We start from the raw sequence: 144,179 nt of genomic DNA, 5'->3' as shown, positions 1-144,179 counted from the left end.
CCATTTACAAAAGGGGGAAATTGATATAGAAGGGTTAATAGTTTCTCTATTTCTTCATTAAAGATTTATTGTTATTAGTAAGTATATCTGATGGTAGTTTATAGTCATGGAGCCTACGGAATAAGAGACAGTCTCAAGGATTATTATTGTCTCTAAATGTTCTTCTTGTCTTCTTCTTATCTCATATGCATGACTCTACATTTTTGTTTTGCTAAAACTTAAAGGTCATATGAGCAACTTGTAAAGTCCATCTAAAAGCCTTATTTGCAAAATCACATTGATCTGTAAATGGTATAAATAAACTGTTCTTTGTTTAAATAAACAGAAGAAATTGATCATGCCCACATGGATGCTGGTCTTTTCTCTCCGAGCGCTCGATCTTGATTAGGTCTGAAGAGGCCTAATTGAGAAGACCTCACTGGTGATCCCATAAGCTGACTTGTGACAAAACAGAACAGCTACAACACGGGTGACGGAGCTCAGGTTCGGAGGCCGAGATGTTGTCAGGCAGAGTCCGGAACCGATGGAGCGAGAGGACGGATCACCACAGGGATCAGAGATGGTACGGACTGACGGGATGGCAGACAGTCAGCGTTCGGGGTTCGGGAATCGTCAGGACCGGATGGCGAGGCAGGAGCGGCTCTAGAAGAGAGATAGGTAAGTATACCAGCAGACGCAAGGAGACCTGACTCCTAGCTTAGGAAACATGAAGAACAGGCCCCGCCCACTTGGACATTAAACCCCTTTATACCCTGTACCTGTGTGTTCAATATCCTGTCAGTGGACGCTGGCCCTTTAAGAGAGGGTCAATGACCGCGCGCGCGCCCTAATGCGCATGCGCGAGGCCCGGGTGCCAGAAGCCAGGGCAGGGAGAGGTGAATAGGAAGCAGGGGAGCCGGCCTGGAGCAGAGCTGCCGACGGGCGCCGGGAGCGGGGACCGGGCCGCCTGGGGACCGCAGGTGATGGGGGCTGGAGGCTGTGGAGCGGGGGACACCTAACAGAGGAGTCGGGGAGCGGAGCAGGGAAGCCGGGGAGCATGGCAGGTGAGCCGGGGAGCGAGGCAGGGGAGCCGGGAAGCAGGGCAGGGGACCCGGGGAGCGTGACAGTACCCCCCCCCACGCCTTCTCCCCGCAACCGGGACAGGAAGGGACGTATCAGAGGAGTTCCCACATTCTCCCTATCCTCAGGACCATACCCAGCCAAGTCCACCAAGAAGAACTGCCGGCCCCGTACGGTTTTCATGGCCACGATATCCCTTACCGCATAGATGTCATCATCAGCAATAGGAGGAGGAGCCGAACTGGCAGCAGCGGAGAAGGGACCAAGGACAACCGGCTTGAGCAGGGAGACGTGGAAGGAGTTGGGTATCCTCATCGTGGCCGGGAGCTGCAGCTTGTAGGAGACCTCATTTATTTTGCTGAGGACTTTAAACGGCCCGATGTAGCGAGGACCCAGCTTGTAGGATGGTAGCTTCAATCGGACGTACTTGGAAGCAAGCCAGACCAGATCTCCTGGAGAGAAACACGGAGGATCCAGACGTCTCTTGTCTGCGGGTCTCTTCATCCGCAGGGAAGCACGTCCAAGGGACGTCTTGACAGAGTCCCAAATTGTTGCAAAGTCACGGGCTACAGCATCAGCAGCAGGGACATCCGAGGAAGAGGATACAGGTAATGGGACGGAAGGCTGAAGTCCGTAAACGACATGGAAGGGAGAGCTGGAGGAGGACTCACTGACGTGGTGGTTATGGGAGAATTCAGCCCAAGGAAGAAGCTTGGACCAGTCGTCGTGATGGGCGTTGACGTAGTGACGTAAGAAGGAGGTCAAGATCTGATTGACTCGTTCCACTTGGCCATTCGACTGAGGATGGTAGGCTGAAGAAAAGTCCAGAGTTACTCCCAGATGTTTGCAGAGAGCCCTCCAGAAGCGGGAGGTAAACTGAGTTCCTCTGTCGGACACAATGTGTGATGGAAAGCCATGCAACCGGAAGATGTGCTGTATGTAAGCGTCAGCGAGTTCCTGGGCTGAGGGCAGTCCAGCCATAGGGACGAAATGAGCCATTTTGGAGAACCGATCCACCACGACCCATATGACTGTGTGTCCGGAGGACAGGGGCAAGTCCGTAATAAAGTCCATTGCAATGTGTTGCCACGGAACAGAGGGTATAGGCAGAGGCAGAAGACGGCCATATGACAGATGTTTGGGCGTCTTGTTCCTGGCACAAGAGGAGCAGGCTGAGACAAAAGAAGCGACGTCCGCGCGAAGGGATGGCCACCAGTAGTGACGTACAATCGTACTCCATGTTTTCTTCTGACCAGCATGGCTGGCTGTTTTCGAGGCATGGCCCCAGTGCAACACTTTTTGCCTGTCAGTCTCAGAGACATAGATCTTCCCGGGCGGTATCTGGGCCAGGGTGACAGGGGCCACCGGAATGATTTTACTAGGGCAGATGATGGGCTGGGATGTCTCCTCCTCCTGCTCCATGGGCATGAATGACCTGGACAAGGCATCTGCGCGTACATTCTTGTCCGCGGGTCGGAAATGGAGCTGGAAATCGAACCTGGCAAAGAACAAGGACCACCTGGCTTGCCGTGAGTTCAGTCGCTGAGCGGACCGCAGGTATTCCAGGTTCTTGTGGTCCGTGTAAATGATCACGGGATACACTGCTCCCTCCAGAAGGTAGCGCCATTCCTCCAGAGCCAGTTTGACTGCCAATAGCTCTCGGTCACCGATGGAGTAGTTGCGTTCAGGCGCTGAGAAGCTCTTGGAGAAGAAACCGCAAGTAACCATCTTCCCGGAGGAGGACTTCTGCATGAGCACTGCTCCGGCTCCCGAGGAGGAGGCATCCACCTCCAAGGTGAACTGTCGGTTTAACTCCGGACGGTGGAGCACAGGGGAGGAAGCAAATGCCCGCTTCAGGGAGCCAAACGCGGCGTCGGCCGCAGGTGACCAGTCCTTTGGATTAGCCCCCTTCTTGGTCAAGGCGGAGAGAGGTGCAGTCAGAGCAGAGAAGTGAGGGATGAACTGACGGTAATAGTTTGCGAATCCCAGAAAGCGTTGGATTGCCTTCAGTCCAGAAGGAGGAGGCCAGTTGAGAATGGAGGAGACCTTCTCCGGATCCATCTGCAGGCCGGTATCGGAGATTACGTAACCCAGAAAGGGAAGAGAAGACTGCTCGAAGACACACTTCTCGTACTTGGCGTAGAGACGATTCTCCCTCAGTCTTTGTAGTACCAGCTGCACGTTCTCTCTGTGGGTCTGGAGGTCCGGAGAAAAGACCAGGATATCATCAAGATACACCACCACACAGACGTAGAGGAGATCCCGGAACACGTCGTTCACCAATTCCTGAAAGACTGCTGGTGCGTTACACAGGCCGAAGGGCATCACACAGTATTCATAGTGCCCATCGCGAGTATTGAACGCGGTCTTCCATTCGTCCCCAGAGCGGATGCGGACCAGGTTGTAGGCACCCCGAAGATCCAACTTGGTGAACACACGAGCTCCTCTAAGCCGATCAAACAATTCGGGGATGAGAGGCAGGGGGTATTTATTTTTCACGGTGATTTGGCTCAATCCCCGGTAGTCAATGCATGGGCGTAGGTCGCCCTCTTTCTTCTTAACGAAGAAGAAGCCTGCTCCAGCAGGAGAGGAGGATCTCCGAATGAATCCCCTTGCCAGGTTCTCTGTTATGTAGGTAGACATGGCCCTTGTTTCGGCAGGAGACAGCGGATATATCCGTCCTCGAGGTGGTGTAGTTCCCGGGAGCAGGTCGATGGCACAATCGTAAGGACGATGTGGCGGCAGTACCTCTGACTCCTTTTTATCAAAGACGTCCGCGAAGGACCAATAGGCCGAGGGCAGTCCCGGTAGGGACTCTGGAACCGGAGGTCGTCGGATGGGTTGTATAGTCTTCAGACAGTTCTCGTGGCAAGAGGAGCCCCATCGGGTGATTTCACCAGTACCCCAGCTGACTGACGGTTCGTGTGTCCGTAACCAGGGGAGTCGCAGCAGGATTTGATGAGACATGTGTGGGAGGACGTAGAGAGCGATGTTCTCGGTGTGCAGGGCACCGATACGCAGTTCCACCGGCTTGGTGATCCACGAGATGGTGTCAGAGAGGGGTCTCCCATCTACTGAGACAATCACGAGGGGTTTGTCGAGTGGAGTAACAGGCACCTGGTACTTGTCCACCGTGGCCTGCTGGATGAAATTGCCTGCTGCCCCAGAATTGAGGTACGCCTCGGCCGTGAACCGCGTCTCTCCCGTTGTCACTTGAACAGTCCACGTAACCGGGTCTGAGAGAGTCCCAGCACCTAGGGTGGCCTCTCCTACCAACCCTAGGCTTTGGAGTTTCCCGGCCTCTCTGGACAGGAGCGTAGAAGGTGTGTACCCTCTCCGCAGTAGAAGCAGAGACCCTTGGCGAGCCGTTCTGTTCGGCGTTGTTCAGACTGCCGCAATCGGTCGATCTGCATGGGCTCGTGGACGGAGACACCAGACGACGTTGACTGAAGTACGGCGGGCTTCTGCGGAGGAGAGGAATGCCGTATCGGACGTCTCTCACGGGACACCTCTTTGGATCGTTCTTGAAAGCGAAGATCCACTCGAGTCGCTAGGGCAATCAGGGCATCCAGGGTGGACGGCACGTCACGACCAGCCAGCTCATCTTTAATTCGACCCGAGAGTCCTTCCCAGAAGGCGGCGGTTAGTGCCTCATTGTTCCACCCGAGTTCCGAAGCCAGGGTGCGAAAACGGATGGCATATTGGCCCACCGTCAGAGTCCCCTGACGTAGCCGGAGGAGAGATGAGGCAGACGCGGAGGCGCGTCCGGGCTCGTCAAAGGTGCCACGAAATGCCTGCAGGAATTCCTGGATGTTGGTGGTCACCGGATCCTCCTTCTCCCACAAGGGGTTCATCCAGGCCAGTGCCTCTCCCTCCAGATGGGACATCATGAACGCGACCTTGGCTTGGTCGGAGGCAAACAAGTGCGGCAGCAGCTTGAAATGGAGAGAGCATTGATTGATGAATCCCCTGCAGGTCTTGGGATCTCCGGCGTACCGGGGTGGTAAGGACAGACGAAGACTGGAGGCATCCGAGGAGGCTGCCACGGGAGCAGTGGGCGTGGATTGTACAGTGGAAACCCGAGATGCTGAGGATGTGGCCGCTGCTTGTAGCGCGTTCAGGCGGGTATCCACAGAAGACATGAAGTTCAGCATGCGGGTCTGGGTCTCACGCTGACGTGTGAGTTCCTGCTGCAAGGCCGCTAGTGCTTCGGCGGGATCCATGGCCTGTTCTTACTGTTAGGGCCAGGTGGACGGGCAGACCCAGGAGGTGGATCCACTGGGCCGAACACCTTACTGAAGGCAAGGGGTCCGGTAGCCGGAGCACTACAGGTAGCAGGACAGTCCGTTCAAAAGAGTGGAGTGGAGAAGTCCCTGGGACCACGGAGTCACTGATGGTAGTCCGGGTGACGGAGCTCAGGTTCGGAGGCCGAGATGTTGTCAGGCAGAGTCCGGAACCGATGGAGCGAGAGGACGGATCACCACAGGGATCAGAGATGGTACGGACTGACGGGATGGCAGACAGTCAGCGTTCGGGGTTCGGGAATCGTCAGGACCGGATGGCGAGGCAGGAGCGGCTCTAGAAGAGAGATAGGTAAGTATACCAGCAGACACAAGGAGACCTGACGCCTAGCTTAGGAAACACAAAGAACAGGCCCCGCCCACTTGGACATTAAACCCCTTTATACCCTGTACCTGTGTGTTCAATATCCTGTCAGTGGACGCTGGCCCTTTAAGAGAGGGTCAATGACCGCGCGCGCGCCCTAATGCGCATGCGCGAGGCCCGGGTGCCAGAAGCCAGGGCAGGGAGCGGTGAATAGGAAGCAGGGGAGCCGGCCTGGAGCAGAGCTGCCGACGGGCGCCGGGAGCGGGGACCGGGCCGCCTGGGGACCGCAGGTGATGGGGGCTGGAGGCTGTGGAGCGGGGGACGCCTAACAGAGGAGCCGGGGAGCGAAGCAGGGAAGCCGGGGAGCGTGGCAGGTGAGCCGGGGAGCGAGGCAGGGGAGCCGGGAAGCAGGGCAGGGGACCCGGGGAGCGTGACAACTTCCTTGTTCATTGACAACGCCCTTGCGCATTTTGCAATGCTGTGCTGATGTGTATTCACTAGACTTGTGCGTTATATCCAAGTTTTTGCAAAACGCACACAAGTGCAGCGGAAAGCTGCCACCAACAGGCACACACGTGCGGTTTTTAAATGCAAGCACGGAGGCACTAAGAACCTAACAGGTCTCTATCCAGGGACAACGTGGAGCCTCCCAATTTTTGGCTGCCCTGCCAAAGGGCTATACTACAATAGACCCACTTCCTTACAATAGGCACTTCAGGTTTACAGGCCCTCATGCACGTCTCTATCCAGGGACAACGTGGAGCCTCCCAATTTTTGGCTGCCCTGCCTAAGGGCTATACTACAATAGACCCACTTCCTTACAATGGGCACTTCAGGTTTACAGGCCCTCATGCACGTCTCTATCCAGGGACAACGTGGAGCCTCCCAATTTTTGGCTGCCCTGCCAAAGGGCTATACTACAATAGACCCACTTCCTTACAATGGGCACTTCAGGTTTACAGGCCCTCATGCACATCTCTATCCAGGGACAATGTGGAGCCTCCCAATTTTTGGCTGCCCTGCCAAAGGGCTATACTACAATAGACCCACTTCCTTACAATGGGCACTTCAGGTTTACAGGCCCTCATGCACATCTCTATCCAGGGACAATGTGGAGCCTCCCAATTTTTGGCTGCAATGCCAAAGGGCTATACTACAATAGACCCACTTCCTTACAATGGGCACTTCAGGTTTACAGGCCATCATGCACGTCTCTATCCAGGGACAACGTGGAGCCTCCCAATTTTTGGCTGCCCTGCCTAAGGGCTATACTACAATAGACCCACTTCCTTACAATGGGCACTTCAGGTTTACAGGCCCTCATGCACGTCTGTATGCAGGGGCATTGGTGAACCTCACAATTTTGGACTGCCCTGGCAAAGGAAAATACTACAAAGACTCACTTCCTCAAAATGGGCACATTAGACTCAGAGGCCTTTATGTACGTCTCTTCTCAGGGACATCGGAGTGCCACACAATGTTTTACGTAAAATCTTTCATGTATTAATCTCAAAAAGTAACATACATTAGCTCTATCTCACTATTGGGTATGTGCCCTTAACATTTCCGCCATGAAAATTAATTTTGGTGTCATTTTTGAAGGTTTTCTGGTGAGTCCGTAAAAATGGCGTAAAACGCGGACAAAATTGTTCACAGCTGTGACTTTTGAGTGATAAATGCTTCAAGGGGTCTTCCCCATGCTGTTGCCATGTCATTTGAGCACTCTTCTGAGACTTTTGTGCCATTTTTAGGGTTTCTACATGCTGCCGGGGGTCATTTCACAAAAATACTCGGGTCTCCCATAGGATAACATTGGGCTCGGTGCTCGGGCCGAGTACACGAGTATCTTGGGATGCTCGGCCCGAGCCTCGAGCACCCGAGCTTTTTAGTACTCGCTCATCACTAGTGCTGGCTTCTCTCCACTCCCCGATCCGGTACCGGCGGGCCACCGCCCGTCCCTGGTCCGTACGGTTCACTTTAATCAGCCTCTCCTGCAGACGGTCACCACCGTCTGCCAACCTTGCTGTATGTCCGGGCCACATACCCGGACACGGTCAGTCTCCTCTACTACCACTTCCCTCTCCAAAACTCATCTGAAGCTCTTCCCGCCTCCAGGACTGTGAACTCCTCGGTAGGCGGGACCAACCGCCTGGCCCACCCCCAGGTGTGGACATCAGCCCCTGGAGGACGGCAACAAGGATTTGTGTTTGACTTAGGTGTGCCTAGCCGAGGTGTAGGGTGTGTTGGTGTAGTACCTGTGACGACCTGGCTTGTCCAGGGCGCCACATTCCCCCTTAGTAAAATGCAGACCGTCCGGGGGGCGTGGCCTGGCCATGGTGGAGACAAGACGCATGTGAGCACCGCTCCTGACCCGAGCCAAGAATAAACGGAGAAACAGAGCAGTAAACACAATCAAAACCAGTCCATGGGAGTCAGGAAGAGGCAGAGATCAAAAGCAGCACCCGTTAGACCACCTGCAGCGACAACGGGAGACATAACCAGATACCTGACAGGCCCCAGTCAGGCAGGCATGACAGACCGTGCAGCAGCTTCAGAGGCCATCCACCCACGCATGTCCCTGAGGAGTGCTGCAGACAGGCAGGGGACAGAAGCTATGCTCAGCACAGCCCCACGGGCCTCCGGTGGAGTGAATCAGGAGCTGCAGGGACCTCCGATGAGCAGTGAGTCAGTGCCCCCGTGGAGGGAAGATGGCGCCGAGAGTGCAGAGGAGACGCTGCTGATAACACAACGGTCACCACTTGAACGTGAGTCTCTGTCTGGGAGGGAGAAGGGGTTAATTGTTTCATGCAGCGGCGGCAGGAGACAAGCAGAGCAGCTACACACACTGACATTAAACAGTGATAAGACAGAAGCCTGGATGACTGGAGCTGGCACACAGAGTGAGATAACTGCTGAGAACAGGAATGTGGTGAGGGGGGAGGGGAATGAAGGAGCAGACAGCAGACCACATAGCTCTTCCCAACAAAGCCCCCCTCTCACTCTAATCTACCCCACATGAATGCACGCCAGGAACCGGGGCAGAAAGCTGATACCATGATAATGCCACATACCAATATAATAACAAGCTGGGAGCTCCCTCCACAGCTCCAAAGCACAGAACCTGAAACAGACAACAGAGCCGCTCTAGGGGGCCATACACTGGCCATGGATATTCAAAGCCTGGCTGCTCATATCAGAAACATCCCAACCAAACATGACATGGAAAAATATGTTGAAAGACTGGAAAGTTCTTATAAAGCTGAATTGACAATGCTGAAAGATGAGGTCCAGCACTGGGGTGAAAGAGTCACAGCAATCGAGGCTGCTGCATCCACATTGTCTGCCCAAATTACAACACAAAAAGAGGATACATCTATTCACTCTTTTCAACTCCACTACCTGGCGGATATGATAGACGATGCTGAAAACAGGGGACGAAGAAACAACATAAGGGTCAGAGGGCTCCCAGAATCAGTACCCACGGGAGAGCTGCATGCAACACTCAAAGAAATCTTTAACCCCCTACTCGGTTCCCCCGGGGAGGCACACCTGGAGCTGGATAGAGCCCATAGAGCCCTGGGCCCTAAACCCGTGGATCCAAACTTCCCACGGGATGTAATCTGCAGAGTCCACAGATACCAAGTGAAAGACTCTATAATGACCCAAGCTCGGGCAGTGGGAGATGTTCGTTTCCAGGGAACCCGCCTGCAGATCCTTCCAGACTTATCAAGATGGACCCTACAGAAAAGGAAAGCTCTAAGGCCATTGCTAGACGTCCTCAGGGAACGCAATATACCATACTCATGGGGCTTCCCATTTCGTCTGAGAGTACACCGAGAGGGCCGGATGCATATGATTACCCATCCCAGAGGTCTTCAAGACTTTACGGCAGCATTGAATCTACCGCGGGTCCAGATAACAGAGTGGCCGGAGCTACCATCGGGTCTGCAGGCAGATGGTCCGAATCACTCGCAGCCACAACGGCGCAGAGACCCGAGGAGAAGGATGAGACGAGAGGAAATGGAGCAGTAGTGAATGAGGCTCTGAGCGAGTGGTCTTTATCACGGTTATACTGATAAAATTTATTGTTGCTGGTCGGGCTGCGGAGGCCGGTCACACACGTCCCAAGACAACCCAGTTATGCTTATTTTCTAAGGATTAGAGGCAGTTGTCTCTCATTAAGGGCCCCACTGTGAGCACAAACCTAGGAGTAACACAGAAGAGCGGAGGAGCAAGTGGAGAGGGACCGTCGCTCCCTCATAATAAAGAAAGTGTATAAATATATGCATTGATAATATGATCCGCAAAGGAAGACCAACAGCAAATACTGGTACCATTATATAGTTTTGACACCTGTAGGGGGCATCGGTTTAAATGCTCGCAATAATATTTTGTTAAGCTTACATATATTGAAAGTTCTTGGCTCGGGGGGAGATTCTCCCCTTGGAAAGCACAACCCCTATAGAGGGTTCTATTCCTCACGTTGCGAGGATTAGTTAAAAGTATCACCCTCCTTTCTTGTGGCTGGGGGTGAGGAAGACGAGAATTTGAATTTTTTTTTTTTGTTTTTTTTTTCATTCTCCTCTGACCCACCCTTAGAGGAAAGTCAGGGAGATAGAGGTGGACTCGAAGTGCTGACTTCTTGACTTTCTTGTAGTCTTTTTTCTTTTTCCTTCTTTTTTACTTTCATCTTCCTCCTAAAGGAACTCTAGTTTTCTCCCCACCTATAACCATAACCTTTTCTTCCCCCTCCTTTCCCTCTTCCCTGTGTTAATCCCCTAATACCCGGAGTGTTCTTTACCTTAGGAGATAGTGCTGCGCTGGGATAGAATGCCGGGGTTAAAAATAGGCTCACTGAATGTTAGGGGGTTCAACGTGCCCCAAAAGAGATCACATATCCTATATGAGATGCACAAACAAAGAGTTCAAATTTTCATCATTCAGGAAACGCACTTTAAAACTGGCCACATACCAAATCTACATAACAGATACTTTGCACATTGGCTTCACAGCACAAACAATGAATCAAGATCGAAAGGGGTCTCAATCGCAATACACAAAAACCTGGTCCACACGGTTTTAGACTCTAAGACAGACGGGACAGGCAGATATGCTTTGCTAAAAGTTAAAATAGGCTCGGTGGTCTACACGATCGCGGGGTGGTACGGACCAAATATTAATCAAACTAATGCATGCTGCTCTTTTTTAAAGGATTTATCAGAATTTGCGGAGGGGGAGGTGCTGGTGGGAGGAGACTTTAACTTTGCACTGAATCCCACAATGGATGTGTCAACGGGGAGGAGCGCCATACCTCGGAGACGCTTGAGCGCCCTAAAACGTAAGTTAGCAGATCTCCACATGGTTGATGTGTGGAGAATCATGCACCCCACAGATAAAGATTATACATTTTTCTCTAATCCCCACCAGACTTACAGTCGCATTGACTTTATTCTGGTCAGCCAAAGAGTTATTTCGTGGCACCCGGTCGCGGCTATAGGAAATGCGGTCTGGTCTGATCATGCTCCAGTGTTCCTGGAGATCTCCCCACCGGACTACACAAACAGGGCGTGGACGTGGCGGCTCAACGATTCCTTATTAAGAGATGAAACATGTGTAACAGACCTAAGGGAGACAATGGACGTCTTTATGTCCACCCACGCGACGGACTCTACACCCCTACCGTTTCAGTGGGAGGCATTTAAATGTGTAATAAGAGGAATCCTAATAAAACACGGGACAAGGATCAAAAAAGAGAGAACACAGGAGGTGGCCCAACTTATCCGAACGATTAATTCACTAGAGACAACACACAAAAATAATCCCTCTTCGGATATTCTAGCCAATCTGACAACAACAAGGGACAAATTAAGAAAACTACTGGATTGTAGACTTCGCGAGTTGGGCTCTGCATGCCACCACATTGGATTTGAAATGAAACCTCTACAACAGAATTCAAGTGCAGATTGTAACGTTTAATTTGAAGGTTTGAACAAAAATGTCTGATAGAAATTGTAGGAATTGTACAAATTTCTTTACAAACACTCCACATTTTAGGAGGTCAAAAGTAATTGGACAAATAAACCAAACCCAAACAAAATATTTTTATTTTCAATATTTTGTTGCGAATCCTTTGGAGGCAATCACTGCCTTAAGTCTGGAACCCATGGACATCACCAAACGCTGGGTTTCCTCCTTCTTAATGCTTTGCCATGCCTTTACAGCCGCAGCCTTCAGGTCTTGCTTGTTTGTGGGTCTTTCCGTCTTAAGTCTGGATTTGAGCAAGTGAAATGCATGCTCAATTGGGTTAAGATCTGGTGATTGACTTGGCCATTGCAGAATGTTCCACTTTTTTGCACTCATGAACTCCTGGGTAGCTTTGGCTGTATGCTTGGGGTCATCGTCCATCTGTACTATGAAGCGCCGTCCGATCAACTTTGCGGCATTTGGCTGAATCTGGGCTGAAAGTATATCCCGGTACACTTCAGAATTCATCCGGCTACTCTTGTCTGCTGTTGTGTCATCAATAAACACAAGTGACCCAGTGCCATTGAAAGCCATGCATGTCCATGCCATCATGTTGCCTCCACCATGTTTTACAGAGGATGTGGTGTGCCTTGGATCATGTGCCGTTCCCTTTCTTCTCCAAACTTTTTTCTTCCCATCATTCTGGTACAGGTTGATCTTTGTCTCATCTATCCATAGAATACTTTTCCAGAACTGAGCTGGCTTCATGAGGTGTTTTTCAGCAAATTTAACTCTGGCCTGTCTATTTTTGGAATTGATGAATGGTTTGCATCTAGATGTGAACCCTTTGTATTTACTTTCATGGAGTCTTCTCTTTACTGTTGACTTAGAGACAGATACACCTACTTCACTGAGAGTGTTCTGGACTTCAGTTGATGTTGTGAACGGGTTCTTTTTCACCAAAGAAAGTATGCGGCGATCATCCACCACTGTTGTCATCTGTGGACGCCCAGGCCTTTTTGAGTTCCCAAGCTCACCAGTCAATTCCTTTTTTCTCAGAATGTACCCGACTGTTGTTTTTTTCTACTCCAAGCATGTCTGCTATCTCTCTGATGGATTTTTTCTTTTTTTTTCAGCCTCAGGATGTTCTGCTTCACCTCAATTGAGAGTTCCTTAGACCGCATGTTGTCTGGTCACAGCAACAGCTTCCAAATGCAAAACTACACACCTGTAATCAACCCCAGACCTTTTAACTACTTCATTGATTACAGGTTAACGAGGGAGACGCCTTCAGAGTTAATTGCAGCCCTTAGAGTCCCTTGTCCAATTACTTTTGGTCCCTTGAAAAAGAGGAGGCTATGCATTACAGAGCTATGATTCCTAAACCCTTTCTCCGATTTGGATGTGCAAACTCTCATATTGCAGCTGGGAGTGTGCACTTTCAGCCCATATTCTATATATAATTGTATTTCTGAACATGTTTTTGTAAACAGCTAAAATAACAAAACTTGTGTCACTGTCCAAATATTTCTGGCCCTGACTGTATATAATCACTCGGACAAAAGCGGGCGACAACTTGCGCGGCTATTACACCCACGAAATCAAGCTTCGCACGTTACTAAAATAAAGACTCGGGGAAACTCAGACACGCAAGACCCCGCAAAAATTTTAAATCACGTTAAAGAATACTATGCAGAACTATACAATATACGGGGTACATTCTCAGATATGGCCCCGGGTGAATTACAGGCCCGAATTCAGTCATACATTACAGAGACAGCTCTCCCTACATTAGATGGGGAAGATGCCAGGGGACTGGACAGGACAATCGAGGAGGGGGAGGTGGCCACAGCGATAGAGATCTCCCCAAGCGGTAAAATCCCGGGACCTGATGGGTTCTCTCCTGCTTTTTATAAACTTTTTAAAGCCCAAATCACTCCATTCCTCACAAAAGTATATAATTCGGTATCAGAATCGTCCCCTTTCACCCCACAATCCTTAGAAGCCCACATCACAGTTCTACCTAAACATGGTAAAGACCAAACAATGGTAGCCAACTACCGCCCGATCTCACTAATAAATATTGACGTAAAAATCTTCGCAAAAGTACTGGCTAGCCGGTTGGCACCTCTGTTGCCTCCATTATACACACAGATCAGGTTGGGTTCGTACAGGGTAGGGAGGCCCGTGACAATGTGACCAAAACAATTCACCCAATAGCCAGAGCCGCGTCGAGAAGGGAGCCCCTAGGGCTGCTCTCAATAGATGCAGAAAAAGCATTTGACCGTGTGCATTGGGGATTCATGAACTCAGCATTAAGACAAATTGGTTTAGGCCCGAACTTTGTGAGTAAGATAATGGCCTTGTACTCTAGACCGTCGGCCCGAGTTCGGGTTAACGGGGCCCTCTCGGATCCGGTGGAAATCAGAAACGGCACCCGTCAGGGGTGCCCTTTATCCCCCCTTCTATATGTCATTGTTATGGAGCACCTTGCAGTGGCCATTAGACAGAACCCCAATGTACACGGTCTGAGCATTGGAGACAGGGAATTTAAGACGGCTATATACGCAGATGACCTCCTGTTCTATACATCCCAACCTCTGATCACATTCCCTTCACTACTAAAAGAATTTGAACGATTTGGAAATTTGAGCAATTTTAAAATAAATTATTCCAAAACAGAAGCGCTAAACATCTCCCTTAAAATAGAGGAAGTCGCCCTACTAAAAGAAAAATTCCCGTTTCGATGGCAGGCATCCTCAATAAAATATTTAGGGGTAACGATCCCATCTAATTTGGGGACACTTTATTCCCTGAATTACCAAGTCTTATTAAACAGAACCCTAAAAGATATGGAAGAGTACAACAAACGACCCCTTTCGTGGTTCGGCCGCGTAAACACATTCAAAATGGACATACTACCACGATTCCTTTACATCTTTCAGGCGATGCCTATAAATCCCCCTCCGGCCTTCTTTAAGACATTGAGGTCCGCACTCGTTCGCTTTGTGTGGAAAGGGGGAAAACCAAGGATCAAATATCAGACTTTGATACAACCCAAACAGAGGGGGGGAGCCGGATTGCCTGATTTACGTACCTATCACCATGCTGTCCTGGTGGCTAGGTTGTTAGACTGGCATTTTCACCGGCAGACCAAGCAGTGGGTGGCACTAGAGCAGCTTTATTCCCCAGTTCCGCTTGGGGCACTTCCCTGGCTATTACCAAAAGAGTTGGAGGATGTAAGGAGACAGGTGGAGCCTGATGGCATTTTGCTCAGGGCGACACTGGAGGTATGGGAGGCCACAAAGCTGAAAAGCGGCCTGATTGGCTCGCCCACTCCTCTGATGCCTTTGTTCGGCAATCCGGGCTTCCCTCCGGGGTGTACGGTGGAGAGATTTCTGGGCTGGCAACGAAGTTTGGATATTAGACTGGGGCAGATATTACAGGGCAGAGACTTGCCCCCTTTTGAAGACTTTCAGGCCGCGTTCCCCGGATTGAGATTGAGGTGGCTCGAATACATACAACTTCACTCCTTTGTGCGATCCTGGCTGGGTGGGAAGAGGCCCCCCTCCCCGGATACATCCAACCCATTTGAACACCTATTCCTGCAGAGTTTGCCTCCGACGCACCAGATCTCCCTCATTTGCAATATGATGAACAGGAACCTCTATTCTGAGGACCCCAGTTACATTGGAAGATGGGAATCGGAATTAGGTTTCAGCCTTACTGAGGAAGAAAAACGAAAGGCGTATGTGTTCTCCCACAAGATCTCAGTAGCATGCAATGCCCAGGAAAAGAGCTTTAAGCTACTGGCAAGATGGTATCAATGCCCGGTCAACCTCCATAGAGCCTTCCCTATGGTCCCGGAGGAGTGTTGGCGCTGTGGCTCAGACAAAGGTACGCTGCCACACATTTGGTGGGGTTGTAACAAACTATCCAACTTTTTGACTCAGGTGTTTGCGACCTACAACCAAATGGCAGGAGAAAGCGTAACTCCTTCCATTAAGATCGCCCTTCTGTCTATTTTACCCGGTTCACTGGGATGCCAAAAGAAGCGCCTGTTGCGGTTCTTTTTGATTGCGGCCAGAGCAGTCATTCCACGACACTGGAGGACCACAGTGACCCCCGGAATAGGGGAATGGCTGACAGAGTTAACGCATCTTTGTCACATGGAGGAACTCTCCTCTTGGGTATCGGGCACAAATGAGAAGTTTACCAAACTATGGCAGCCGTGGATACTGTTCAAGGAGTCCCCTGCATTCAGGAGCCTGTTCTAGTGACAGTGCATAAACAACCCCCGTCTTACCTCCCTCCCGCAACCCCTTGTATAAGTCCCTTCCCTTTCCTTCTCCCCTCTCTTTCTATTCTGCTATCTACTCACTCTATATCTTGACCACTTTTCTAGTAAGGTTCTTCATATAGACAGGCGGGTCTAGCCCTTTGGAAGTAAAAGGTGACAAACAGTAACCTATGAATATGGAATAGTCACAGATAATCTATCAAAACACGGGTGGAAATACATTCTTGTCAGTAATGCGTTATGTAGATTGTATAAACACCAAGGGTAGCGGCCCATCTACGGAACTTGAAGTGGCTAATATTCTCTTATTTTTCTTTCTGTATGCTTGATATGTTTAATCTGTTTCTGTTATGGAAATCTTTAATAAAAACTGATTGGTTAAAAAAAAAAATGCAGACCGTCCGCGGGCTGCCCGTCCATCACCGGTTTTATTTTCACAACTGAAAAAGAGTAAAACGGTAAAATCACATATAAAAACATCATCAACATTTTCAACGGTACGGCTTCCGCTCTTCTCCCACCCAAACAACCTGGCCCTGATGCTGCCCCTAAGAAGTGGACAGCACCCCTTGACCCCAGTCCAGCACCAAGTTGCCCGAGCGGGTTCTGTCTCTTTCAGGGGACCCGCGTCCAAGGGGACCCCTGAACCCCCGGAGGATTGCCGGTTACGGTAGTGGCGGGCCTGGGCCATCCCTTTCCTCCAGGCCCATCCTCCCAAATCAGCCTCTCCGAAGGCGGTAACGGTTTCAAGCCAACTAACATTTTTATTTACATGCCACTGAGTTTGTGGTTGCTCTGCAAGTTCTCGGGCTTGTCCGTAAGTAGTTCCTTACGCAACGGTTGCAGACAGTCCCTACGGGGACAACAGTTGCCGGCAACAGCCGGTTCAATCATGGTACAATCAGGTGAACTTCTTCGGTTGATTTCTTTACTCATCGGTCAAAAACTTTCAAACTGTTACAGGTGGTCCCAACGGGGACAACTTCTAACAACGGTGGACCGCTGACTTACTCCAGATCCACAGTGTCGGCCAGGGGAGGGGGCTGGGTGGACACTCGGGCCTCTTGACTGCCCCTCAGCTTTGCATCCAGCGCAAACCAACCCCTCTCCCCGCAGTGCCTGGTGTATTGGACCAAGTCCCCCGGCATCAGGTTACGGCCTGGATGGTCCTCGGGTAGATGGGCATTGACGTCCCGTCGGGCCACAAAGATTTCGGCCTCCAGGCCCGGTTCGTATATGAACTCGTACCCCCGACGGACGTCAAACCTCCTCACTTGTCCTTCATAGAACGGGCCCCATACCCGGAAGGTGGCCTGACGGAGGCTTTCTTTTTCCTTTATCGTATGGGCTACCAGCTCCGCCTTCCTTCTCTCCCTCTCCGCAATCTCCTGGCCCAGCGGGGTCTGTCCTCTGTCCCAGTAAGGGGCTACTGCGGGCCCCAGCGCACGGGTCGGGCCCCGCGAGATCTCCTTCACGCTGCCCAGGACTGGCATTCTGGGGGGAAGGTCCCGCGGTGTCATGGCCTGGGGTGCTGCCCTGCAGCGGCCACCCAGCGCGGCCTCAGCCCAGGCGTGGGGGATGGGCACAGGGGTCGTCTCCCGCTGGACCTCCTGCACGGAGCGGTCGATCGGCACCGGTTCGGGGAAAGTCTCCACAGGTGCCTCCGGCATCTCCCTTCCGACGGCCTCAGACTTCGGCACCTTCCACGGGAGCGGCTCCGGGCGGTCACGGGCCCCGGCTGCAGATCGGTCCGCCTGGGCGGATTGGCGGGGTACCGCTACCGGTGGTGGTAGCAGGGCGAGCGGGTTTAGACCAGGCCCCTCGGCCGCGATGACCAACCCACTAGGGGTACAGGGGCGTGGGTCACTTACCCTCTCTTCCAAGACTCCCTCCACCTCGCGTCTCCGTATGGCCGCCACCACCTCCGCCATGTCGGCCTCCCACTCCTCCAAGAGGAGTTGCACTCTGATCTGCAGCCGTTGTTGCAGCTGAGCGGTCCGGACCTACACCCACGCCGCGGTTACAGGCGCGGGGGCTACGGTGCTGCGGGACGGCTGGTACATTGCTGCGGCGGCCTCTTCCAGGAACAAAAAGATGGCCGCAGGGTTCTGGCGTCCTTGCTTTTATAGCCGCGGGCTACATGCGGCCAGACGCCATCCGTCCCCCTTAGTCTTTTTCCGGCTCCTCCTTTACAGGGGCGGGGTTTCGGTTTTCGCGCCTCCACTGCTCGGGAAGACGCTCAAGCAAGGACTTTTCGCGCCCAAAATGGTGGCTTCTCAAGATTTTCGGCCGGACACCTCCGGCGGTCACAAGGCGCACCTCTACCAGACAGCAGAGCGGTAGGATCCTGTTCGTGACGCCAAGTTGTCGCGGGCGGAGGAGGGGACAATGCGCTCACCCACTGCTCGGGTCTGGCTGCTGCTGCTCGGTGGTGGCTCGAGCGGTGGGCCGGATCCCGGGGACTTGAGCGGCGTTCCTCGCCTGTGAGTGAAAGGGGATTGGTATGTGGTTTGGGGATATTGTCCGTGACGCCACCCACGGTTGTGGTGAAGTTGTGACACCACCGCTGCTCTGGATGGGGATCCCGGGAGCGATGACAGGGAGCAGCTTGGATGTTGGTTCTCCCCTCCGTGGGTAGGGGGGTTGGTTGTCCCGGGGCCCGGTGAGGGGTAGGGATGCAGGCGGGTTACGGGGCCTGGTGAGGTGCACGGTCGCGGGGGCAGCGCTGTGCCGCATGGCACGGTGGTACTCACGCAGCCAGTAATTCACAGAGTCTCTGGTCAAACAAACGGCTGGATGTACGGGTCCCACAGGCGGCTGCGGTTGTTCTCCTCCCGGTAGGTTGATGGTGACTGCCTTTGCCTGCACCTGTGTTGTGTTTACGGTTCCAATGGCTTCCCACCGGTAACCCGCTCCCCAGCTTGGATGGGTGCTGAGGGAGCCCCTTTTGCCCGCAGGCTCTGGACCTGGGAACTGTAGCCTTGGCGGTGACTGTGTTTCCCCTCACGGTGTGAGCTGTTGCCTTCAATCGGGTCTTGGCTGCTGGGAAACCCTGGAGGTTCCCTTCGCTAATGGATTTGACCAGTTTTACGGCGACTCCTATCCTCGTCGGGGTCCGTAGGCCCTGCCGAATGGTGCTGGCTTCTCTCCACTCCCCGATCCGGTACCGGCGGGCCACCACCCGTCCCTGGTCCGTACGGTTCACTTCAATCAGCCTCTCCTGCAGACGGTCACCACCGTCTGCCAACCTTGCAGTATGTCCGGGCCACACACCCGGACACGGTCAGTTTCCTCTACTACCACTTCCCTCTCCAAAACTCATCTGAAGCTCTTCCCACCTCCAGGACTGTGAACTCCTCGGTGGGCGGGACCAACCGCCTGGCCCACCCCCTGGTGTGGACATCAGCCCCTGGAGGACGGCAACAAGGATTTGTGTTTGACTTAGGTGTGCCTAGCCGGGGTGTAGGGTGTGTTGGTGTAGTACCTGTGACGACCTTTCTTGTCCAGGGCGCCACATTACCCTATGGTAGATGGCACACACATGTAAAATCACACGGAACTTGTGTCTGTGTAGTTAGTACGTGTGTGCGTTTTCCCACACGGCCGACATGTCCGTTTTTAGCGGTCAGCACGCAGGCACGGACCTGCTAAAGTCAATGGCTGCACGGACAGCACACGTAGCATGTCCGTGTTCAGCACGTACCGTCCCGTGTGCGTTTTTAAACGAACGATGTCGGGTTGTGTAGGTTTTTTTTGTTAAATGTCAGTCTACTTACCTTTTTTTTCTGCTGTTCTCAGTCATCATCCCTTTGGCACTCGGTTTGTATCTTCCGCTGTTGCATACTCACCGATCCCCGATCATCAGCGTGGCGAAGAACAGCTGTGCCAAAGATACGCAGCTTCAATTAATTTGAAAAAGCCGGCCATTCATTAATCAATCTACTATTCCCTGCTTCCCCCGCCCACAGGCGCCTATGATTGGTTGCAGTTAGACACGCTCACACGCTGACAGCTGTCTCACTGCAGCCAATCACAGCCGCCAGTGGGCGGGTATATACTGTGCAGTAAAATAAATAATAAATTAATTAAAAAAAAACGACGTGCGGTCCCCCCCAATTTTGATACCAGCCAGGCTAAAGCTATACGGCTGAAGCCTGGTATTCTCAGGATGGGGAGCTCCACGTTATGGGGAGCCCCGCAGCCTAAAAATATCAGCCAGCGGCCGCCCAGAATTGCCGCATCCATTAGATGCGATAGTTCTGGAACTCTACCCGGCTCTTCCCGATTTGCCCTGGTTTTTCATGTTTTAAATTTTATATTTTATTATTTTTTAGATTTGGCTGCTTATCTCCATGGATATATGGACATTTACAATATTTTCCTGTATAGGAATGGAATCCATCTGATCCGTGAACTTCCTGAACATTGTAGTCCTGTAAAGTGAACATAAAATAAAATCTAATTGCTGTTTTATTTTAATATAAACAATAACTGTTTGCCCTTTCTATATACCTATTCCAAAATGGCGATTTAATGCTCTGTCCTGTGCGCGCGCGGCGTTCTGATCCTCTCTCCTCCTCTCCGCCTGGCGTCCTATCGGGTGCCATGTGTGTGTGCATGCGCACGCTTGGTTTCCGGACGCCGGTCAGAGTGGAGGACGGGCATCTGAATGCCGCAGCGCGCCGCCATAGGACGGTAAGTCTCACTCAATATGGTTATAAGCAATCTCATACACCATACCTGCACCTCCCGACGAAGCGGTAGCGAAACGCGTCGAGGTGCAGGGTGGTGTGTCTGCACGGTGTCTCTGGCAAACACCTGGGTATGTTATTTATACTTTATTGGGCCTGGTGAGGTCGCATCCCTCTCTATCTGACAGTCCTGGCATGTCAGCAGCCTGTTAGTGTATTCCCATCAGCCATTTGAATTGAAATATCAATTCACTTGGATGGTTTGTTATATATCAAATGTTCCACATAATAATTTGATGTACTTGTGATGTGGTATGACTACTATTATGACTGATGTGGTTATATGCTTACTTGGTGATCTATTCTTTATGCTTGAAGGGCTGTGATGGACATTATTGAGACATTATTACATTTCCTTAGACGCTGGTGCATTGGACACACACCCCTGCAATTTGTAGTTTTAACATGTGCACATTTTGTACTTTTCCTGCTCAGTTTTGTATCCCTATGAAATCATGTTATTATCATGTATGAAATAAAGTGTATTTTTACTATAAAATTGACATAATTTTGTAGTTTGACTTGTATAAATATTTCTATGGAGGTCTTTTGTAGGAGCATGCCTGTTTTTGGTGACTCTTCATAATTAGTGATGAGCAAGTACTAAAAAGCTCGGGTGCTCGAGGCTCGGGCCGAGCATCCCAAGATACTCGTGTACTCGGCCCGAGCACCGAGCCCAATGTTATCCTATGGGAGACCCGAGTATTTTTATGAAATGACCCCCCGGCAGCATGTAGAAACCCTAAAAATGTCACAAAAGTCTCAGAAGAGTGCTCAAATGACATGGCAACAGCATGGGGAAGACCCCTTGAAGCATTTATCACTCAAAAGTCACAGCTGTGAACAAATTTTGTCCGCGTTTTACGCCATTTTTACGGACTCACCAGAAAACCTTCCAAAATGACACCAAAATGAATTTTCATGGCGGAAATGTTAAGGGCACATACCCAATAGTGAGATAGAGCTGGTGTATGTTACTTTTGGAGATTACATGAAAGATTTTACGTGAAAACATTGTGTGGCACTCCGATGTCCCTGAGAAGAGACGTACATGAAGGCCTCTTGAGTCTAATGTGCCCATTTTGAGGAAGTGAGTCTTTGTAGTATTTTCCTTTGCCAGGGCAGTCCAAAATTGTGAGGTTCACCAATGGCCCTGCATACAGACGTGCATGAGGGCCTGTAAACCTGAAGTGCCCATTGTAAGGAAGTGGGTCTATTGTAGTATAGCCCTTAGGCAGGGCAGCCAAAAATTGGGAGGCTCCACATTGTCCCTGGATAGAGACGTGCATGAGGGCCTGTAAACCTGAAGTGCCCATTGTAAGGAAGTGGGTCTATTGTAGTATAGCCCTTAGGCAGGGCAGCCAAAAATTGGGAGGCTCCACATTGTCCCTGGATAGAGACGTGCATGAGGGCCTGTAAACCTGAAGTGCCCATTGTAAGGAAGTGGGTCTATTGTAGTATAGCCCTTAGGCAGGGCAGCCAAAAATTGGGAGGCTCCACATTGTCCCTGGATAGAGACGTGCATGAGGGCCTGTAAACCTGAAGTGCCCATTGTAAGGAAGTGGGTCTATTGTAGTATAGCCCTTAGGCAGGGCAGCCAAAAATTGGGAGGCTCCACATTGTCCCTGGATAGAGACCTGTTAGGTTCTTAGTGCGTCCGTGCTTTCATTTAAAAACCGCACGTGTGTGCCTGTTGGTGGCAGCGTTCAGGTGCACTTGTGTGTGTTTTGCACAAACTTGGATATAACGCACAAGTCTAGTGAATACACATCAGCACAGCATTGCAAACTGCGCAAGGGCGTTGGCAACGAATAAGGAAGTGGACGTGATGGTGGTGCAGGCAGAGACCGAGGTCGTGTGCAAGCTCTAATTTCGCCACAACAAAGGGCCACATCTACTCGCTCGCACTTCCTATCCCAAATTCTTGGGGACCGCAGCAGTACACCGCTCTTGAACCAAGACAGTCAACAGGTTGTTAGTTGGATAGCGGATAATGCTTCCAGTCAGATTGGCACCACCACAAACACTCTGTCTTCCACACGGTCAAGTGTCAGTAGCCGTGACACTGCACCGCACATTTCAGAACCTGATCCTCCTTCCTACCACCAGGCCGAGTACACGTCCACGGACACTACTGATCCCACACTTGGACACTCGGAAGAGCTGTTCACGTTTCCATTCACACATTCTGGCCTCTCACCAGCTCCTGTTGAAGTGGGTCATGACGAGATTGTATGTACAGATGCCCAAATATTTGAGCAGCCACGTTCTCACGAAGTTGGCAACGTGTCTCAACAAGGGGTGGATGATGATGAGACACAATTGTCAGGAAGTCAGGAGGAGGAGCTGGGTGTGGAAGAGGAAGACGACGTGGTGGATGATCCAGTAACTGACCCAACCTGGCAGGAGGATATGCAGAGCGAGGACAGCAGTGCACAGGGGAAGGGAGGCGTAGCATCTCAACAGGCAGTAAGAAGCAGGGTGGTGACCCCAGGCAGAAGTCAGGCAACCATTCCCCGGAACAACAACACGACACAAGGTGCCTGTACAAATGTTAGGTCTTCCCGAGTCTGGCAGTTTTTTAAGTTGGCTCCAGATGATTCTAAAAAGGCCATTTGCAACACCTGCCATGCCAGCATCAGCAGGGGTACCAAAACTAGCAGCCTGACCACCAACAGCATGATCAGGCACATGTCAGCCAAGCACCCGACTTTGTGGGATGTACAACAGAGTCGAGGAGCAGTGCTTGCTGATGTCACTGCTACGTCTTCGCTTGTTGTGCATGCGAGCCAATCCCCAGTCCATGCTGCCCGCGAACAAGCCTCCTCCGGCCCTGCACCTGCAGTTGCCCACGCAGAAATAACACCATCATCAAGCACGCCCTTGTCCCAGCGCAGCGTTCAGTTATCCATTCAGCAAACCTTTGAACGCAGGCGCAAATACACTGCCAACGCCCCACATGCCACACTTCTAAATGCTAACATTTCGCGACTGCTTGCGCTGGAAATGTTGCCTTTTAGGCTGGTGGAGACAGAAGCATTCCGCGACCTGATGGCGGCAGCTGTCCCATGTTACTCGGTCCCCAGCCGCCACTATTTCTCCCGGTGTGCCGTCCCTGCATTGCATAACCACGTGTCACAAAACATCACACGTGCCCTGAACAATGCTGTTTCAGCCAAAGTCCACCTAACCACAGACACGTGGACAAGTGCTTGTGGGCAAGGCCGCTACATCTCGTTGACGGCACACTGGGTTAATATTGTGGAAGCTGGGACCCAGTCTGAGTGAGTGATGGAACACGTCCTTCCCACACCAAGGTTTGCAGGCCCTACCTCAGTCAGGGTTTCACCCACACTCTACAGCCCCGGCATGTCATGCTCCTCAGCCTCCTCCTCCTGCGCATCCTCATCTACTTTACCCTCCACACCAGTCCCAAGCTGGAAGCACTGCAACACTGCCTCGGCAAAGCGGCAACAGGCTGTGCTGAAGCTAATCTGCATAGGTGACAAACCCCACAATGCAGAAGAGGTGTGCACAGCTCTGAAACAGCAGGCAGATCACTGGCTCACACCTCTGAACCTAAAGCCAGGAAAGGTCGTGTGTGAGAATGGCCGGAACCTGGTGGCGGCTTTGAGGCGAGGCCAGCTGACACATGGTCCATGCGTGGCCCATGTGCTCAACCTCATGGTTCAGCGGTTTCTAAAGTCATACCCAGAGCTGTCTGATCTGCTGGTAAAAGTTCGCCATCTGTCTGCACATTTTCGAAAGTCACCTACTGCTTCAGCCGGCCTTGCCGGCTTTCAGCGCCATTTGCATCTTCCGGCTCACAGACTGGTGTGTGATGTCCCCACGCGTTGGAATTCAACTCTGCACATGTTGGTCAGGATATGTGAGCAGAAGAGGGCAGTTGTTGAGTACCTGCATCACCTAAGCCGTAGGGAAATGGGTCAAACTCCACACATAACACCTGAGGAGTGGAGATGGATGTCCGACCTATGTATCATCCGCCAAAACTTTGAGGACTCCACCAAGATGGTGAGCGGCGATGACGACATTATTAGCGTCACCATACCGCTTCTCTGCCTTCTAAAACGGTCTCTGCTCAAAAACAAACATGATGCATTGCAGGCGAAGCGCGATGAGTTGGAGCAAGAAACAGTAGTGGGTGTGGGTGATAACACACAGCCCAGCCTCGTCTCATCACAACGTGCAGTGGAGGACTATGACGAGGAGGAGGATGAAGACATGGAGCAACTCTCCGGCCAAATTGAGGATATGACATGCAGTCATATCCTCGGTTCAGCGTGGCTGGCCAGAGGACAGGGTAGATGATGAGGAGGAGGAGGAGGAGGACAGCATGTTCAGTCATCGTGTTGGTCAGGATACTGAAGTGATGGCTGTTAAGAGTCTGGCACACATGGCTGACTTTATGGTAAGCTGCCTGTCTCGTGACCCTCGCGTTAAGAACATCTTTGCCGACAATCATTACTGGTTGGTAACACTGTTAGACCCACGCTAAAAGGAGAACTTTATGTCTCTTATTCCCGAGGCAGAGAGGTCAGGCAAAATGCAGCAGTTCCAGAAGGCCATAGTCACGGAAGTAGGCAAAGCATTCCCCTCACAAAACGCTAGCGGCATAGGTCAGGAATCAGTGGACAACCAAGGCGTACAGCCGAGAGGGGCACAAGTCCAATCCGCCAGAGGTAAGGGAACAGTCTTTAAGATGTGGGACAGTTTTCTCAGCCCCTCACATACCACAGCCCCTGAGGTGCGGGGTAGTGCCACAAGAAATCCTAAGTTTGCCCAGATGCTCAAGGAGTACCTTGCAGATCAAACAACTGTACTCCGACATTCCTCTGTGCCTTACAATTAATGGGTATCCAAGCTGGACACGTGGCATGAATTGGCTCTCTACGCCTTGGAAGTCCTGGCCTGCCCTGCCGCTAGCGTTTTGTCAGAGCGTGTTTTTAGTGCCGCAGGTGGAATCATTACAGATAAACTCACCCGCCTGTCAACTGAAAATGCTATTGAGATAAAAGAATCGGGTTTGATGCTGCGCTAAAAACCATTGTTTTGGCTTTCCCAGGAGTTGTGCCTGTCACAACCATAGCAGGTGAGTACCTGTCCTGTTGTTATATCTCCATTTATCATCGGATAAGACCCTATGTGCGCTTTTTTCCACAGTTCTCTCTAACTGAAAATGCTGACAGGCTGACTCTGATCAAGATGAACAAGGGTTGGATTGGGCCAGACTTCACCACACCACCAGCAAATGACGGCGGAATTTAAAGTTTGTAACGGGAATTTGCCATGTACCTCCACTCACCCATGGTAACACACTTCTGGACTTTGGCTAATCGCTGGACTGCTCCTCCTTCTCCTCATGCGCCATCATGATGACCGTTACAATAGTTAGGCCGTTGTTTCAGGTATACCCCCAGTGGTAAATTTTTTCACCCATTCTTTCAGAATGGGCATTACAACGACAGGAGACCCGCTCCTTTGCAATGGGAACAATGTTTTGAGGCCCTCATGCACATCTCTATCCAGGGACAATGTGGAGCCTGACACTGCCACCGACTGCCACACACGTGCGGTTTTTAAATGCAAGCACGGACGCACTAAGAACCTAACAGGTTTTTAGGAGCGACAATTACTGAGAAGTCTGACACTATCAGACACTGCTGACTGACGTGTATTATTCACTAGACTTGTGCGTTATATAATAGTTTGTGCAAAACGTGCACCTGTACGCTGCCACCGACAGGCACACACGTGCGGTTTTTAAATGCAAGCACGGACGCAATAAGAACCTAACAGGTTTTTAGGAGCGACAATTACTGAGAAGTCTGACACTATCAGACACTGCTGACTGACGTGTATTAGTCACTAGACTTGTGCGTTATATAATAGTTTGTGCAAAACGTGCACCTGTACGCTGCCACCGACAGGCACACACGTGCGGTTTTTAAATGCAAGCACGGACGCACTAAGAACCTAACAGGTTTTTAGGAGCGACAATTACTGAGAAGTCTGACACTATCAGGACTGTTTTAGACTGTGTACACCAGCCCCAGATATGATGAAGCCTGGTATACGGTCACCACTAGGAATGGCTATATACCCTGCCTGCCTGTATACAGCTACAATAGTCCTGAGAAGGACTCTTCTGGTCACTAGCCTGTATTCCGACCTGGCTATACCCTGCCTGTATACAGCAACAATAGTCCTGAGAAGGACTCTTCTGGTCACTAGCCTGTACTCCGACCTGGCTATACCCTGCCTGCCTGTATACAACTATAATAGTCCTGAGAAGGACTTCTGGTCACACTGTTTGCAGCCCTGCTACGGAAATAACTATAAAGGGCCGCAAACCTTTCCCTGAAGCAGCAACACTCTCCCTGCACTGACTGTCTGGATGGCTGTGTGCAGAGCACAGCGCGCCCGCCGGTATAAAGGCTCAGTCACGCTGTGCAGGCCGGCCAATCACTGCAATTCCACAACTAACAGGGCTGTGGCATTGCAGTGGTCTGCCAGCCAATCCCTGCATGAGGGCTGGCTCTCAAAAGAGCGCCAACATGCAGGGATGAAGACCACGAGTACAGCACGAGTATCGCGAGATTACTCGGTCCCCGCCGAGTACAGTGATACTCGTGCGAGTACCGAGTAGTGACAAGCATACTCGCTCAACACTATTCATAATATATGTCTGAATATGGACCTAGGGATTCATTTATTCTTGTCATCGGGCAACTCCGTCTGCTGTCAGCCGACATGTATCAACGACATTGAGCATCACACACGGATCATTTCACACGGACATTACACGTACGCATACACAGCCATTTCCCACGCACACACGGTTAGCATACGCCATCACACGGATGTCATACGTACCGGAGAAACGCCCATGAAAAACGGAACACGAACACGAAAAACGGAACGTGAGACACGTACGTTTTTTATGCGGAAGTGTGTTTTAGGCCATAGACAAGAATGGAGTTGTTGTACTAAACATATTCCAGCATTACTAGTTTCTTTCTTTTCTCTCTCTGATCTTGTTTTGCTTTTTTATTCATGTACCAACAATTTCATTTTGTTGCAGACAGGCCAAGCTGCAATCTAGAGCTCAGGTGACAGCTCCGGATTGCAGCCCGGCCTGTCTGCAGCTGTCATGAACTGAACCGCAGTCGCTGGGGAATCAATCACTCGGCACTCGCGGTTCAGTCCAGGCTGCACTCCGGAGCTCAGGTGAGAACTCCGAAGTGTAGTGAAGGTAACTGCTGCCAGGCCTGGTATTACTGAAGATTCCTCCAGTAGCCAGTTCAACGCTGCATATGACTGTAAATCGTCAATCACTTGACTCAACCACTGTCCCTTGATTTATTTGGTTTGCTAACTTGGGTGATTTTTTTTCTTCCAAAAATTATTTTTGAAGCATTTATGCTGTAGGCAAGTAGATGGATTATTAAAGGACAGGGTCGGAGTATTGAATGATCTTTTGTAAATTCTGACACAATGGCTACGGAAGACAAGTAAAATATATCTTTGTACCGTGTTAGCCAGTAGAGATAAAAAAATTGTTTAAAAGAACAGAGAGTCCTCAGTGGTTGATACCTTTTAATGGCTAACTGAAAAGATGGTAATAATTGCAAGCTTTCGAGACTACTCAGGTCTCTTCATCAGGCATGGTATAACACAAAATCTGAAGAGTCACGTATTTATACACAACAGGACTTAGAATAGTGCAGTTTTTTTTTTACTGCACTATTCTAAGTCCTGTTGTGTATAAATACGTGACTCTTCAGATTTTGTGTTATACCATGCCTGATGAAGAGACCTGAGTAGTCTCGAAAGCTTGCAATTATTACCATCTTTTCAGTTAGCCATTAAAAGGTATCAACCACTGAGGACTCTCTGTTCTTTTAAACAATTTTTTTATCTCTACTGGCTAACACGGTACAAAGATATATTTTACTTGTATCAAAATGGAGGATACCAGAATGTACCGCATCTTTATGGAACTAAAGACACTTCTGAAGAAACGCGCACAACTGGACAGCGACATATTTTTCTTTTTTTTTTTTTTTTTTTTTTTTTTTTTACTGCACTATTCTAAGTCCTGTTGTGTATAAATACGTGACTCTTCAGATTTTGTGTTATACCATGCCTGATGAAGAGACCTGAGTAGTCTCGAAAGCTTGCAATTATTACCATCTTTTCAGTTAGCCATTAAAAGGTATCAACCACTGAGGACTCTCTGTTCTTTTAAACAATTTTTTTACGGAAGACAATGACTTTTTAAGCTGTTTTAAAGCCACCATGGGTTTTATCACAAAGAACCTGTTAATATTTATTATTTATATGACATGTGTGATGTACATTTTCAATAATGTCAAAGCTTTCAATGCAATTAAAAATGGACTTGCACAAATTGTGTATTATTCGACCATTGGCTCTAACGTGTAGTTAAGTAAAATGACTCTGGCTGTGTCATTAAAATCAATGACCCCATTAAGGTTTCCATTTAAATCCAATTGTTAAGGCCTAATGGGTACTTTACGCGCTGCAATATCAGTACCGATATCGCTAGCGAGCGTACCCGCCCCCATCGGTTGTGCGTCATGGGCAAATCGCTACCCGTGGCGCACAACATCGATAACACCCGTCACACGGACTTACCTTTCCTGCGATGTCGCTCTGGCCGGCGATCCGCCTCCTTTATAAGGGGGAGGTTTGTGCGGCATCACAGCAACGTCACACGGCAGCCGTCCAACAGCAGAGGAGAGGCGGAGATGAGCGTCCGGAACATGCCGCCCACCTCCTTCCTTCCTCATTGCCAGTGGACGCAGGCAAGGAAATGTTCGCCGTTCCTGCGGTGTCACACATAGCGATGTGTGCTGCCGCAGGAACGACGATCAACATCATACCTGCAGCAGCAACGATATTTGGAAAAGGAGCGACGTGTCAACGAGCAACGATTTTTCACGTTTTTGCGCTCGTTGATCGTCGCTCCTTGGTGTTACACGCTGCCATGGCGCTAACGGCACCGGATGTGCATCACTAACGATGTGACCTCGACGATATATCGTTAGCGATGTCGCAGCGTGTAAAGCACCCTTAAGAGTGAAGTCATGACGGAGCCAACTTTCCTCCCTTACAAAAACGTGGTGTTGGGATCTTCCAACTATAAATTTCTGTGACAGCACAAATATATACTTTTACTTGTGACTTTTTTTTACCAAATGATTTATAATTCTTCCAGTATTATTCAGTAATCCATCATAAGAGTAAATAATATAGTATTGATATTGCCAATGCGTGTTTCTTTATGTGCTGTGTGTGAATCTGTGTTGTAACATTTAATGGTACGTAAACTCTGATGAATGGCTCCAGGCTGGAACTAATATATCTTGTCCTGGCTATATACAGCCTTTAGTATACACAATTATTGGCTCAATACATTTAAAAGTTTTCAGCCGAAGAATGATAAAAAAATGCATTTAAAAAATCTAAATTTTTCCATCTAAAAGATTGGGGTTTTTTTTTAAAAAAAATCCAATTTGATGGGAAAAAATCCAATCCAATTTGATGGGAAAATTAGGCTTTACAAAGCAAGGAACAACATGGTATGAGGTTTTCCATTTTTAATCAGGATGGCCACACTTTTGGTACTCAATAGCCAGATTGAATGAGGCTACAATGGGAAGTAAGGATGAATAAGACACAGTGGAAGGAAGAATCAGTAGCAATGTCGTTAGAGGAGGGAACTGTGGAAGTACGATTTGTGAACATGAAACGGCTGTCGGCCATGTGCTCTCTGCAACTCTCATAAGCATGTTTTTAAGAATGATTTAATAAAAAAATTACCGTACTCTTTTAAGGATGGTGAGTGCCACTACCATTTTTCTACTGTCATAATCTGAGTGCCTCCTGCACCTACTACCCGGGTGTGAGGTATGTTACACATATTCAGGGTAGGGCAATTTCACTAAGCACTGCTTACAATCTGTGTCCAGAGATGTGAATGGTAACTGACATAGTTATAGACATGTCCCTGTAACAAACTCACCACCCCAAGAAGAAGGCAGAACACCAAAATACATGTCAGGGTACAGGCACCACGATCGATAACCGTTAAGCTTTTCGCATACTTTACATACTGTATTGTTCTCAGGTGGATGGATGTGATGGGCACTATTCCCTAGCTCACTTTATATATCGTAATGTGGTATGGGCATTATAGGGCGGCATGGCAGTGAAACAGATGGAAACAGCCCATATAAAGGAAACATGAGGCTTTTATTTTCAGCCAAACTGTAGCAAACAATAACACAGCTGAAAAAGCAATAAAGACTTGCCTGGTTGGGCGCTTACTAGTGCATAATACTCTTGACACATGCTACCAGGGATGTTTGTGGCGCTTGAGTATCCAGGAGCTGGTATTTACTTTTAGCCACGAGGTCTAACTTTCTCAGGAACACATCATGTTACTCCAGAAGCTGCCCCCTTCCTTCTGGTTTCTTCAGCCTTTTGTGTGCCAGTAATGAGGCAACCTTCCTCAGCTGAGATGGCTAAGCCTCCAATGCCACCCATACAGGAGTGGGAGTGGGAGTGCTGCGTCCCACTACCAAGTGGTACACACAACTCCAATAAAAAACGGCCCGACACTACCATTAAATAAGTGGCTCAGCAACTAAGCTGCTGAACCGATCACACTACTCGACTTTTAATATCTTGCGTAGCTGAACTTTGCAGGTGAGATATACACTCCATCCAGTATCATTCCTGTTCATATCTATCATATCCTCCCACTATTCTTCAAACCGGAGGTCTGGGCTCTTTGAGCCATCATACAATAAATTCACCTTTCAGCTTCCTGGTCTATGTTCTATGGAGAAATTAAAATTTTGCACCGAGAGAAACCACCTTGTTACCCCAGCGTATTTCTCATTATGTTTCATCCACGTCAGCTCTATGATTATGTAGTTTTTTTCCCCAGAGTCTTATTCCTGCTTAAATATAGTACTGGGTGTATTTCCTCATCTATAGTGTGAGATAAGACAGCTCCCAACCCTATGTCCGAGTCATCTGCCTGAACCAAGAACTCATTTTTAAAATCGGGTGTAACTAATAGAGATGAGCGATGTTCGAGGCTCGAGGCTCGAGGTTCACCAATTTCATGTTCGAGTGATTTTGGGGGGTGTCCGAGACGTTCGACGAACTCGAGCTTTTTGCTAAATGCTCGACAGTTTGAGTTACGTTCGAGAACGGTTCGAGCACCAAAAACGTGGCTTTTCGCAGTAAGGCTATGTGCACACGTTGCTGTCTGCATGCGTCCTGCGTCCCCAGCACAATCCCTCTCTCTTTCCTACTCACCGATCACGGGCGCCTCGCTGCACGGCTGTCACAAATCTGCGGCGTCTTTTCCTCTTTTGAAAATGGCTGCTGCTTCATTATTCAATCAGTTATTCCGTGCTCTCCCCTCACACCGGCGCCCATGATTGGTTGCAGTCAGACACGCCCACACGATGAGTGACAGCTGTCTCACTGCAACCAATCACAGCCGCCGGTGGGCGGGTCTATATCGTGCAGTAAAATAAATATAAATAAATAATAAAAAAAAAAAATATGGTTCCCCCCATATTTGATACCACACGGCTGGAGGCTGGTATTGTCAGGATGGAGAGCACAACGTTATTGGGAGCCCACCACCATAACAATATCACCCAGCAGCCGCCCGAAATTGCCGCATCCATTAGATGTGACAGTCCCGGGAATCCACCCAGCTCATCCTGAATTGCCCTGGTGCAATGTGAAAGTAAAGAAACACACACAGCGAAAAATCCTTTATTTGGAATAAAAGACATAAAAACATCCTCTTTCACCATTTTATTAAAATCCCCAAATACCCCTCCAGGTCTGAAATAATCCACACGACACTATCAGCTCTGCTACATGAAGATGACAGGGAGCGATCTTTGTCCTCTCCACGCAGCACATGAAGAGAATCGAGCTGTCACCTCAGACTTCAGTCAAGATAACGAAATCTGCCTATATTCCTCTTTGGAGCCAGTGGCTGAATGGATAGAGCGGCTCGCCTAAGAAGCATAACCATCACGAGTTCAAGTCCCGGCTGTGTCGGTAACGATTTTTTTTTATTTTAAATTAATTAATTATTATTCTTTATTTATAATTAATTATAAAATATTATTATTTTAATTATGCACAGAGGGGAGTAGCCGGACATCATCTATGAGCCGCTTCACGGAATGAGCTCTCTCGTAGTTTTTTGGGGGGTTTTTACACTGATACATCAGCTGATTGTATAAACGCCGTTTATACAATCAGCTGCTGTCATGTGATTCACGCCCTTGAACCTGACACATCATCTGATCGCTTTGCCCCCCAGCAAACCAATCAGATGATATTGGATCCAGATTGGACGGCGTGAGACCATTGACCCAGGATTACTGCGGAGGTGGGGTTCTTTATTTCAATAAAGGTGGAGTGATTACACTGCACCTAATACTAGCTTTGTTTTACTAGCTAGTATTAAGCCAGAGATTCTTAATGTCAGGCAAGTTTGACCCGGCCATTAAGAATCTCCAATAAAGGGTTAAAAAAAAAATAAGACACCACAGAGAGAAAAAATACTTTAATAGAAATAAGTACACAGACACACTTCGAGACTCCATGTTTATTACTCCCTCTCACCCCTCCAGAATCCTGGTCTTCTGTCTTCTTTCTCCTTCAACCCATGCAGCTCTGCTACATCAGACAGCACTGCATGGGAGGAAGACGCTGCTGCTCCCGTGCAGTTTAATCACTCCACCTTTATTGAAATAAAGAACCCCCCTCTGAAGTAATCCTGGGTCAAGGGTCCCGCACCGTCCAATCCGGAACCAATATCATCTGATCGGTTTGCTGGAAGGCAAAGAGATCAGATGATGTGTCAGGTTCAAGGGCCTGAATCACATGACACAGCAGCTGATTGTATAAATGGCTTTTATACAATCAGCTGATGCATCAGTGCAAAAAAAACTATGTCCGACAGCAGCAGCTGATAGTTTAGCCGGCCGGGCGGTAAAAAGCCGGCCTCACCGCTCAACTTATAGTGTCAGCTGATTTCGTCAGGTGACCGCATCAGCTGATCATCGCCAGGTCTGAGAGAGAGAAAAGAGAGAGAAAAGAGAGAGCAGAGAGAGAGAAAAGAGAGAGAGAAGAGAGGGGGAGAGAGAGAAAAGAGAGAGAGAAAAGAGAGAGAGAGAAGAGAGAGGAAAGAGGGAGAAGAGAGAGAGGAGAGAGAGAGAAGAGAGAGAGGAGAGAGAGAGGAGAGAGAGAGGGAGAGAGAGAAGAGAGAGGAGAGAGAAGAGAGAGATGAGAGAGCAATGCAGCCTCATTATGGATTGTTGTGGATTATTCAGCTACAAAGAGGAGAGAGAGAGAAAAAAAGAGAGGAAAAAAAGAGAGAGGAAAAATAGAGAGAAAAAGAGAGAAAGAAAAAGAGAGAGAAAGAGAGAGAAAGCAGCCTCATTCCATGAACTGCTCTGATTTTAGAGGTGGGTCCCGTGGCTCACAGCTGATGTCCGGCTCCTTCCCTAAGTGTATAATTAAATTATAATTATAAATAAATAATTATAATTTAAAATTATAAATAAATTAAATTATTTACTGGAACGGCCAGGACTCGAAATCGTGAACTAATTCTCCTTAGGCGGCAGCTCTACCCATTGAGCCACTGCCTGTAATGAAAAGCATAGGAAGATTTGGTAATCTAGACCTCTATATTACAGTAGAGAACCCAGAAGTGGATTATTCAGCTACAAAGATGAGAAAGAGAGAGAAAAAGAGAGAGAGAAAGAAAAAGCGATAGAGTGAGAGAGAAATAAAAAGAGAGAGAGCGAAAGCGAGAGAGAGAGAAAAAGAGAGAGAGAGACACACAGAGGCACTACCTGAGTGAAGTCTCCAGTGACAGCGCGGCTCACTTCAGTTGTTGCGTGGAGCTGACACAGAGCGCTCGTGTTCTATGGCGCTCCCTGTTAGCTTCATGTAGCAAAGCTGAAAGCGTTGTGTGGATTACTTTGGACCTGGATGTCTGTTTGGGGATTAATAAAGAGGTAAATGAGGGGTTTTTTTGTCTTCTATTCCAAATAAAGGATTTTTCGTTGTGTGTGTTCATTTACTTTCACTTACACGTTAATCATGGAAGGAATCTCGGGGAGACACCTGTCATGATTAACCTAACCTTATTACCCCGATTGCCACCGCATCAAGACAATTCGGGATGAGCCGGGTAGAGTTCCGGGACTGTCGCATCTAATGGATGCGGCAATTCTGGGCGGCTGCTGGCTGATATTGTTAGGGTGCTGGGCTCCCCATAACGTGGTGCTCCCCATCCTGACAATACCAGCCTCCAGCCGTATGGCTTTATCTTGGCTGGTATCAAAATTGGGGGGACTGCAGGTTTTTTTATTTTTTTTATTATTTATTTATTTATTTTACTGCACGATATAGACCCGCACGCCGGCGGCAGTGATTGGTTGCAGTGAGACAGCTGTCACTCAGCGTGGGGGCGTGTCTCACTGCAACCAATCATGGGCGCCTGTGGGTGGGGAAAGCAGTGAATACCAGATTGAATAATGAGCGGCAGCCATTTTCAAAAGAAGAAAAGCCGCTGGAGCTTTGTGACAGCCGTGCAGTTCCGCGCCCGTGATTAGTGAGTAGGAAAGAGAGAGGGATTGTGCTGGGGATGCAGGACGCATGCAAATCCACAACGTGCGCACATAGCCTTACTGTGAAAAGCCACGCTTTTGGTGATCGAACCGTTATCGAACGGTAACTCGAACTGCCAAACTTGAAGCAAATCATTCGAGTTCGTCGAACGACTCGAACACCGCCCAAAATCACTCGAATTTGAAATTGGCGAACGGTTCAAATCGAACATCGCTCATCTCTAGTCCTTACCAGCGTCGCCGCCCAACGCTTAAGTGCCAACGGCCATTAAAACCCTCATCATTCACCCGGGGCCCACTCCGCCTTTGGGGAGAGGCACCATCCCAACTGCCATAACACCTGCCCCGGCGAGGAATTCTGCAGTGACGGCTACTCCCTGGCCGCGTAACACAGGTGGCGTCACAACAAACTTTCCCCAAAACCCCGCTTTCCCCTCCATTTACTGCACACCTCAGGGTAACAGAATCAGGCAAGGCCCCCCGTGACATCGCCTGACCCGACCCTCAACGGCTCAGCAACGAGCAGGATAGCCACCTGCCCCGTGGGGCGCTGCATATGCACCCCCCCACTGACCACAGTCATGTGTATGCACCACCCACTGGCCCCAGTATTGTGTATGCCCCCCACTGGCCTGAGTATTGTATATGCCCCTTATTGGCCCCAGTAATATATAAGCCCCCAGCATCCCTAGTTACGTGCACACCTCCCACTGGGCCCAGTAATGTGTATGCCCCCCATTAGCCCCAATAATTTGTATGCCCCCACTGGCCCTAATATTGTGCATGCCCCAACTGGATCCAGCAATGTGTTTTCCCCCAGTAACGTGTATGTACTCTGTAATGTGTATGCCCCCAGTAACATGTATGCCACCATGATGTCTATGCCCCCCAGTCTCCCCAGTGATGTTTTTGCCCCTTAGTGATGTTTATGCCCCTAGCAATGTCTGTGCATCCTAGTGATGTCGGTGCCCCCAGTCTCCCCATGATGTATTTGCCCCCAGTCTCTCCTGTAATGTATTTGTCCCCAGCTCTTCCTGTGATGTATATACTGTAGCCCTCATATGTCCTGTGATGTATATACAGCAGTGTCGATGGCTCCCGGTGACGGATGGGTTGGTGGGAGCACCCTGGAGATTTCCTTCCATTCCAGTAAATCTCTCCACCAACTCCACTAGATGATGATCTGTGCTCCGGGGGTCGCTATGACCAACTCAACACTGCAATTTACTGGGAAGAGCCCAGGAAAAAAAGATCTACGACCACCCTCTCATCAATCTGTGCCAACGTGCAGACATCAGGATACAGATACTTTGTTACCAGATGGAACAGGTCGAACATTTTGGACTGGAAAGAAATATTAGACTGGTACTCCCAGGACCGGACTCTTTTGGCCCACACAGCTGCCATAACCCTGAAGCGAGCAAGAATTTCAGATTTCAGCATGGCATAGTCTTGCACAACTTGCTCATTAAGATCATGGTAAACTTTTTGAGACTCTCCTACAGGGTAGGGTGCAAGTACATTAACTTGATTCTTCCGCGGGGAGCTTCTCCTTTTGGGTTGCCCATTCAAAGACAGTGAAGTAAGTCTCCATTTTGTCATCTGAAGTCATTTTTTGCAGGGAGTGTTGAACCGCATCCCTGGCACCCCACGACACGGGGCCCTTGTTTTGGCCATCTCCATGACCGCCACAACTACCTCATTCAACAACGCCATCTGCTCCTATGCTGCTATGCCTACAACCTACAGTAACCCTCAGTCCAGTACACCACTGCGCAACCAGCTCTGTCCTCACCTGTTGTATCCTCGTCCATCCCCTGTAGACTGTGAGCCCTCACGGGCTGGGTCCTCTCTCCTCCTGTACCAGTCTGTTTTGTACTGTTAATGATTGTTGTACTACTTTTTATGTCTACCCTTTTCACTTGTAAAGCACCATGGAATAAATGGTGCTATAATAATAAATAATAATAATGCCTGGTACTGTTACTCCAAGGATCATTTCTGGACCTGGACTAGGTGCTCTCACCTGAATTCCGGAGATCAGCCCAGTCTGTCTGCAGCTGTCATGAACTGAACCGCAAGCTCGGGAACCAGGAAACTGGGAAATCAATCACTCGGCGCTAGCGGTACAGTCTAGGCTGCACTCTGGAGCTCAGGTGAGAGCTCCGCCCTGCAATGCAGGTACCTGAATCCAGGCCTGGCATTACTGGAATTTCCTCTGGTAGCCAGTCCGACGCTGGCGGCATGGTAGTGGTACTGACGGAAATATAAAACGTGAGACATTTATTTTCAGCCAAAGTGTAGCAAACAATAACATAGCCAAAAAAATAAAGACTTTGCAATTGAAAAATAAAGATTGTATGACTCATAGTGTACAATTTCTTACATAGGATTTATGTGTTTTTATTGTACTTTGGTTTTTTTTTGTACTGAGTCTCTTTTGAGTGTCCATATTAGCATATCCCAGAGCCATATTGATATACACTTACAAATTTTTGATGCTACGACTGTTTAAATATGAGCTGGTTTGCGGAAGGTGAGTCCTCTGCCTACTGTTTGTATGTACATCCAGCACATCTCTTTGTAGTCTTACTTACTGCATTCATCCAGATAATAGTTGTTTGCATAGCGAATGGTGCGGATTTGTTCAGTGCCCTCCCCCTCTCATATTCTATGCTGTGTGTGTTTTTGCAATTGACACTTGTCATTTAATCCTACTAGTACACCCACCACCACTTTGGTGTAGTATATGGGTTGGGTTACCATCAACTCACTAGCATCTACACTTATTTGTGAACAATAGTTAAGTAATTATTCTTCCTTTTGCACATTAGGGGTTATATATATCTTTTATTATACAGTGCAATGTATGCATCACCTGCTGCCATTGCCTTTGGCGAAACCTAGTGGTTTCCCTCCCCCTTTTAATCTTTATCCATACTGTGTATTTATCAATAAAAATTAATTTGTCACTTTTTTGAACTTGACTCAATTTGTGCAAAACGTTTGTGTTGTGGGATTTATAAATGTTTTTGTACTGAGCTAGATATTTATTATCCACACAGACATTTTCTCTGCACTATATTTCATAGTATATCTGCATTTATATTTATGTCCTGTGAGTGCTTTAACTCTTCATACATATTATCAACTGTTTATATAAGTATGGTCAAGTATTTCATCTTGTAGGATACTCACATATAGCTCAGCATTGAGACTGTAGCACCCACGGGGCAAGGGGTTAAACGTACTCGTCTCCGGGCCGGTGATGGCGGGTCTGGGGATGTCACGGGTGGCCCTTGCCTGGTTTCGTGGCCCCGAGGTGTACAATAAAAGGGGGGAGGATTGGATGATGGAATGGTAGTTTGTCTCGTGACTCCACCTGTGGTATGCTGCCAGGGATTAGCCGCTGCTGTGGGTGATGTCCTCCAGGGCTGGTGGTGTCACAGCAAAGATGGTTCTGCTCCCCACACGTGGAGCGGGCCCTGGGGAGGATGATGGGGGGGTAGTCTATGGTGTTGTACACTGGGGAGCGGGGCTGAGGACGCCGACAGTAACTGGACAACACAGGCCGGTAGTTTACTTTACCTTTTACTGGTCAGATTTTATAGTCCCAGGTTACAGTGGTCCGGTCAGCCGGGAACCAGTGAGGAATCTCTCTTTGTCAGGTGAGTTGGAGGTCTTCCTTGTTGCGTGCTGAGTATTGGTCGCTGTGGCCTGAAGCAGCACAGCGTCCCTCTTCCTAGATGTGATTTCCCTTCTCCCTTGTGGTGGGCAGCATGAGCCAGATACAGGGCCCACTTGTATTTCTGCGACCCCATGCTCTATGGTGCTAGTGGGCCATGTGAGTCTCTGGTGAGCTAGGTGATGTGGAATCTCCCGCTGTCTGGGTTTTACTGCTGGGCCATTAGCAACCAACAGGCAAGGACCCCGGTGTTCTGATTCAGCACTCGGTCCTGGAAAGCTTGCGGACAGCTCTCTAACAGCGACCATTCTCTTTCCATGCTACTCGAGTTCTGAGGTCTCTCTTCCTGTTCCCCTCTCTAACCCCTCCCCAGCCCAGAATGCACAGGGAAGCTCGCCCCAAACAGGACTTGAGCTACCCCTTCTGGCCTGGATTGGGAAGTGTTGTGTGTGATGGTACCTGACATAGAGATCTCCCTGCTGCTTCCAGGCATAGCATTGCCCTCTGGTGAGGAGAACAACACCACTGTATATCCCATGACCACTGGGGTGCCACAAGACCACCATCACTCCTGGTCAAGTATTCAACTTATTTGGTTGTTTAACAACCCCATCTTATCAGGCTTTTAGCATGGGGAATTATAAATGCCATCCCACTGAAATACCACGTTTCTAAAACGTTGCCCACAATTATGTAGATTAATTTCATATGTAAGATGCTGTGAATGGTCTCTTATAGTATGGATTTCTTTAAATGAAAAAACTTAGGGCTCTTCCTAACAGACAAGTGTAAACAGGTACATACGGAACATACTCTAACAAATGTTCAGTATGCATCTGTTCACACTTGTCTGTTCGGAAGCGCAGTCAGTTTTTTTTATTTTAGATTATGGGGTCATGCCTTCTGACTGAGAAGGCCTTTCCCACCAGCTTAAGGTGATATTTAATTTCCTATTATACCCTCCCTTAAATTTGTAGGCTTTTTCAGAACAGGTAGAGGTATTAAGTAGGGACCCAGGAAAAAGAGATACACCTTGATGCTGGCTGCTGGGCTCATATAAAACTGGCTTTTTTATGTGCTAAGTGTCTAAATTATTTAATTTATTTACTTAGCAGTAATGCATGTTCAAATTCCTGTATTCAATGTCTGCATCCCTTAGTGTTTCAGAGTGCAGCTGTTTACTTGTAATGGATTTTTTTTTAGTTTACTTTTTTGGCATTACTCTCCAACCTGCAGTGGAAAAGCTGCAATTCTATTGGTGTCCTCTCTTTATAGCTCTATGAATAAGGACCATTATTGAACTTGCCCATCTTTACATGCTGATTATTTCCATTATACAGGTGTATTTGACTGATTGCATTGATTACATTTGTATTCTCAATCTCAGACATAAAAAATATATTCTTTTTCTTATTAGAAATGTATGGAAAAACTCATGTCGTGGGCGGGGAGGAGGATGGCAACGCTGCGCTCACCCACTGCTCGGGTCCGGCTGCTGCTACTCTGTGGTGGCTCGAGCAGTGGGCCGGATCCCGGGGTCTCAAGCGGCGCTCCTCGCCCGTGAGTGAAAGGGGCGTTGTTTTGGTGGTGGGGATTTGGTTATTGTCCGTGACGCCGTGGGTGATTTTAGTGACACCACCGCTGCTCTGAACGGGGATCCCGGGAGCGGTGACTGGAGCAGCTAAGTTGTTAGTCCTCTCCTCCGTGGGTAGGGGGTTGGTGGTCCCGGGGCCCGGTGATGTGGTAGGACGGGATGGCAGGCGGGTTATGGGGCCTGGTGAGGTGCAGGGACGCGGGGGCAGCCCTGTACCGTACGGCACTGTGGTACTCACTCAGCCTGAGACGTTGACACAGTTCACGGTAAAACACACGGCTGGAAAGACAGTTCCCACGGATGGCTGCTGTTGCTTTTCCCCAGTAGTTAACGGTGACTGTCTCTTTCCCTGCACCTAGTACTTCTGTTGGTTCCAATGGGTTCCCACCGGTAACCCGCTCCCCGGCTTGGGTATGGGCAGGAGGAGCACCTCTTTGCCCGCAGGCGCTGGCCCTGAGAAACTGGTACGTTGGCGGTGGCGGTGTCTCTCTCATACGGTTGGACTTTTGCCTTCAATCGGGACTTAGTTGTTTGGAAACCCGGAGGTCCCCTTCACTGACGGATTTGGCAAATTCACGGCGACTCCAAGCCTTGCCGGGGTCCGAAAGGCCCCTGCCAATGGTGCTGGCCTCTCTTTGTGTACCAGTCCGGTACCGCCGGGCCACCACCCGTCCACGGTCCTTTCGGCAACTCCGATCAGCCACTCCTGCAGACGGTCACCACCGTCTGCTAACCTTGCTGTCTCCGTCCGGGGCACACACCCGGATGCTCTCAGTTTGCTGCTCTCTTGCCACTTTTTCCTTCCTCTCACTTCCACTGTCCAAACTCAACTCTTTACTTTTCCCGCCTCCAGGACTGTGAACTCCTCGGTGGGCGGGACCAACCGCCTGGCCCACCCCCTGGTGTGAACATCAGCCCCTGGAGGAAGGCAACAAGGATTTTTGGGTTTAGCTCTGGTGTACCTAACCGGGGTGTAGGGTGTGGTGATGTAGTTACCTGTGACCCCTGGCTTGTCCAGGGCGTCACACATACGGTACATCCCAAAAATAAACCAATACTTTTTAAAAGTTATTCCATACGTTCACATTACCGTCCATGTCATATAAATGATATACCGTATTAAAACAGCAATTTACCATTCACATTTCTCAATATAATTGAATCACTGGGCATAGCTGAGGAGGAACGGGAGAGGAAGGACAACTGTGGCATTTGAACAGGGTGCTGAATTTTGAGGGGGTCCACACCATCAAGACATTATTTAGATTCAGGGTGCGGGCAGTAAATTGAACCCTTTGTCCTGGTGAATGGAATCCTAGTTACAGCTCTGGATAACTCTACCCTACTGTCTGTAAGAATACGCCGGAATAAGCATGTCTAATCATCACATAAAGGCAAACACAAAAACATAAGGCTTGCAAAATATTTTATTAGAAATGATAAGAAATGTTAAAGAAGAAACCTCTGAGCTGTCTGGACAGCCTGAAAAATGTCCTAGGTCCATATGAAGAGAAGCACATACGCCATTCATTTCATATAGTACAGACTACGTTGACTCCATCAGGTCTAATGCTGTGAGAACTGTACATAAAATCAATGGAGGAGAAAAAAAGACAAACTATATATAGATAGAATACCAAAAATCAGGATATATACAAAATAATCATCTTCATAACACAGCAGTAGTGATAATAAAGCACAAAATACTATTGCTTAGGACAGTGAGATACTGTGTTTAGTGTGAGGTGATTCACTGAGAGAAGGCATGCACTGGGCAGTATCTATACAGTATATATGTATATATATATATATATATATATATATATATATATATATAAAGCTGGGTGGAGGATACCGGGCACCGCTGATCCCCTTTGAGGCTGACAAAGCTGCGCTTCCGTGCAGGTGGAGACCTGGGTGCGTGTCCCAAAGCAAAGACGATACAAGATCCACAAGGTAGAGATGAACAGGTCGCACTCCAATGGTCAAATAAAGAATTTCTTTTATTCCACGATCACATCAGGGTACAGGTAGTGAGGGAGGATGAGGGTGTGCCACGTCGGACGACGGCAGCCGTTTCGCAAGTAACCTTGCTTCTACGGGTCCAGTGCATGCAAAGGTGCTGCATCCGCCCTTAAATAACAGGTGAAACAGATGCAGCGTCCTTGCGTGAGTGTAGTGCCAATTAAAAACATATACCAGCTGTACAAACATCAGATTCACATAGAAACTTATTATATATCAATTCCAGAATGGATTATAAAGTTTCATTATGTACATGGGTAAGGTTAGAGTAAAGAATTGATTTAAATACAATGCTCATTATAGTCTATCAAAAGACATCGCAAAATACAATATGCAAAGCAGGCTTAAGGAAGAAAAAAAAAAAAAAAAAAAAAAAAAAAAAAAAACCAGCATTATAAGAACACTGACAAGTCATTTTTATCATTAAGGCCAAGGGGACCGAGAGCATTTAAGTCTATAATCAGTCTTGATTCTTTTCTAAGTAAAGAACGATGCATATCACCACCTGTGGGACAGGGATTAATTTTTATTATGCCTGCAAATTTTAAAAGGCGTGGATTACCTCCATGATATTCCTGCATATGGGCAATTAAACGTGGAGAACCTATCCCAGAGGTTATAGACTTAAAATGCTCCCGAAAACGAACATATAAAGGCCGAATTGTTTTACCTATATAATATCTTTGGCAAGGACAAAAAATAATAATAATAATTAAATTTAAAATTAAAAACGCATCTATTTTTATAACATGTATTTCACGCATATTTTTGGTAATCAAAAACTAGATTTTTTGGATGTTACACTCAATATATCTGATGGCATTATTGACAGACAGGTATATAGAAAACCTACTGCAGTGAACAATCTGCTTCATTTTAATAGTGCGCATCCCTCCCATACGAAGAAAGCCCTTCCATATGGACAATTTTTGCGCCTAAAAAGAGTGCACAATAATCCTGAGACCTTTCTGCATCAAGCGTTAGATCTAAAAAAACGTCTATTAGAACGAGGATATCCGATATCAGTCATCAATTCTGCCCTTGACAAATCTTTGAATCATGATCCCAAGAATAAAAATAAGAATAAAAATAAAGAACCTAACAATAAAAGTGAGAATAAAAACAAAAACATAGATACCATCTTGAAAGAAACGAAAACTGAAAGTATAAATAGATGCGTTTTTAATTTTAAATTTAATTCTATGTATGATGCAATAAAATCAAGCATCAAAAAACACTGGCATTTAATTAATAAAGATAAGGATCTTTGTGAAATGGCAAATGAGGGACCTTTGATTTCATATAGGAGGTGTAAAAACATAGGAGATATCCTTGTTAATAATCGTATTACTACCCCTAAACTAGGTACGTGGTTGGATCGAAATAAAATCAAGGGAAACTATAGGTGCGGTGGCTGCCCCTTTTGTGAATATCACTGTATAGGAGACACTTTAAAAATTGGTACAGAGCTATTTAAAATAAAAGATCTGATTACTTGCAAATCTAACTACTTGGTATATGTTATTTTTTGTCCTTGCCAAAGATACTATATAGGTAAAACAATTCGGCCTTTATATGTTCGTTTTCGGGAGCATTTTAAGTCTATAACCTCTGGGATAGGTTCTCCACGTTTAATTGCCCACATGCAGGAATATCATGGAGGTAATCCACGCCTTTTAAAATTTGCAGGCATAATAAAAATTAATCCCTGTCCCACAGGTGGTGATATGCATCGTTCTTTACTTAGAAAAGAATCAAGACTGATTATAGACTTAAATGCTCTCGGTCCCCTTGGCCTTAATGATAAAAATGACTTGTCAGTGTTCTTATAATGCTGTTTTTTTTTTTTTTTTTGTTTTTTTTTTTTTTTTTTTCTTCCTTAAGCCTGCTTTGCATATTGTATTTTGCGATGTCTTTTGATAGACTATAATGAGCATTGTATTTAAATCAATTCTTTACTCTAACCTTACCCATGTACATAATGAAACTTTATAATCCATTCTGGAATTGATATATAATAAGTTTCTATGTGAATCTGATGTTTGTACAGCTGGTATATGTTTTTAATTGGCACTACACTCACGCAAGGACGCTGCATCTGTTTCACCTGTTATTTAAGGGCGGATGCAGCACCTTTGCATGCACTGGACCCGTAGAAGCAAGGTTACTTGCGAAACGGCTGCCGTCGTCCGACGTGGCACACCCTCATCCTCCCTCACTACCTGTACCCTGATGTGATCGTGGAATAAAAGAAATTCTTTATTTGACCATTGGAGTGCGACCTGTTCATCTCTACCTTGTGGATCATATATATATATATATATATATATACATATATATATATATATATACACACATATATATATGTAAATATATATATATACATATATATATATATATATATACACACATATGTTTATTTTTTTTATTATTTTATATTTGTATTACTTTTTCCATATCTATATATATACTGTATATTGTGTGTGTGTATATGTATATATATATATATATATATATATATATACACACACACACACACATTTACTTTGAGGTGTCTGGATATCTATAAATAATATCTTTAAGTGACATTTAAAGGAGGTATCAGGTTTGTTTTTTGTTTTTTTTCTTCATTTTTCTCACCAACCTTTGCCTATTGATAATGGGTTATAAAGTAGTTGACAATCACTTTAATCAAATTAAGCATTCTAAAAAGTTAAAGTGAGACTGAACAAAGTTAGGATGAGTTACCTTTTCCAGAGACGGTGCCCCACCCTCGGTGTCCAAGGGTTGTGTCTTGTATTGCAGCCCATCCCCCATTAAAATGAATGTAGCTGAGCTGTTCTACTACACACAGTTAATGGACAAGAGTAACACTGTTCATCAATGAAAGACAAAATGCTTTTTCTCATTTTTCACACCCCTTGAATATAAGGGGGTTTTCCATTTTCTGTTAGCTTATGTTCTCAAGCCCAGTCTGAAGGGGGAGAAAAAACAGTCGGTGCTTTAATCCCCGTCCCCAGGTCCAGAGCTGCCTCTATTGCTACTGCTAATGGTTTACGTCTACTGCACTGCAGCCAACCAGCTCATGTTGTCCACATGGGCAAAACCGCTGAAATCAATGATTGGCTATAGCGCCGTTGACATAGTGAGCATTACAAACAACAATATACATCAGAAGCACTGGTGTAGACGCAGTGCTGGACCTGGGAAGAGTGACTAAAGAATGGTTTATTTGTCATACAAATAACTGTACCTGGGGACACAACTTTCCTGAGTAAACAAGTAATTTGGGTCCCCCAAAATGTCCTCAGCTGTAAGAACCACACTTCTTATATACAGTGGACCCATGAATGAGATGGGCATGGATTGTATCTGCTCCATGAAATTTGCTCTTGGGTACCAACTTTCTACTAAAGCTATTTGATAAGCTGTAAATGAAAATGAGAGACCTCTTTTTAACATTTACTTTGGATTAATTATTGATCAGCCTTATCTGTCTCCCAATAACACATCTGGAGAATGTAGTGACGTTGATTTCATGACATATCACTCTATAACAAGAGAAATGGAGCACGTTCCTATAGACCTGGGGATATTGCACTAGGCATCCAATGTGCCAAGGCTCCATCTGCTGGCTGCGTTGTGGGACATATCACTGCATGTCCCGTTCTAGTTTATCCCCGTGGTATCCCTAAATCTTCACAACACTCTCTATGAAAAACATAAAATGTCCCTAAACTGGTGTAATATTGATTCAATCAACAGAGGGCACTACATATTGTATAGTTTCAGCTGCTCCTTCATTTCTCCTTCTGACATTGTTCCAAAGGTTTCTTGATTGCTTTCCATCATCTTAAAGATGGCACCCAGTTGTTCCCTCTGTATCCTGGTGAGGAAAACACATGATGTATCTCAAGTTAGGCAGACTACCCATAAGAGAAGTTCCCACTTGAACCTGCAGAGCTTGCAATCTAACTTTGTCTGAGTGGAATTTTATCACACCTTGGTATAAAAAGGGAAGGCCAATATGGAGTCATGTAAATTGTGCAGCTAATGTATTGTATACTACATGGAATTTTTGCAGAGAACCCTTTAAACTAAAAAGGAGACTGTCAATTTTTGGCTTTTAAAATTTTCGGAATTAAGAAAACACTCATCTCAGGCTGTTCAGATCAATTCTTAGCAATGTGAATTACCTTCTGTTTACCTAACTATAAAAATGGCAACTTCTGTTCATTGGTACTACTCTCATGTAACCAATTGGGGACATGGCGAGACCTGTAATAGGCACTAAATGAGGACTTTTTAGTAAATTTTAGGGAGGTTTTGGAGCTACTCCAGTGATTCTGGAATAGTTTTTTTTTTTCTTCTATGCCCTTCTAATCCAAAGTTATGGCTCTGGTAATACAGACTTAACGTATGCCTTCAACCAACTGGGCATATATAAAAGACTTAAGGCCCTGTCACACACAGAGATAAATCTGCAGCAGATCTGTGGTTGCAGTGAAATTGTGGACAATCAGTGCCAGGTTTGTGGCTGTGTACAAATGGAACAATATGTCCATGATTTCACTGCAACCACAGATCTGCCAAAAATGTATCTCTGCGTGTAAAGTTGCCTTTACTCTCTAGGTGTTTGCTGTATCTCCTCTGATGCTGGCTAATTATACCATGGCCACCCCTGGTGACAAGTTCTATAGTATACGCCCAGTTCGTTGAAAGCAAATTTTGCATTACTACTACAGGGGAGTGGAATTTTGGACTAGATAGACCGTTCAGAATCACTGGACCAGCACCACTTAGAAGAGAAGGTCCTTTATAATTGGGTGACTGGAGTAAAGGTGGGATTATAACCAAGCACATACAAGTTGTAAACACCTTATTACTAGAGATGATAGAACCTGAGGTTTGAGGTTCGAATTTCGGGTTCAGAGACCGACTACCAAAAAAAATTCCAAAGTTCGGGTTCGAAGTTCAAGTCAGTTACGAGTGCAAACCACTCAAGTGAGCAGCGCTGTGCTTGGGTATGAGTGATGCTCAGCCCTGTGCGACCCGGTGCAGTGTTTGAACGGCTTGCACTAGGGGTAAAATCAGCGTGATCTGATGTAATGTGCACACAGAAAACAAAACAATTTTGAAAAACCCCACCCACCCTCTCCCAGAAGTGTTCTGCTTATGGCTGGCAGTATGTAGGTGGAGACACAAACTGCCCAATTACTGAATTCCATTAAGGTTCGGATCAAGTCAGGGTCACAAAGCGAACCTTTTCTAAGGTTTGACTGTGCCCTTCGAACTGAACTGCCAAGGGTTTGCTCATCTCTACTTGTTACTCCATGCAGTAATAACTACGGGTTACAACAGTTAGAAGATAGTAGATAATGTAATATATATGGGGCTATCAAATAACCTTGACAGATGTGTATATGACTAGATTTTCCAATATTTTTTTTATAACATTTCCATCAATATGACACATATCTGTCAACTCATCCCCCAGACACCCAAAATTAATATGGTGAAGTCTTTTCATGCAAAGATCATTGGTGTAAAGCTTCAGCCAAAGTGTCTCTTGAGCATCAACGACCATGGGCAGTTTTCCAGAAAATGTGAAGGTCCCATAAGCAACATTCAGCATAGTCATGCAGCATTGTACGACGTGTAGAGCAGTGTAAATGATTGAAGGTACAGGAGGTGCTGAGGACATGTGGAAACACAAGGCCTTGTCGTAGCGTGTTATATTCCTTAGAGGGTAGTAAACTTTACAAAGCTCACCTAGCCCATCCAATTGTATGGAAGCATCAACGACGGGGCTAGCACTGCAATCTGCTCACTATTATGCCTTTTAGATATTTAGCTAAATATATGTCAACGTAAGGCATTATTTGCATAGTTTTAAGACAGATATTGCACTTAAAGTTTCTTTTAAAGCAAGGATACAATCTAATCCCCTTAAAATAAGCTATGGATGCCAGGCAGTCTTGCAGATCCCCTTAAGCTTTTGTAAAATCTTTTCTATAGAGTACTAGGAAATAATGCTAGAAGAAAATAAAATGTCACTATTCACAATATACATGACCACGCATTGTGTTAAGAGATGCCATGTTTCTCTCAACTACATAGGATCATTATAAACATATTTATGTTCCCCCGTATTGATTGCTGGTTTTGGATTGCTGACATAATAGTGTCGGATTGGGCAGATCTGATCTTTTCTGTAAATCTCTTTAGCTGGACTGTAAGGGTAACTTCTTATCATCTTCAGCTCTGTAGAAAAACAAAAACAAGAGGGAATGACTAGAAATATGTGACAATTTTTTAAAAGCAGGGCAGTCTTCCAAATTATTAGACATAAGGCCTCATGCACATGACAGAGCCATGTACACGGAGGTTACATAGAGGCACTCTGAGTCCCTGCAGTGCCATACGTAGTGGTTGGCAGTGTGCTGCCATACGGTGCCTCAGTACATTAACAATATAGAGATAAGCTATCCTAGAAAATATTTTTCCTCTAAGGGAAGATCGCTTTCTATGCCATTAAAGGCAAAATGCTACCACATGAACAGAGGTGCTGCACTGTAGGGTCCCATAGACTAAAATGGGTGCCATAATGGATTTAATAGCTTTTCTTCCTATACTAGTTAAGCCAAGACGCTACAAAACGAGGAACATCATCCCCACCAGAATAGGAAAACTCATCCTTAAGAAAGATTTCTGCTAGAAACTATCTTGATTTTCATTGGACATTGGTCGACAGACACTATTATATATACTGTGTTTTTCCAAAAATAAGACAGGGTCTTATATTATTTTCATTTCCAAAAAAAGGGCTAGGGCTTACTTTTTTTCCATGAACAACAATCACACATTAATGCTTTAGAGTTTAGAGTTTAACCCTAACTTACATTCCCAATTGCTGGTGCAGTTTCAGTGTCCCTTATGGTAACATTTACTGGCACTCTCAAAACACTTTGTTTGGCAGTGGCACTCTTCTTCTCTATGCAGCTGGGAGGGGACAGAAAACGGGAATCTGGAGCGGGACTCGGGGGCGGTGGTTGTGACATCACATGTGGCTGTTTCTGCAGGAGCGAACAGGGCCATCCGGGAGGCGAGACCCAAGAGGCAGCACTCGGGAGGCAAGAGCTGGGTTCCTGGAGCAGCACCCAAGCCCACACCATAGCGCAGTAGCGGCTGGGATCCAAGAGGCAGAATTTGAGAGGTGAGACTCGGGAGCGGCAACCAAGCAAACATCATAGTGTAGTAGTGGCCAGAAAGCAGCAACCAGGTGACAACACTCATGAGGCGGTACTCCAGAGCAGGTGAGCAAATTTTACCCTGCCATGGTGGGAGGAAGCGCAAGGACAATTTAGGAGCTACATTATGCTTATTCAAGTGCCTCCAACATTAGGTTATGTCTCCGTGATGTTAGTGACATAACCTAGCATCACATGACATAACCTAGTACTGGAGGCGCTGACTAACTAGGGCTTATTTTTGGAGTAGGTCTTATATTTAAAGCCTACTCACAAAATCCCTAGATATCAAGCTAGGGATTATTTTTGGGGGAGGGTTTATTTATAGAAAAACAGGGTATTAACTATTTAGTTTTATATTTGATTTTAGGATCTTCATACATGTAAAGCCATTCGTGGACAGTAGAGATGAGCGAACCGGTCCCGGTTCGGCTCGAGGCGGTTCGCCGAACGGGGGGTCTGGCTCGAGTTCGGCTCGTCGAACGTTCGACGAACCGAACTCGAGCCCATAGGAAACAATGGCAGGCAATCACAAACACAGTAAAACACCTAGAAAACACCCTCAAAGGTGTCCAAAAGGTGACAAACAACTCACAACACAACACAAACACATGGGAAAGTGACAAGGACATGTACTCATGCGAAAACAAAACAGCTGGACAGGGAAAAAGAGGAGGACACACAGATATAGGCATGGCACGCCCTTCTAAAGTCATGTAAAACACCGCAAGGTGACTCCAAGCGGAGTCTCCCTTTTTTCCAAAAATTGGGCCCCACACACCCACCCCTTCAGTGGCAGCAGTTGTGCCCCAGTTGTACACTTCACAGCTAGATTTGCATCAAGCACATTCAAAAATACGCCATTCTTATCCGTCCCCAGGATGACACCGGGGTAGGTAGCAAAGTCTTTCCTGATCCCAGCTCTGTTCATCTTGGCTTCTTTTAAAAACACAGCAAGCAAGGGTTACTCCAAGCGGAGTCTCCCTTTTTTCCAAAAATTGGGCCCCACACACACCCACCCCTTCAGTGGCAGCACTTGGGCCCCAGTTGTACACTTCACAGCTAGATTTGCATCAAGCACATTCAAAAATACGCTATTCTTAACCGTCCCCAGGATGACACCGGGGTAGGTAGCAAAGTCTTTCCTGATCCCAGCTCTGTTCATCTTGGCTTCTTTTAAAAACACAGCAAGCAAGGGTTACTCCAAGCGGAGTCTCCCTTTTTTCCAAAAATTGGGCCACACAGACACCCACCCCATCAGTGGCAGCACTTGGGCCCTAGTTGCAAACAGGATGTTTTGATTTGCATCAAGCACATTCAAAAATACGCTATTCTTAGCCGTCCCCAGGATGACACCGGGGTAGGTAGCAAAGTCTTTGCTGACCCATGACTTGTTCATCTTGGCTTCTTTTAAAAACAATGTAAGCAAGGGTTACTCCAAGCGGAGTCTCCCTTTTTTCCAAAAATTGGGCCACACAGACACCCACCCCATCAGTGGCAGCACTTGGGCCCTAGTTGCAAACAGGATGTTTTGATTTGCATCAAGCACATTCAAAAATACGCTATTCTTAGCCGTCCACAGGATGACACCGGGGTAGGTAGCAAAGTCTTTCCTGATCCCAGCTCTGTTCATCTTGGCTTCTTTTAAAAACACAGCAAGCAAGGGTTACTCCAAGCGGAGTCTCCCTTTTTTCCAAAAATTGGGCCACACAGACACCCACCACATCAGTGGCAGCACTTGGGCCCTAGTTGCAAACAGGATGTTTTGATTTGCATCAAGCACATTCAAAAATACGCTATTCTTAGCCGTCCCCAGGATGACACCGGGGTAGGTAGCAAAGTCTTTGCTGACCCATGACTTGTTCATCTTGGCTTCTTTTAAAAACAATGTAAGCAAGGGTTACTCCAAGCGGAGTCTCCCTTTTTTCCAAAAATTGGGCCACACAGACACCCACCCCATCAGTGGCAGCACTTGGGCCCTAGTTGCAAACAGGATGTTTTGATTTGCATCAAGCACATTCAAAAATACGCTATTCTTAGCCGTCCCCAGGATGACACCGGGGTAGGTAGCAAAGTCTTTCCTGATCCCAGCTCTGTTCATCTTGGCTTCTTTTAAAAACACAGCAAGCAAGGGTTACTCCAAGCGGAGTCTCCCTTTTTTCCAAAAATTGGGCCACACAGACACCCACCCCATCAGTGGCAGCACTTGGGCCCTAGTTGCAAACAGGATGTTTTGATTTGCATCAAGCACATTCAAAAATACGCTATTCTTAGCCGTCCCCAGGATGACACCGGGGTAGGTAGCAAAGTCTTTCCTGATCCCAGCTCTGTTCATCTTGGCTTCTTTTAAAAACACAGCAAGCAAGGGTTACTCCAAGCGGAGTCTCCCTTTTTTCCAAAAATTGGGCCACACAGACACCCACCCCATCAGTGGCAGCACTTGGGCCCTAGTTGCAAACAGGATGTTTTGATTTGCATCAAGCACATTCAAAAATACGCTATTCTTAGCCGTCCCCAGGATGACACCGGGGTAGGTAGCAAAGTCTTTGCTGACCCATGACTTGTTCATCTTGGCTTCTTTTAAAAACAATGTAAGCAAGGGTTACTCCAAGCGGAGTCTCCCTTTTTTCCAAAAATTGGGCCACACAGACACCCACCCCATCAGTGGCAGCACTTGGGCCCTAGTTGCAAACAGGATGTTTTGATTTGCATCAAGCACATTCAAAAATACGCTATTCTTAGCCGTCCACAGGATGACACCGGGGTAGGTAGCAAAGTCTTTCCTGATCCCAGCTCTGTTCATCTTGGCTTCTTTTAAAAACACAGCAAGCAAGGGTTACTCCAAGCGGAGTCTCCCTTTTTTCCAAAAATTGGGCCACACAGACACCCACCCCATCAGTGGCAGCACTTGGGCCCTAGTTGCAAACAGGATGTTTTGATTTGCATCAAGCACATTCAAAAATACGCTATTCTTAGCCGTCCCCAGGATGACACTGGGGTAGGTAGCAAAGTCTTTGCTGACCCATGACTTGTTCATCTTGGCTTCTTTTAAAAACAATGTAAGCAAGGGTTACTCCAAGCGGAGTCTCCCCTTTTTTCCAAAAATTGGGCCCCACACACACCCACCCATTCAGTGGCAGCAGTTGTGCCCCAGTTGTACACTTCACAGCTAGATTTGCATCAAGCACATTCAAAAATACGCCATTCTTATCCGTCCCCAGGATGACACCGGGGTAGGTAGCAAAGTCTTTCCTGATCCCAGCTCTGTTCATCTTGGCTTCTTTTAAAAACACAGCAAGCAAGGGTTACTCCAAGCGGAGTCTCCCTTTTTTCCAAAAATTGGGCCCCACACACACCCACCCCTTCAGTGGCAGCAGTTGTGCCCCAGTTGTACACTTCACAGCTAGATTTGCATCAAGCACATTCAAAAATACGCTATTCTTAACCGTCCCCAGGATGACACCGGGGTAGGTAGCAAAGTCTTTCCTGATCCCAGCTCTGTTCATCTTGGCTTCTTTTAAAAACACAGCAAGCAAGGGTTACTCCAAGCGGAGTCTCCCTTTTTTCCAAAAATTGGGCCACACAGACACCCACCCCATCAGTGGCAGCACTTGGGCCCTAGTTGCAAACAGGATGTTTTGATTTGCATCAAGCACATTCAAAAATACGCTATTCTTAGCCGTCCCCAGGATGACACCGGGGTAGGTAGCAAAGTCTTTCCTGATCCCAGCTCTGTTCATCTTGGCTTCTTTTAAAAACACAGCAAGCAAGGGTTACTCCAAGCGGAGTCTCCCTTTTTTCCAAAAATTGGGCCACACAGACACCCACCCCATCAGTGGCAGCACTTGGGCCCTAGTTGCAAACAGGATGTTTTGATTTGCATCAAGCACATTCAAAAATACGCTATTCTTAGCCGTCCCCAGGATGACACTGGGGTAGGTAGCAAAGTCTTTGCTGACCCATGACTTGTTCATCTTGGCTTCTTTTAAAAACAATGTAAGCAAGGGTTACTCCAAGCGGAGTCTCCCCTTTTTTCCAAAAATTGGGCCCCACACACACCCACCCATTCAGTGGCAGCAGTTGTGCCCCAGTTGTACACTTCACAGCTAGATTTGCATCAAGCACATTCAAAAATACGCCATTCTTATCCGTCCCCAGGATGACACCGGGGTAGGTAGCAAAGTCTTTCCTGATCCCAGCTCTGTTCATCTTGGCTTCTTTTAAAAACACAGCAAGCAAGGGTTACTCCAAGCGGAGTCTCCCTTTTTTCCAAAAATTGGGCCACACAGACACCCACCACATCAGTGGCAGCACTTGGGCCCTAGTTGCAAACAGGATGTTTTGATTTGCATCAAGCACATTCAAAAATACGCTATTCTTAGCCGTCCCCAGGATGACACCGGGGTAGGTAGCAAAGTCTTTCCTGATCCCAGCTCTGTTCATCTTGGCTTCTTTTAAAAACACAGCAAGCAAGGGTTACTCCAAGCGGAGTCTCCCTTTTTTCCAAAAATTGGGCCACACAGACACCCACCCCATCAGTGGCAGCACTTGGGCCCTAGTTGCAAACAGGATGTTTTGATTTGCATCAAGCACATTCAAAAATACGCTATTCTTAGCCGTCCCCAGGATGACACCGGGGTAGGTAGCAAAGTCTTTCCTGATCCCAGCTCTGTTCATCTTGGCTTCTTTTAAAAACACAGCAAGCAAGGGTTACTCCAAGCGGAGTCTCCCTTTTTTCCAAAAATTGGGCCACACAGACACCCACCCCATCAGTGGCAGCACTTGGGCCCTAGTTGCAAACAGGATGTTTTGATTTGCATCAAGCACATTCAAAAATACGCTATTCTTAGCCGTCCACAGGATGACACCGGGGTAGGTAGCAAAGTCTTTCCTGATCCCAGCTCTGTTCATCTTGGCTTCTTTTAAAAACACAGCAAGCAAGGGTTACTCCAAGCGGAGTCTCCCTTTTTTCCAAAAATTGGGCCACACAGACACCCACCCCATCAGTGGCAGCACTTGGGCCCTAGTTGCAAACAGGATGTTTTGATTTGCATCAAGCACATTCCAAATCCACAAGCATTTACTCTCCCCAGGATGACACAGGGGTAGTAAATTCCTTCTGGATCCATGACTTGTTCATTTTGATGAACGTCAGTCTGTCCACATTGTCACTGGACAGACGCGTGCGCTTATCTGTCAGCACACACCCAGCAGCACTGAATACACGTTCAGAGACAACGCTGGCAGCTGGACACGACAAAATCTCCAAGGCGTAAGTTGCGAGCTCTGGCCATTTTTGTAGGTTTGAAGCCCAAAAGGAGCAAGGCTCCAGTTGCACAGTCATGGCATCGATGTTCATTTGGAGATACTCCTGTATCATCCTCTCCAGCCGTTGACTATGTGTCAGACTTGTTGTCTCTGGTGGCCTTGCAAAAGAGGGTCTAAAAAAATTATGAAAAGATTCCATAAAATTGCTGTTACCGGCACCAGAAAAGGTCCTACTGGTACGGGTAGACTGTTGAAGATGACGAGACCGTCCCATGTTTGTCAAGTTACAACTGGGAGATTCACTCCCTGCACCTGCACGGTTGTTTGGTGGAAAAGCCGAGCTAAGATCTAGTAACAGCTTCTGCTGATACTCCTGCATACGTGCGTCCCTTTCTATGGCTGGAATTATGTCACAAAATTTGGACTTGTACCGGGGATCTAATAGTGTGGCAATCCAGTAGTCATCATCACTTCTAATTTTGACAATACGACTGTCATGTTGGAGGTAGTGCAACAAAAAGGCACTCATGTGTCTTGCGCAGCCATGCGGACCAAGTCCATGCTGTGTTTGTGGCATAGAGGTGCTACCCGTTCTTTCTTCCTCTGACATCTGACCCCAACCTCTTTCAACTGAAATTTGACCAAGGTCTCCCTCATCCGCTGAGTCTTCCATGTCCATGGACAGTTCGTCCTCCATTTCTTCATGTTCTCCTGCACCTTGCTCAACATTTCGCCTGCTACTATGCGCCCTTGTCGATCCCTGTCCCCCATGGTCCCATGCCTGCTGCGTTGGTGATGATGAACGTCTGGACCTTCGTGATGTTGTTGTCCCTTGCGCATATGAATCCTCCTGTAGTTCCTCCCCTTCATGTTGTCCCACCCCCTGACTCCGAATAGTGTTTAGCGTGTGCTCCAGCATGTAAATGACTGGAATCGTCATGCTGATAATGGCATTGTCAGAGCTAAACATATTCGTCGCCATGTCGAAACTGTGCAGAAGGGTGCATAGGTCCTTGATCTGAGACCACTCCATCAGGGTGATCTGCCCCACCTCTGCATCTCGTTGGCCCAGGCTATACGTCATGACGTATTGCACCAGGGCTCTGCGGTGCTGCCACAGTCGCTGTAACATGTGGAGAGTTGAATTCCAGCGTGTCGCCACATCGCATTTCAGGCGATGAACCGGCAGGCCGAAAGACTTCTGGAGCGATGCAAGTCGCTCTGCTGCGGCGCTTGAACGGCGGAAGTGAGCTGACAGTTTTCGTGCCCTGTTCAGAAGGCCATCTAGGCCGGGATAGTGTGTTAAAAATTGCTGCACGACAAGGTTCAACACGTGAGCCATACAAGGTACGTGTGTCACCTTGCCCAGGCGAAGTGCCGCACCCAGGTTTGCAGCATTGTCGCACACGGCCTTACCAGGCTGCAGTTTGAGTGGAGACAACCATTTATTAAACTCGGACCGCAAAGCTGACCACAACTCCTCAGCTGTGTGACTCTTATTACCAAGACATGTCAAGCTAAAGACCGCCTGATGCCGTTGCGCTCTGCTGCCAGCATAGTAATGAGGGGTGCGTGATTCCTTCTGCGCAGTGAGAACGCTGGTGGCCTGACCAGGCAGGCTTGGGGCGGAGGTGGAGGACCCAGATGAGGTGGAGGATGCAGAAGCAGTGGCGGAACTTGGACAGACAGAGGATTGACACACAAGTCGTGGGGACGGCAAGACTTGTGCAGCAGACCCTTCACCATCTATCACCATAGTTACCCAGTGCCCAGTCAGCGACATGTAACGTCCCTGTCCATGCTTACTGGTCCAAGTATCGGTGGTGAAATGCACCCGTTCACACACAGAGTTTCTCAAGGAAGCGGTGATGTTGTGTGCGACATGCTGGTGTAGCGCGGGCACACCTTTCTTAGAGAAGTAGTGGCGACTAGGCATCTGGTACTGGGGCACAGCGACAGACATAAGGTCTCTAAAATCCTGTGTGTCCACTAGGCGGAAAGGCAGCATTTCGGTAGCCAACAGCTTACAGAGGGATAGAGTCAACCTCTTAGCTTTGTCATGGGTCGGAGGAAGTGGCCTTTTATTTGACCACATCTGAGGGACAGAGATCTGGCTGCTGTGTGTAGACGGTGTTGAGTAGGGTGTCCCTTGAAAAATGCAGGTTTGTGAGGAAAGTGCAGGCGGAGACATGATGTTGCCTTCATCCAACGTTGGTGCTATCGATGTCTGAGAGAGCTGTACACACTCACTTGTTTCCCCTTCCAAACCAACTGACGACCTTACAAGCAAACTGCCTGTTGCGGTTACAGTGGTGGAAGTTTTGCGTGGAAAAACAGGTGTGGCAGCTGTCCCCACAGTCCTAGAAGATGAAGAGCGCGCGGATGCAGTGGAAGGGGCGGGCGGTGGATGGTTCGCTCCACTAGGCCGCATTGCAGCACGGTGAGCTTCCCACCGGGACTTATGATATTTAGTCATGTGACGATTCATGGAAGAAGTTGTCAAACTGCTGAGGTTTTGACCTCTACTAACAGAATCATGACAAATGTTACATATCACATGAGTTGGGCGATCTTTTTCGATGTGAAAAAAGGACCAGGCTAGGCAAGGCTTAGAGGCCATGCGACCTGTTGATCCACCCCGAATAATGCTCATAGGCAGAGTGGTGGCTGAGGATGCAGTTGTAGACGTGCTACCAGTGCTCCGACTCTGTCCAGGAAGGCGCAAGGTAACTTCGTCGTCGGTTGCATCCTCCTCCACCGCCTCTGTTGACCTCCTCGAGTGCCTGACTGGGGGTTGACAGTAGGTGGGATCTAGAACGTCATCATCAATTGTTGTGTTTGCACTCCCCTCCCCCTCAGACCGAGCCTCTTCTTGCCCTGACGGAATATTTAAGTTGTCATCCCAATCGGGTATCTGCGTCTCATCTTCATCAGTATGTTCCTCATTGTCTATAACCACAGGTGTTACAGTTTGTGACAAAGGGTCAACATTATGCTCAGAAACTTGGTCCTCACGGCCTGAATCTGAGTCACAAAGGTTCTGGGCATCACTGCAGACCATTTCCTGTTCTGTACTCACTGTAGCTTGGGAGCAGACCTCTGATTCCCAGGCTATAGTGTGACTGAACAGCTCTGCAGACTCAGCCATCTCAGTTCCACCATACTGTGCAGGGCTGATGGAGACTTCAGAGCTGGGAGAAAGCAAGTTTGATTGGGATGACAACTCAGAGGACTGGTGTTTTTTGGATGCGGTACTTGAAGTGGCAGAGAGGGCACTTGTTGGACCACTTGAGATCCATTCAAGCATTTTCCTTTTTTGCCCATCATCTACCTTTGTTCCTGTTGTTCGTGTCCGTAACAAAGGGAGCACATCGGATTGTCCACGGTAAGTAGTAGACATCTTACTTTTGCTGGTAGATGGTCTATCTTCAGCAGATGATAATGGAGCTTTGCCACCTTCCCCACGGACAAAACCTTTTTTGCCTTTTCCACCACGCCTCTTCCCCTTTCCACCAGCATCTGTCATTTTGCCACTCATGTTGATTGCGACAAGATTGTGGACTGAAAATGTGGTAGTAAAAATTGAGAGGTGGTGAAGATTGCAGTGGTGGTCTAGCTTTATTAACAGCAGAATAATAAAGAATAAATATCCCTGACAATGCAACTTAGTTATAATTAGTTGGAGTGTGCAACGCAGGCAGACGTGCTGCAAATGTCTTTGCACTAGTGGGACTATAGCAAAGTCCAATAGCCACGTATAGGATGCCACTAGGTACACTGAGTGTTTGCTAGTATAATGGCTTGGTTAGAATGAGTTGTAGTGTGCAACGCAGGCAGACGCGCTCTGCAAATGTCTTTGCACTAGTGGGACTATAGCAAAGTCCAATAGCCACGTATAGGATGCCACTAGGTACACTGAGTGTTTGCTAGTATAATGGCTTGGTTAGAATGAGTTGTAGTGTGCAACGCAGGCAGACGCGCTCTGCAAATGTCTTTGCACTAGTGGGACTATAGCAAAGTCCAATAGCCACGTATAGGATGCCACTAGGTACACTGAGTGTTTGCTAGTATAATGGCTTGGTTAGAATGAGTTGTAGTGTGCAACGCAGGCAGACGCGCTCTGCAAATGTCTTTGCACTAGTGGGACTATAGCAAAGTCCAATAGCCACGTATAGGATGCCACTAGGTACACTGAGTGTTTGCTAGTATAATGGCTTGGTTAGAATGAGTTGTAGTGTGCAACGCAGGCAGACGCGCTCTGCAAATGTCTTTGCACTAGTGGGACTATAGCAAAGTCCAATAGCCACGTATAGGATGCCACTAGGTACACTGAGTGTTTGCTAGTATAATGGCTTGGTTAGAATGAGTTGTAGTGTGCAACGCAGGCAGACGCGCTCTGCAAATGTCTTTGCACTAGTGGGACTATAGCAAAGTCCAATAGCCACGTATAGGATGCCACTAGGTACACTGAGTGTTTGCTAGTATAATGGCTTGGTTAGAATGAGTTGTAGTGTGCAACGCAGGCAGACGCGCTCTGCAAATGTCTTTGCACTAGTGGGACTATAGCAAAGTCCAATAGCCACGTATAGGATGCCACTAGGTACACTGAGTGTTTGCTAGTATAATGGCTTGGTTAGAATGAGTTGTAGTGTGCAACGCAGGCAGACGCGCTCTGCAAATGTCTTTGCACTAGTGGGACTATAGCAAAGTCCAATAGCCACGTATAGGATGCCACTAGGTACACTGAGTGTTTGCTAGTATAATGGCTTGGTTAGAATGAGTTGTAGTGTGCAACGCAGGCAGACGCGCTCTGCAAATGTCTTTGCACTAGTGGGACTATAGCAAAGTCCAATAGCCACGTATAGGATGCCACTAGGTACACTGAGTGTTTGCTAGTATAATGGCTTGGTTAGAATGAGTTGTAGTGTGCAACGCAGGCAGACGCGCTCTGCAAATGTCTTTGCACTAGTGGGACTATAGCAAAGTCCAATAGCCACGTATAGGATGCCACTAGGTACACTGAGTGTTTGCTAGTATAATGGCTTGGTTAGAATGAGTTGTAGTGTGCAACGCAGGCAGACGCGCTCTGCAAATGTCTTTGCACTAGTGGGACTATAGCAAAGTCCAATAGCCACGTATAGGATGCCACTAGGTACACTGAGTGTTTGCTAGTATAATGGCTTGGTTAGAATGAGTTGTAGTGTGCAACGCAGGCAGACGCGCTCTGCAAATGTCTTTGCACTAGTGGGACTATAGCAAAGTCCAATAGCCACGTATAGGATGCCACTAGGTACACTGAGTGTTTGCTAGTATAATGGCTTGGTTAGAATGAGTTGTAGTGTGCAACGCAGGCAGACGCGCTCTGCAAATGTCTTTGCACTAGTGGGACTATAGCAAAGTCCAATAGCCACGTATAGGATGCCACTAGGTACACTGAGTGTTTGCTAGTATAATGGCTTGGTTAGAATGAGTTGTAGTGTGCAACGCAGGCAGACGCGCTCTGCAAATGTCTTTGCACTAGTGGGACTATAGCAAAGTCCAATAGCCACGTATAGGATGCCACTAGGTACACTGAGTGTTTGCTAGTATAATGGCTTGGTTAGAATGAGTTGTAGTGTGCAACGCAGGCAGACGCGCTCTGCAAATGTCTTTGCACTAGTGGGACTATAGCAAAGTCCAATAGCCACGTATAGGATGCCACTAGGTACACTGAGTGTTTGCTAGTATAATGGCTTGGTTAGAATGAGTTGTAGTGTGCAACGCAGGCAGACGCGCTCTGCAAATGTCTTTGCACTAGTGGGACTATAGCAAAGTCCAATAGCCACGTATAGGATGCCACTAGGTACACTGAGTGTTTGCTAGTATAATGGCTTGGTTAGAATGAGTTGTAGTGTGCAACGCAGGCAGACGCGCTCTGCAAATGTCTTTGCACTAGTGGGACTATAGCAAAGTCCAATAGCCACGTATAGGATGCCACTAGGTACACTGAGTGTTTGCTAGTATAATGGCTTGGTTAGAATGAGTTGTAGTGTGCAACGCAGGCAGACGCGCTCTGCAAATGTCTTTGCACTAGTGGGACTATAGCAAAGTCCAATAGCCACGTATAGGATGCCACTAGGTACACTGAGTGTTTGCTAGTATAATGGCTTGGTTAGAATGAGTTGTAGTGTGCAACGCAGGCAGACGCGCTCTGCAAATGTCTTTGCACTAGTGGGACTATAGCAAAGTCCAATAGCCACGTATAGGATGCCACTAGGTACACTGAGTGTTTGCTAGTATAATGGCTTGGTTAGAATGAGTTGTAGTGTGCAACGCAGGCAGACGCGCTCTGCAAATGTCTTTGCACTAGTGGGACTATAGCAAAGTCCAATAGCCACGTATAGGATGCCACTAGGTACACTGAGTGTTTGCTAGTATAATGGCTTGGTTAGAATGAGTTGTAGTGTGCAACGCAGGCAGACGCGCTCTGCAAATGTCTTTGCACTAGTGGGACTATAGCAAAGTCCAATAGCCACGTATAGGATGCCACTAGGTACACTGAGTGTTTGCTAGTATAATGGCTTGGTTAGAATGAGTTGTAGTGTGCAATGCAGGCAGACGCGCTCTGCAAATGTCTTTGCACTAGTGGGACTATAGCAAAGTCCAATAGCCACGTATAGGATGCCACTAGGTACACTGAGTGTTTGCTAGTATAATGGCTTAGTTATCAGTTGGAGTGTGCAGAGGACAAGAGGGTACAGTGGCAGGATTGTGGTGCTCTGGGTAGAGGAATGGAAGACTGCCTTTCTATTCCCTCCTAATGGTGAAATGCAGGTAGGAAATCCCTGACCTGGGCTACACAGACGCTGTTGCTGTTTGCAGGACCTGTCACCTATGGCTCTCTGACCCTGCCGGTTGGAGCCCTTAAAAGGACTGCTATAAAGTGCTCTCCCTAAGCTGTCTAACGCTGTGTATGCAGCGCATACAGCTGTATCGGCTATAGGACTCAGGAAGACGGAGCTGCGACAGTGATGTCTGACACCAAAGACGCAGAAGGCAGATAATGGCGTCCGTGAAGAAAATGTCCGGTTTTATAATGCAGGGACATGTGACATGCAGATCCTATCACACATGCCGTTGCTTCTCTGGCTCAAAGTCCACTTAGCTGTGTGTGTGTCTGGGATTGGCTGACATGCTGGCCCGCCCCACAAGACGCGCGCGCTTAGGGAAGGAAGACAAGAAAAAAAAAAAAAAAAAATGGCGATCGCCATTATAGAAACAGCAGTGATCTGAAGGCGCTGTTCACGCACACTATACACTGAAATGTGATAATAGTTTGATTCACAGAGTGACTTACACTATTACAGCAGAAACCAAGCTATGATTTAGCTGTTTTTTGGCTGCTAGAACCGTTCTCGAACGTTTCTAGAACTACCGAGCTTTTGCAAAAAGCTCGAGTTCTAGTTCGATCTAGAACATGCCCCAAAATCACTCGAGCCGCGAACTGGAGAACCACGAACCACGAACCGCGCTCAACTCTAGTGGACAGGCGCCCTTTAACTTCAATTGATAATTAGTCATTACCGCTTTAAGTTCAAATGAGAGTTGTCCAATGGAAAATCCTAAATGTCACAATTGCATATATGTGTGTCCATTGCTTATAGTTTGAGGTCTTGTAAAAATATCGCTTTCACATGAAGCGAGGTTGTAGTAACATCCAACGTGGAAGACAAAGTGCAAATTGGGAACTGGAAATGTCTGGTGCTTCAACTTGATGGTGGTCACTAGAGGTCTTAAGCCTGCTTTACACGTTGCAATTTCGCATACGATTTCGTATGCGATTTGCAACGCCCCCATCGTATGTGTGGCACATTCAATTTGTTGAACGTGCCGCATATACGATTAACCCCCGTCACACGTACTTACCCGTCCATACGACCTCGCTGTGGGCGGCGAACGTCCACTTCCTGGAGTGGGAGGGACGTTCGACGTCACGCGGCAGCCGGCCAATAGAAGCGAAGGGGCAGAGCTGAGCGGGACGTAAACATCCCGCCCACCTCCTTCCTTCCGCATTGTGGGCCGGGAGCCGCAGGACGTAGGTAAGATCTGTTCAACGTTCCCAGGGTGTCACACACTGCAATGTGTGCAACCCCGGGTACGATGAACAATCTAACGTGCAATTCTAGAGAAAGGTACGATGTGTATGCAATGAACATTTTAACGTTCAATCGCAATCTCACGTACCTGTCACACACTGCAATGTACCTTACAATGCCGGATGTGCGTCACTTACGACGTGACCCCGCCGACACATTGTAAGATACATTGCAGCGTGTAAAGCGGGATTTACACAGTGAGAAATACCCATTACTGGCACTTTGGACAGTATCAGGAGGCTGTCATCTTAGTGATTATGCTACATTCACAAATCACGGAGTCCATTTTCTTCTTGAATAGAACATAAAGTTTTATTATCCGACACACATCAGTTTTAAAAAAAAGGTCTGTATTTCCGGTCCATGAGACTCAGAATGTGGCCATGTTCACACCTTGAGTAATTGGTCAGTATTTTACATCAGGATTTGTAATCCATAACCAGGAGTGGGTAAAAAATACAGAAGTGGTGCCTTTGTTTCTATTATACTTTTCCTCTGATTGTTCCACTTCTTATTTTGGCTACAAATGCTGAGTTAAAAAACTCAACAAATTCTTAACGTGTGCACGTGGAATATTGTCTAGTCTCACCAGATTTTAAAGATCAGGCTCGGCCATTAACGTCTTAAGGGATTTGTGAGACTCTGATGATACGGTCCATTTCACTTGTATTGTAACACACAGATTTGTGACTTTAGCATGCCTCCAAACAACCAGCATTAGTAAATTCATTTAGAAATACCCTGCCTAAGCAGCACTATATACTGGTTTTAAATATGCAAATAATTATTTCCCCCATAAAATGATTGCAATTACACCTTTTTTGTCATATCCATGTTCATTTGTGTTTATTGGAACAACATGAAAAAAAAACAGAGGAAAAAAGGCAAATAGGACATAATTTCACACAAAACCCCTAAAAAGACCAGACAAAATTCTTGGTACCTTTCCAAAATTGTGGATAAACAACTTTTTAAAAAGCATGTGATGGTCATTCAAACTGTCCTGTGGCAAGTAACAAGTGTGAGTAGTATGAAAATCACACCTGAAACCAGATATAAAGGGAGAAGTTGATTTAATCTTTACATTGCGTGTGAAAAAATTGATGAAAGGTTGCAACGGAGGATACTACGGATTATGGGTAAACATCAAGTTCAAATTCAAGCTGTTCTGCAGGCTCAGGGTGCACCATTGTCAGCGTGAACTATCCATCAACATTTGAATAAAATTAAACACTATTGCAGGAGACCTAGGAGGCCCCCACTGCTGAAACAGAGACATAAAAAGCTAGACTGCAGTTTGCCAAAATGTACATGAGTAAGCCAAAATCCTTCTGGGAAAGCGTCTTGTGGACAGATGAGACCATGATAGAGCTTTTTGTAAAGCACATCATTACAGTTACCGAAAACGGAATGAAGCTTACAAATAAAAGAACACAGTACCTACAGTCAAATATGGTGGAGGTTCAATTATGTTTTTTCCTTTTGCTTCCTCTGGCACTGGCTGCTTTTACTTTGTGCAAGGCATCATGACATCTGAATATTGCATAAGGATTTGGGGGTCGCAATGTAGCACCCAGTGTCAGACAGCTGGGTTTGTATTCTAAATCATGGCTCTTCCAGCAGGAATTTGACCCCAAACACATGCTTCAAAAAGCTCCCAGAAATGGATGGAAATAAAGCGCTGGAGAGTTCTGAAGTGGACAGTAATGAGTCCAAATATAAATCCCATTGACACCTGTGGTAAGATCTTAAAATTGCCATTGGGAAAACGCATCTTTATGAGAGTCCCGGAGAAATATGAGAGTCCCGGAGCAGTTTACAAAAGAAGAGAGTGGTCCAAAATTCCAGTTGAGAGGTGTTAGAAGCTTGTTGATGGTTATAGGAAGCGATTGATTGCAGTTATTTATTCCAAAGGTTGTGCAATCAAATTAAGTTGAGGGTGCCAACAATTTCGCTAGTCTATTTTTGGAGTTGTGTGAAATTATGTCCAATTTGCATTTTTTTCTCTGGTCTTTTGTGTTATTCCAATACACACAACGAAAATAAGCATGTCTATGACAAAACATGTAATTGCAACAATTTTCTGGGAGAAATACTTCATTTTCGGGAACAATTTCAAGGTTGTCAGCAATTTCAGGAATGAATAAATATACCAGGAAGGGGCCCAGGATCAGGACATATATTATAGAAAGGGATATTAGCACCTAACGGGGACTGTTACTACATAATGAAAGGGGAGAGAGTGGCAACGTTTATGTGTGTATAGAATTTATAATGCTACAAGGGCCCTTAGAGCTGACCAATATGTCAAGGGGAGGGCAGGTCCAAATTTTGCACTAGGGCCGATTGGACGTTTGTTACGCTACCGGCAAGTCGTAACAGCCAAAAGTGATTTTGTAGGTACTAAAGATGCTTGGCATGATTATTCTGAGGCTCCAGTAGTCTTTACAAGTAGCATTTGTGTTTAATTTGGAAAAAACACTTATTTTATTAAAAGGATGACTTATAAGATGTTATAAAAGTATGCAATGTCAGGGTTTCAAACAGTTAAAAATCTTGTACAACTTAATGAATCCCTATGTGTAGAGCTTTCATTTCTACTGTATTACTGCTCAAAGTTGGGACTCGTGCACCTGACCGTATCTTCAGTCTGAGTGCTATCTGTGATATAAACGTATCTCACTTGGACCAATGTTATTCCATGAGTCAGTGCGGATGAACTATTTTTTTCACTGACCAAATCTGTGTGAAAAAAATCAGAGCACGCTCAATTTTCCTCTGAGAATCAGATGGCATGCTACCATTGACACTCGCCTATGGGTCTGTGTAAAAGATTGGACCGCTGTCAGATGCCATTTTTACGGACTGACAAAATGGAGAACCTTTTTTTTTTCTCTCCACGTCCAAGAAAAACTGATGCCAGTTCCTTGGATGTGGGGAAAACAGTCATGTGAGAACCTACCCCCCTTTCACAGTTAGGGTACGTGCCCAAGATCAGGGTTCACAGCGTTTTGGATGCAGCGTGTTTGAGCTGCACCAAAACACTGCGATGTACAGTACAAGCACAGTGGATGGGATTTCTAGAAATGCAAGGAAGCCACAGAAACCCCAAAAGGAGGCGGAGTCCCAGAAAGGGGTGGTTAGCCAAAAGGGGACAGAGGCCCGGAAAGGGGTAGTCGCTCAAAAGGGGGCGGAGTCCCGGAAAGGGGCGGTTACCCAAACGGGGACAGAGGCCCGGAAAGGGGTGGTTACCCAAAAGGGGGCGGGGTCCCAGAAAACGGTGGTGACACGAAAAGGGGCGGAGCATCCCAAATCCGAAGGTGTAGTGGCACCAATGGACAGTAGCCAAGGACAATGGTGTTCATGCTATTCGTGTCCGGTCTGCGGTACAGACTGCTCGGCTGACGAGAAGTCACGTCTGTGTTCTGTGGAAGTTGATGGCAAATGTGTGACTGGGCTGGTAGACTCGGTGAGCTTGGTGTCCCTGGTGAGGGCCACGCTCGATACCTACCCGATTCTTGGAAGGATGGAAGCCCGCTGCAGACATGGGAACATTGGAGAGTATCCACGGTCCCGAGTGGTCGTTGAGACGGATGGGGTGTTTGGATCCGTTAATGTTGGGGTAGTGCCTGACTTACCGCATCCCATTATAATAGGCCGGGACTTTAATTTTTTTGAGGACTTGTGGTCGATGGCAGAAATGGCCAGCTGCTTGTGTAAAAGCCGGAAAGGCTCAAAGGAAGCCCTATCACAGCGGGAGGCTGAAAGTGTTCCTAGTAGTATGATATTGTGTAATAAAGGGAAGACCGTTAAAAATGGGAGAGCTCCAGACAGGGGGTTCAACACTTGGTTAAGTGAGGGCTTGTTAGTCCAGGACACCAGGGGGAGTGACACTGACTCTAGTAACCTGACGACTGAGTACAGTGAGGTACAGACAGTTGAGAAAGATAAAATCTCCTCTCGACGCCGAAGACGTAATAAGCGCCGAGGGGTAGTGCAATGTATATCGTCTGAGTGGGGAGAGAAGGTTGAGGAAGGCACGTTGACAGTAGCAACCGCTAATGTAGAGTCAGACAGTGAAATCCTGAAAAAGAAAGAGTCAGAAACTGAACAGACACACTGTAACGACAGAAATCAGCAGGTTGAAAGTGCAAAAAAGGAGCCGACCAAAACAGTATTGGTGATGTCCCCTATGATTTCCTGGTGTGAAGCTGATGGTCTGTTGAGTGAAAATACTACAGGAGAAGAAATCCTGGAGGCTGTTGGTGGAGGAAAAATCCACAAAGGTCATGGTGAGCAGACCAGTGATCCACCCAGTGCTGGGGTGAATAATAGTGCAAACGGCACAAAAGCTGTTGTAGACCCCAGAGAATCTGAGGTTGAAGGTATGGAGTGCAAGAAAGCCTCTGAAGTTGCAGAGAATCAAGAGGAAATTGAGGGAGATGCTGCAGAGTCCCAAGAGATGGCTGAAGCTGCAGAAATTGAGAGAACCCTTAAAGTAGGGAAATCTAGCCCAGAAGTCCCATCAGCAGCTGAGAGCTTAACTGAACTTACTGGTAAGACCAAGATGGAGGCCATAAAGATGGACTTGGTACAGAAGATTGAGAATCTTGAGGCCAAAGATGAGGAAAAATTCAAAGGCTCTGAGGCTATGGAAAAACCTGAGGAGAATGCAACTCCAAAGGTGGAGCCTGTGATAAGAAAAGAGGATGGATATGGAAGACCCAAGGAACGGTCCGATGGCCTTACAGGTAAAGAAATTCAGCCAGTCTTTACGTGCATGGTAGAAGTCCCTGCAGACTTGAGAAAAGCCTGTGCCAGTGAGGCAGTACATGAAAAATTCAAGACGGCCGTAAGAGCCTATAAAGTGTACTTTGCCCCAGAGTCTTGTCGGTTGCTGGTGTGCTCTGTAAGTGATGTCACAAAGAAGCGGATGGCTATCCTGAGTGGCATGCACCTACAGTGTCTTCGCACGAAGTGGCTCATCTCTACAAAGATGGAAGAAGACACCAGACGATTGGAGCATATGAAGCGGCTCACCGCAGCGTTTCAGGAAGTGGTGGTTGTGAAGAAACCATTAATTGGGCTTGCAATAAGAGCGCTGAGAAGTAACATTCAGCAAGCCAGGAAGGTTCCAGGTATTACAGCTATTGAATTGGAAAAAAACAGTGGAACATTCCGAATCTATGGGAAAACTGCAGGAGCAGTCAAGACAGCTCGGAAGTTGTTGGAGTTTGTGGAGGAGGTCACACAAGTGCCCAGAGAACTGGTTAAGAAGCTGATTGGAAGAAATGGAAGAGTCATGCAGGAGATGGTTGACAAGTCCGGTGTGACGAGAGTAAGAATTAATATTCATAATGAAGCCAAGATACTCTGTGAAGTCGGTATGGTTCCATGTGTCATTGTGGGAACAAAGGAGTGTGTTGAAAATGTACGAGTCCTCCTAGAGTACCGCCTGGGTTACCTGGAAGAACTAAGGCAGTTGAACCTAAAAAGGCAGAATATTGCAGAACAACTCCATCAAGTGGGTATGAGGTGGAGACCGCTTTCAGGCTGGGGCCAGGAGAAGGGTTGCCCACCTGATAAAGGGGTTGCTTCAGTTAGCACAGAAAGTAGGTCCTATAATGAAAGGAACCAAGGTCATGGAAGACCTAACTACACTTTGGGCTATAGCATAGACTCTGAATGGTCCAAGTCCTCTACTCTAAACTCCAAAGGAATGGATGAAGGGAGTGATGTATCTACAGCGAAGGATGGTCTTGAAAGAACACACCAACAGAGCGATGACAACCGAAGACGCCATGGCAGAACAAGCCATAGTATATCTGCAAAAAGAGAATGCAGACGGTCTAGATATAGCAGATCGTCTATCCGCTCAGTGCTGAGGTGCCCAGACAGTAGCCCTTCTAGTGGATTAGATAGCTCAGAGTCAGACCAGACAGTAGTTTCGACTGGAAGAGACTTTCGCTACTACACTAGCCGTTGGAGACAGTCATGGAGAGATAGGTCTGACCGGGGGGCGTACCAGACAAGGAGGTTGACTGAGACGAGTCTGGTGACAATGACCGACTTTCTGTCAGGAGCTAAAGCTCAAATTTATCAGAGAGGGCCCTTTCAACTTGTAGGGCAAGGTAACACTAATGCCCTGTCTCAGGGCCCCTGTGGGTTATCAAATGTTCAACCCTACAAGTTTGAACAGAGGGGGGGGGATATGTGAGGTAGCGACCACCAATGTTGTGGATGGTCGCAGTGGAGAAGGATCCCCCTGTGATATTGAACTGAAGGTGTGACTGTGGGACTTGTAGTTCCACAGAACTTGGGTTGTAATTAAGGGTTAGGTTCCCTTTAAACTGTGACCAGTGTGATGGACAGAGCTGGAGAATCACATACCTCCACCTGTGGGTGTATCCGGTTGGGTTTTAAGAGACTGTTAGTTTTAGAAACAGGGGGAAGCCTGAGAGTGCTGCACATGGAGGATGTGTGCTGGAGATCTCAGTCTGTGTGAAGACTGAAGAGAGACTCCTGGAAATCAGTCCCGGTGATGAATGGGGAAAAATACTGCAGCCTGGCTGGAGAGGGCTGGAGGCTGCAGGAAGCACCACAGTGACTTGTGTTCGCTGGCTGGAGCCAGAGTGTGGAGAATCCACTATGGACACTTAATTGGACTGGAAGCCCACGGTATGTGGATGTTATATTTTCCTTTAAGCCAGGAGAGGCTTCATTGTGTTTTGGAAGGGCAGTTTATGTTGGTTACTAATAAACTGCTGCATTTTTGAGAGAGACTGTGTTACCTGTGTATGCCTAAGCTACCCTGCACCGCTGCAAGCGAGTAAAACCCCCGGGTTGCGGTAAGCAACGTTCACAATACGAAGAATTTAGATGCAAGTTTTGTGTCCGGTACAACAGCCTTGAGACAGAAATCAATTGGATAAGCTCCTGTTCTACAATTTTTCCCAGTCTTTACTCATGAATAGGCACTGAAACGGGGAGAATAGTACCAAAGTTATATGATCCAATTTGATTTCAGGCATAGAGCACCTAAAGCCCTTGAAAAGCTCAATGATTGCAACAGTTGCACTCCAAGACAGTACTTTTCCTATTACCTTTAGTAGTATCTTTCCTATTCCTTTTTGTGTGATGAGCGTCCATCAATTAGCTGTCAGGACCTAGTAGACCCATGCATTACACAATTCGCCCAATGTTTTCAATGGCAACTGTTTAAACAGATTGCCCCCTAGCTGGTTACCCTATTTTTAAATATGTTTCCCCCTTGTCCAGATAGTGAACAGTCCCTCTAATGCTTTATTTTCTCAATGGTGGTGCTAACTGATTAGAAATTGATGGCAGCAACACATCTTAAAGAAGGTGGGAGAGGGTTAACATAATGCTGGAAAGCTAAGAGGTACTATTATAGCTGAAGGGTCAATTTTCAACTCAGGCAAAAGACTGTATAAAAAGAGCATGTTTGAGAGGCAGAGACTCTCAAAAGCAAAGAGAGTCACCAATCTGTAACCAAATTAATCCAAAAATTGTGGAACAATTTAAAAAAAATGTCCCTCAAAGTAAAATTGCAAAGGCTTTAAATGTCCCAGCAGATTTAGTACAATATATTATCAAAAAATTCTGGAGGAGGTCACACAAGTGCCCAGAGAACTGGTTAAGAAGCTGATTGGAAGAAATGGAAGAGTCATGCAGGAGATGGTTGACAAGTCCGGTGTGACGAGAGTAAGCCAGAGTAAGCCAGACTGGCTTGCAAAGTCTCCTTAAGGAGAATAGTGTTCCCCCGTGGAATTTTAGGGGCATTGCAGCTATAAGTCCCCTTACCTGGCAGCCAGACTGGCTTGCAAAGTCTCCTTAAGGAGAATAGTGTTCCCCCGTGGTCCCCACATAGCTTTCTCATGAGCCAGATCAGACACCCCCATACTTTGCACTGACGAGGGGCAAGCACCCCGAAACACCGTGTCTGCAAATTGGGATTCTGATCTGGCTTATATATCCTGAGTCATATTGCAAAGGATTGTCAAAAATCCACTTGTGACTTTTAGGATCGCTACTTCCAATAGGTGGCGCTGTGCTAGAGTTTGTCTCCTTTACTGGAGAGACAATTTGAATATTTCCCAGAGGGGCATTGCAGCTATAAGTCCCCTTACCTGGCAGCCAGACTGGCTTGCAAAGTCTCCTTAAGGAGAATAGTGTTCCCCCGTGGAATTTTAGGGGCATTGCAGCTATAAGTCCCCTTACCTGGCAGCCAGACTGGCTTGCAAAGTCTCCTTAAGGAGAATAGTGTTCCCCCGTGGTCCCCACATAGCTTTCTCATGAGCCAGATCAGACACCCCCATACTTTGCACTGACGAGGGGCAAGCACCCCGAAACACCGTGTCTGCAAATTGGGATTCTGATCTGGCTTATATATCCTGAGTCATATTGCAAAGGATTGTCAAAAATCCACTTGTGACTTTTAGGATCGCTACTTCCAATAGGTGGCGCTGTGCTAGAGTTTGTCTCCTTTACTGGAGAGACAATTTGAATATTTCCCAGAGGGGCATTGCAGCTATAAGTCCCCTTACCTGGCAGCCAGACTGGCTTGCAAAGTCTCCTTAAGGAGAATAGTGTTCCCCCGTGGAATTTTAGGGGCATTGCAGCTATAAGTCCCCTTACCTGGCAGCCAGACTGGCTTGCAAAGTCTCCTTAAGGAGAATAGTGTTCCCCCGTGGTCCCCACATAGCTTTCTCATGAGCCAGATCAGACACCCCCATACTTTGCACTGACGAGGGGCAAGCACCCCGAAACACCGTGTCTGCAAATTGGGATTCTGATCTGGCTTATATATCCTGAGTCATATTGCAAAGGATTGTCAAAAATCCACTTGTGACTTTTAGGATCGCTACTTCCAATAGGTGGCGCTGTGCTAGAGTTTGTCTCCTTTACTGGAGAGACAATTTGAATATTTCCCAGAGGGGCATTGCAGCTATAAGTCCCCTTACCTGGCAGCCAGACTGGCTTGCAAAGTCTCCTTAAGGAGAATAGTGTTCCCCCGTGGAATTTTAGGGGCATTGCAGCTATAAGTCCCCTTACCTGGCAGCCAGACTGGCTTGCAAAGTCTCCTTAAGGAGAATAGTGTTCCCCCGTGGTCCCCACATAGCTTTCTCATGAGCCAGATCAGACACCCCCATACTTTGCACTGACGAGGGGCAAGCACCCCGAAACACCGTGTCTGCAAATTGGGATTCTGATCTGGCTTATATATCCTGAGTCATATTGCAAAGGATTGTCAAAAATCCACTTGTGACTTTTAGGATCGCTACTTCCAATAGGTGGCGCTGTGCTAGAGTTTGTCTCCTTTACTGGAGAGACAATTTGAATATTTCCCAGAGGGGCATTGCAGCTATAAGTCCCCTTACCTGGCAGCCAGACTGGCTTGCAAAGTCTCCTTAAGGAGAATAGTGTTCCCCCGTGGAATTTTAGGGGCATTGCAGCTATAAGTCCCCTTACCTGGCAGCCAGACTGGCTTGCAAAGTCTCCTTAAGGAGAATAGTGTTCCCCCGTGGTCCCCACATAGCTTTCTCATGAGCCAGATCAGACACCCCCATACTTTGCACTGACGAGGGGCAAGCACCCCGAAACACCGTGTCTGCAAATTGGGATTCTGATCTGGCTTATATATCCTGAGTCATATTGCAAAGGATTGTCAAAAATCCACTTGTGACTTTTAGGATCGCTACTTCCAATAGGTGGCGCTGTGCTAGAGTTTGTCTCCTTTACTGGAGAGACAATTTGAATATTTCCCAGAGGGGCATTGCAGCTATAAGTCCCCTTACCTGGCAGCCAGACTGGCTTGCAAAGTCTCCTTAAGGAGAATAGTGTTCCCCCGTGGAATTTTAGGGGCATTGCAGCTATAAGTCCCCTTACCTGGCAGCCAGACTGGCTTGCAAAGTCTCCTTAAGGAGAATAGTGTTCCCCCGTGGTCCCCACATAGCTTTCTCATGAGCCAGATCAGACACCCCCATACTTTGCACTGACGAGGGGCAAGCACCCCGAAACACCGTGTCTGCAAATTGGGATTCTGATCTGGCTTATATATCCTGAGTCATATTGCAAAGGATTGTCAAAAATCCACTTGTGACTTTTAGGATCGCTACTTCCAATAGGTGGCGCTGTGCTAGAGTTTGTCTCCTTTACTGGAGAGACAATTTGAATATTTCCCAGAGGGGCATTGCAGCTATAAGTCCCCTCACCTGGCAGCCAGACTGGCTTGCAAAGTCTCCTTAAGGAGAATAGTGTTCCCCCGTGGAATTTTAGGGGCATTGCAGCTATAAGTCCCCTTACCTGGCAGCCAGACTGGCTTGCAAAGTCTCCTTAAGGAGAATAGTGTTCCCCCGTGGTCCCCACATAGCTTTCTCATGAGCCAGATCAGACACCCCCATACTTTGCACTGACGAGGGGCAAGCACCCCGAAACACCGTGTCTGCAAATTGGGATTCTGATCTGGCTTATATATCCTGAGTCATATTGCAAAGGATTGTCAAAAATCCACTTGTGACTTTTAGGATCGCTACTTCCAATAGGTGGTGCTGTGCTAGAGTTTGTCTCCTTTACTGGAGAGACAATTTGAATATTTCCCAGAGGGGCATTGCAGCTATAAGTCCCCTTACCTGGCAGCCAGACTGGCTTGCAGAGTCTCCTTAAGGAGAATAGTGTTCCCCCGTGGAATTTTAGGGGCATTGCAGCTATAAGTCCCCTTACCTGGCAGCCAGACTGGCTTGCAAAGTCTCCTTAAGGAGAATAGTGTTCCCCCGTGGTCCCCACATAGCTTTCTCATGAGCCAGATCAGACACCCCCATACTTTGCACTGACGAGGGGCAAGCACCCCGAAACACCGTGTCTGCAAATTGGGATTCTGATCTGGCTTATATATCCTGAGTCATATTGCAAAGGATTGTCAAAAATCCACTTGTGACTTTTAGGATCGCTACTTCCAATAGGTGGCGCTGTGCTAGAGTTTGTCTCCTTTACTGGAGAGACAATTTGAATATTTCCCAGAGGGGCATTGCAGCTATAAGTCCCCTTACCTGGCAGCCAGACTGGCTTGCAAAGTCTCCTTAAGGAGAATAGTGTTCCCCCGTGGAATTTTAGGGGCATTGCAGCTATAAGTCCCCTTACCTGGCAGCCAGACTGGCTTGCAAAGTCTCCTTAAGGAGAATAGTGTTCCCCTGTGGTCCCCACATAGCTTTCTCATGAGCCAGATCAGACACCCCCATACTTTGCACTGACGAGGGGCAAGCACCCCGAAACACCGTGTCTGCAAATTGGGATTCTGATCTGGCTTATATATCCTGAGTCATATTGCAAAGGATTGTCAAAAATCCACTTGAGACTTTTAGGATCGCTACTTCCAATAGGTGGCGCTGTGCTAGAGTTTGTCTCCTTTACTGGAGAGACAATTTGAATATTTCCCAGAGGGGCATTGCAGCTATAAGTCCCCTCACCTGGCAGCCAGACTGGCTTGCAAAGTCTCCTTAAGGAGAATAGTGTTCCCCCGTGGAATTTTAGGGGCATTGCAGCTATAAGTCCCCTTACCTGGCAGCCAGACTGGCTTGCAAAGTCTCCTTAAGGAGAATAGTGTTCCCCCGTGGTCCCCACATAGCTTTCTCATGAGCCAGATCAGACACCCCCATACTTTGCACTGACGAGGGGCAAGCACCCCGAAACACCGTGTCTGCAAATTGGGATTCTGATCTGGCTTATATATCCTGAGTCATATTGCAAAGGATTGTCAAAAATCCACTTGTGACTTTTAGGATCGCTACTTCCAATAGGTGGCGCTGTGCTAGAGTTTGTCTCCTTTACTGGAGAGACAATTTGAATATTTCCCAGAGGGGCATTGCAGCTATAAGTCCCCTTACCTGGCAGCCAGACTGGCTTGCAAAGTCTCCTTAAGGAGAATAGTGTTCCCCCGTGGAATTTTAGGGGCATTGCAGCTATAAGTCCCCTTACCTGGCAGCCAGACTGGCTTGCAAAGTCTCCTTAAGGAGAATAGTGTTCCCCCGTGGTCCCCACATAGCTTTCTCATGAGCCAGATCAGACACCCCCATACTTTGCACTGACGAGGGGCAAGCACCCCGAAACACCGTGTCTGCAAATTGGGATTCTGATCTGGCTTATATATCCTGAGTCATATTGCAAAGGATTGTCAAAAATCCACTTGTGACTTTTAGGATCGCTACTTCCAATAGGTGGCGCTGTGCTAGAGTTTGTCTCCTTTACTGGAGAGACAATTTGAATATTTCCCAGAGGGGCATTGCAGCTATAAGTCCCCTTACCTGGCAGCCAGACTGGCTTGCAAAGTCTCCTTAAGGAGAATAGTGTTCCCCCGTGGAATTTTAGGGGCATTGCAGCTATAAGTCCCCTTACCTGGCAGCCAGACTGGCTTGCAAAGTCTCCTTAAGGAGAATAGTGTTCCCCCGTGGTCCCCACATAGCTTTCTCATGAGCCAGATCAGACACCCCCATACTTTGCACTGACGAGGGGCAAGCACCCCGAAACACCGTGTCTGCAAATTGGGATTCTGATCTGGCTTATATATCCTGAGTCATATTGCAAAGGATTGTCAAAAATCCACTTGTGACTTTTAGGATCGCTACTTCCAATAGGTGGCGCTGTGCTAGAGTTTGTCTCCTTTACTGGAGAGACAATTTGAATATTTCCCAGAGGGGCATTGCAGCTATAAGTCCCCTTACCTGGCAGCCAGACTGGCTTGCAAAGTCTCCTTAAGGAGAATAGTGTTCCCCCGTGGAATTTTAGGGGCATTGCAGCTATAAGTCCCCTTACCTGGCAGCCAGACTGGCTTGCAAAGTCTCCTTAAGGAGAATAGTGTTCCCCCGTGGTCCCCACATAGCTTTCTCATGAGCCAGATCAGACACCCCCATACTTTGCACTGACGAGGGGCAAGCACCCCGAAACACCGTGTCTGCAAATTGGGATTCTGATCTGGCTTATATATCCTGAGTCATATTGCAAAGGATTGTCAAAAATCCACTTGTGACTTTTAGGATCGCTACTTCCAATAGGTGGCGCTGTGCTAGAGTTTGTCTCCTTTACTGGAGAGACAATTTGATTTTCTGTAGAAATCCATGTGCACAAAGGATAAGGCTGACAGGCAATACTGGACACCTGTGGGCAGCACTGCATTAAAACCAGGCATGATTAAGTCCTGCAAATCACTGCACTGAAGCTCAGAAATACTTCCAGAAATCACTGTCTGTGAACACAGTTTGCAATCCATGAATGAAAGTTAAAACTCCATCATGCAAAGTAGAAGCCATCAACACAATCCAGAAATGATGCCATCTTTTCTGGGCCAAAGCTCATTTAAAATTGACTGAGTTACAACAGAAGATTGTTTTGTGGTCAGATGAATCCAAATTTGAAATTGTTCTTGGAAATCACGGATGCAGTGTCCTGCAGACTCAAAAGGAGAGGGACCATCCAGCTTGTTATCAGTGCACAGTCCACAAGCTTACATCTTTCATGGCATGGAGATAACTAGTGCTTATGGCATGGAAAGCTTGAACATTTTTAAAGGCCCTATCAATGCTGAGCATTAAATATAGCATTATAGCATAACATTTGCTCCCATCTGGACAACGGCTATTTCAGGGAAGGCCTTGCATATTTAAGCAAAGTAATACCAAACCTCATATTTCATCCATCGCAACAGCATGGATTCTGAGAAGAGTTTGGTTGATAAACTTGCTGCCTGCAGACCAGACCTTTCACCAATAAAAATAATATAAAAATAAAAAATCCGATACAGAAAATCCAGGACTGTTGAGCAACTAGAATCCTACATCAGACAAGTATGGGTCAACATTCCTCTCCCAAGACTTCCCAGACGTATACGGATTGTTCTCAAAAGAAGAGTGGTTGCTAAACAATGATGAACATGGCCTGGTCCCAACTTTTTTGAGATGTCTTGTTGCCATTCATTTCTAAAGAAGTTAATTTTTTTAAATAAAATGGAAACATGTCTACCTTTCACCTTCTGATCTATGTGCTATGTTCTGTGGTGAATAAAATATGGCTAAAAGATTTCCAAATCATCGCATTCTTGTTTTCTTTACATTTTACACAGTGTCCCGACTTTTTTTTAATTGGGTTTGTATAATGATCATGTTTGTATGGCTATTTAGTAACAGCAGTTATAATCAGCAGCTGCAAATGATAAGTCTTCATGATTTTAGTTCTCTAACATTCAATGATCATCAGATCTCGGCAGAGAATTAGGTGAATGAAGAAAGGTTTAAAAGGTGCCCAAACATATAAAAGCAACATTAGCAAAACCTTTTGGTTTCAATGGGATTGGCCAACTATCTTAAGCGTATGGGGGTATGCAGACCTTCTACTGATGGAAGATATTGGGGGGAAAAGGATCGGACATGGTGGATTTTTATCAAGCCTAATCCTTTATCTTCAAGAGAAATAAGAAGGCCCCCAAAAGTGTCTCACACCCTAGCTTGATCAGTCAAACCAGGTAGGGAGGAATAGCAATCTGTCAAAAAAGGGTTTGGCTGAAAGTTGATGCAGGTGTGTGGCCACCTTAAAGGGGCATTCCAGTCTAAGCACGTTATAACCCTGTCCACTATCATCTTTAGATGTAAATGGTGACATCACCATGGGTCCTACTATCAGGACTCCTAATGATTGTCACAATGGAGGACTTTTGCAAAGCCACACCCAGGAGAAGCTCAATGCTTCATTCAAGACTATTGTACTAAAGATGTAAATAGCAGACTGTGACACTGTGCTAGATCTATATACTGTATATTCATCATAAAATCTAAATTCAGGATTAATTATGTCACAAGTAAAGACATAGTTTGAAGCACTTAAACCCTTATGCAAAATTTGCATCAAGTCTAGGCCCCCAAACTACCAAGTCCACTTATACTACTTCTTACACACATCTTCATGTTGGCATAGGGGCCGATGGCTTACGTTTTTTGTCCAGGCCCCCAAACTACCAAATACACTTACACTACTTCTTACACACATCTTCTTCAGGTAGGCAGATGGGACCGATGGCTCATAGTTTATGGACAGGCCCTCAAACTACCAAATACACTTCTACTACTTCTTACACACATCTTCTTCAGGTTGGCAGACGGGGCCGATGGCTCATAGTTTATGTACAGGCCCCCAAACTACCAAATACACTTCTACTACTTCTGACAGGTGCGCAGACGGGCTGATGGCTCATGGTTTATGTACCTCTGCAGGTCCCGTACCTACGCCACTCATCTACAACAAGACTTTCCCAAAAGCCAACTATGTCACCTTTGCGTACGGAATAGAATCACACCACCAAGCAATAGTGTGAAATGTGATGTGTCAAGATTGTTGTCTTCTCCATGCAATGCATTAGATTACACTGTGCACATTGTGATTGATGGCCTGATGGTGATTTAGCCTCTGCTATAATAGTGTACATAATCAATCTAAAAACAAAATTAATTGTAACAATTAAAAATAGGTAAATCACTAGAATACCTCGCTCATTGGGATGGGTTGCAAGGGTATTGAGTAGGGCACTGAAGTGGTAAAGGTTCTCTTTGATTTCTTCATAATATTTGTGTAATAAAATTTTTGTGTAGTGATGCATAGTAAACACTTGGGGGCGATAAAGCATCACTTATTAATCCCGCTGTATGCGTTTAGCCACTAAATGCTATGTTAAATGGCGGCCAACTATGGTCCACGTACACAGGGTTGGTAGATTTCACAACAGATATGTTTATTTGTCCGGGTACCATTCACTATTCACTAAAAAAGGAATCTATTCTGCAGATGGTATCTACACGGAAATTAACATAATTCAAAGTGACTGATTCCCATAATAAGATTAAGAAGGAAATTGCCAGAAGCGTACCGTGTCGAAGGTAGATTCAGTAAGCCTTGTGGCAAGTATTTAGCTTTAAAAAATGAGAACCTTTAGCATTTCCAATGGTAGAGGTATAGTAGTGATGGGCATAAATGGAGGGTGAGGGGATACAGGGTTATGTAACAGACACGTTAATGAGTTTAACTGGAGGCTAATTACTAACACATGGGTTGTAACGTCTTACCACATGTAACAGTGCATGGGCACCGTACGTGTTACAGGGATGTGAGATCAGAGGTCAACTCAATCCTGAAAGGCAAATGCATGATGCTTACCACAATGCTGAGCATCTCATCGGGTGCACAAATCACACACATATTAATGGACATCACAATTATGGAATATCATTGTTACAGCCATAGAATAACTTATAGAAGGGAGCCCCATAGGAAATGTATAAGACCTATTCGAGAAAGAGCCTAGCCCAAATGACTTTACTCTTTGGTCAGTTTTTTATCTGAGGTGACAGTATATATTCACATTACCCACTAAATAGGGGATGTGGCATCTTCATTTGGGGTCTATCTCTCCATGCACCCAACAGCCGTGTTATAAAGCCCCTATTTTATTGTATCCAATTCACAAAGAAAATTGTAAATTGGTAGCCTAAATACTTTTCTAGTCACATAATAACTGCATTCATAGACTACCACTAGGCAAACAGTCTCAAAGGGCTCAGCATCAGCATCATAGGTATGCAATAATCTGGAATATTGTATGGAAAGGAACATATGGAAAGGAACAAATGGCCCATGTGTGCCATTGTAAAATAGGAGGCTTGGTATAGACCCATATCAATCAATGGCTACCATTAGACAAGCCATGGACTAATATGGGCAGGTAAATAGGACTTATTTGGTGAGTCTTACGGTAAGATTTGGAGCAGAAAATAAGTGGAAACTCTCCAAACTCTCTTCAAAAACTCATAACTCAAAAACATGTGAGTTTCCGCTCAGTTACCACTTCAAAAAGACTCAGTGTGCACATAGCCTTAATGTACCACTCAGCATAGATATTTACTGATATGTATTATTCAGGGACATATGTGTGAATGAATGGCTGCAAACCCACCAGTGTTCAAGTTGATTGCAAGCTCTTGTACAGGGTTACCAGTCAGTATGACATAGAAGGCTCTACAAAAACTAATGAAATGGTATATGGCTATGAATCGGAGCAGAGATTAGTGCATGACATGCAAGGGGTTCTGGGAATGGATGGACTTACCGCTGCTCCTCCTCTAACTCATCCTTTGTTAGCATGTGCTCATAATCGCTACCTCGCAGTTTTCCTGGTTGATATTTAAAGGAGAAAGCCTCGTCATCTGAAAATAGAAAGACAAAAAAGGAGTGACATAGAACTTCCCAAAACCATGCCAGTCATGTCATACCAGATCAGAGGAGCAAAGAACAAGTGTTTGCGCACAGCAGTATTATAATACTATGATACACTGGATTAAAACCTTACGTCAAGTAGATCAAAGGAAAACTGGACCAAAATAGGTCCGAACCAATGATGGCCTTCTCAATACATACCAGAACATCAGTTATAAGGGTGAAAGTATCTTTGATAACTGTGCCCAATAATTTCTGTATGGGACAAAACAAATATTCCATGTTTTATATCACTCACATTCCCTTTCAGGTCCTTTCTTTTTGAAGTTTAAGTTCAGACTCAGTGGTTTTACATTAGTCTTTGATTTCACGTCTCTGGGGGTATCACTCCCTGTTCTGCTCTGTGATTACTGAAATAACTTTACAACCCTCTGAGTGTGTCTAATAATTCACAATTCCCGATCACTATGAAGAGGTCAGTCCAAAATGACATCCAGGCTCAGTGAAGTCAAGGTTTTCAATACCAACCTGGCAAGACTTTGTGGAAGGGCCTTTTTTCTGTTCCAGCATGACTTTGCCCCACTGTACAAAGTTAGAAGCATACAATTGTCCAATATGTCTTGGAACTATTGGAACTTGTAAACTATTAGGAGTTCTGTCCAATAGAGCTAAGGTGCTTAGGCCAAATCCTCAAAAAATACCCTCATAGCATTATCCCTCATTCAATAAACTTTACAGTTGGCACAAGTTAGTCAGGCAGGAAACGTTCTCCTGGCATTCACCAAACCCAGATTCATCCATCAGATAAAGAAGCATTAATTGTCACTTCCAACACCTCATTCCTACTACTCAAGAATCAAGTGGTGGGTTGGTTTACACTACTCCATCTAAGGCCTGAAACACACATCCGTGAAAACCACGTCCGTGTAAAACGGGCCGTTTTTCGGGTCCATTTTCCGTTTTTTAGGTCCATTTTTATGGTATGTGTGGCCTGCGTGTGTATCCCGTATGCTAGCCGTATGTGCGTGTGGATTGTCCGTGTGTGCGTGAGTGAAATAACTGACATGTGTGTGTGTTGTCCATGTGAAATGTACGTGTGTGATGCAAAATGTCGTTACTACATGTCGGAAGACAGAGTAGCGGGATGAGAATGAACTTGGGTGAACTTCACCCGACTTCATTGTCATGCGCGGCTCTGTCTGTGTGCCGTGTACTGATTAGCGGTCACCTGTGAAGGATTCACCGGTGACCGCTAATCCCCCGAGTGACTGAAGTGTCCCCCCCTCTCTCATACTCACCGATCCCCGATCACCGGCGCTGCACGGCATTCACACTGCTCCGGCGGCTTTTTCTAATTTGAAAAAGCCAGCCGCTCATTAAACAATCTCGTATTCCCTGCTTTCTCCCCCCACCGGCGCCTGTGATTGGTTGCAGTGAGACACGCCCACCACGCTGAGTGACAGCTGTATCACTGCACCCAATCACAGCAGCCGGTGGGCGTGTCTATACTGTGCAGTAAAATAAATAAATAAATAATTTAAAAAAACGGCGTGCAGTTCCCCCCCCATTTTAATACCAGCCAGATAAAGCCATACGACTGAAGGCTGGTATTCTCAGGATGGGGAGCTCCACCAATTTATTCACCCTGACAAAGCCCTCCATGTCCGGCGTAATCCACGGCCCTCCAGCGTCGCTTCCAGCTCTGCTGCATGCAGGTGACAGGAGCAGCAGAAGACACCGCCACTCCTGTCAGCTCCACGCAGCTAATGAGATGAGTAGCGCGATCAGCTGCTGTCACTGAGGTTACCCGCGGCCACCGCTGGCCATGAGTTACCTGACTGACAGCTCAGCTGATCGCGCTACTCACCTCATTTGTTGCGTGGAGGTGACAGGAGCGGCGGTGAGTAGTGCGATCAGCTGAGCTGTCACTGAGGTTACCCGCGGCCACCGCTGGATCCAGCGGTGGCCGCGAGTTACCTGACTGACAGCAGTTGATCGCGCTACTCATCTCATTAGCTGCGTGGAGCTGACAAGAGCGGCGGTGTCTTCTGCTGCTCCTGTCACCTGCATGCAGCAGAGCTGGAAGCAACGCTGGAGGTCCGTGGATTACGCCGGACATGGAGGGCTTTGTCGGGGTTAATAAATTGGTGATGAGGGACTTTGTTAGTGTTTTTTATTTCTAATAAATGATTTTTTCAGGTGTGTGTGTGTGTTTTTTAACTGTCACTTACAGATTAATCATGGAAGGAATCTCGGGGAGACGCCTGACATGATTAATCTAGGACTTATTGGCAGCTATGGGCTGCCAATAACTCCTTATTACCCCGATTTGCCAACGCACCAGGGCAAATCGGGAAGAGCCGTGTACAGTCCCAGAACTGTCACATATAATGTATGCGGCAATTCTGGGCGGCTGCTGACTGATATTGTTAGGGTGGGGGGCTCCCCATAACGTGGAGCTCCCCATCCTGAGAATACCAGCCTTCAGCTGTATGGCTTTATCTGGCTGGTATTAAAATGGGGGGGGACCGCACGCCGTTTTTTTTAATTATTTATTTATTTATTTTACTGCACAGTATAGACACGCCCACCGGCTGCTGTGATTGGGTGCAGTGATACAGCTGTCACTCAGCGTGGTGGGCGTGTCTCACTGCAACCAATCACAGGCGCCGGTGGGAGAGAAAGCAGGGAACACGAGATTGTTTAATGAGCGGCCGGCTTTTTCAAATTAGAAAAAGCCGCCGAAGCAGTGTGAATGCCGTGCAGCGCCGGTGATCGGGGATCGGTGAGTATGAGAGAGGGGGGGACACTTCAGTCACTCGGGGGATTAGCGGTCACCGGTGAATCCTTCACAGGTGACCGCTAATCAGTACACGGCACACAGACAGAGCCGCGGCATGACAATGAAGTCGGGTGAAGTTCACCCGAGTTCATTCTCATCCCGCTACTCTGTTTTCCGACATGAAGTAACGACATTTTGCATCACACATGTACATTTCACACGGACAACACACACACGTCAGTTATTTCACTCACGCATACACGGACATTCCACACGCATTTAACCATGGTAAGGCGCTGAATCTGCACCTGTGGAAATGGGACTGAATGAACAACTCTATGATAAAGAGGATTGTCCAGTACCTATGCTGACATAGACCTCGATTCATCAAGACTGGTGATGGGCAAGCATGCTCACCAGAACTCGTTACTCAATTGGGCCTCGGAGTTTAAAAATTCTTAAGTTTCCCAAATGACTTCCATTCTCGTACTCGGTACTCAAGTCGTGGTCGAACTCCCAGATGCTCAATTGAGTAACTAGCAGTGGCGAGCACGCTCGCTCTTCACTAATCAAGACCAGTGATTTTCTCGTTTTCTGCTGGCATCAGACAGTCCATGAAGAGGTGCGTGCGCCTTGCTAGAAATTTTACTTCAGGTACTAACTGGATTAAGATTTGTGGCATAATTATTAGTGATGAGCGAGCGTGTTCATACCGCTCGTTGCTCGATTGAGCGTCGGGTTGCGCCAACGCAATTCGAGTACCGAGTATAATAGAAGTCAATGGGAAACACGATCATTTTCAAACTTGGATGCTCAAGGCTCGATCAAGTAACGAGCAGGGGTGAGCACACTCCTGACTCACTAATAATAAGCAAAATTTGGCGACTTTTCAAAGCAATTTTCCTCAGATTACTTTGATGAATCAGACCCATGTGTAAATCTTATAGGTCACTTTTAAGTCTCATTTACATTAACACATTTGAGACCTGTGTTCCCCATTTATATTTTTTTCCAAAAATTTGACTGGATTCCTTCAAACGAAATAATGAAACCTTTCGAAACAATGGGGTTTTTAATTTTACTTGCTGATAGCCCTAATTTTACCCCCCAAAATGGATCTCATATGTCTAATATTACCCTTAGTAAGGGGGTCACTATTTCTAAAATGAAACACTTAAGGATTTGGGACTAAATTGTCATCATTGAAAGCCAAACTTGTGAGGGGATCAACAGATTCTGCATGTTATAGTCACATAGGACAGCGCTGAAGTGAAGTACTGCCTAAATTGCTTATATTGGTTGATCTATGGCAACATAATGTAGTCTGGAACATATGGGCGACAACCCTTGTCGGAACAGTAATGTGCATTCTCTTGGTTGTCACCCAGCTAAATACAATTTTTTAACAGTTTGATAGAAGAGGACTAATGAATTCATAGATGAAGATTTTACCTGACAATGGAAATGTGCTTAGTCTGGTTGTTTCTGGAAATGTGCAGGATGTAAATAATTTCCAGTAACGTCACCGGTGTGCACAGTCCTGACCACGAGGGATTCACACAAAATTAGTGTTAGCTTAGCTAGGGCTTCACTGATGGCTATATACAATGAGGGATAAGTGGTTTATAAACAATCACAACCAGCCTCCTTGGGAAGAAGTTTATCTTAATTCCGCGTTTCTACCAGATCCCTATAGATTGTGACTACTAATGTACCATTCATTATTCCTGATAAATACATGTGAAATTAAAAATATATAATGGTACTAATTCATTTGTCCTCCTTGTTTCATGCAGTGCAGCATTTTACTTACTAGAAAGAGATAATGAGCTCTGCTCATCATATAGCACATTTACTAGACTTTTTGCCATCAGAAAGGTGCTGGATGAACAGAATATCTGCAAACTGCTGCCCCTTGTAGTCAAGTAAACTCTAAAAGAGGGCCAGATAAAATTGTTGGCACCTTTCCAAAATTGTAGGTAAACAACTATGTTACAATCATGCGATGCTCATTCAAACCCACCTGTGGCAAGTAACAGGTGTGGGCAATATGAAAATAACACCTGAGACCAGATAAAAAGGGGAAAAGTTGACTCATTGTTTTCATTGTGTCTGTATGTGCCACACTACGCATGGAGAACAGAAAGAGAAGAAAACTGTCTGAGTACTTTAGTACCAAAATTGTTGAAAAATATCTCAAGGTTACAAGGTCATCTCCAGAGATCTTGATGTTTCCTTGTCCATGGTACGTAATATAATCAAGAGGTTTAAAGCCCATGACACTGTAGCTAATCTCTTTGAACAAGGACAGGAGTGAAAAATTGATGAAATGTTGCAAAGCAGGATAGTATGGATGGTGGATAAACAGCCCCACTCAAGTTCCAAAGAAATTCAAGCTGTCCTGCAGGTTCATAGTTCATTCTGGTAGAATTCAGAGAGCAGAACCAGTTCTGCCAAATCAGCTGCTAAATGGCTGCAAGGCTCACGTGACATAATGCCACACAAGCCCCAGGAGACCAGGCGCTGCCAACACTGGAATGGCGCCAGTACCGGAAATTAGTAGAAGCTGTTATTATTTTATTTTACATGGAGTAATATAGTGATTGAAATTGGGTTGTTCGCGTAGTGAACAACCCCTTTAAGCACTTTGTCTATACTATTTATCAAGATATTTTTAACCTTTGAGCCCCTTCCAGTTCTATTTCAACTTTTTGAAAGAAACACATGAAGATTTGTATTTAAGCTACCTAAATGTACAGAACATGTTCAATATAACCAATCAATTGTGGTGATAAATATACAACTGATATAAAATGTAACAAATACATAAATTGATTCAATATGATAAAGTATTAGAAATAATGAACTGAAGTTTTAGCTAAAATAATAGATAAGTGCAGCAGTCAGCAGCGGACACCAAGCAATGAACAGAGCTGCTGTGGTCTGCCCCATACATTGCTTACATCTAGACATTGCCTGAGCAGATAACTGATATAGGTCCAATTACATTCCACAATTATCGTGAAAGAGCGTTCTTAGAAACGTTTTATTCATGATAATCATGCAATGTAAAAAGTCTCCTAATCACCCAATAAATTAGCAAAACTCTTCATCAGTTGAAATGACCTTTTGAGCTGCACCAAAGTTCATCATTCTTGGCAACGCCTCATCCTGTCTAAACAGGACTTGAATTGCCGAGAACAATGGCGGCCTATGAGCAATGAAACATCTACTACTGATTGCTCAGTGCACATCTGAAGAGGGGTCTTCCTGTTTAACAGGCTATTAAGCCACCACTGATCGTTAAATACAAGTGATGATGCTTGTAACAAGCAGTTGATGCTTTGATGGGCGCGACTTGAGTACCTGAGTATAATGGAAGTCAATGGGGAACTCGAGCATTTTTCCCTGAAGATTTCCCACAAAAATGTTCGAGTTCCTCATTGACTTCCATTATACTCGGGTGCTCGAGTCGCGCCCATCAGAGCATCAACTGCTTGTTACAAGTACCGAGCACCTGAGCATGGTAGTGCTGGCTCATCACTAATAAATACTTAACGATCAGGGGGCATTCAATGTTGCACAATTAGCTGGTATAACTGCACATTAAGGTGTTTGTCCTCTACTTGGACAGCCTTTTCTCATTCCCCTTGTTCACCCTCATAAAAATAAATAAGCCTATACTCACCTCCAGTACGCCGCGGTTCCAGAGATGTCTAAAGCTGTATTCCCGATGCCTATGTGACATTGTCATGACACGTGGGTCCCACGACCAATCAGTGCCGGCTTTCTTCACCCCGCTTTCAGACGTTTGAGCAGGAAGTCAGCGCAGCGCTCACACCCTTCTCAAATGTCCGAAAGCAGGGAGACAGGAGTTGATTGGTCACGGGATCTGCGTGTCATAACAATGTCACATGGGCCTCGGGATCGCAGATTTAGACATCGCTGGAATCGCGGCTGCACTGGAGGTGAGTATAGGCTTATTTATTTTTATGGGAGCGAACAAGGGAAATGAGAAAAGGGTGTCAAAGTAGTGAACAACCCCTTTAAGTTATCAATATGTAAGTCCCAGACAACCCTATGTTAACCCTAACGTTAACAAAGATGCCCTTGGCTGCATGGAATTTTTTTTTTTATGTGACTTCACAGTTGGCAGAAAAATGCTCAGCTAAGTGGAGAAAAGGTCTTATCTGTAATCATTTTCTGCATAGTAATATATTACAGAGCTGCAGGACTGACAAATACCCCATTGTTGGGATAAGAGGACCTCTATTTATTGGGTCACTGGTTCTATACAGTCACCTACAGTGAAAGCCATTTTATATACAAAAGCTTCAATTGAGCTTTCTCATTAGTGTCTATTTGTTAGCAAATACACTGGAAATGCCAAAGAACCTGGAGCCATTTCCATTTGTATCTGGCAGTCCCATAGACAATGAATGAAAGGAACGTGCACATACTCCATTCAGATGGGGCTGTGTGGACCCTGCTTCTTAGGATCACTGGGGGTCCCAGCTATTGGGTCCCCACCCTCTGTTTATGTGGCTGATGTATAGTGCAATAAATTGAACATCATACTATATAGCACATATACGGTAGTTAGGCACTGTATGATTTATAGTGACAAACTATTCCACACATTAGGGACAATGTCATAGGAAAGCAATTAAAGGAAATAAAGATTCATTAAGAAAACATTTTTTATGTTTATTTTTTGTTAAATATTTTTACTATTTCTCAGAATGAGTAGTCCACACATTATTATTTGCAAAACTTACACTATAAGGGTAAAACCGCACTTTGCGTTCTCCTACTTGCAGTTCTAAACGCACGTTTTGGGCTTAATTGATTTGACCAAAGTTGCCTTTTCCAGAAATTTAGCGCTGAAAACGCATGCGTATTTACCGCGTTTTAGATGCGTTTTCAGCGCTTTTTGCATGCTTTTTCACCTGCGTTTTGACAGATGCGTTTTCATAGTATCATAGTATCATAGTTTTTAAGGTTGAAGGGAGACTCTAAGGGGCACTTTGCACACTGCGACATCGCAGGTGCGATGTCGGTGGGGTCAAATTGAAAATGACGCACTTCCGGCATCGCATGCGACATCGCAGTGTGTAAAGGCTGGATGATACGATTAACGAGCGCAAAAGCGTCGTAATCGTATCATCGGTGCAGCGTCGGCGTAATCCATGATTACGCTGACGCGACGGTCCGATGTTGTTCCTCGCTCCTGCGGCAGCACACATCGCTGTGTGTGAAGTCGCAGGAGCGAGGAACGTCTCCTACCGGCCTCACTGCGGCTTCCGTAGGATATGCGGAAGGAAGGAGGTGGGCAGGATGTTTACATCCTGCTCATCTCCGCCCCTCCGCTCTGATTGGCCGCCTGCCGTGTGACGTCGCAGTGACGCCGCACGACCCGCCCCCTTAACAAGGAGGCGGGTCGCCGGCCACAGGGACGTCGCACGGCAGGTGAGTGTGTGTGTGAAGCTGGCGTAGCGATAACTTTCGCTACGCCAGCTATCACCACATATCGCTGCTGCGACGGGGGCGGGCACTATCGCACTCGGCATCGCAGCATCGGCCTGCGATGTCGTAGTGTGCAAAGCCCGCCTAAGTCCATCTAGTTCAACTCATAGCCTAACATGTTGATCCAGAGAGGAAGGCAAAAAAAACCCAATGTGGCAAACAAGTTCCAATGGGGAAAAAATTTCCTTCCTGACTCCACATCCAGCAATCAGACTAGTTCCCTGGATCAATACCCTGTCATAAAATCTAATATACATAACTGGTAATATCAAATTTTTCAAGAAAGGCGTCCAGGCTCTGCTTAAATGTTAGTAGTGACTCACTCATTACAACATCATGCGGCAGAGAGTTCCATAGTCTCACTGCTCGCACAGTAAAGAATCCTCGTCTGTGATTATGATTAAACATTCTTTCCTCAAGACGTAGTGGATGCCCCCGTGTTCCAGTCGCAGGCCTAGGTGTAAAAAGATCTTTGGAAAGGTCTCTGTACTGTCCCCTCATATATTTATACATTGTGATTAGATCCCCCCTAAGCCTTCGCTTTTCCAAACTAAATAACCCCAAGTTTAATAACCTGTCTTGGTATTGCAGCCCACCCATTCCTCTAATAATCTTGGTCGCTCTTCTCTGCACCCTCTCCAGTTCAGCTATGTCCTTCTTATATATCGGTGACCAGAATTGTACACAGTATTCTAAGTGCGGTCGCACTAGTGACTTGTACAGAGGTAGAACTATATTTTTTTCATGAACACTTATACCTCTTTTAATACATCCCATTATTTTATTAGCCCTGGCAGCAGTTGCCTGACACTGTCCACTAAAGTGAAGTTTACCATCCACCCATACACCCAAGTCTTTTTCTGTGTCTGTTTTACCCAGTGTTCTACAATTAAGTACATAATCATAAATGTTATTTCCTCTACCCAAGTGCATGACCTTACATTTATCTACATTAAACTTCAATTGCCACTTCTCAGCCCAATCCTCCAATTTACATAAATCTCCCTATAATATAAAATTATACTCCTCTGTATTGATTACCCTGCAGAGTTTAGTATCATCTGCAAATATTGAAATTCTACTCCTCATGCCCCCAACAAGGTCATTTATAAATATGTTGAAAAGAAGCGGGCCCAATACTGACCCCTGTGGTACCCCACTATGAACTGAAACCCAGTCCGAGTACGTACCATTAATAACCACCCTTTGTTTCCTATCACTGAGCCAGTTTTTAACCCAGTTACACATATTTTCCCCTATCCCCATTATTCTCATTTTATGTACCAACCTTTTGTGTGGCACCGTATCAAAAGCTTTTGAAAAGTCCATATACACAACATCCACTGCATTTCCCTGGTCCAGGCTTGAACTTACCTCTTCATAGAAGCTGATCAAATTAGTTTGACAGGATCAATCCCTCATAAACCCATGTTGCTACTCTGTCATAAGGTTATTTTTCTTGAGATACTCCAGTATAGCATCTCTCAAGAAACCCTCAAGGATTTTACCAACCGTAGAGGTTAAACTTACCGGCCTATAATTTCCCGGCTCAGTTTTTGTCCCCTTTTTGAATATTGGCACCACATTTGCTATGCGCCAGTCCTGCGGTACCGACCCTGTTATTAAGGAATCTGAGAAGATTAAAAATAATGGTCTATCTATCACAGAACTCAATTCCTGTAGTACTCTGGGGTGTATGCCATCCGGGCCCGGAGATTTGTCAACCTTAGTGATTTCGATGCGGCGGCGTACTTCCTGCTGGGTTAAGCAGGTAATATTCAAGGGTGAATTTATGGTATCACTGGTCATGTCATCTGCCATGGCATTTTCTTGTATAAAAACCGTAGAAAAAAAGTCATTCAGCAGGTTGGCTTTACCCTCATCCCCTTCCACCATTTCACCAAGACTATTTTTAAGGGGGCCAACACTATCGCTTTTCAGTTTTTTACTGTTTATGTAGTTAAAGAATATTTTAGGATTATTTTTACTTTCTCTCGCAATGAGTCTCTCTGTCTCAAACTTAGCTAACTTAATTTGCTTTTTACATATTTTATTTAATTTTCTATAATTATATAATGCCTCATCACTACCTACCCTCTTTAATTCTTTTAAGGCTTTCTGTTTTTCTTTTATTGCTTCCCTTACAGCTCTATTTAGCCATAGGGGTTTCCTCCTATTTCTAGCATGTTTGTTCCCATAGGGTATATTTTCTGCACAAGCCCTATTCAGGATGCTCATAAAAGTCTCCCATTTGCTTTGTGTACTTTTATTACTTAGTACATCATCCCAGTTTATTGCACTAAGATCATCTCTCAACCGTTTAAAATTTGCTTTCCTGAAGTTTAGTGTCCTTGTAGCCCCTCTACTAGAGATTTTACTAAAGAATACATGAAAACTTATTATTTTGTGATCACTATTCCCCAAGTAACCCCCAACTTGTATATTTGAACATCAAGACACTGCTAAATAAAGTTGAAACAGTCAAACAAAATGAAAAAAGAGAAAAAAAAGGAACAAATCTATATTAATGGGAAAAATAATGAAAATAGATATATTTCATCAAATTATAGCGGTAATATACATTTTAATTGTCCAATTATGTGTGTGTATGTAAAGGGACATAGCAAATCATTATTTTGATGTCCAAAAAGCATGCATTTTGGTAGTCCAAAACGCATGTTTTCTGCACTAAAAAAGCAGGTAAAAACGCAGGAATTTGCAGAAATCTTGGTTTTTGCCATTTCTCATTGACTTCAATGTTAGCAAAACTGACCCAAAATGGCAAAAACAACTGACATGCTGCTTCTTTGAACGCATGTTTTTTGCCACAAAATATGCAAATTAAACGCAACCTTTTTCCATTGACTTTGCTGGAAAATCAAAACGCATGCCTTTTGGCATGAAAACGCTGCAGAAACGCAGGTAAAAACGCAAAGTGCATTCTCACCCTAATAGTAAAATTCAAATTGTCTCTTCAGGGAGGAAGGAGGCAAACTCTAGTGGCACCTATTGGAAGCAGCAATCCTAAAAGTCAAAAGTGGCCCTTTAATAAGCCTTTTCATATGACCTAGGATTTATGTCAGATCAGAACCTCAATTTGCAGAGTTTCGGGATGATTTTCCCTCGTCAGTGCAAAGTATGAGATCTGATCTGGCTATATGAGAAGCTATAGTGGGGTCTAAGGGGAAAACATTTCTCCTTGCGGAGACTGACAAACCGATCTGGCTGTCATAATAGTAGGCATATATACAATTGGTGCAATCTGAGCAGCCGCACAGGGGTCCAAGAGGTATGGGGGGTCCACGTCCAGCCAAAAAGCAGTAGAATTGTTCTTTATTATGAGTTATTGGATGGCAGAAGGCCCAGATACTGTTCTTGCACAGGGGCTGAGTGTGGGGTTACTGTGTATCTTTGAGAATCTGCCAATTTTAGGTCATTTCCTGTTCAAATATATTGATTATTAGATAAAGTCATACATTATTCATTCAATGAACTGAATAAATAATAAGCTGCCATTATACAGCACACAGTCCCATTCAGAAACATGCTGACACCTATGAATGGATATACTGTATATAACACAAAGTAGGATATGCGCCATGATTACCACATCCAGGACGGCTCACTCACCGGCGTCATCTGCCTCACTGATCTTCAAAACCTTATCACTTTCTGTTTCAAAGTCATCATCCTGCAAAAAAAAAAAAATTATGGATGTTACTAAAGTAGGTCAAGATCCACATTACAAAAACTCATCAATTATCGGAAAAAAGGGCTATCCCACAGTACACTGGATCCCAGGGCTGTCGGAGGCATAATGGCTTCCAATTTAGATGCTAAAACACCTATACCAGCAACACCTTAAATGTATATATAGGATTTCATTGTGCGTGTAAGTGTCTTGTCTTCTATTCTTGGCCTAACCTGACAGGTTCATTTGCTCCCTATAGTAAGTAATACGCCATGATGAATTTGTACTGGTCTGACCTGGTGGATGGATCCATAATGTATTAATGCTGAAAGCATTACAGGATGGGGATATGATTACAGGAATAAGCCAGTATGGAGGACATTATGAAATATGTCTTTATAGGATTTAGAATGCTGCAAGGGCCCACATATCAGACCAACATGCAGATGGAGGCCCAGGTCCAAATTTTGCATTGGAACCCATCATACTCTAGATACGCCACTGATCTTGTGATATCAGAACATTGACACATCATAGAGGCAGAAATCTAAGGGGTACTTCTCACATAGCGAGATCGCTGCTGAGTGACAGGTTTTGTGACGTACCAGTGACCTCATCAGCGATCTCGCTGTGTGTGACACTAAGCAGCGACCTGGCCCCTGCTGTAAAATCGCTGATCATTACACACTGTTCAGGTTCATTTTTTGGTCATCGGGCTCCCACAGGGCAGCACGCATCAGCATGTTTGACACCTTACCCAACAACCTCGTTCGCGACTGACGTAGGCGTGCATCTTCGTTGTTTTCTGCGCCCTCTCTGTTCCAATTGGTGATCGCTACTGCGTTTGGATTGGCCGCTTCCATCCTCTGTTCTGGCTTGTAGATCGCAGTACATTTCAGAGGGCTGAATTCACTTGTCCCGGACCGCGTGTAGCAGCAGATCGTAACACAGTCCATTCTGCATCGGGACTGTAATATGGACAAGGACGGGGAAGGATGGAAGCGCTATTATGTTGCCTTCTCTAAAGGCAAGGCCACCCAGTCACAACGCAGTTACGACCACCAATCGGAGCAGAGGGAGCGCGGAAAAGGCAATGTAGATGCACGCCTATGTTACTAATCAAGATTTAAATCGTGCTATGTGACAGGGTCCCAGCGACCACCGTATCATTGCTGCGTCGTTGAGAAGATCTGACTGTTTGACAGCTCACTAGCGACCCTGTAGCGACATACCAGCGATCCTGACCAGGTCGTATCGTGGTCGGAATCGCTCGTACGTCGTTTAGTGAGACGGTAACCCTTAGGGTACCTTCACACTTTAGCGATGCAGCAGCGATCCGACCAGTGATCTGACCTGGTCAGGATCGCTGCTGCATCGCTACATGGTCGTGAGCTGTCAAACAGGCCGATCTCACCAGCGACCAGTGACCAGCCCCCAGCCAGCAGCGACATGCAAGCGACGCTGCGCTTGCACGGAGCCGGCGTCTGGAAGATGCGGACACTGGTAACTAAGGTAAACATCGGGTATGGTCACCCGATGTTTACATTAGTTACCAGCGCACACTGCTTAGCTTTGCTCTCCTAGCTACAGTACACATCGGGTTAATTAACCCGATGTGTAATGCAGCTACATGTGCAGATAGCCGGAGCCGGCAGCACAGGCAGCGTGAGAGCTGCGGAGGCTGGTAACTAAGGTAAATATCGGGTAACCACCTTGGTTACCCGATGTTTATCTTGGTTACAGCTTACCGCAGCTGCCAGACGCCGGCTCCTGCTCCCTGCTCGCTTCATTTCGTCGCTCTCTCGCTGTCACACACAGCGATCTGTGTGTCACAGCGGGAGAGCGCCTTTGAAGAAAACGAACCAGGGCTGTGTGTAACGAGCAGCGATCTCGCAGCAGGGGCCAGATCGCTGCTCAGTGTCACACACAGCGAGATCGCTAATGAGGTCACTGCTGCGTCACAAAAAACGTGGCTCAGCAGCGATCTCGGCAGCGAGCTCGCTGTGTGTGAAGCACCCCTTAGTCCAGTCAGTTAATATTTGTCCAGCTTGTTTAGATCCAAAGATGCCTGATAATGTATGTAAATTGCCTTTGGCGCGCCTATGTGGTATCTGGAGATAAATACTTTGTGCTTTTCATTAACCTAAGACTTTCGGAGTTTTAATTTTCTCACTATTGACATTTACTCCTCCCATCTTTTCTAAATTGCTCTCTGATTTGTATGTTCTCTTTTGTACATTTCCATTGCGTTCTGCATAATTTGTTTTTTTTTCTATGAGATCAAAGAATAATGACCCTGGTAGAGTCACAATGCAGTTCACCCTGTTCTTCTGCTATTGTACTTGGGTGTTCAGCTGTTACTTGTCCCAATAAATCCTTCTATATATAAGCATGTTAATATCTGAACTAATGTATCATGGAACTCTTGGATGTAGGTAAATAATCATAAAAAACAATGGCTATAAACTGGGGTGTAACTATACACCATGTTCAAAATTATTATGCAAATTATATTTTTCTCTGATTTTCCTAAATGGTCGGTGCAAATGACAGTCAGTCTAATAAAAGTCATCACCTGTTAGAGTATACATCAAATTTTATTGAAGAAACCTCCCAATGATAACAGTATAATCTTCAAAATTAAAAAAAACCTCAAAATGGACTGTTCCAAATTATTAGGCACAATAGACTTTCTAAATATTTTATGTTTTAAAGAACTGAAAATGCTCATTTGAGGAATTTGCAGCATTAGGAGGTCACATTCACTGAAATAAAAAGCTATTTAAATCCAAAACATCCTAACAGGCCAAGTTACATGTTAACATAGGAACCCTTCTTTGATATCACCCTCACAATTCTTGCATCCATTGAACTTGTGAGTTTTTGGAGATTTTCTACTTGAATTTCTTTGCATGATGTCAGAGTAGCCTCCCAGAACTGCCTCCCACCCTCATAGATCTTTTGCTTGATGATACTCCAAAAGGTCCTCTATAGGGTTGAGGTCGGGGGAAGATGGTAGACACACCATGAGTTTATCTCATTTTATGCCCATAGCAGCCAATGACACAGAGGTATTCTTTGCAGCATGAGATGGTGCATAGTCATGCATGAAGATGATTTTGCTCCTGAAGGCACGTTTCTGCTTTTTGTACCATGGAAGAAAGTTGTCAGTCAGAAACGCTATATACTTTTCAGAGGTAATTTTCACATCTTCAAGAACCCTTAAGGGGCCTACCAGATGTCTCCCCATGATTCCAGCCCAAAAAAATGACTCCTCCACCTCCTTGCTGCCTTGTTGGGACATGGTGGCCATCCATCAACCATCCATTACACAATATACCATACATAACATTATATTACACAAAACCTTGGGTGTGCTGGCTACTTCTGCAGGGGGGGGGGTGGCATAGCCTTGACCCCCCCCCCCCTACAGCTATGTGTCTCCATTCTCTTGTATTGTACTGCAAAGTGAATGTAACAAAAACTGCAAGGCTGATATTAGCAAGTCCATGCAGAAAGCATCTACCAGAATCTGTTCCACTGGGGCATGGTGCACTGGTGCAAACTGGTAATGTGTAGAGCAGTCAACATTTTCCAGTCCGTCTGCTACAGCTGCTTTGCCCTGGATGGATTTAGAGGAATGCACCAGAGATTTTGGAATGTTCAATATATGTTATCAAAAATCTGTACAGTCAACAAGTGGCAGCAGCTGTGACAGCTGCCTTTCCATGATCCAGAGATGGGTCCCATCAGCAGGCGTATCACAAACACTGGATAGCCCAAATAACTGAACGATGATTTATCATCTGGCATCAGAGCAAAAGGGAACAAATAGGACCCAAAACAATCCACAAACAGTTTCCAGAACTCAGCAGCCATCATACAGAAAATGTCATTATTCAAATCAAGATTTTGTGTTAAATGCATTAAAAACAAATTGACAGTGATTTTTTTTCCTATCACAATCTTTATTAAAAAAAATAGTTATTTTACAATTTTCACTGTAAGACTGTTTTAAAGCACTACTATAGCATTTGTTTTTAATTGCACCTTTATAGTGGTGCCCCCCAGACCTGTACTATATACTGTACTGCCCTTCCACCGCCTTCAACACTCCAGTCGGTCTATGCTGAAAACTGATTAGCCGGCAGCACCATGGAGCGCACTGGAGGTCACTCTTCAATGTACATCTATGGGACCTTCGTTGTGGCTCTCATAGAGATGCATGGAGCGCTTGTGACGTAGCTCAATCATAGAATGGTAGAGTTGGAAGGGACGTCAAGGACCATCAGATCCAACCCCCTGTGAGTGCAGATTTTCCCAAATCATCCCGGCTATACGTTTATCCAGCTTCCACTTGTATATTGGCTGGAAAGCTAACCAAAGTCAACTGCTTGGGAAGCAGCAATGCTCATGTGGCACCCCTGCGGCTTCAGGTGCCACAGGGTACTGCACCTCACCCGAGGTGCAGTATTCATCTCGGATACAGAGGAGGTCGTCCCTGGTAATCACCACCAACACACTCATCCAACACAGAAACACGTGAGCTCTTCCACTGGGACTGGCTAGGGTAGGTGCTGGGGTGGCCATCATGAGGTATAAAACATCTTGCCCACTAGATCGGGGACTTGGGAGGCGGGGCACCAACTGGGGAAGTGAGGAGCCATCACACACAGCAGTTAGCTCTGGGTGCAGCAAGCGCCAGGTTGCATTGAAGAAGAGAGGGACAAGTGATGCGCCCATGGGGTTGGAGGTTACCCGTCACCGGGACGCGGTTCTTCTCCTGGGTCGCCGCTGTGGCCTTGTCTGCTTTCATGACCCCGGCAGTGTCAATAAAGACGGGGATGGGGATAATGGGGGTAGTTGTTCGTGACGCCACCTGTGGTGTGCGACTATAATGGGAGCTGCCGCTGCGGAGGGTCTCTCTCTTCTAGGGCGTATAGTAACGCAGCTCGAGTGTTGCAGCTCTCCACAGGAAGATCTTGGCACCAGGGAGGATGATAGGAGTAGTAGTCGCCTATGGCGAAGGGGCGCGATGTTGGAAGCGCCGGCAGTGACGGGACAACACAGAAGTTGCAGTTTAAGTTCTTTATTCACTGGAAACACACTGCAGTTGGAGCAACAAGCTACGCTGTGATGGGCCTCAGCCAAACCCGGATACTTTGGAGGTCGAGGTCGGTTTTTCCTTCTGTGCATCTCCTTTCGACTTTTTCCCTCCACCTCCAGCTCCTGGGCCGTGGAACGGGTCACGGGTGCCTTCTGCACTCCTCGCGAACCCTTGGATTCCCCTTCTTTCCTAAGAACTCGGGTCCAGCTTCTAGCTCCAGACCACGGGCCCCGAACTGTCTGTGTATCGGATAATCTCCTCCTGAGTGCGACCTTTCACTTGCTGCGTCTGGAACAGACTGACTACTAAGTCTTATGGCTCCTAACTCCCCTGTTGGTGCCCTGCCTCCCAGGTTCCTGAACTAGTGGGCAAGAGGTCCCATACCTCGTGATGGTTACCCCTGCACCTACCCTAGCCCAGTCCCAGTGGAATAGCTGCCATGTTATGTGTTGGTTGAGTGTGTTGTTGGTTGTTTACCGGTGACGACCTCCTCCGTATCAGACATGAATACTGCACCACGAGTGAGGTGCACTACCCCTGTGGTGCCTGAAGCCGCAGGGGCGTCACACAAGCAAGGACACGGACAGTTCAGGGCCCGTGGTCTGGAGCTGGAGGCTCGACCTGGGTTCTGAGGAAAGAAGGGGAATTCCAGGGTTTGCGGGGAGAGCAGAAGGCATCCGTGACCCATTCCACAGCCCAGGAGCTCGGGTGGAGGGAAACCATCGAATGATGATGCACAGAAGAAAACACCGGCCTCGACCTCCGAAGTATCCGAGATCGGCTGGAGCCCATCACAACGTAGCTCGGTACGCCAACAGAGGTGTGTTTTCAGTGAGTAAAAGAACTTGAACTGCACCCTCTGTGTTGTCCCATCACTGCCGACGCTCGCATCTTCGCGCCTCTTCACCATAGGCGACTACAACCACCGTCATGCTCCCCAGGGCCTGAGCTCTGCCTGTGGAGAGCTGTACCATCTGAGCTGCGCTATCATCCGGGGAAAACCTCCTGCAGCGGCGGCTAATACTGGCCTCACACCACAGGTAGCGTCACGAATAACTATTCCCATCATCCCCATCCCCATCTTTATTGACACCGCCGGAGTCACGAAACTGGACCAGGCCGCTGTCCCTAAACAGACACCGGCCTGATGACAAGTAATCCCACTGACACCCCATGGGCACATCAACTTGGCGTCACGAACAGGATTTCATGCCCGCAACCACGGGTACTGGGCGCCTACAGACTGCATACTAAGAGACTGTACGCTGGCGGACATTGAAAACAACAGGCACCATGTGTAATTACCCGGTCTGAGTGTGTCCACCCTTCGTGGGCTGGGTGACAGAATGGCGTGAAGTGCTGTGCCCGCCCACCACGGCTAGAACAGAGAAAGAAAACTTATTTCTTGGAAACTGACCCGCCCGCCTGGAGAGTGCATAAGAATGGACTGACTGCGCAGCGAGGGACCAGATGTAAGATGGCGGAGAGCAACCGCAGCACCCAGGAGAGCGGGGTGGAAGCAACCGGCTCCCCCGGTCATCCTGAGGAAGCATCGGTGACATGACCGGTGATCACTCCTGAGCTATTGGAAGAAGAAGTGAGGCAGTTGTGGGCTCAGTTGCTGGAGCTGAAGGAGGGAACCTTCCAGAGGTGGCAGGAGACCCTGATGGGAGCAGCAGAGACGCCGACCCTGGAGGGGGAGGAACCTGGCACCGATGGAGTGCATGGAGCTTCAGCACCTGTGGCCCTGGAAACCGGCGATGGTGACCTGGTGGGACCATTAGCGGTGCCTCTGGCTGTTGCACCTGGTCACGGCAGACGAAGCATGGCCTGGGACGCAATGGTCGACAAAGAGAAAAATCTACAGGCTTCCTTGGAACCCACCATCACAGTGAGCTCGATTGCAGTGGCTTGCGAGCAGCGACTGAGGAAGCTGCTCGCAGAACAAGAGGAACGCCGGGCTTGGCATGCAGTCCTGGGGGCTCAGAAGAGCAACCCTTGTCACGTGGCCCGCTGAGGCACGGTATGGTGGTCCGCTTTGATCTAGAGCGAGGGTGGGGGTTCATTGACGAATCCAGGATGACGAAGGGTGTATTTGTTTCCCGGAGGAACGTGGAATTCCACCTCAGCTGAAGACATCCAGATCGCGACCTGTACCCGGGCGATCACGTAACCTACACCCATCAAAGAGGTGAGAGGGGATGGTATGCCCTGGATGTGCGGGTAGACCGGTTACATGAGTACATGTACTACGACAGTGAGATGGACATGGGTCCTGACACCATGGGACCTTGCGATCAGGAGACCCAAACTAGTGTGTCCGTGGCTTACTTGCAACTCCGGTAAGCTACATACTACTATCCAATGAATTAGGTAGATATCAAGTGCCAAAACCAAAAAGATCAAAACTACCTTATTAAAATTTTTTCTTTTTATTAAACATATATGCCACAACAAAATTTCATAGAACACTTATCATAAAATCAGTATATGAGAAAGACAAAAAAGCGGGGATATGACAGGTACTATCCCTACCCTTTTCCTTCCTGATATACGGAGGTGGGCGTCCTAACAATGGTGACGCCCCTGTTCAACGACGACTAATCCCTATATACTCCCTCCCTTACTCTAGACTCCAGTGATCCTATTATAATAGTGAGAAAGTGCTTCACCAAAGGAGGTCATAAATAGTAGGTGCACAGTCCAGAGAAGTATGTATATTTAAAATTGTCTCATTACACTTATTTTGGGAATATGGACATACTAGTTAGTCAGATTATATGTCAGTCCATATGTCTGTGTAAGATAGATAGATTAGAAAGTTTTTCAAAAAGTAAAGATTATTCCATAGCTCTTCAAGAATCGCCCTACGTGTTTTGCCTTTTTTAACCGATATAAGGGCTCCTCATGGGCGTCTCAACCATATTCTTGAAAATTACTTGTAAGAGATATATGGATCACAATCAGTATTAGATGCCAATACGTGCATTATCCATGTAGAACCACATGATACTGGAGGCCCTGTGTTTTAGTCAATAAAGATGGTTTCTTTCTTCATCTTATTTGTTGTGCTTGTATAAAAACTTCACCCGGAGTGAAGGTCTACGGACCGGTATTAAATGTCAATTGTTGCAATATCCATACAGGACCGCCTGATGCTGGGGCCCTGTACTTCATTCATTCAGGGTGGTTTCTCAATGCATCTGTCTGTTATGCTTAATTTATTCAGCAATACTTTTTGCTACTTCGTCCACATCAATGTCCAACCTTCATGGGACTAGACCTGTTTATAGTCTGTCAGCACTGCCAGGCTATACAAGCCAACCACAATTGGACCAATAGGACAATGCAACGATGCACAAGGTTGAATTACCGATTCCCACTAATCTGGGGTGAATTTAGCAGTTGTATCACAGGAGGCGTGCCCTTAAGCGGGCTTTACATGCTACGACATCGCTCAAGTGATCTCGTTGGGGTCACGGAATTTGTGACGCACATCCGGTCACTTTAGCGATGCCATTGCGTGTGACACCAATGAGCGATTTTCATCGTCGCAAAAACGTGAAAACTCGCTCATCGGTGACATGGGGGTCCATTCTCAAATATCATTACTGCAGCAGTAACAAAGTTGTTCCTCGTTCCTGCGGCAGCACACATCGCTTCGTGTGACACCACAGGAACGAGGAACCTCACCTTACCTGTGTCCTGGCCACAATGCGGAAAGAAGGAGGTGGGCGGGATGTTATGTCCCGCTCATCTCCGCCCCTTCGCTTCTATTGGGCGGCGGTTCAGTGACGCGGCTGTGATATTGCTGTAACGCTGAACGAACCACCCCCTTAAAAAGAAGGTGGTTCGCCGGTCACAGCGACGTCGCAGGGAAGGTAAGTCTGTGTGACGGGTCCGGGCGATGTTGTGCGACACGGGCAGCAATTGGCCCGTGTCGTACAACCGATGGGGGCGGGTACGCACGCTGGCGATATCGGTACCGATATCGCAGTGTGTAAAGCGGCCTTTAGTATCCACATGATCACATTGATACTAAGGGCAAGGGAATGTCTATTGCCAAAGTGAATGTCTAATATTGGGAACCAATGTACATTGCATTTACAGTGTCAAACGGTTTTATATGACAAATATGAAATGTATGGAAGGTTGTAACGTTCAATAAACCATGCCGCCCATTGTTCTTATGCATATCCAAAATTTTGAAGTTTCCACTGTATCTGTTTATTTACAGCCTGCGGACGTGCTGTGATTCGCTGTGGGGGTATGTGGCACCCCTGTGGCTTCAGGCTTTAGGCCTCACTTGAGGTGCAGTATTCATCTTGGATACAGAAGAGGTCGCCACCGGTAATCACCAGAAACACACTCATCCAACACATAAACACGGGAGCTGTTCCACTGGGACTTGGCTAGGGTAGGTGCTGGGGTGGCCATCAGGAGGTATGGGACCTCTTTCCCACTAGTTCAGGGACCCGGGAGGCGGGGCACCAACAGGGGAAGTGAGGAGCCATCACACACAGCAGTTAGTTAGCTCCAGGCGCAGCAAGCGCCAGGTCGCACTGAGGAAGAGAGAGACAAGCAAGGACACGAACAGTTCAGGGCCCATGGTCTCGAGCTGGAGGCTCGGCCCGGGTTCTGAGGAATGAAGGGGAATCCCAGGGTTCGCGGGGAGTGCACCCGTGACCCATTGCACAGCCCAGGAGCTCGGGTGGAGGGAAACCATCGAAAGGTGATGCATAGAAGGAAACACCGGCCTCGACCTCCGAGGTATCCGGGATCGGCTGGAGCCCATCACAGCGTAGCTCGGTACTCCAACAGCGGTGTATTTTCAGTCAGTAAAAGAACTTGAACTGCACCCTCTGTGTTGTCCCATCACTGCCGATACTTGCATCTTCATGCCTCTTCACCATAGGTGACTACAACCACCATCATCCTCCCCGGGGCCTGAGCTTTGCCTGAGAAGAGTTGTACCATCTGAGTTGCGTTATCATCCGCCCCGTGGAAGACCTCCCACAGTGGCAGCTAATACTGGCTGCACACCATAGGTGGCGTCACGAATAACTACTCCCATCATCCCCATCCCCATCTTTATTGACACCGTTGGGGTCACGAAACCGGGCCAGGCCGCTGTGACATCCTTAAACCGACATCGGCACGGTGTTGAGTAATCCCCCACAGACCCCGTGTGTGCGTTACTCACTACTATACCACCAATATATTTGAAGATTTGCAGTATATATTAGAGATGTAGAGATCCTCCTATTCTGATTATGCGCTCCGCCTATCATCCACAGGGTAGTTTTAATTAGTACAAGATCCTATCTGCCCATATATTTGGAGACGTTTAGTCCAGAAGGAACATCACACTAGGATAGGGTCCCATCAAAGAAAGGTCAACTTGCTGCTGTAGATGGGCATACAAGAATTGGACAATAAATGCACAAAGAACCTTTAGAAAACTAAATATATTCTACAGTATATAGCATTAATGCAATTTAAATGTCATATATTCTATATTTCTATATGTCTAAGCGCTTACAGAGTGCTGCTGTATCTCTTTGTTTGTGTTTCATGTAGTTTTAGCAGTTAGCTCCTGTTCACACTTGCTATGTTTAGAAATACATTTTTTTATTTTTTATTTTTTTTGCACCAATGCCTAGCCCACGGCCTGTCAGAAGCTACAAGCACAAGGTGGTGCCGCAGAGTGGACCGGAGCGTCGTCAGTAAGTATGAAAACACTGGAAGGTGAGTATAAGATAGGCAGCGGAAGGCTTACATTTAAAGCACCACTACAGAAGTGAAAAAAAACAACCCGTTGTAGTGGTACTTTAAACTCATATTTCCCATTCTTTCAAGAGGAGTTTACAGTAGTTTCCTTATCATCAGAGGCACAATTACAATGACAGGTAGTTTATAGCTGATAACACCAGATCCACAGATCCCACCCCCTCCAAAAAAAACATCTCAATGTATCATCTGACCCTGCTCACGCCCCTTCACAATTACTTTTGCAAAGGCTTAATAGCCATTTCAATACCAAAGATAAGGTTGGGATCTGACTATTGTGGCTGTGTACAATTTATTTCTTGAAACAAACAAAAAAAGTCTAAAAAAAGTCCCAGTGCACAGTGTGAAAACTGCAAATTTCTATTTTTCATTTTTAATTACAGATTGTACTATATGTGAAGAAAAAAAAGATTGCAAAAAAATAAAAAATAAATCCCAAAATCTTTTATAAATACATTAATGCCAAAAGGAAAACAAAAGATAGTATCGGCCCCTTAAAATGCATTAACAAATTAGTTATAGAGGACAAACAAAAGACTGAGATATTAAACAGGCACTTCTCATCCGGAACTGACTGTTCCAGGGACCAGTCAACAAGTGAAAAATCAAAGTTCACCACCTGATATAATTATTTTAACACAATAAGAAGTACGCCTGCGTCTGAGTAAATTAAACATTGACAAATCCTTCAGGCCAGATGACATTCATCTACGAATTTGAGGGAACTGAGCTTCAGTAATTGACAGACCGCTGTATCTCATCTTTTTAGACTCACTTGTAACAGGGTTGGTGCCTCAGGATTGAGGATTGTTGATGTGGTTCCGATATTTAAGAAAGGTAAGAGGGTAGATCCAGGCAACTACCGTCCAGTAAGCCTGCCATCTGTAGTATGCAAAGTTTTTGAGGGCATTTTAAGGGATGACATGCAAAAATATATTGTAGAAAATAATATAATAACTGGCAAACAGCATGGATTCATGAAAAATAAGTCATGTCTAACCAACCTGTTGGGGTTCTATGTGCAAATCTGGATATTGATAATACAGCTGATGTGATTTTTTTGGACTTTGCAAAGGCATTTGATACTGTACCACATAATAGCCTTATACTAAAGCTCCAGAAGCAAGGACTAGGGGAAACTATATGCATCTGGGTAAGGAATTGGCTAAAAGATAGGAAACAAAGAGTAGTCATAAATGGTACTTTCTCTAAATGGGCTATATTCAGCAGTGGGGTGCTGCAGGGATCTGTGCTAGGACCGTTTCTTTTTAATATCTTTATTAAGGACCTTGTGGATGGGATTGATAGTAAAGTGTCATTCTTTGCTGACGACACCAAACTATGTAGGATATTAAAAACTGACCTTGATAGTAGAATATTACAAAAAGATCTGGATAAGATGTCAGAATGGGCAGATACTTGGCAAATGAGCTTTAATGTTGATAAATGTAAAGTAATGCACCTAGGACGGAGTAATCCTATAGTTGTGTATACATTAAATGGAAGTAAACTCGGGACTACAGAACAGGAGAAGGACTTGGGTATTCTCATTACAAATAAGCTGAGCAGCAGCACTCAATGTCAAGCAGCAGCTGCTAAAGCAAACAAGATTCTAGGGTGTATAAAAAGAGAGATTAGATCCCGCGATCCCAACGTATTATTACCCCTCTATAAATCACTTGTAAGGCCACATCTGGAATACGGGATCCAGTTTTGGGCTCCAAATTTTGAAAAGGACATTCAGAAGTTAGAGTCAGTTCAAAGGCGGGCAACTAGCTACTACAAGGAATGCAAGGCCTCCCATATGAGGAGAGGTTGAAAGAGTTAGATATGTTTAGCTTAGAAAAAAGACGTCTCAGAGGAGATCTCATTTATATGTATAAATACATGTGTGATCAATATAAAGGACTGGCGCATGACTTATTCCTTCCAAAGGCAATACTAAGGACCAGGGGGCACTCACTGCGAGTGGAAGAAAGGTGATTCCGTCTAAATAGGAAAGGGTTCTTTACAGTTAGAGTAGTCAGACTGTGGAATGCCCTACCACAAGAGGTAGTAATGGCAGATACTATAACAGCTTTTAAAAAAGGGCTGGATGATCTCCTCAGTACACACAATATTGTCAGTTATAAATGACTTGGGGACAAAATGTAGAACTGGTGGAGGAAGGTTGAACTAGATGGACCTAGGTGTTTTTTCAACCTAAATAACTATATGTAAAAAAAATGTTAAAAAATTTAACACAAAAAACTATTTAAGGCCCTGTGCGCACTTGCCGTTTTTTGCTGCGGATTTCCTGCGGTTTTGCTGCATGTTTCACTGCATGTTATGTTCATAACATCTCTGCAGTGATTCACCAGCAAAACCTATGGGAAAAAAAAAATGCTGTGCGCACTATGCGGATTTTGACAGCTGCATGTTTTGCTGCGGGATTCTCGCAGCAAAAACAATTGCATGTCACTTCTTTTCCGCACGTCGCTGCGGGATTTCACTCCATTGACTGCCATGTAATCGTGAAATCCCGAAGGGAATAACGCAGGCAGCAAATTCTGTGCAGTTCACTGCGTTTTCTTGCGTTATTCCCTCCGGTATTTCGTGATTTACCTGCGGTAATGTTCAGCACTGCCCTGCGGTTTGCAGGGAAGTGATGTCATTATGACAGGAATAGGAAGCGGAGCAGAGAGTAAACACACACATTACAGACACAGACATACAATACACACACAGCTCACTCACATACACAGACATATAGAATAAACATAGAAAGCAAACGGACATATAGAAAAAAAAACACGTGGGCTCCGCCGTATTTTTACCGTCCAGCCGAGGTAAGCACACAGCGGCGGCCCGGTATTCTCAGGCTGGGGAGGGAGAGGGACAGGGTTAATGCCCCCCCCTCCCGCAGCTGAGAATATCAGCCCGCAGCTGCCCCGGTACTGTCGCATCCATTATGCGGCAGTACCGGAGTGTCCCCAGCTCTTCCTGTTGCCGTGATGCGGTGGCAAATCAGGGTAATATAAGGAGTTAATGGCGATGGATCGCCGCCACTAAGTCCAGGCTTGATCATGGCAGCGTCTATGAGACAGCTGACATGATCAACCCGTAAGTAAAGTGAAAAACACACACACCGAAAAATCCTTTATTTTAAATAAAACACAAAAAAGCCCCTGGTTCACCATTTTATTAACCCCCACAAAACACACAGCTCCGGCGTAATCCACGTCCTGCGATGCTTGCATGCAGCCGCGACTGACACACAGCGCTGAATGCAGCCTCGCAGCGAGACAGCAGAGGTAACTACAGGGCATTTCCCATGGCCGGTAATGTGAACTCACATTACTGCTTGGGAGAAATGCAGCATCTGCTCACATGGACTCTATCTATCCATCCCTCCATCTATTCTTCTATCTGTCTTCTATTCTTCTGTCTATTTATCTGTCTGCTATCTATTTCATAAGGAAATTACTTTTTTTTTTCAATGTGCTTTATTGCATTGAATGCATTAAAGCACATGTACCAACCCGCATGCGGCAAAACCGCGCAATACCGTGAACAATACCGTGGTAAAACCGCGGCAAACCACATGCGGTTTTCGGGTGCGGTTTGCCGCGTTTTTTTACCACGGGTGCGGTAATCTTTCAGACCCTGCGGAATTTTCTTAAGAAAATTCCATTTTCCAGTGCGCACAGGGCCTAAACAATACTTTTTTCTGATTATTGTTAGCATAAGAGCCTTCTTTCTACAGACAGATGTTGGCCAATGTCTTCTGCAACACTGAGATTACATCATTCCCACTGAGACACCAAGATCCACAAGTTAGACTGCTATTTGTTTTTTTAATATAGTCCATAGGGATATGTTCAGACACAGTTATTGATTTTATCACACTCGAAAAAACGCTTAAAATAGTACAAAGGCTCTTCCTAATCTTTTCAATGTTGAAGGGATGATTCACTAGTTAGCGTTACTGGCCACATCGATATAACGTCCAGAAATAAGGCTACTCTCAAATACCTTGTGTTGCCAATAGTGCCTCTGAGCAACACTATTGCGGTCCGCTCATCACCCATCGTGTGACCCCCAGGGCTCTGCAACCTCTGAGATCCGGTGGTGTCACATCAATATCCAGTTGACCCGACATCACCGAGGTTGGCTCCAGTCTCCCTGAGTGACTGGGCTGAGGGCGGAGTTATATCGCTCATCACAGCTCAGCATCGCTCCTGCTTGCAGCGTTCTGCAGTGAAGGAGGAGTGAGCAGGGAGATGCTGAGCTGTGATGAGCGGTAAAACTCCGCTCACAGCCCAGTCACTCAGGGAGACTGGGGCCCACCTCGGTGATCTCGGGTCAATTGGATGTTGATGTGACATCACCAGATCTCAGAGGTCACGGAACCCGGGGGTCACGCGATGGGGAAGAGCAGACCGCAATAGCGTCGCTCAGAGGCACTATTGCCAACTCAAGGTATTTGAGAGAAACCTTGTTTCTGGACTTTATATCAATGTGGCCAGTAAAGCTAAATAGTGAGCCACCCCTTTAATTGACTTTGCTATTCACATGCTAAGTGGCACGATGTGACTGTAGCTTATCCATATGTCAAGGATTACCTCTCATGGTAGGGATGTCTGGGTCTCGTACCTTGCTACAGTTGTAAATAAAGCTCAACTGTTGCCCATTTCCCATAGAAGTAAGGGGCCGGAGTGTAAGGGAAATCACAGACAGGAACAACAGAGGCAAAGTCACACTGCAGACTCTCAGGAATTAACACTAAGAAACTAAAGTGAAGAGTAAGTGAAGCATAGCAGCAACACAGAGACACCAAAAGGAAACAAAAGGTTTACACCAAAACCGATCGCAACAATGTAAAACACAATCATCAGTATGCCTAGGTAAATCCACCTCTCCAAACCAGTACAGATAAACTATAGCTGGCACTACAAGAACCATACTACGCCAGCATGCATAGGAGGAAAGTAGATATGCCTGGTTGTCCCATAACATGTGGGAGATTAACAACCAGTGCAGCAGAGATTAACTGTTGCTTGCCTGCCTAGGAGCTACAAGTCTTTGAGTCGATGCCCACGTTTCCCTGAGCTGATCACAGACATCAGAGAAGTTTTAAGGTAAAGTGCAAGAATCTTGAGATTCCACCGATCCTGATGCCACCAAGACAGTCAGTGATCAGCAATGCTTGCAAAAACCTCCTTGGGATACTCAGTATTTTAAAGCATTTTTTTTTTTTTCATCTTCAGATTTTGTAAGCGCCTAGTCGAAAAAAAAAAAGGGATGTCACTTATTTGGAAACACATTACTCTATAAATTTGGTGCAAACTGACACTTCTACTCAAAAAGCTGCAAAAAATGTTTTAGGAAAAATAAACACTACTTAAAAAAAACTCTTCAAAATCACTTCAAAACCTCTTCAAATAATGTTTCAGCTCCCAGCAAATACAAGGTTTTAGAAATCGGTTATGTTTTTTCTTGAAAAATTAAAGGGTTATTAAAATTTACCTTTACTCCTCATCAGGCCAGATTATCCAAAAACTATAGTGTTGGTTTGTTTTGCAGCAATTAAGAAGACATGGCTGCGTGATGCTGAACTTATCAGCATGTCCATGGCATAAATGGCAATACACTTCGGCCTGACTACTTGAGGCCTTCATGACCATCATAGTCTAATTCTTAACCTTTGATTGTAAACAGATTTTATTTATGGCTAAAAGGTAACATTTAGTTTACTAAATATGGCTGGTTAATGATACTAACTATCAACATTAAGGGGTACTTCTCACATAGTGAGATCGCTAGCGAGTTCGCTGCTGAGTCACGGTTTTTGTGACGCACCAGTGACCTCATCAGCGATCTCGCTGTGTATGACACTGAGCAGCAATCTGGCCCCTGCTGTGAAATCGCTGATCGTTACACACAGTGCTGGTTCATTTTTTGTACGGTTTCTCTCCCGCTGTGAAGCACACATCGCTGAGTTTGACAGCGAGAGAGCAACGATCTGAATGTGCAGGGAGCCAGCGTCTAGAAGCTGCGGACACTGGTAACCAAGGTACACATCGGGTAACTAAGAGAAGTGCTTTGCTTGGTTACCCGATATTTACCTTGGTTACTAGCGTCTGCCGCTCCCAGGCTGCCAGTGCCGGCTCCCTGCACAACGTAGCCAGAGTACACATCGGGTAAATAAGCAAAGCGGTTTGCCTATTAACCCGATGTGTACTCTGGCTACGAGTGCAGGGAGCCAGCGCTAAGCGGTGTGCGCTGGTAACCAAGGTAAATATCGGGTAACCACGCAAAGCACTTTGCTTAGTTACCTGATTTTTACCTTAGTTACCAAGCGCAGCATTGCTTCCACGCGTTGCTGGTGGCTGGGGGCTGGTCACTGGTCGCTGGTGAGATCTGCCTGATTGACAGCTCACAAGCGACCATGTAGTGACGCACCAGCGATCCTGACCAGGTCATATCGTCGTCGGAATCGCTGGTATGTCGTTTAGTGAGATGGTACCCTAACTCTGTCTCCTTAATGGAGGATAGTTGAGTAGATAAGGGTCCATTTACTCAGGAAGATTATCCTGAATGAGCTCTCATAGTAACATCCGTTTCAGGATAATCTTGCAGTACAAACAGATTGCCGATTGCCTAAAGAGCAAGCAAAATACTTGTTCGTGGAGTGAAATGTTCTTATTTGTTGCACAAGATCACTGTTCACAGCAACACATCATCCTGTGTCAACAGGACTCATGCTGATCATTCAGTTCCCATTGGGAGTCACTTAATACAGTAAATTGGGTGGTGAATTGAGTGGCCCTCCTTAACTTTACATTGTAGTACAGTTGAAACCAGAAGTTTACATCCACTATCTAAAAAGACACGTCTGCATGTTTTTTCTCATTATCTGACGTGAAATCAGAATAAACCTTTCCCAATTTAGATCAATTAGGAACCAAAATTATTTATATTTGCCAAATGCCAGAATAATAAGAGAGAGAATGTTTTAAGGCATTTTTATTACTTTCTAAAATTTACATACACCTAAGGCCGCTTTACACGCAATGACATCACTAACAAGATGTCGTTGGGGTCACGGAATTCGTGACGCACATCTGGCCTCATTAGCGACGTCGTTGCGTGTGAAACGCACGAACGTTAACGATCAAAATTACTTACCTTATCATTGATTGTTGACGCGTCGTTCCATTCCTGATTATCGTTGCTGTTGCAGGACGCAGGTTGTTCGTCGTTCCTGCGGCACAGGTTAGTATTCTGACGGGTGCTAGCAATGTTGTGCGCCACGGGCAGCGATTTGCCCATGACGCATAACTGACGGGGGCGGGTAAGCTCGCTAGCGATATCATTAGCGATATCGCAGCGTGTAAAGTGCCCTTAAGAGTATTATACCTTTAAACAATATGGAACAGCCCATATGATGATGTCATGTCTTTAGAAGCTTCTGATAGGTTTATTGGTTGAGTTAATTAGAGACACACCCGTGGATGTATTTTAATGCACACCTGAAACACACTGCTTCTTCATGTAGCATCATGGGAAAGTCAAAAGAAATCAGCCAAGATCTCAGGAAGAGAATTTTGCACTTGCACAAGTCTAGTTCATTTTTGGGTGCAATTTCCAGATACCTGAAGGTGCCTCGTTCATCTATACAAACAATTATACGCATGTACACACAATATGGGAATATCCAGCCATCATACTGCTCAGGAATGAGACGGGTTCTGTGTAGCAGAGATGAATGTGCTTTGGTCAGATATGTGCATATCAACCCAAGAACAAAAGCAAAAGACCTTGTGAAGATGCTGGTGGAAGCTGGTAAGATTGTGTCATTATCCATAGTGAAATGAGTACTGTATCAATATGGGCTGAAAGGCCAGGAAGAAGCCATTACTCCAAAACAAACATAAAAGCCAGATTAATGTTTGCAAATGCACACAGGAACAAAGACCTACATTTTTGGAGACATGTCCTGTCATCTGATGAAACTAAAATTGAACTGTTTGGCAATGATGACCATTGTTATGTTTGAAGGAAAGAGGGAGAAGTTTTGACGCCTAAGAAACTTAATCCCAACTGTGAAACACAGGGGTGGCAGCATCATGTTGTGGGGTTGTTTTGCTGCAGGAGGGACTGGTGTATTTCAGAAAATAGATAACATCATGAGCAATGAAGATTATGTGGCAATACTGAAGCAACATCTCAAAACATCAGCCAGGAATTTAAAGTTTGGGCAGAAATGATTCTTCCAAATGGACAATGAACCGTAGCACATTAACAAACTGGTTACAATGTGGCTTAAGGATAACAAAGTCTATGTTTTGGAACGGTCATTACAAAGCCCTGATCTCAATACAGTGGAACCTTGCTTAATGAGTAACCCACTTAACGAGAATTTCGCTTAACAAGCAAAGCTTTCTGTAAATTTGTAACTCGGTTTACGAGAAAGCTTTGCTGTACGAGCAAAATCCTCACCGCACACAGTTCCGGTTCCGTACATCCACTGCGCTCTGACCCGCATTTGCAGTCCAAACAAACACACACAAGCACGCACAAACACACACCAACACACACAAACACACACACACGCACACGCATACAGTACTATGCTCACCTTACCTTCCGTTCCATTGCCGGCCTCATGGTTCTTGTAGTCCGCCGGCTCATTGCGACATCCTCGCGGCGAACTACAAGACCCAGGAGGCCGGCGATGGAACGGAAGGTGAGGTGAGCATAATATATGTACCTTCAGTTCCATCGCCGGCCTCCTGGGGTCCTGTAGTTCGCCGCTCACTCCAGGCTGTGCATCGGCTACCATAGCGACGAAGCAGGAACTTCCTCTGTCACCGCTACTCAAAGGCAGCGCGCTGACCAATCAGAGACAAGCGGCTCCTGCCTTTGACGTCAGCACTCTAGCAGCGGAAGTTCCTCCCTCGTCTTTATGGTAACCCAATACACAGCCCGTACCGGAAAACAGCAAGTCCCAGGAGACCGGCGATGGAACGGAAGGTAAGGCGAGCATAATATGTGCGTGTGCGTGCGTGCTTGTGTGTGTTTGTGTGAGTTTGTACGAGTTTATGTGAGTTTATGTGAGTTTATGTGAGTTTATGCGAGTTTATGTGAGTTTATGTGAGTTTATGTGAGTTTATGTGAGTTTGTGCGAGTTTGTGCGAGTTTGTATGAGTTTGTACGAGTTTGTGCATGTGTAGAATGACACAATAGGGGACCAGGATGGGACATTTAACAAGTTGTGGAACAAATTGTCTGCATTGCAATGATTTCCTATGGGAAATCTTGCTTTGCTGAACGAGTAACTTGGTTAACAAGCACACTCCCAGAACGTATTGTCCTCGTTAACCAAGGTTCCACTGTACTATTGTAAATTTATGGGCAAAGCTGAAAAGCCTGGTGCGAGCAAGGCAACCCACAAACATGGCTCAGTTACACCAGTTCTGTCAGGAGGAATGGGCCCAAATTCCTACCAACTATTGTGAGAGGCTTGTGGAAGGAGATCCAAAACGTTTGACCCAAGTCATAGAGTTTAAGGGCAATGGTACCAAATACTAATGAAATGTATGGAAACTTTTGACTTTGCAGAAAGTAATAAATGCCTTAAAACATTCTCTTTCATTATTCTGGCATATGACAAATATAAATAATTTTGGTTCCTAATTAACCTGAAACAGGAAAAGTTTATTCTGATTTCATGTCAGATAGTGAGAAAAACATGCATATGTGTCTTTTTAGATAGTGTATGTAAACTTTTGGTTTCAACTGTATAGATTTTTTTTTTTTTAAAAAAAAAAGGGCTGATTCCATATGTATAAATGAATTCCTATTGACAGAATCACAGGTACTGGAATAAATGCAACAAAGTCAATGCACTCAAGAGACCCAATCGATAGAGTCAAATCTAGACAGCATTCTCCAGGAAGTCTCAAGAGTAAAAAAAAACAATTCTTAATTTTTCCGTACATGTAAAAAAACCCAGCAACGTTTTAACCTATATCAGTTGGAAGACCATATTGGTAGAAACGCTTCAGTTTTTACATTTATGGAGAAAATTGTTTGTTTTTTTTTACTTTTGGAACTTCCTGGAGAGCACTGTCTTCACTTGGTACTATTCTGACCACATCATTGCAAACACAGTGCCTGTGTACCCAGATTGTCATGGGCGATCACCAGTACACAATGGCATCTGCCCATGTTTGCCCGGTGCTGCCGATGAGTAATGAATCAAGCACATTGTACATGACACTGACTCTCCTTCTGAACCCCCGCCATGGAAAATAGGCGTAATACTTCCATCTGAATATATTACATGATGTAGCTCTTACTCATTGTCCTACAAGCTATTCTTACACATTTGCTTATTGTGTTCCATTTTTGGACTTGGTGATAAAAAAGGAACTAACCAGGAACAATGGTAGATAACATCGATTCCAGGGCGATCTTTTGTATATAACATCAGACTGGTAAGGGAGATAACCTGGACCACAATGATATACATACACTGAGGCAGGGCAGATCAGCTATAGATATGGTTCAGTTCGGTTACAAATCGGACCAAATAGCTGAAATCAGACAAATGGGCTGAGCATATTCATTGTGTACGTAATGACAGAATTGGGCGAGGTGGCGTTTCTTGGCAGCCAAGACTGTAAGTCAGAAAGGACTGCCTTCAGAGTTTGTGCACAGAATGCATTGAAAACAGCATGAAAGCGATCAATTCTGAAAACCTGATCAATTCCATCCAAATATATACACAAGTATCCTTAAAGGGGTTGTTCAGGCCTGTGTTTAAAGTCTGCAGCCACTCTATGGTGCTGCAACGGGTGCATACTTCCAGCCATATTCTAACTAGACATCTGCAGCCTTGCTCCATTCAATGGTATGGCATGAGGCCACACACATCTAGTTAGCATGTGACCGCATATACATGCTTGTGTTCACGTGACTGCCCGCTCCCGGAGTTATATTCCAAGAGGTAGAGCAGAAAGCAGGTTTCAAAATCCGCGCCACACCACAGAAAATCCAGATGCTTGTTAGTAAATCCTTTCTTTATTTAATTTTTACAGGTCTACGTGTTTCGAGGACATATCCGTCCTCATCATCAGGACAAGGTGCAAAGAAAGACTTTGATAGTCTTTCTTTGCACCTTGTCCTGATGATGAGGACGGATATGTCCTCGAAACGCGTAGACCTGTAAAAAATAAATAAAGAAAGGATTCACTAACAATCATCTGGATTTTCTGTGGTGTGGCGTGGATTTTGAAACCTGCTTTCTGCTCTACCTCTTGGAATATATCTATACTGCGGGACCGCTGCCTTCCACCTTTATTACGTGCCTTCGTAGGGGTTGTGACTTGCACAACCCCACCAGGTGAGTGTTTTAATCTACACTTGCCCCCACTTGCTATACCGGGTAAGACCCTATTTTGCGCCTTCTCTTTCCACAGTTACCTTCACGCTCCCGGAGTTGGCACCAGAGAATCCTCACAACTTGTGGTGCACGTACTGTGAGGATTCAAAAGTCTGCAATCACATACAGTGAATGCAGACTTTAGGCCTCAAGTCTGGAAAACCCCTTTAAGAAGTAGAGCTTTCCTAGCTCTACTTCTTAAAAGGGAATCTGTCAACAGGTTTTTGCTATGTAAGCTGAAAACAGCATGCTGCAAGGGTTAAAACAGAGAATTCATAGATTCCAGTCTTGTCAAAGTCCAATCTGTTATTTATTTGCTATGTTTGTTTAATCAGCAGGACACATCATTGCTGGACTACAAAGTCACGTGCACAACAGTCCGGCACATCCCCTCTTCTGATTGACACCTCCCTGTCAATGTACAATCTCTAGTGAGAGCCTGGTGTGGGAGGGGACAGCTTTCTCTGCCCTGTTAGATTCTGAATGTGTCAGAACAGTTGTACCCAGTAATCTAAGTAACACATCGTTGGATTCAGAGTTACTTTGTCTACAACATACTGCTCTCAGATAAGGTAGCAAAAACCTGCTGACAGATTCCCTTTAAGGTACAAGGATTGGCATCAGTCAAGACCAAAATTATACAGGTGTATTTATAATTTGCTTTAGTTTTCACTAGAGTCAGCATTGACATTATTTGAGCAAATTTATCAAGTTTTGTTCTGGAGTTGATACATTTATTATATGTTATGTATAGAAAAGAGCTGTCCATTTTTTTGTCTCTTACCTATAGCACATTGCATACATTTTTTTTTAACTGTGACTAAATTCTAGTAATCAGCATAGCGGACCCTCTGCCCACATCAGCTGCTGCTCTTCATCTTAAAAGCAATCCGTTCAAGCAGTTCATCACTATGCAGGTAATCCTCACCACTCCTTTGGGCAGCAACATCCAGGCTACACTAACTATGCTGCTGTCTGTCTCTCTTTTACAGCAGCATCATGGTCACTTCTCTCGCTGTCAGCAAGAGACTCTTCAATATCCATTAGCACAAGCCAATCGGCAGTTAGCGCCTTATATCAGCTCCCCCTTTACTCCACAGACAAGATTGTCATAGTTTGGTGTGTCTTTTATTCTTCCACTGGGGTTCCCAAATGTTGTAGACACCCTACAGCTCAAACTTGACACAAACTTGGAGCTCCAGGTCAACACTCCTTATTGTCTTTCCAGAACAATCTAGAGCTAAATGACCCCCCCCTTCCCCCAGATGATTTCGGGAGAGAAAAAGATGTGGCAGGTCTGATTTCTAAAGGCCTATCCATTTATTCTTTGGGAGATAAGGTGCTGTTAGAGGAGTTTGGCAGAGGCTCTATCATAGAGAATACAGTGCTATGTATAGTGGAAATGGCTGGTGATTGAAAAAATGGCTTTTGGCTGAAGAGATGGCTGTTGATTGAAGAGATGGCTATTGGCAGAAGAGATGGCTGTTGGCCGAAGAGATGGCTGTTGGCCGAAGAGATGGCTATTGGCCGAAGAGATGGCTATTGGCCGAAGAGATGGCTATTGGCCGTAGGCATGGCTGTTGGCCGAGGAGATGGCTGTTGGCCGAGGAGATGGTTGTTGAGCGAAGTGATGGCCGTTGAACAAAGAGATGGCCGTTGAACAAAGAGATGGCCGTTGGCCGAAGAGATGGCCGTTGGCCGTAGAGATGGCCGTTGGCCGTAGAGATGGCCATTGGCTGAAGAGATTGCTGTTGGCCGATTGTTCTGCCAACAGCTATCTATTGTGTAGAAGGCCCTTAAGGGCTCATTACACTTCTTGACATGAAAGCTAGCACCAATTGGCTACATACTGTATATGCTGAGTAGTGGTCACTTAATAGCCTGTTTCCACAGATTGACTCCTCTTCCGATGTGCACAAAATATTCAGTAATACATCATTCATTCCACATAAGTTGCCATTGTTCTCAACATCATGGGTCTTGTTTAAACAGGATGGTGTATTGTCGAGAATGATGCTTTTAAGCAAGTTTAAAATGAATTTCAGCCAGTAAATGAGCATTTTGCTAGATTGTCGGGCAACTAACAGCCTATTTACACTGGCCGATTATCGTGGAACATACGTTCACATAAATGGACTAGTGTATATGCACTACTTTCCTGCTGTTTCTGGAGATAAAAAGCCACCATTTTGCAACAAGCACAATGTATATCAAGCATTAAAAGACTACTGTAAAGTGGATTGTAGATGTAGACTAAAGGGAAAATGCATATAACAAAATGCATTAAACCTATGTAGTCTGAAGCATATAAGATCATCTGCAACAATAGCAACCTATAGTTAACATATATACTGCAATATATATATGAATTAGCCGCAATTTGAAAGACTCTGGCTGTAAGAAGGGTTAATAAGACAACACTGATGAGCATGAAGTATATAGAGCAGATGCCCCAGGATCATAGTTTTACTATAATTCAAGCGCAGTATAGGTATGTGTGGGATTTGGCCAAAATAACATGCCCCAGGCCTCAAAACCAAATCCTGACATGGCATACATGAGCCTAAACAATGCTTATTAGATAGTATAGCTATGTGGGAAGCATATTTGTTTGATGACATTCTGTCTTATAACTAATAGAAATTTAGGGCTCATTGGCATCACTGGTCTAGATCTACTAAGAATCGAAAAATCTGCTGCAACGCCAGCTTCCCTGCTTTCATGTGTTCATGACAGAGGCTTATAAATGGCAGCTACTAATTATTGGAGCTCCCAAAATGCAGTTAGCTACTAAGTATTATTTTTACCAATACGGTCCTATGGTGGCTCAGTGGTTAGCATTGTTGCTTTGACATACTGGGTTCAAGGCCCACTAAGGCTATGAGTGTGGAATATGTATGTTCTCCCAGGGCTTGTGTGGATTTCCAGCAACACTCCAAAGCCATATTGGTAGGAAATTTGAATTGTGAGCCCTAATGGGGGTTGCGATCATAATGTTTGTTAAACGCTATATATTGAGGGCTTTGAAATGCGTTGACCAATAAATCATATTTAATCTACATCGTTTGAACTGTGTAGCGGTGCAGGAGATTAACCCTTTCTTCTTTTCCATTGTTTGATCTCCACGTGGGTTCTGCAGCAGCCTACAGGCGTATATGGTCGTTGTGACCTGCAAACCACATGAGGTGAGCCTCTCAGAGTTTCTCTTTTATTTTTTATATAGGATAAGACCCTATTTGAGCAATTTTTCTTTGTATAAGCAAGCATAATAAACACATAATTTGGTAAAACAAATGCTAATCTAGTTTACTTAGCATCGCTCAATCATACATTGTACTTTGTTGGTTCAGGTTGTCAAAGATGATCTAAACAGGTTGTGGGTGTATCTATGCTTTTAACTACACCCAGTGGCGTACCGTCAATAGAGGCAGGCCACGCCACTGCTATGGGGCCCCATAAGCTGGGGGGCCCGCGGCGGCGGCTGCCCACTTTCACTTTAATCTCAGGCTGAGTCAGACTGACTCGCAGCCTCGGCATGTACAGTGTCTAGGAGGAGTTTCTCCTGCTCTGTTCCTCGTCTCTCTGGCTTACGCAGCTCTAGCCAGAGAGTGGAGGTTTGGACTCGGCGGCAGACAAGTGAGCTATTGGTAATGGCTACTGCTCGTGGGCGGCTCTACACGGCGTCAACACTCAGCAGAGAGTCAGGCAGGTACAGTCACAAAACTGTGGACAGTAACCCGGGCCTAGCGGTGGTAGTAATTTACTTACGGGACGGTAGATGCTGGAGTGTATGGACTCCGTTCAGGTAGGGCTGAAGTGTATGGGCTCCGTCCAGGTAGGGCTGAAGTGTATGGGCTCCGTCCAGGTAGGGCTGAAGTGTATGGGCTCCGTCCAGGTAGGGCTGAAGTGTATGGGCTCTGTCCAGGTAGGGCTGAAGTGTATGGACTCCGTCCAGGTAGGGCTGAAGTGTATGGGCTCTGTCCAGGTAGGGCTGAAGTGTATGGGCTCCGTCCAGGTAGGGCTGAAGTGTATGGGCTCCGTCCAGGTAGGGCTGAAGTGTGTGAGCTCCGTCCAGGTAGGGCTGAAGTGTATGGGCTCTGTCCAGGTAGGGCTGGAGTGATAATGTATATGCTTCCCCTCCCAGTAACATGTATGCCCCATCCCATCAATAATGCATGGATGTCTATGCAGGGTGCATTATAATGCATGGAGGACTATGCAGAGTACATTATAATGCATGGAGGACTATGCGAGGGAAATTATAATGCATGGAGGACTATGCGAGGGAAATTATAATGCATGGAGGACTATGCAGGATGCATTATAATGCATGGAAGACTATACAGGATGCAATATAATGCATGGAAGACTATGCAGGGTGCATTATAATGCATGGAGGACTATGCGGGGGACATTATAACGCATGGAGGACTATACGGGAGGTATTATAATGCATGGATGACTATGTGGGAGGCATTATAATGCATGGAGGACTATGCGGGGGTGCAATATAATTCATGGAGGGCTATGCAGGGCTGCATTATAATGCATGGAGGACTATGCAAGGGTGCATTATAATGCATGGAGGACTATGCGGGGGGCATTATACGATATGGAGGGCTAGTGAGGACCATTATACAATGTGGAGGTATAGTGGGGCCCATTATACAATGTGGAGGGCTAGTGAGGACCATTATACAATGTTTAGGGCTAGTGAGGACCATTATACAATGTGGAGGGATAGTGGGAACTATTATACAATGTGGAGGGCTAGTGGGGACTATTATACAATGTGGAGGGCTAGTGGGGACTATTATACAATGTGGAGGGATAGTGGGGACCATTATACAATGTGGAGGGCTAGGGGGGACTATTATACAATGTGGGGGACTAGTGGGGACCATTATACAATGTGGGGGGCTAGTGAGGACCATTATACAATGTGGAGGGTTAGTGGGGACCGTATGTACGCCCCTGACTACACCCTTACTACCGAAGATCCTAAATAACAAGAATGCACAAAAAGCAATATGAAATTCAAGTATTCAGGTCCTTTCTATGTGCATTGGGTCATGTGGTGCCAGGCAACTGTTTACCTCGTACGTAGGATCGTCTACCGGAGGCAGCAGTGATACTGTCCTGACACATCCGATCTGTCTGGTAGCTTGGGACCTACCATTTCTGTTTGGCTGTATATAAATATCCTTCAAGTGATGTTTTTCTATGAAGGACTATGCTTTTTGACGTTGGCACTAGACACTATACAAGGAACCATTATTTGACCTCCCATAAAGTAACCTGCTGTCATTAGAATTAGCCCGCAGTGAAGATTTAAATGGTTTAATCTTTTCCAGTCTGTAATCTGCTTATTTCCTCTGCCAGGTTTCAGCCATAAATTGTGCAAGGTGCAGATAAGACAGTCCTATTGCAAAGACGGACAATGTGACATCTAACACTGGAAATGTCTAGTTTCCTGGCCGTGTGATTGCACCCCAGCCAAGAGGGGCCCATATACAAAAAGTATGGTGGCCCTATATCGGGCAACAGGGCACAAAGAGTTACAATGATGGAAAAAATGAAGACTATGGGTTGGATCAGGACAAGGGTCAACATGTATTTATCATATGTGGAAAAAGAGAACTTGTAATATTCTGGGTAATCATGAGTCAAGACCTAGTGCGGATCTTTGCCTTGTAAGGCTGGATTGCAGCGGTAGTGACTCACTTGGGAATGACAGCCATTAACCCATACATAGGCAGCTCAACAAAAGTTATTTCAACCATATCCATTTTATGCATAGGATGTAACATACATGAGCGATGATTTAGACGCAAGTACTGCTGCAATACACAACCTAACAACTACACTTCCAAAATTTGTAACGTGTCTATCCTCAAAATCAATATTTCTTTTCATTACCATGCTGCAAGTAGTGAATTAAAAACTTGTGCCTAGAGTACCTATGCAAAATGAAGTGTCTCCATGGTTACAGACTACAAACAAACCCTGTGTAGTCAGATTTCTACCAAATGTACGTTGGTAAGTAATAGGAGACAGCTGGAAGGGAAGAGGACTACAATGAGTTTGGAGTTTTTGTGGTCTGTAACCATGGAAACCCAGATGTTTGCATTAAAACAGCTATGAGCAAAGTTGCTTCACAATTTTAGAAGCATTGGATGAATAAAAAAGTGGTAATAAATGCAGATCTGTGTGTCTTTTAAAGCATGAATCACAATTCCCATGAAACCAGTAGTATAAAAGAATGTAGTGACCATCTGCTTTGGAAAAGAGGGTGTCTGTAGGTACATCAGTGACAGTGTTTGTATATACCAATAAGAAGAGCACCAACCAATAAGGCTAGGTTGGCCACTTCACCCTAGGTGGCAAACTCTTTTGAGAAGGGAAGCCATTTCACTTTTAGCCACAGTCAATGGAAACCTTCCATGTGAACGACATATGTGGACACCAGCAGTGCCCCGTCCATACCCCTGCAACATAACTACCCTATACGCTCATCTCTCTTTGATGTGTTTGCTCAGAAGATGACAATAGTGACGCGATGATACCACAATCCAGTGGGTAATGGCCTGATCTAACTTTAGCCATTACACTATATCACGATCAGATAGCCTAAGCTATTACCTAGTATGTCCGGTTGGAAAGAATGGTTAGAAATCGACTGCTGAGTGACAAGATCATTATGTGGCTGACACTTCAACGTTTTTTAGGCCTTAATGAGTTTACACAGAAAATAGCTACACTGAACTATGTGATGTGCATATGTCAGTCACATATAGCTCACAAAAAGGTAGAATTACAGAGTTCCAAAATAACTGATCTCTCAATATGCCAAAATAAAACACAGGCAAGCAGATTGATCTGTTATCATCATCAGTGCTGTAGTTCATTGCTAGTCAAGTGATGCCTTCATAAGGTACACCGACTGGGCAAATGTCCATCTTTAGGCCTCATGGACATGGTTATAGTTCAGGTCCCAAACACCAGGTCTTTTTTAAACTCCTATAATGCACGTATGCAGTCAGAAAACACATGCTTCAGAACGTGACCTGTTATGATGTCGCAAAGGGGCTTGAGCCCACCGGTCAATAATGTAGGCCTCAATGCAGTCAGTATACTGAAATAGGGGTTAAGTGCACACAATGGCTTAACATGCGAAATTCAGGGGTACTGCTTTTGTATTCTGAGCCCTCTATAGACAGGGTGCCTATTCAAGAGGTTGTTCAGTAAAAAAAATTCTCATGATGCATAGAACTTAGGCCAGGTACAGATGGCCATGCGGACATGACTGGCTCACTGTGCTTGTCTTCACTACAGACGGGTGGAGGAGATGCTTACTATTTTATATACTATTCTAGTTTGTAAAATACACCACAGTACACACTTTTCAATACAGACCATCTCTCATGTGCACCTGCACATGACTTAAAAATGTTTGTATCAAGCTTGGAAGGAATCCTATATTCATGGGATACCGGGAACTTCCTGAACTCTGGCAAGGTCCAACAACTGGAGACCCCATAAATCCAGAGGATGGGGTTCTGAAATGGATTGAATATTGAGGATGCGCACTTCCATTTCATTCAATATCAATAGGAAAGGGGACGAGACAGGCAAGTGCTGTACTTAGCTATCTCTGGCAATCACATTGAAAATGAACAGAGTGGTTGTACTGAAAATACCACCGTCTGAATGGGGCCTAACTAATATATTTGTATTACAAAAGGTGTCCGATCTTCCGAGTTCAGCAAAGGTCCCTCAGCCCTACTTCTGCTTTGTTCCTGACACAGGTGGACGGGTGGGTCTTGTGACCAAAGGTGTGTCCATCATTCCAATATCCATAATGTAGAAGGAAAGTTTTGAGGCTGATCAATAAATTTTTATTCAATTTATTCATGCTATCCAAATTTATTTATTAAACAATTTATCTGTTCAGATCTGGGAGCTTCTTCAGATACGTGGATTTCAGAGAGAATAATGGGAAGAATAAATATAAGCTGAGGTGAAACACTTTGGTGATGGAGACACCATTGCTGGTGAGTAGTGTTATTACCACATTGTTTCACCTCAGCTTTCTTCCAATTATCTTCTCTGCAATCCGTGTGTCTTAAGAAGGTCTGATCCCAAGACCAAAACAACACTTAATGACGGAGATGAGTCAGTCAGTTGGTACACACAGCTCTGATGACGTGCCAACACTGGAAACTCTTCTGTGTCAAATACAAGCAAGTCATGCTGCAAGGATCAGAGATCAATGTATTTATATTAGAAAAATGAGTAAATAATATATAATTTTTTAGTGGAAATTGACAGTTCCTTTAAAGAGTCAATGAATAATTATGTGGCACTTCTGAGATAAGTGGGGTGCACAGGTAGAGTCCAAACCCTTATTCAGTAGAAAAAGAGGACTTGTCCACAGTAGGCAGTTTTTTCTTATTCCCGCTATTCCTGTGAATATATATATTTGTTTCTCAGTCATACAGCTCCAGATATGTAAACCTCTTTTTTTTAAGTGCTAATTTTTATGGTCTTTACCAAGGGGAGTGGCTCACATGATTTCCTGGGGGCATGACTTTAGATACTCTTCATTAATAACCAGTGAGCAACTCGCCCTGGACTATATAATTAGCAGTAACTTAAAAGGTCCATATCTCTGGAACCACATGGCAAATTACTATAAAGAATAAAACAGACTACTCGGGAGTAGTGATGAGTGAGCACTACCATGGTCAGGTGCACAGTACTAATGATGAGCGAGCATTGCCATGCTCAGGGGCTCGATACTAGTGATGAGAAAGCAGTAGCATGCTTGGGTGCTCAGTACTAGTGATGGGCAAGCACTACCATGCTCGAGACTAGTGATGAGCAAGCACTACTATGCTCGGGTGATCAGTACTAGTGATGAGTGACAACTACCATACTCAGTACTAGTGATGAGCGAGCACTAGTATGCTCGGGTGCTCAGTACTAGTGATGAGCGAGCATTACCATGCTTGGGTATTCGATAATGATGAGTGATCACTACCATGCTCAGGTGCACAGTACTAATGATGAGCGAGCACTACCACGCTTGGGGACTAGTGATGAGCGAGCGCTACCATGCTCTGGTGCTCAGAACTAGTGATGAGCGAGGAAGGATGCTCAGACGGGCTCGACGCGTGTACTGAGTATAATGGAAGTCAATAAGGACTTAAGCATTTTTCCGAAAAATCTTCTGGAAAAATATTTGAGTTCCCCATTGAATTCCATTATATTCGGTACACGAGTCAAGCCTGTCCAAGCATCAAACTGCTCGTTATGAGTACGGAGCACCCAAGCATGGTAGTGTTCGCTCATCACTAGTTCTAAGCACCCAAGCATGGTAGTGCTCGCTCATCACTAGTACTGAGCACCCAAGCATGGTAGTGCTCGCTCATCACTAGTTCTAAGCACCCAAGCATGGTAGTGCTCACTCATCACTAGTTCTAAGCACCCAAGCATGTTAGTGCTCGCTCATCACTAGTTCTGAACACCTAAGCATGGAAGTGGCTTGCTCATCATTACCGAGCACCCGAGCCTGGTAGTGCTCACTCATCACTAGTTGGAGCAGCATCAATAAAACAAAATAATGGGTCCTCTTTAAATGTACTCACCTGACAGCAGAGATATCAAAGTAATGGCATAATGGATCTGGTATTACACCGCTTAGTATATTACATAATTAGTTTTATTAATAGGTTTGTGAGAAGCCCTTACAAGTAGAGTCACTGGAAGTTATGTGCAAGCTACCCGCTATGACTTAATGTTTAACACCCAACCCAAATAAGGTATCTCTAACTCCGACATGGTTATGTAATCATCTATGTCCTGCCAAAACATCTGTATTATGTATGCCGCCTCTGTGAGCACATGTGTGCGGCGCGTGGGTCAAGCACAGCTTTTACCTTCTAATCCGAGTCACCTCCACCCAGTGCTTGGCGTGTCTGTATGAGCAATATATTCTAGATTATAAAACTAGTCCAGCCTTTTCTGCAGTGCAGGCAGAATTAAAGAGCTCTAGCATGCCACTTTTTCTGGGACAGCTGGATGATTAGCCATTATGGCACCCAAAGTAGCTGTAACGCCAGCTTCTATAAGGCAAGTTATATAGAGAAATAGCCAGTAATCCTGATTTGTCATTCGGGAAAGTTTGTGACATTCCCTGGTGGAGATGTTATAGCCGCCAGTAGGGTCAGCTTAATAAAAGCAATATATAAAAGACCACAAAGGAGGACAACTCGTGATGAAATAGCTCTTCTAGTGTGCTCCAGTGGCGATAGCTCTAGGTAGGAGTAGGCGGCAAACTGTAGAGGTCTGGAGAAGCCCGCAATGGGTTACAGGGCAGGAATGTGGACAGGAAATGAGCCTGTTCCTGGGTATGAGACCAAAATTCCTAACCCAGAGGGCAGAATTCAACACAAACAAGGCCAGGCAGACAGACTGCGCGAAGGTCTGGCAGACCTACATGTTACTTTATACCAACCGTGCCACATTCTAGGCTGTCCCAGATAGATACTCGCTGGCGCACAGATATAAACACTGGCACGCCAGGTACAGTATACACATACAGATCTGGCGCAGCTCAGGGTAACGCAACGTTATATTCTCTGCACTTTTATATAAAATCAAGCCCGTTGTTGTGACTCAAGGAACTCCAAAGAGTTGAATGACAAATTCAGCTCTGCTACTTCTCCATAGACATATGTATATCTAAAAAGTTAATATATATCACATGTACTGGATATATTTTCAGCTATACTGGTGTATTTTTATGGCTAACGCTACTTCTCCTACCCATAGTAAGGCATTTGTAGGAGGCATGTCCAGTAATGAAGTAGACTAACACTATTGTGCCACTGGGTATTAACAATACACACTGAAAATGAATATGCATTTGTAGGCAGCCAGGGCGGGTACAGACAGCTGGATGCCAGTTACACGCTGGCACTAAAAGTTCATCTGCAGCCATTTTTAAGTTAACTTGTCCATAAACCCCCGCCTAGGATAAAATACACTTTATACCACACTTTAGAATTTGGTTAAAAATATACAAACTGAATGATGGCAAGATGTTAATGTCCAGAGATGATGCCATCACTAAGACTGGCACTGGTCGGACATACCTAGTGGAAAAGGCTACGACAAGCTACGTAACCTCTTGAGATGTGAAGTTTTACTTTACTGATGGTGTTTGGTGAATTGTTAGGTCTGTAATCCCCACTCTACTGTGGGAATACTGCGTCTCCAGTCTTACCTTACTGTCCTCATCTTCTTGACTTGAGTGGCTGGATGGGGTCCTCTCTTTGGCAGCACATTCTTCTACTTCGCTCTCGTCCTTGGCTTCTGGTGACTCCTCAAGTGTGCCAACTTCTTCCACTGGGATTGACCCATCACTCGCTGTCCTTTCACCCACTTCGTCCTCCGCTATGGGATCCTCTTTGTCTTTCTCTTCTATCTCTGAGGGTTCTTCTGCCAATGTCTCTATATTTTCTTCTTGAACAGTCTCAGATGGCTGCTTCTCCTTGGCAGCACGAAGTTTGACTATAAGGGTGGCGAGAATGACGGCTAAAGCTGTGAATATCAGGGGAATTGTCATTGAGAAGTCCCCTGCTTGCTCCATGCTGTCTGGGATGAGTAGGCTTTTGTTCTGTCTCCTGGCAGAAGCTGTACTGACTGATCCTCTCTCCTCCCAGCTACCCTGCCACAAAACAGCTGTCATTGTCCTGGCCCTGCCTCTTCCACTAGAATCCATCGCCTGCATCTCTCCGCCTACCCATAGAGTACACAGCAGGCATGCAGGCTACAGAGACCCTCCAGGTCTACCCCTTCTCTGTATTACATTTAGTATGACTTAGTTATATACATAGTACCGAAATATCACACAGAACCAACATATTACTGCCTGTATCTAACACTATTCTGCAGCCTTTCACTGTGCCAGTTGTTTTGCCAAAGCAAGTGCTATTCATTAAGAAGAGCACTAAACCTTAGCAGCTGCTAATCTCATTCACACGTATGTAGGTCAATGTTTCTGGAGGGTCTCGGAATCACAGCTGAAGCAGTAATCATGGGGGGAGCAGACATTTTTCTGGAGCGCTTGTTTGTAATCCTATAAAAAAAAAACAAAAAACACTGCAGTTGGCATCTACCCAGCCTGAAATGGCAGATAACAGGGAACAATAGTATGTATTTTACTGTGCTGTGAATGCAGAGAACATGAGACTTTAGGATTAGTGTCCCTTTAAAAGGAACCTGTCAGCACATTTTTACATATAGAATTCATGGTATATTCGGGGTGGAGTGTTTGGCCTAGGACATGCGGCGAGAAAAACGGTGCGAGTGGAATACGATAAAAAAAAAAAAAAATCACATTCCACTAGAACCAATATTACTCTATGAGCGATTATTTTCTCATCCCTAATTGGGCCGAGAAAACAGTCGCAACATGCTGCAGGTGGAATGCGATTCTGTTTCACTCGCACCCATTCAAGTATATGGGGCAAGAGAAACATCGCACTGCTCTGGCGTTACACCGTTGCAACGCAAGAGCAGTGTGATTCTCGCAACAGCCGGAAACGGAGGAGAGAGGGAGATAAATACCTCCCCTCTGCAGTGCTGACCCTTCCCTCCGCAACTGTGGTCTGATTGCGCCACAGTCGCATGACACTCGGCTGCAGCTGCGAGCGTGTGCCGAGTGTCATGCGAGCACTTGCACAAATCCCCGTGTGGCCTCGGCCTTAATGCACTTGCACTGCTTCTTCAAAGTGCCTTCACATACCCCTCAGTGTTCTTCCAGCTTCATCACTTCTACATTAGATCTAAATCGCCAGACTGAATCTCTACAAAAAAGTATCCTTTTTACTGAGGGACAAGCGTCTATCCATCCATACCACCACTGCCATATGTAAAAAATTGTTGAATGGTTCCCTTTAATTGTTATTGCACACAAACTTAGTGTTTAACGTGTTTTTATACAAGATAGGAAGAAACGTCGTTATAAATAAAAGAACACAATAGAAAATAAAAAAAAAAGATACACCGATGATTCAAACAGCCAACAAGTCCCCAACTGTAATTAGAAAACATATAATGACCTCTCACATACCGTACAAACTATAGTCATTATCTTCACTTCAACCCATTAAACCAAAGTGTGGCAAACGTGCATAGTATATAATGCGTTTCTATTTAGAAGTATGTAGAAGGGAACACCCTTAATAAAGGGAAACTGTCATGTGAAAAACACTATTAACCTGCAGATTGTCACATGGTGTTTGGCTCTAAGCTCGCCGAGTGTCATGGTGGCATCAGACATTGTTCAGACTACAGACTTGGACACTTCCCACTATGCTTTCTATGGTACTTCTGAGTTGCACAGCCAGGCTCGGGCACCGACTAGCTGTGTGCTCATTAGTGATTGGATTTGCAAGAGTTAATTTCTCCAAGACTGCCGATTACTGTTTGGATCACATGTTGTGGGAGACCTATCACAGGTACTCCATGCCTTCTTAAGGTGGAGGAACTTGTCTTCCCATGCTGATTATAGCTTTTGCTAACCCGCTCCATGTGCTATTGTGAGATGGTTGCTGGTAACTTGCTATGTGCTACTTGGTGTGCTGTGGAAATCCTCTTCTCTGGTTATTGCCTCCATACTCTTTATGACGTATTTTCATATATCTCCTTGTGTGCATGCTGTGTGATAGAGTTTTGGTTTCCCTATTTGTCCATATTTGTGAGTTCACCACTCCTGTCACAGTCCTCCTCTGGGTTGGGGGAGAGGGAGTATTAGATCAGAGTTGACCAGGAGGAGGGTAACGAAGGCAGCCCAGACATTGTCACCATTAAACGTATCTCTGGGAGCAGGGACAGCTAAGGCTCCCAAGCCTGAGAGCCTATCTAGGAGACCTGATCCCCTGTTATGGGATTAATCTGCAAGGTAATAGCGTTCTAAACCAGACCCGCACTTAGAGCCCTGCTGCCTGGAGGAAATAAACTTTTTTCCTTCTGGCAGCCGCTCTGCAATAGACCCAGCTGTCAGTCAGTGCCAGGGGCGCGGTTACAGCCACCGCTCACTATACACAGAGTGGTGACTGAACCCGCACTGGCTCCTCCCCTATGACTGGAAGCCAAACACTGCCAGGAGGAATAAAGTTAATTTCCTCCTAGCAGTGGGGCACTTAGTGTGGGCGCCAGGCAGGTACAGAATGTTATTAACCTGCAGGTTAACCCTTTATCTGCAAGTTAATAGCGATTTTTCACATGACAGGTTCCCTTTAAATACTACTGTATCAATGGTGCTAAAGAAGGTGAGTAGGGTGGCCTCAAGAAAGTGAAATACGTTTTTGCACAGAAGTAATATACAACTTTGCCACAAATTTTTATATTAAACTAAGCCACTTCCCAACCTTGTCTAGTCAATTATATGAGCCCACACAGAAATATTGCTCTTGGAGAGGCCCTTTAGGGTTCCCTCCAATTATAGTACTGCTATCATGGACCAGCACAGTGCCACCCACACATAGTAGGATGACGGGAAACTAGTATGGATTTCTGCGCTGCTGTTGACGTCATTGGCAGGAACAGGATGTACAATCAGGATTTGACCCACACATAGTATAATGCCCACTTAGGTCCACCCCACACATCATTTGCCCTTACAGTACATTTCTCCGCACACACTGTGATGCCCCATAGCAGTATATTCCCCCACAAATAATATGATGGCCTCCGGTATATTCCACCACACAAATATAATTATTCCCAGAGTACATTCTCCACACAGTATAATCCCGCTGACACACCACATTCCCCCATGCAATATGATGGCCCTCATGTAGTTAATTCCCTCAAACATTGTATGTTGCCCCCACAGTCCCTCCACAAACAGTATGATACCCCCACTGCCCTCCCATTCAGTATGATGCCGTCACAGCTGCCTCCAAACATTATACCCCCCACAGCCACTCACACACAGTATGATGCCCACAGTGTGCCATCTATACAGTATGATGCCCACAAAATCTTCTACAAACAGTATGATGTCTTCAGAGAGTCCCTATGCAGCATAATGCCCTACACAGCCAATCGCATACAGCATGTGCCCCAGTACTCCCCCAATGATGCTCCCACAAACAGTATGATAACCCCAAAGCACTCCCACACACTATGATGCCCCCACAGCCCCCCACATAATACAAGATGATGTCCCCACATACAGTTTTTTTGCCCCCCAGTAGCCTTTTTCACACAGTATGATGCCACACAATGCATTCCCCCACACAGTATAATGTCGCCACAGTCACCCCTCACTCTCCATCAGCCCTTCGACACTAACACAGCACCTGGCAAAGGTCTCCAGATACTTTTCAGCCTAGATGTGGGAAATAGAGCTCATAATCTCAGTGGTTAGCACTGCAGTCTTGTGGTGGCTCAGTGGTTAGCACTGCAGTGTTGCAGCGCTGGGGTCATGGGTTCAAATCCCACCAAGGACACCATCTGCAATGAGTTTGTATGTTCTCCCCGTGTTTGCATGGGTTTCCTCCAGGTTCTCCGGTTTCCTCCCACACTCCAAAGACATACATATAGGGACTGTAGATTGTGAGCCCCAATGGGGACAGTGTTGCCAATGTATGTAAAGCGCTGTGGAATGAATAGCGCTATATAAATCAATAAAATTATTATTATTATTTTACTGTAATAGGGTGATACCCTATGGAGGGAGAATGTGTAAGTGCTGGTTACGCTCACCTGGTGGAGTTTTGACAGCACAATTCTTATATAGGCATGAAGAAAAACAGCTTCTTCTTCCCCTTGGCTGATGGATGAATTCTCCAAGAAATATTGGATCCAGCTGGATAAAAACACGTTAGTAGGGTTGCGCTGCTGGATTCTTCAACAATGATGCTAATAAGGTTTCTATTCACAACGCGTTTCAATGCCATACTGACACCTCTATTAAGTGAAAAAAAATATTATTGTAGAAAAATCATAGATTATACATTGCACTATATAAATTTGGTACTGCCATAATTGTGCTTACCCACAGAAGCAGAATAAGGCCGGGGCCACACCGGGACTAATGCGATCCTCGCATCACACTGGCAGCACAATGGGAGCCGGGTGTCATGCCAGTGTCCCTGCGACTGAGGTCCGATCATGCGATCAGACCTCAGCTGCGGGGGACGTGCCGGCACTGAGGAGGGGCGGGCCGGTGCTGAGGAGGGGAGGGAGGGATTTATCTCCCTCTCTCCTCCGTAGCCAGCTATTGCCATTCTCTCCCTGCACTCGCAGTACACCGGTGTACTGCGCGTACAGTGCGATTTTTCTCTCGCCCCTTAGACTTGAATGGGTGCGAGAGAAAGAGTCTCGCATTACAGTTGCAGCATGCTACGATTGTTTTCTCGGTCCGATTGGGGCCGAGAAAATAATCTCTCATGGGTGCTGACAGATAGGTTAATATTGGTCCGAGTGGAATGCGATGTTTTATTGCTTTCCACTCAGTCCGATTTTCATGCCCTGTGGCTTAGGCCTAAGGTAACAACTTTTTGGTGCTGCACGTGAATATCAGAAAATACAAAACATAAAGAAACAATAGAACTTCCATTTTATTTCTCCTGATAAAGAGTTAATAAAAGTTAGATTTTATCAAAGATAGACATGTCTCATTTTATTTTTGTAGACTATAAGATACTGAATATGCCCATAGACTACAATGGGTACAGACGTATAAATGAGGCCTACTAGTTCCAATATTACAGCCGTAGCTTCCCCTTTTGTCTTAATGAGGCTATATTATCTACATAGTGATCATAAAGATAAGGATTGTTTGCTCAGTGTTACCCAGCAATATCGGTCAGATAGAGAACGGCCATTGTTCCACTTGCTGTGGTTATTTCCACTGCTGTGAGAACAAGGATACCAGAAGTCAGAGAGAATTATGGTCATGGAAATCAAACATCACCCTCATACTATTGATAGAACAGGGACAGCGCTTCCTCTTTCTGTATTTTATTGATTTATCCATCGATGTATATGGATAGATAAAACCACATGGCCTCAGGCTGTTAAACATGGAGATAAGCAAGGTAATTACTCCTATGTATACAAAAACTCTACAAACATTTTTTTCTGCATCGTCTGGCCATGTGTATTTCATAATGAAGTCAATGGGTGGAAGGGCTGAAAAACGCACCAAGAAGTGACATGCTGCAGATTATTTTCTTCCCCATATCTGCAAGGAAAAAATAAGCAACGTGCAAAAACACTTCAGAATTGTCATTGACTTTGCTGGCATAAGGATAGGCATGCAGATTTGTGACAAAACTGCACCCAAAAACGCATCAAAAACGCATTGTGTGCACATGGCCTTAAAAAAATTTTGTCATGTAAAAAAAAAAATCATACCAAGAAAAATAATTTCAGAACTTTTCCCATCTTTAATGTCACCTACCGTGTTTCCCCAAAAATAAGCCCTACCCAGAAAATAAGCCCTAGCAGGAGTTTTCAGTAAGGATTACATATAAGACCTACCCCGTAAATAAGCCCTAGTCGCGGTTCAATAATGAAGTGTCCATGCAGCTAAAAAGTTAAAGAATACTGCAGGACACTTCATTACAGAAAGCAAATACCCCCAAAAGAAAGAAGAAAGAAGACCCCGCAATCATACTCTCCAGATGCTGAACGGGAGCAGTGGAACGCATCAAAGACCTGCGGCAGAACACATACACACACATCAGGTCACACACGAGATTGAACCCCCACACTCACCATATACAGCGATATCAATTGCCTCTGGCCGGTATAAGGACCTGTGACGCCGTGCAGTGGAATGCCAGGACCCAGCGGTGGAACGCATCATAGAGACAAGAGAGCAGAGAGTCCCCTGCTGGCTGGAAGCAAGTGGTATCACCGGATGTGGTGAGTGTGTGCATGATTGTATGTGCGATCTCATGAGTGTGTGTGTGTGTGTGTGTGTTAGTTAGAGTTTGTGTATAAGTGTGTGTGCGATAGTATGTGTGAATGTCGGCCAGACGGAGGGGAGGACGGCATGCAGCATACCTGCTGGGAGCGCACGCCAAAAATCATCGGAGGACCTGGGAGCCACACAAATGCCTGGGGTCTGGTAAGTATGACTATCCTGGGAAGGGGGATCTGCATTTTTAGGGGGGGAGGGTAACCTTGCCCCCAACCATGTTCACCCGAGAATAAGCCCTACTCCGAGAATAAGCCCTAGCGCTTTTTTCAGGGCAAAAGAAAGCAAAACACTGTCTTATTTTCAGGGAAACACGGTATAATTAGAGAAGAGCAGAACCAACTTATATATTCTGTGTTCGTACTGAACACAGACTTTGCAAGAAAAAAAATCAGTGTTCGAGTTTGGAGTTCAGGTTCTTTACGTATGCAAAACACTTGAACGAGCATCGCTATGCTCGGGTACACTCGGTGCTCGGCCCAGTACAAGCTGCTTACAGTGTTTTATGGCTGTCTGTATGTGGGCCGAGACCTGAACTGCCCAATCTGTGACTGCCAATGAGGTCAGGTGGGAGAACAGAACTTTATCTAAAGCCCGGCTGAACCCGGAGAACCCAAACTTCCACGAGTCCGCTCATCTCTAGTTACAATCTGTACAGTTCAATTGAAAAACAAAAGTAGGTGGAAAAAGAAAAATAAAGAACTAAAATAATGTGTTTGCATAAATATGTACACCCTTAAACTAATACTTTCCTGAAGTATCCTTTTAATTTATGACAGCATTCAGGCTTCAGGAATAGGAGTCGAACAGCATGGGATGAATAGAATTGGTAATTTTAGTATCCTCGGCCATCCCCTGTAGACTGTGAGCCCTCGCGGGCAGGGTCCTCTCTCCTCATATACCAGTCTGTGCCTTGTATTGTTCATGATTATTTTACTTGCTTTATTATGTATACTCATGGACTAAATGATAATCTTTGGTTTATTTTTCTTGCAGGTAACACTCCAGATCTGTCAGATTGCGAGGGCATGTCATGTGTATAGCGCCCTCTTCAGGTTAACACACAATTTTATCAGTTGGATTTAGGTCTGCGCCATTGGAAACTTGATCTTCTGGCAAAACCATTCTTTTGTTGAGTTGGAGATATCCTTCGGATCCTTGTGCTGAAAGGAGAAATTCCTCTAAATCTTTAACTTTTTAGCAAGGGCCAAAATTGACTTATATTTGGAAATGATCATAATTCCCTCCACCTTGACTAAATACCCAGTTCCAGCTGCCAAATGATAGAGATCCCTTTGCTGTGTTGTAAGCTGCTTACCATGGCTTTTCTTGTTAGATTCACTTTACATGGTGGCAGCTGTGTACTGACTACTATTTAACATGAGATTAAATGTGATTGGCTAATTCTGAACACAACTACATCTCCACCTATAAGAGGTGTTCACACTTATGGAACTACATTGTTTTATAGTTGTGTTTTTGCTATTTCTACCCTCAAAACGATTTCTGCTTGTTTTTCCATGAATTTGCACATGTTATGGGAGACATTAAGGGAGGAAAAAGTTCTGAAATGATTCCTCTTGGTATTATTTTTTTATATGATAAAAAGCCTGGAATTTGAACATGATTGTGTAGAATTTTTATAATGTAGCCTGTATAAAGAATATACTCAAGGTCCATTTATACTGCATGATTATAATGAATGAACATTCCAAGGAACACTCGTTTCACGACAATCACGTATTGTAAACAGGCTGACTTGATGAACGAGCAAAACATTTTTATTAGGTGAAATATTCTTTTGGTTTGTCAAAAAAAATCACTGTTCTCGGAAAGCATATCTTTTTGTGTAAACAGGACTTATGCTGCCGAAAACAATGTCAGACTATGAACGCTGACCAATCTGTTACTGATCGTTCTCTGAAAATTGTAGATTCACATTGAAGGCATCAAAACTATGAATTAAAACATGTGGAATGAAATACTTAAAAAAGTGTGAAACAACTGAAAATTGTCTTATATTCTAGGTTCTTCAAAGTAGCCACCTTTTGCTTTGATTACTGCTTTGCACACTCTTGGCATTCTCTTGATGAGCTTCAAGAAGTAGTCACCAAAAATGGTTTTCCAACAGTCTTGAAGGAGTTCCCAGAGATGCTTAGCACTTGTTGGCTCTTTTGCCTTCACTCTGCGGTCCAGCTCACCCCAAACCATCTCGATTGGGTTCAGGTCTGGTGACTGTGGAGGCCAGGTCATCTGGCGTAGCACCACATCACTCTCCTTCTTAGTCAAATAGCCCTTACACAGCCTGGAGGTGTGTTTGGGATCACTGTCCTGTTGAAAAATAAATGATGGTCCAACTAAACGCAAACCGGATGGAATAGCACACCGCTGCAAGATGCTGTAGTAGGCATACTGGTTCTGTATGCCTTCAATTTTGAATAAATCCCCAACAGGGTCACCAGCAAAGCACCCCCACACCATCACACCTCCTCCTCTATGCTTCACGGTGGGAACCTGGCATGTAGAGTCCATCCGTTCACCTTTTCTACAAAGACACGGTGGTTGGATCCAGAGATCTCAAATTTGGACTCATCAGACCAAAGCACAGATTTCCACTGGTCTAATGTCCATTCCTTGTGTTCTTTAGGCCAAACAAGTTTCTTCTGCTTGTTGCCTGTCCTTAGCAGTGGTTTCCTAGCAGCTATTTTACCATGAAGGCCTGCTGCACAAAGTCTCCTCTTAACAGTTGTTCTAGAGATGAGAAGGTGTGTCCAAACTTTTGGGAGCATTTTGCGCATCCAAACTCTGTGACCTTCTATTGCCAGAAACCACATGACTGTGTCAGCTGTGACACTGGCACACGACAGCTGAAAGACGCGCAAAAGTCATTAAAAGGCGTGTTTCTTAATGAATTAATGCATTTAACTCTAGCACACCCATCGTCAGGACTGCGGTGCAAATTGCTAGTCTTATAAATCGAGAGTGACCTTAAAAATTGTTTAATGAGCATGGTTATAGCGATCTGGCAATTTCAGATATACAAGGCTGGATTATTTTACAGCATAGGCAAAAGGCAGTGGGTCGATATCTGTAAGTGTCTGAGGGTGGGCACCATCTTAAAGCAGAGCTCATGATTGTATTGATATACAAATCGGAGTTTAAAAGACTACAAATCACTTAAAGGGATAGTCCAAATGAGTTGGAATTGCTGAGGGTTTTACTTGCAGAATTGCACTGGTACAATTTGTAGTTGATTACAGTAGCAGAAAAGTGGATAAGATTTTACCAATCTCATGGAAAGTTAGGCCCAGGGGCGTAACTACCACGGTCGCAGCGGTCGCCACTGCGACCGGGCCCGGGAGGTTAGGGGCCCGCCCTTAAGATAAACAGCTGATCGTGTCAGGGAGCGAGAGCTGCATTACTTCACTTGTCACTATACTATGCGAGCTCTTTTACAAGTGGCCGGCTCCGCCCCCTCTAGCCTCTTTACCTGTGACCTCGGGCTGACTGCCTGCCGCGTCATCTACTCTTTTACAGCCAGGGTATGGAGACAGTGACTGGCTGCTGTTTGTGACTGTGGATGCATGTCGGGCCGGCAGTGCAGGAAATGAAGATTCAGGTCAGGACTGGAGGCTGCAGACAGTGGCCGACACAGTTTGTGACTTGTTTGTGACGCTCAGCTTCTGCTGCCTCCCTCTCCCATTAGCTCTGTAGTAATGGGCAGCCATGTGCTGGGCAGGGTTAATAGTAACTATAATGCAGAAAAGTGGATCTGGCCCTTTTTGCATTATATCTTTATTATAACATGTAAAGATTCACCAAGCTGCCAGTGCTTGCAACACTGGAATCTGGGGGGATGGGGGATAAGGGACTGAGGCTGATCTATGAGTTGGTGGGGGTCACAACCCACAGAATCAGTGCCATACAATGAGTGTAAGCAGTGGGGGACGCATTTGGAGCAGTTTGTTGAAGGCAGCCAGGTCCTTTGCACTATATATGGCTAAATGACTGTGCACTGCTGAGTGCTATTACACTGTAACGCTATGTGCACAAGATGGAGATTTGTTTGCAGAAATTTCTGCACCAAGTCTGCATCTACTGGCAGGAGAAATGCTGCAGCAAAAACAAAGGGTTTTGCCACAATTTGGTGCATTATATGTATTTTTGGTTTCGTTTTTTTTTTCATTACTTTTAATGGGGAAAACGCAGCATAAACACAGAAAGAATTGACATGCTGCAGTTTTTTTTTCTACAACCAAATCTGCAAGGAAAAGATCCTGAACGTGTTCACAATACTTCAGAATTCTCATTTACCATATTTTTCGCTTTGTTAGACGCACTTTTTTCCCCTGAAAACTGGCGGTAAAATGAGGATGCATCTTACAAAACAGATATGGCTTTATGAAGGCGGCGGTGATCGAGCGGGCTCATAAGATGCGCTCAGAGGTGTCGCGTGGACAGCATTGATCGGCGGGCTGTGAGGGTGTCTCGGCGGCGGGTGCATTGAGCTGACTGCAGGCTCAATTGAATCGCTCACAGTTCATGCGATGAACTTCAAGAAAATGGCCACAGAAGCAGCGCTTGCGCAGATTGACACAATGGACTTTAAGAAAATGGCCATGGAGTCCTATCTACGCACGCGCCACCTCCGCGGCCATTTTCTTGAAGTCCATCTCGTCAAACACGGATGATTCAATGGAGCCGGCAGTCAGCTCAATGCACCTGCCGCCGCGTTGCCTCCACAGACCACCCGCCGCCATGACACCCTGTGTTGTGACACCTCCACAGACCGCCCGCCCGCAGATCAATGGCGGCCGCTGCAACAACCTTGAGCGCATCCTGTGACCCTGCTCCACCACCACCGCCCTGGTAAGCCATAGCCGAGGGATTCAAATGCGCCCATGGCTACACCCCGAGCCACAGCATCGCTGACCCTCCTGAGCCGCAACACCCCCTCCTCCAAGCCTGCAGAATCGCGACCCTCCTGTGACCTTCCCAAGCCACTACACCACTGCCGCTCCCCCCTGGTGAGCATTAGGATTAAGACGCACTGGGATTATAAAATGGACCCTCTTCAACATTAAAACTTATTTTTTCCTATTTTCCTCCTCTAAATCTGGGGTGCATCTTATGCCAGAAAAGTATTTTATTTTTCATTTTATAAGGATTTCCTGCAGCCGCATTTACTGAACTGTACACTGACAAGCTGCAGAATTTATGCTAAACTGTGAACTGTATATATATATACCTGTCCTCATGGGTGTAACTACCGCAGTCGCAGCGGTCGCGATTGCGACCAGGCCTCGGAGGAGGAGCTGCGCTGTTCTGCACCAGACCACGCGGCGGCTGCTATATGACCCAGTCGCCGCTGCTGACACCGGGCACCCCCTGTCTGGTGTCAGCAGTGGCGTCACCGTGCTCCCGTCTCTCACCGCGCTCTCGTCTCTCACCGCGCTCCCGTCTCTCACCGCGCGCCCGTCTCTCACCGCGCTCCCGTCTCTCACCGCGCTCTGCTTTGATATTGCATAGAGTGGCCGGCGCCGCTCTATGCATCATCAGTGTTCCCCTGTGTCTGCGCGGTGACATCCCTCCTGTGCGACTGCTGTGTGTGGTGAGAGCACAGAGCACAGGAGGACGCCGACCGGAGTCACGGGGGAACGATGACAGAAGTGAGGACGGACAGCGGTGAAACAAGTAGAGGTGAGGACAGAACTGCAGTGGAAGGAGGAGAGGTGAGTACTTGTTTTTTTAATTTTTTTTTTTTATAAATCAGTGAGTACACGGGGAGGCTGGCTGCAGGACACATGGAGTCCTTGGGGAGGCACTGGCTGCAGGACACATGGAGTCCTTGGGGGGGCCCTGGCTGCAGGACACATGGAGGCCCTGGGAGGTGCTGGTTGCAGGACACATGGAGTCCTTGCGGGGGAAATTGGTTGCAGGACACATGGAGTCCTGGGGGGGGGGGGCCGGAGGCTGGCTGCATGACTCATGGAGGCCCGGTAAAGGGCTTGCTGCATGACACATGGAGACCCTGGGGGGGCTGGCTGCATGACACATGGAGGTCTCTGGGGCTGCATGATACATGGAGGTCTATGGGGCTGCATAATAAACATGAAGGACACCTTATACATGGACTATATAAGTGCATTGTACATGGAGGAGTATGGGGCTGCATAATACAATATGAAGGTTTATGGGGCTGCATTGTAATACATATAGAACTATGGGGGCTACATTATAATATATGGAGGCTACTTTATATATGGAGGACTATGGGGGTGCATTATAAAACATGGAGGACTGTGGTGCAGTATAATACATGGAGAACTATGGGGTGAATTATAATACATGGAGGACTATGGGAAATGCATTATAATACATGGAGGACTATGGAAGGGTATTCTAATATATGAAGGGTTATGTGGGACCCTTTATACTATATGGAAGGCTATGTGGGGGCCATTATAGTTTTTGAAGAACTATATACGAGGGGAGACAAAGATACAAACATGGGATGGGAACGTTTTATGCTGAGGAAAAAAGGCTCTTTCCCTCAGCACCCAGATTTCCCATGCTCTGATATGGGAAAGCTGGGTGCTGAGGGAATGATGTATAGCAGAGCATGGGAAAGCTGGGTGCCGAGGACAAGATGGATATCAGAACATGGGAAAGCTGTGTGCTGAGGGTAAGAGCCAAGTGTCAGCATCATAATCCTGTACCCCGAGTGTCAGTGTCATTATCCCGTACCCTAAGTGTCGGTGCACGTACAGGGGGGGCCCCGGTACAAATTTTGCACCAGGGCCCATCAAATTCTAGTTACGCCACTGGTTAGGCCCCTTTCACACATCAGTTTTTGCCATCAGTCACAATCAGTTTTCTCTACGTCCGTCGCAGATCGTGGCTAAACTGATGCAACAGATCAGTTTTTCGACGGATCCAAATAGCTGGGGGCTAAATAATAATTGGAGCATGCGCAGTTTAAAAACCGAAATCCGTCGCCAGATTCCGTTCTTTGAACGATGACGATGGATCCTGCGCCCATTGGCTTCCATTCTACCAATTGACGGATGGAGATGGATCCGTCGCTGTCCTTTTTTTTTGACACAAAAAAAACGTTAGTGTGGACGTCGTCTCCGTCCAACAGGCAAACATTTTTCGACGGATTCGTCGAACGACAGATGAAGCGTGAGGCCATCCATCACAATCCGTCGCTAATACAGGTTGATGAGAAAAAAACTGAACCAGCGGCATCAGTCAAATCAGTTTTTTTCAAAATTCGACGGATTGTGACTGATGGCAAAATCTGATGTGTGAAAGGGGCCTTAGGTAACCGACATTGATCCGTTTTGTGGGTTTTCAAATTAAATTATGACAATTTGTGTTGTGGGTTTGATACACTACAGCAAGGCAATGAATTTGAATGTAAAAATCTACATCCAAAATGAATGGATGACCTGACCCTGCCATTTAGGTTTGATTCTTAGGGGTCTGACTTCTCTAATCAGCAAAGTAAAGGAGCAGCAGTTCACATGCATATAAATAAGGGGAACCAGCGCTTCATACCCTTCACTGCACGATCAATAGTATTCCCAGCTGAATTGCTTTTTCCAAGGATTGCAATGCTTAGCACAGTGTGAAATCCGCAGCATATGCATAGAAAAATGTGCATGTTAAGAATGCAGTAAATCTTAGGGTAAATTTACATGGAATGTACATGTGACCCGTGTAGACTATGCGGGAAAATCGCCATGTATTTTATAGGGCCTGACAGTGATCTTTTCTAGAGAACAGCTACATATGACACCAATGGGTGTAATTCATGGACAAAGCCACATCTGAAGACTTTTTTTTTCTTTACAAAATCAGGATTTTTTTTTTCTTAACAAAATCGAATAACACTTTCACAGTTTTGGTCTAAAGAAGTCAATCGAGTTCAACCTATAGTTCACATTTTGATCCAGAGGAAGGTAAAAACCCATCGGAAAAATTCTGTCACGTTACTACCGGAGTCCACTCCTGCGACTTCTGCTCCGGTCGCCAGACGACGCCATGTTCCCACCATGGATAGTGCTGGTGATGGGAGAGGAGTCGGTGCCCGTGGCTCTGCGGAGCACAGGCTCCGTTCATCTACTAGGCTGGGTTTCCCTGGAACCTGCAATACCACTGGCTGACTGTAGGTGGTGTGTGTCCTCCAGCTGAAGTTGCCACTATTCACCTGCAGCCAATGGGAAGACACCATACCCTTCTTATTCCCCCTCCTGTCACATGACTACTGCCAGATAGTTCTGTACTCCTGGCTCATGTGCTGTTTGTATGTTGATTCCTGTGTGCTGACCTTTGCTTGTTGTTTGACTACCCTCCTGCCTGTCGTTTTTATACCTTGCTGCCAGTTCCGGATTTGACCTCTGCTTTGTCTCCTCACTACGCCCTTGCCTGCCGATTCTGTTCCTGTTTAGCATCTCCTGGTTTTTGACCCTGCCTGACAACCACGGACTACAGCCTACCACAGGTAGTGATCTCTGGGGCTCTGCGTAATTCCAAATCCCTGTATAGGGGTTAAAGGGTTGCAGAGTTCTTTGGGTCCTGCTTTTCTCTAGACTCCCCTTACAGCCAGTCTGAGTCTGTAGCTCCAATCAGGCATTACAAATTCCCACCTGACTCCACGGTTCAAACCAAAAGAGTACAAAGACTGCTTTATCATAAAAAGGTATCTCTAAATACAATTTAAAGAATCAATAGATAGAGACAGTTGGGTTCCTAAGATCTTATAGGTCTACACAATGTATATAAAGACAACCGTATTTCCCACAGACAAATGTATAAATGCTAAGAAAAGCTACTAAAACCAAACAATGATGAAGTAGAATAATCCAAATGTGTATTCATGGAAGTATGCATGGTTTATTATAGGCACAACGGTTTGAAGGTATATACCCTTGGACAAGCTGACCTGCATAAGGGCAGCATATCGGATAACCAATCATACTATATGCCTTAAATAAAATTAAAAAAGGCACCCAGGTCCTCCATGAATTTGTTCAGTGAACCAACGATTACATGTGGCAGAGAGTTCCACAATCTCACTGCTCGCACAGTACAGAGTCATCACCTGTGATGACGATTAATAACCTTCTTCCTAGACTATGGGTATGGAACTTCTGGCTAGCGGGTGTCACTTCATCCAGCCATCTGGCAAACTCCCAGTTGGCGGCAATGCTTGGGCCACCGGCCCCCATTTTTTTGTCCACCAGCCCTTTAATACTTCCACAGAGTGCACACATGCACTGTTCACTGAAGCTGTGGCACACATAAATCTTGAAACTGTTAAGATATGATATGTGATCACAGAACCATCAAAAGTTTTGATGTAAATAGTCAAATTGTCGCTCCAGTGAGGAAGGAGACAACTCTAGAAATAGTCAAAAGGGTTCCAAAAAAAATATGGTGAGGAAAAAACAACTGACATCAACTGCCAAGATTTGAGAAGAGCCAAAAGAAAAGCAACTAGGAACCCATTATCCTCCAGTGCCGTCATATTCCAGAACTGCAAGGAACCAGAAGCACAATGTGTTCAATCCTTAGAGTCAAGGCCAAGATAAGGGAGGCTGAAAGCCGACAACCACTGAGCAACACACAGTAGGTGAAATGTCAAGACTTGGTTAAGAAATATCTGAAGACTGATTTTTCAAAGGTTTTATGGACTGATGAGTTGAGCGTGACTCAACTGACCAGATGGATGAGTCAGAGGCTGGATCAGTAACGGCACAGATCTCTACTTTAACTCAGACATCAGGAAGGTGGAGGTGGGATACTGATATGGGCAGGTATTATTAAAGATGAGCTAGTTGGACCTTTTCAGATTGGACTCAAAATCAACTCCCAAACGTACTGACCATTTTTAGAAGATAATTCTTTGAGCAGTGATACAAAAAAAGTCTGCATCTTTCAAGAAATCATGATTTTTATGCAAGACAATGCTCTATCACATGCATCAAAATACTCCGCTGCTTGGCTGCCAGTAAAGTTCTTAAAAGGTGAAAGAATATTGACATGGTCCCTTTCTCACCTGACCTAAACCCTATTGAGATCTTGTGGGCGCTTCTTCAATGGGAGATTTATGGTGAAGGAAAAGAGTCATCACTCTGAACAGTGTCTGGGAGGCGGTGATTGGGGCTGTAGAAAGAGTTGATGGTCAACAGATTAAAAAAATGACAGACTCCATGAATGGAAGTTCTACGAGGGACTGCTGATAAGTCTTTGGCTTTACCCTGAAAGAAACTAGATAGGATGATGAAACTTTACATTTATTCCACATATTCTCCACTGATGTAAACACACTTCTTACATCAGTATTCCAAGTTCTGTAAGCTAAGCAAAAAGGATTTTGGTTGTGCCTCAAACCAGGCATCTGTTGCCGCCATGGCATCAGAAATGGTGTGAAATTTGGTACCCTTGAGGTGTTTCTTCAGGTTTGGAAACAGATGATAGTCGGAAGGAGCTAGATCTGGTGAATAAGGCGGGTGGTCAACCAGCTGGAAGCCTAGCCCTGCCAGTTTTGCTGTGATTGCCTGTGCAGTGTAAGCGGAGGCGTTGTCTTGCAGGAACAATATTCCTTTAGACAGTTTGCCGCGCCTTTTGACCTTCAGAGCTGCCTTCAATTGGTCCAAAAGTTCGATGTAATACCTTGCATTGATGATGGAACCCTTTTGAAGGTAGTCCACTAACAGCACGCCCTCCTTATCCCAGAATACAGTCGCCATCACCTTAGTGGCTGATTTTTGCACCCTGAACTTCTTTGGACGAGGAGAACCACTGTGCCTCCACTCTTTTGACTGCTCCTTTTTTTAAAAGGTCATACAAATAAACCCAGGTCTTATCCATAGTGACCAGTCAATCCAGGAAGTTCATATTAGTCCGGAAACGCTGACAAATGGACCGGGAAGTTTTCACTCGCATGCTTCTCTGATCTGATGTCAAACATTTGGGGACCCACTTTGCCGATAGCTTCCTCGTGTCCAAATGTTCATGGATAATGACAGAAGCACGTTCACGGGAAATCCCCATGATGTCTGCTATTGCTTTAGCTGAAATTCATCAATTCTCCAGTATGAGGTTGTGCACTGCATCGACGATCTCCGGAATAACAACCACGCTCGGTCGTCCAGGACGTTCCTTATCATTGGTGCTGAAGTGGCCCATTTTAAAT

General features: G+C 45.9%; 1 protein-coding gene across 4 annotated transcripts; it reads right to left on the bottom strand.

Annotated features, from left to right (window-relative positions):
• Nucleotides 1–45,245: 45,245 nt before the first annotated feature.
• Nucleotides 45,246–126,765, bottom strand: MXRA7 (matrix remodeling associated 7). Of its 4 annotated transcripts, XM_075349558.1 has the most exons (5): nt 126,257–126,703; nt 92,578–92,638; nt 80,533–80,629; nt 79,493–79,557; nt 46,516–48,982 (listed from the first exon to the last, which is right to left on the bottom strand). In XM_075349558.1, the coding sequence occupies exons 1-4, from the start codon at nt 126,620–126,622 to the stop codon at nt 79,524–79,526; spliced, it is 558 nt and encodes a 185-aa protein (XP_075205673.1). In that variant the 5' UTR covers nt 126,623–126,703; the 3' UTR covers nt 46,516–48,982; nt 79,493–79,523. The 4 variants fall into 4 exon arrangements, with proteins under 4 accessions (XP_075205671.1, XP_075205673.1, XP_075205672.1 ...); XM_075349556.1 differs by lacking the exon at nt 79,493–79,557 and having other exon boundaries at nt 45,246–46,604; nt 126,257–126,702; XM_075349557.1 differs by lacking the exon at nt 79,493–79,557 and having other exon boundaries at nt 126,257–126,702.
• Between the last annotated feature and the right edge of the window lie 17,414 nt (nt 126,766–144,179).

The sequence above is a fragment of the Anomaloglossus baeobatrachus genome, chromosome 5, assembly GCF_048569485.1.
Source record: "Anomaloglossus baeobatrachus isolate aAnoBae1 chromosome 5, aAnoBae1.hap1, whole genome shotgun sequence".
Lineage (NCBI taxonomy): Eukaryota > Metazoa > Chordata > Amphibia > Anura > Aromobatidae > Anomaloglossus > Anomaloglossus baeobatrachus.
This window is presented reverse-complemented; position numbering and strand designations above follow the sequence as displayed.

What these genes read in the sequence shown, in the direction of transcription:
- MXRA7 (XM_075349559.1), bottom strand. Translation starts at nt 126,763, where the DNA reads ATGCAGGCGATGGATTCTAGTGGAAGAGGCAGGGCCAGGACAATGACA. An exon ending in AAGAAGATGAGGACAGTAAG is followed by an intron (nt 92,639 to 126,256) that starts GTAAGACTGGAG and finishes TTTTTTTTGCAG; the next exon opens with GATGATGACTTTGAAACAGA. An exon ending in CAGTGAGGCAGATGACGCCG is followed by an intron (nt 80,630 to 92,577) that starts GTGAGTGAGCCG and finishes TTCTATTTTCAG; the next exon opens with ATGACGAGGCTTTCTCCTTT.